We start from the raw sequence: 144179 nt of genomic DNA, 5'->3' as shown, positions 1-144179 counted from the left end.
CGTGCCTCAGACCGAGTCTCGGGGTATGGCAACAATGTGGCCGGATTTAACGTCACGCACCTCTTTAACGTAATATGAGGAGCCAAAAGTGTCAGCTCATATCCCGTTAAACGGGCACTGGTCAAATGCTGCGTCTTTGTCTGATTAAGCAAGGCGTCAACAGCATGGGGGACTAATACCAACAGCTTATGAGATAACACAATTCCCTCGCTTTGGCGTATTGACACAGCTGTTGCCGCAACCGAGCGAAAACAACCAGGCAATGCTCGGGCAACAGGATCAAGTACAGCCGAAAAATATGCACAAGGGCGCTGCTTGTCGCCGTGCATCTGCACTAAAACTGATAATGCACATCCATCTTTCTCATGCACATACAGCGAAAAAGGTTTGGTATAATCAGGAGTCCCTAACACTGGTGCTGAACAGAGAGCCTATCGCAATTTCTGAAAGGCAGTGTCACACTCATTCGTCCAAGGAAGCGGGATAGGTGTGTCCTTTGTCAAAAGAGCTAACAATGGCTTAGCTATGTGTGAAAACCCTAGTATCCATTGCCTACAAAACGACACGAGACCCAAAAATGCACGCACGTCCTTCTGCGTGGACGGCGTCGGCGTGTCCAGAATCACTTGGACACGATCTGGTGTGAGTGCACGCCCCTACTTAGACAAAAGGTGACCCAGATAAGTCACCTTTGGTCTACAGAACTGCAACTTTTTCCGAGATACTTTGTGATTGTGGGATGCCAAAAAGGAAAGCAAGGACAACGTACTCCTTTCACACAACTCCGTAGTGTCAGCCGCCAACAAGATGTCATCGACATATTGAATGAGGGCGACACCCTCAGGCAGGACAAAGGAGTCCAATTGTCTTTTCAAAGCTTGACTGTAAATGCTAGGGCTTTCTGTGTAGCCCTGAGGGATTCTACAAAATCGGTAAGACCTATTATTTAGAGTGAAACCAAAGAGGTATCGACTATCGGGATGAATGGGAATTGAAAAGAAGGCATTTTTCAAATCAATAACTGAAAACGTGGTCGCCGTAGGCGGGACCAAAGTAAGCAACGTCGTGATATCAGAAACCACTGGGTACTGAGGTATCACGATCTTGTTTACTTCTCTCAAATCTATGATAAACCGATAGACTTTGGCATCCGTATCCTTTTTCAAAATGGGTAGAATCGGGCTATTACAAACGTTATAGGGAACTTCTTCCACTACTCCCACCTTAATCAAATCCTGCACAATCTGTATAAGAGCCTCTTCCCCCTCCTGCGAAATACAATACTGTGGAAGGCGTGGTAACACCGCCCCCTCCTGGACACTAATGTGAACAGGCAGAATCACCATCTGTCCCACATCAGTATCCGAGGTGGCCCACAGAGCACAAGGGAGGGTAGCTAACACAGCATCTTCTGTAACCACACACATCCGTTCAGACAGGGGGTAATTGTCATTCAATATCACCCGCACTCCAGCAGGGGAACAGCGGATCGTAGCTCTGAAGTGTTTCAGCATATCAAGGCCCATAATATTGTCCGGCGTGTTCGGGGCAAGCAAAAACGGACAGGGTGCAGAAAAGGAATCAACCTGAAATGTGAGGGGCCGCGAAAGAGGGCTTCGGGAGAGTGTACCATCAAACCCTACCGATGTAACCATTAAGCCAGATGGGGGAGCCCTCGGAACCAATTGTTTAGACAGCGCACTACGAGTCGCTCCTGTATCCACTAGGAACTGGTCAGTAGAACCCAAAACCTCAGCTGATACGTAAGGACCCTTCTGATCAACCGGCACCTCAACTGATTCTAACCCCCATCCAACGCATTCCTATGCATGCTGAGAATCATGGTACCCAGAACGGTCAATCCCCGACACTTGATACTGGTTTTGTCGATCGAAAACATTAGACCTATCTCGTTGCTGCCCGGCAGGGTCAAAACGAGCGTGATCATTAGAATTCCCTCTAAAATTCGAGAAACCCCCTCTACCTCTCGGGCCACCCTGATTGTGTCCCTGAGGCGAAGCATGCAACGCTGCGCAATCTCTGGCCCAGTGTCCCGATTGCTTACAATACGCACATTGATTCCTGTTCAGATCAGATCGGCCCGAGGGAGGACCATAAAATCCTCCCCTACCTCTATTTACACCCCGTCGGGGCGGACCATATACTTGTGCTAACATCACCTTTGTTTTTAAATCCTTCGATTTCTTCTCCTCCTGCCCCTTCGCTTCTTGCTCCTGGCGCTCATAGTACTGAGCTATAGTCAGGAGGGCTGTCGGGGTCGCAGTGGACCAAGAACTTTCACTCGCTTTTAGGCGGGCTGCGATCGCCGGTAATAAATTCGCCACATATTTATCAGCAAAAAGGTGTCGACCCGTGTCATCCGTAAGTGACTGACCACTAAAATCATGAAACGTCTCCTCAAAGCGCGTAAAGAAATCTGCAACTGATTCATCGACTTTCTGCTTGCACGAGGCTAGCATATTCCAGTCAATCTTTTTAGGGGGAATAATTGTCTTCAACTTAGTCAGAATAGCAGCAGGGAGATCTAAGATAATCTGAGGTGGTTTCTGCGCGGGCTTTCTCTCCCTATCCTCATCCTCAAGCTCAGACCATCGAGCCTTAAAAGCGGCAGCATCATCCACCTTCCGCACAGATCGCCACATATCTGGTGGTAGAATAAGCCCAAAGAACAAATCTATATCTGCTAAGGTCATAATACAAGAATTCAAGGCCCCCTCGACTTCTTCGTAAAAGGCCGCTGGATTCTTGCGGGGATCAGGCAACGCATTCTTTAATGCCATGACGTCAGCCCGGTGCCAGGGAGTATAAACCCAATTATACACAAAATATCCCTTAGCATCGGCGGAGGTAATATCCGAGCTAGTCCCCGTTCCTTTAGGAGGAACATACAAAGGCGCCGCCTCTCGCATTGGTTTAGCATGCACTAGATCGCTCTTATCTGATTGAGAGGTGGATGAATGGCCATCTCCGGTACGCGAATCCGACCGCTTCTCCTCCTCGAGTTGTTGGCGTGCTTTCTCTTTAAGGTCTTTCGCCGCATCCCGCAACGCAAACAGTCGCCGAACCGCCTCAGGCGCCTTAGAGGGAGAGAAAACACCATTACGCAATGCTTTAGCATCTAATACCACATCGTCAGGTTCAAAGACACTGGAGTATTTCCGAAAGGCAGCAATCACTTCATCAGAAAAGTGTCCCAAGAAATACAACCTTTCTCTATCCTGCCACGACTCCCAAGAATCCAACAACTCAGCAAGGGATAACTTGCCCTTACATGCACGATAGGAAACCTGCCGAAGCTCACCCATTCGCTCAGCCGATAACATGGACCGCGTGTCTACCTTACCCGAACCCGATCCAGAATCTTGTGGCCTCGGGGCAGACGCGCCGACATAAGGAGGCGGAGAACAATCTAATAAATAAAAATCATCGTCATGATTATTAAGGACAGGATAGAGTGGCTGACGAACAGCATATTGACGCGAAACTTGTAACCTACGCTCTTTCTCTTGCCTCTCCGTCTGCTCTCTTTCCTCCCGGCGCTTTGCTTCCTGTGCTCTCACATGATCATTCTTTCGTTGCTCTTTATCAAACAGCGCTTTCTCACGCTTCTCTCGCTCACGCACTTCCTTCACCCATAATCGCACACATTCAAACATGTCTTGACGAGCACGCCGTTTACACATACACTGTTCCACATACTCAATCTTACGCATATCAAACGACCCATACAACGGCCACCGTAACTCAGGATCCTTTCTGGTATATTTCCTCCATACTGTGCTGTACATTATGGAGGAAAGACCATGCTTCACATACATATCCCTATTAGGAGTCCCCTCTGGGGGAGCTGGAGCAGATTCCTTGAGGTTTAACCGGTATCCAAAGCAGCAGCACCACTTACGGAGTGCGCTAAAAGCAGGCATGCTCAAAAATAATGCAGAATATGCAGTATTATCAAAAAAATGGCACTTAAACGTTGTGCCGTTCAAAGTTACACAGTTCCGGAGAAATATCTCCACATTAGCTGCCTATATGTGTTGCAACGCATATATTCTCAAAATAATCAATACAAGATATGACCGCTCATCACAAATCAAACTCAAATAGCCAAACCAGGCTTCAAAAACTCGGAGCAAGTACCGTACAACGGTTCTTACCAATCAAGAGTCCAGATTCCAACTGCCAAGCTCCAAAATTCGCCCAAACGGCTGTCACGGCAGGACCGACAGAAGAGGTCTCAGTCGAGGACCGGCGCCACCCAGATGGTCAGGTCGGAAGGGAAGGAAGAAAAACGTCGGGATGCCAGGACTAAAATGCCTCTGGCAGTGATCACATCCCCGGCCAAATTCCTCACCTTCGTCGCGACCAATCCTTCGAGCATCCGAGTCGCCGATGAGCCCCACGTGACGGGCGCCAATTGATGAATACAGGCCCCAGCTAGGCCCGCAGGACACAAGGGTTCGCTCTCTTGTAATGGAATCTATAAGGAAGTTGGCACGGAAACTGCAAAGTACAAAGACAGAGTTTATTAACCCTTAAGGGTGGTCCTACAATCCATACAATACCCTTCAGTATTGCATAGAGTAGCACAAAGAACTTGCGTACACGGTCCCCTTTTATACACAACAGAGGGGCTCATAAGTGGGAGGATACAACATGAGGCGAGGAATGTTACCTTTTATGGACATTTTCGATACAAGATCAATATGTGGGCGGAGCTGACATACTCCTTGAGCCTGCGAAAACATGGTCAAGCAAGGACTAACTGATAACAGATGTGGTCAAGTCTGGGCATGCGCCAGGCGGACAAAGGAACTATTTATAGACTGTTACTAGGCAGATTACAAGAGCAACTAACACGAAGATAGGACTCTCCTCGTGTTGAGCACGTGGAGAAATGACAATACAAAATGGAGTCCAAACTTCAGTCAACATAACGAAAGAGACATGTGTAAGGCAGGAGAATTCATGTCTTTAGTAAATGCTTAATCACATCGTAGTTTCAATTTACAACAATACTGTGTTGTAATTTTATTGAATGAATGTGTAGTGTATACATGAATGATTGGAATGATTGAAATGACTGAGTGAAGAGGAGGAAAGGACAGACAGAATGAGTGAGAAAAGGAAAGTATGATCAGTCATGAAAGGGAAGTGAAAGACTGACTGCAACAAAAGGACTAAGGGTAGAGCATACAGGTAAGAAGAGTGAATGAGTAAGGGAATGGCAGTGAGTAATGGAGAGTGATGGAGGGGGAGTCAGAAAAGGGGAGTAAAGGACGGAGATAGGAAAAGGGAGTAACAGATGAAGCGGATGAAGTACAGCAGGGTAAAGGGATTGAAAGTAAGAGAAGTGGAGTGATGGTGAGATAAGGGGTATGAGGATTAGAAAAGGGGGTAAGGGAAAGTGAGAGATGGGGAGTGAGGGGATGGAGGGATTTAGGAAACTGGAGTGAGAGAAAGGGAGTCAGGATTTCAATGAGCAAAGAAGAGTGAGAGAGAGTGAAGGAAATAATGCAAAAAGATGAAGGGGTGTGAGATACAGACAGGAGGAAGTGAAGTAGGAGAATAGGAGTGACTATGAGTAAAGGATAGTGACAGTTAGGGAAGGTGAGGGAAGGAGAATGACGGAGAAGGTTAAAAAATTAACATAGATAGAAAATGAGTGATGGAGAGAGGAGGAGTGGTAGAAACAAAGGGGCAGATTTATGTTAGACTTGCGCCACTTTTACGCCACCGTTGCGTCACTTTTGTGACGCAGCGGCGGCGTAAACCCTGCACCACGTTGCGCCCTATTTACATTGTGACGCATCTATGGAGATGCGTCACGGTGTAAAGCCCTGCGCCACATTAAACCTGCGTCAGGTTTAATGTATGCAGGGTGGGCGTTCCAGCGGAAAAAGCCTCAGAAAAGTGACGTAGTGAAATCTACAATATTTCACTCAGTCACTTTTCCGACGCTGCTGCGTCAAAACCTTGCGCCTGCTTGAAGCAGACGCAAGGCATGACGCAGCATGTTAGGTATGGGCAGCCCCTAAACATTGCTGGAGTTGCGTCGTGCTTGCTACACGACTCCAGCAATGCGCCGCCCTTACGCCATCAGATGCGTCACGCATCTGTTTATCATTGCGCCACGATGCGCTGCATTGTAAATGCGGTGCATCTGTGGTGGCGCAAGGGTAAACTTGCGTGACACATCTTTCCTGGCGCATCCCTGCTGATTTGCAGGGATGCGCCAGGAAACATAAATCTGCCCCAGAGATGTTAAGGAAATTAAGGGTAAGACAGACAAAGGGAGAGAGACAGAAACAGAGACAGAGAGCAAGGAACTGAGAAGGAGTAAGGCAGTTTGAATGACTGAGACATATGGAGACAGGGAGAGAAACATGGTTGAAAAAATAGTGATGGAGGCAGTAAACCTAGGGGAATAGTAGAGAAGGAGTGAGGAAGTTACGAAAGAGCAGTAAAGGAAGAAGAGAAAGGGAAGGGGAATGAGAAAAGCAGATTGAGGAGAAGTGAAGAAAAGGGAGCATGAAAGTGAAGGGGTGAGAAATACAGATATTTTAAACTTACCCGACCAACAAAATAACTTAATTATAAATAAATGTTTTTTTTTAATTACAAGAAAAATGGATTCAATTTCCTAAATTTTCTTTCTCGATCTGAAAAAAAAGAAAAAAAGTAGTAATATTTAACAATACATTTTAGAATACAGTACACATATTTTCATATTTAACAAAGTAATTTTTTGCCCTTTTTTTGCTGTTTTCAGAATATATTGAATTTCACTGAAAATAGTGATATCAATTGCATTCATCACTTAACAGCGGGCAAAAAAATAAACAATCTGAAAGATTGTTTAAAAAAGCCCTGAATCTATCCTCAGTAAAACATACCTTGATAGAAATGTAACATATATATTAAAAATAACTTCTAAGAACAATAACTATTTGCAATAAATAACGTCTGTAAATCTTGTTGCTTAAGCACATACACCAAAATAATATCTGTCAAAGAAGTCCACAATAGAAACATTTACCTTTCCATGAGGCCAAATGGTAATTTTTAAACCCTTTTTTGGTGAAATATCCAATGATAATCCTATAAAATCGAAATAATGGTTTCTTCAGATGCTGCAATTTATATCTAAAATTTTGTTTTTAGAAAAATTAAGTAGGAATTTGGTAATTCTGCAGGCAAACGTTGCTTGAAAATCAATTGAGAATCATTACACAGTGTCCAGCCTTTTTCACATTTTAGATAAACTGTGTAATGACCAGAAGTTATAGAAGGTCCATCATGGAAAATTTTTGCAACTGCAACAAAAGTCTTTCCTGATATTGATAATTGATTTCCTACAAACTTCTTTATAAAAGTGTCCAATTTTGTTCCATCAGCTCTACAACGTTGCATCATTAAGATTATATACTGTCCATATTTCTTTAAAAATAACGTTGATAACATTTCTTATTTACATTGAGAACATTCCATGTTGTGATTTGCATCTTTAACTAAATTACTAAAAGTCACTGATTTACTCTCTGGTAATGTTAAATGTATGAACCTTTCAGAATCAACATTAGTGCTGCATGTGTTCATACAGTTTCACAACAATGTTCCCATTTATAAGAGAGACCAAACATATTTTCTATTTCTACCCCTTCATCTTCCAGTACCATAAGCATATACATTAAGAATTCCTGTGCATCTTGCTGGACATTTTCAGTAAACTGTGTACATCCAGAACATACATCAAAAAGATTTCTAACATCAGAAGCGCTTTCTATTTTAGTTTTATCATTACTCAACTTCTCATAAAGGAAACTCAGCAGAGAACAAAATCTTTTTTCATGATTTAGTATTATCTGCTCTTGCAAACTTTGAAAAGATAAAATACAACATTCAGCGCTACATTAGCGTAGCAGTTGACACCAGAGCTATTTTCAAAATGACAACCAACAACCTCTTCAACATTGTCCTTTTTCTTTTTGCTTGCAATCACATCACTCTCCTTTTGTTTTCTCTTCTGTACATCCTCATTATAGATATTCACAATTCTCCTTTTCCGACAAACAACACGTTTTTCAAACACAGGATACTGACCTAAATGAGGAGCATAGCTTCTTCTTAATCTATTATACTCCTTTACACAATTTGCATCAGCACTAACTTTTGAGTCATTAAAGTCTATCATGAATAAACCAGATACTTTTTTCACTCGTGACAAAGCAACAAATGCCATACCTTCTTTAAACACACTAGATCCAATGTTTACAAAAGCACTATCTACAGTTAATCCTTGAGATTTGTGAATAGTTACAGCATATGCTAGAGAAAACGGAAACTGCTTACTACGTACATATAAGTCTTTCACAAGCAAAAAACGAACTGAACAACGACTAATGTCTTTAACCTCTTCAATCTGATCAAATTTTATTTTTAAAAATTAAATTCCATCTTTTTTCTGGTAGTTAACAAAACCCACAACTTTACCCATAGCTCCATTCACTTAACCTTTTTCTACATTCAAATTATGTCTTAAAATTACTCGACAGTTCATACATACATAAAGATTCTTTTCTAAACCAGCTGTTTTCGATATGTTTTTCTCTAGAGAATCCAAATTAGTTTTCAATTTGCCTGGCAATGTAATAGTTATTCCTTCATGCTGTATTTTATCCACGGCTTCCATTTTCATAATCTCTTCATTTTCCAATTTCAAATGTTCTTCATTGAATATAGAGCATTCATGTAGTGTTGGCATTAAGCAGATTACAGTATTTTTTTCTGCAATTTTCTTGTATATTTTCTCTGGAACTATTTGTTCTGTTGGAAACAAATTACATAGCAATCGACTCTGTAAAGCTTTTCTGCCATTTTCTGTGAGTAGTCTCATTCTGATATCTTTGAGAATACTTGCATAATCATCATCATTTGCTTGCCGCATATTGGTAATGAGTTCATTGTACTCAAAGTATGACTAAATATTCACATTATCTATACTTCCTAATGATTTTTTCGTGTCTTCATGTTCAAGAGTATTAAATACTGGTTGTCCTTTAACTGGAATGAGCTGCAGTAGATCCCCAAAAACTATAACATGTTTTCCTCCAAATAACACGTCATAGTCTGTCTTTAGAATTTGCTGCATTCTTAAATGCACAAAGGCAAGCATTAAGTTTGATACTATGCTTACCTCATCAATAATGAGAACTTTCATTTTCTTCAACACTCTTGAAACTTCAAAACATGCTTCTCCTGTTAGCTTGTGGTATTCTATTTTGTTCTCATGCTCTACTGGTAACATTAGCAAATGATGTAAGGTAATTCCTTTTATGTTATATGCTGCTAACCCAGTTGGAGCAGTAACAACACAAGACAAAGTTGAATCAGTTTTTTTCTGTAGGTAGCTTCTAATTACTTTAATTAAGAAACTTTTTCCAGTTCCAGCTTGTCCACTCACATACATTCTGATTGGTTCAAATGATGTGCATGAGCACTCTTTATTTTCATGTAGTAATCCATGATCAATTTGTTTTGTGACTTCTTCATAAATTTGTTGTTGTTCATCATTCAGTTGTTGTCCCAAATTTGGTAAGTCTATTCAATCTTCCTGAGCTTGATTCATAGCTGTTTCCACTTCAGTCATGGCTATTGCAGCTTCATTTTCTACGATTGGTTGCTTCCTAGGGGATCTTGACTGAGCGTACCAGAACTTTGACTGTCTTGAGAACTGTCTCTAGCTACTTCAGCTGCAATTGTAGATTCTTGTTCAATTTCTTCATTTAACATTTGTACATAATTTGTGAAAGTACTGCATTCTATGCTATCTTTAAATGCATTAAAGGAATCTTCATAGCTCTGAAAATCTCCAAGTAATTCATCTTCTGAACGCCATGGTTTAAACAGCTGTAAAAGTGCTAAGTAGTAAAATTCCTTTTTGTCAGTAGTGTCGCAACTCAGCTTCCTGTGATTAATCAAACTTCCTTTTGTTTGGTTCACCAAACATCCTTCCTCACCAATGACTTTATATTTTCCATTGTTGATGTCTTCTGTGGCATTCCGTGTAAAAATGTAGTTCTGCAGCACTTCATAGAGACACATGCTCTCAAGATGATGACTTCTGTTTGGGTAATATGTGTCCAACATATTTGTTTTCAAAATGTCTGTACTTTCTGGTTCGTTCTCTGCTAAATATTCAATTTCTCGAATAGATTTCAGTACCCGATTTCGCATTCCTGCAAGGCCTAAACTTACCCAAATTATTCTTCTGGATTTGGAGTACAGACTTGCAGATGATAACCTATCTGAGCATTCGTATGACCCAATTTCTCGATGTGATAACATCTTTAAACTGAAACTGTATAGCTTTTTACTGACAGTCTTCTCGTGAGAAATCTCTTCCCACATTTCTTTCAATTCCGTTTTCTCAGATTTAGTGATGTAAGATGTGACATACTGAGCAACAGCAATAGAATTGTCAGCTACATATCCATGTTAGCATTCCACATGGATAAAATGACTGGGTTGTAGTCATTTCTATATTTTGACTCTTCTTTTCTTCTTAGGTTATAGGTATTTTTCGGAGATTTTCTTGTACTGGTATGTCGCACAGCTGACATAAAACTGTTTACTCTTCCTTTTGAAAGAACAGGTCGTGGAAATCCAAATCGACATTTTGTGTAGAATTTATCTTTACTCTTGTACTTTCGTCGACAGTATTTTCCACACCGATGACTTTGGAAACGTAAAACTTGCACTTTTAAGTTTTTTTCTTCTGTGCTTTTAGGTATAGCACATGTTGCATATTCTTCAATGAAAGATACAACTGCATCGTCAGAATCTGTTCCAAATTTTGGGGCATCCTTGATCCACAACAGCATATGAATATGAGGAGCACCTCTTGCTTGGTACTCTTTTCTCCAAAAGAAATCCACAACTTCTCCAAGAGGTGGATTTTTTTTATTGCAGATGTAGGACATCATAGCCTCAAATCTATGATTGAAATATCTGCAAACATTAACCGGATCCAATGAGCACAATTCTCCTGCTGTCTTGTATTGGATGTTTTCAATATTTGAATTTGCCTCTCGAAGAAAATCCAGTAAATCATTCCAAGCGTACTCAGCACAGCTTAGGGTAAGGAACCATGTAGGAGTTCCTAAATTCCGTAACATACATTTCAATTCTCCATGGCGGCGGTACCAATATTCATTAGTTCCACGCTGACAAGCCATCAGATTAATCAATTGAGATTCCAAATGATCATCTCGCTGTTGCACTTTGTTCATAAAATCCTTTGCAGACACATTATGTAGATGTACTCCAGTTTTTAAAATGTGATTTACTGCATAAGATAGTGCAGACAAGTCACTTTCAAATAAAAGATGGAACAAATAAGGAATACTTTGACGAAATCTTGGATCTTCTGCATATAATCTTGTAGTCCGATACTCAGAAGCAGGAATCTATAATGGACGTTCATCATATCGTCCACCTTTTCCTGTAGGAAACAGCTGGGGAAAACAACGAGCTTCCAAGCTCTCCTCCCATACACTCACGGGAGTTCCTTTAGCTTTTTTCATCTGAAACAGATCAATAGTGTTTCCCATAACTTCTTTAGAATGAAGAGGATGTATGCTGAAATGTTCATAAATTTCTTCTTCTTTTGACTTATCTACTTTTTCAATTTGCCCAGTTGGTATTCCTGTGTCTGCTAGTAAAACTTCTTCATCTTCATCCATATAAATTGATTCATAGTACTTATTATTTCTTTTCAAATATAAATTTGCTCTTTGTACTTTTCATACATCTACTAGCTCCTGCCAAATGTTCTTATTCTTTGTAGGTACACCATTAACCAGAATAACTAATGGTTCAGTTTCCAAACTATCTGCATCAATTGTTTCAATATTTTTTTTCAAATCTAATGGCAAATAGACAACTCTTCCTTTTAAACCTCTTTGTAAATCTGAAGGAGGTAATTTACCTGTTTTGGGCTCCATATTAACTATAGTCTGAAACGGATGGACACATTGAATGAGTATAGACTCATACGTATTTAAATCACTAAGTTCTGCAAGAATATCAACCAATTCTAAATTATTATGTACAGCTCTAGCTGGCATTTTATTTTCTTCTAACTTGTTATAACAGTATTTACAAATACGCTGATCTTCACCCAAATCAAAACAATTTTCCAGAAACAAATATGTACCAAAATCCTTCCACTCATAATTATTTTCTTTTTCCCTTTTTTTATAGAGATCTACATTCCTTGTTTGACTTTTATAATGGCTTCTCCGGCAACAAATACAAGTAATATTTGGTCTTTCATTAGAGATGATAGTAAATTTTGTCATTTGATCTTCAAAAATTTTACTAACAGTGGGTTCTACATTCTCTTCCACATTTTCTTCAATAACTGTGTCATTTCCTGCACTTTCTTGTTCTGGACCAAAGTAACAAAACTGAATATCATCAGTAACCTTCTCTACATCTGATACAGATCCACACAACAGAGCACTATTCAACTCATTTAACTTTAGTGCTGGACTTTTAGCAAAATACAATCTTCTCACAAACTTTCTCATTTCAGTATGATGTACTGCCAGCATCCTAAAATGGTGAAAAACACTTTGACAAACTTTCCTAGAAAAACAAGCCAGGGAATGTCCTTGCAAACCAGTATTCTTTCTCACTCTGCATGGATCTAGTCTTTGAAGCACCTTAATCTTCTGTTTAACACTTTTTTTTACTATATTCTCTTAGAAAGTCACGTAATTTATCAATAGGTTCTTGTCGTACAGTACAAATACTACTACAATTCCAAGTGTACACTGGGGCTTTAGGACGTTTCCCCATAACCTCATCAGCTAACACTTCTTCCTCATTTCTTGGAACCATTTTCTCCTTTTCCATTACACAACCATCTTTAACTTCATAAGTTCAACCACTGGTGTCAACTGCATACAGCAAACGATTACTTTGAAGATAACTCTCTTCATTAAAAAATGGTTCAGTACTTGAACTATGCTTCCATTCACATTACAAAAGTTATTTTTTTTCACTACTCTTTTCCTTTTGCTTTTTGACTTCATTACATTGACTATTTTATCTAATGTACGGATCCTGTTCAAAATTAAAATGAATAGTTTTCTTATTAATTCCAAAGCCTTTGCAACAATTGATTCAATATGTTTCTTTTTCTTATAAAATATTGCTTTCTTCCTATTTTTTTTCACATCCTTTAGCAAATTGAACACCACTCTTCTCTGAAACATTTTTTTACGAATGTTTTGAAATTCTGTTTTTCTTTTTAAATCATTCTTTCTTGCTTCTGATTCTACATTAGCATTTAGTATTTCCTTTGTATTGTCTTGTTGTTTTCTTCTTGAAACACTATTTGCAGAGGATATACTTTCTACATTTTTTCTATGTTTGAGGATATTTTTAAAAAAATCCTTAGTCTGCTTACCAGAAGACTTTTTCCTTTTTCCAACATGAGGATCTTCAACTAATTTTTGTTGTCCAGTTGCCTTCAAATATAGATGTTTTTGCTGTTCTTTTCTCTTTCTTGATTTTATAGGCATGTTTAATTTATTTCAGTGTTGTTCAGCAATACCTAAAGGAAACAAAAAAAAATACCTTTATGTAATTAAAATATATTACTATATTTTTTTTGAGCTTTTCAAATCGTATCATATGAGCTGCCCCTTTCCTACGACTGCAAGTCTTACAGAACCAGAGCAACACGATTCTAGGCAGAAAACGATATTTGATTGGCAATTTCAAAGCACATTTACTACTGTGGTAGAGCAAGTGATAATTACTGTAACAGCCTGACACATTTTCCTTATAGTTTAGAGAGGCAGAAAAGAGCACATGTCCTAACAGCTACTTGAGACCATGAGCATGTGGAACCTGGGTGAGTGATTAGACTACAGCAAAGGAAATGAGCCTTGGTGATGTTGAATGTGTTAGCATTACACACTGCTATCTGAAATACCACCAGTGCAGAATAGCAAGCATGGGAGTGCAGGAGAAGCAGCTGGCTGTGTGCTAAGAGTGTGTTTCTGGAGACTGTGTATTGTCAGGTGCAAGAGAGATCTGCATGGACGCTTGCACAACTGCATGAAGACTGCATAGATGTATGTAAGATCACCTGTGCTAAGGGTTAATTGGAGTTTTGAACATGTAGGAACTACCTCACCCATTGCAGGAGTGGAAGGAAAATCTATCCTGTTGTTTTCAAATGTGTTAGCATTTGCCTCGCATCTGTGAGATAGTGATTTCTGCTGAATGCTAACCATCACAGTTCAAGAAAACAAGCTGCCCCTTTCCTACGAGTTCAAGTCTTACAGAAGCAGAGCAACACAAATTAAATCTCTGACAACAATTCCTGTGTGCACACAGACTCATGGTGTGATTCTAGGCAGAAAACGATATTTGATTGGCAATTTCAAAGCACATTTACTACTGTGGTAGAGCAAGTGATAATTACTGTAACAGCCTGACCCTGACACATTTTCCTTATAGTTTAGAGAGGCAGAAAAGAGCACATGTCCTAACAGCTACTTGAGACCATGAGCATGTGGAACCTGGGTGAGTGATTAGACTAGAGCAAAGGAAATGAGCCTTGGTGATGTTGAATGTGTTAGCGTTACACACTGCTATCTGAAATACCACACAGTGCTGAATAGTAAGCATGGGAGTGCAGGAGAAGCAGCTGGCTGTGTGCTAATAGAGTGTTTCTGGAGACTGTGTATTGTCAGGTGCAAGAGAGATCTGCATGGACGCTTGCAAAACTGCATGAAGACTGCATAGATGTATGTAAGATCACCTGTGCTAAGGGTTAATTGGAGTTTTGAACATGTAGGCACTACCTCACCCATTGCAGGAGTGGAAGGAAAATCTACCCTGTTGTTTTCAAATGTGTTAGCATTTGCCTCACATCTGTGAGATAGTGATTTCTGCTGAATGCTAACCATCACAGTTCAAGAAAACAAGCTGCCCCTTTCCTACGAGTGCAAGTCTTACAGAACCAGAGCAACACGAATTAAATCTCTGACAACAATTCCTGTGTGCACACAGACTCATGGTGTGATTCTAGGCAGAAAACGATATTTGATTGGCAATTTCAAAGCACATTTACTACTGTGGTAGAGCAAGTGATAATTACTGTAACAGCCTGACACATTTTCCTTATAGTTTAGAGAGGCAGAAAAGAGCACATGTCCTAACAGCAACTTCAGACCATGAGCATGTGGAACCTGGGTGAGTGATTAGACTACAGCAAAGAAAATGAGCCTTGGTGATGTTGAATGTGTTAGCGTTACACACTGCTATCTGAAATACCACACAGTGCTGAATAGTAAGCATGGGAGTGCAGGAGAAGCAGCTGCCTGTGTGCTAAGAGTGTGTTTCTGGAGACTGTGTATTGTCAGGTGCAAGAGAGATCTGCATTGACGCTTGCACAACTGCATGAAGACTGCAGAGATGTATGTACGATCACCTATGGTAAGGGTTAATTGGAGTTTTGAACATGTAGGAACTACCTCACCCATTGCAGGAGTGGAAGGAAAATCTACCCTATTGTTTTCAAATGTGTTAGCATTTGTCTCTCATCTGTGAGATAGTGATTTGTGCTGAATGCTAACCATCACAGTTCAAGAAAACAAGCTGCCTCTTTCCTACGAGTGCAAGTCCTACAGAACAAGAGCAACACAAATTAAATCTCTGACAAACAATTCCTGTGTGCACACAGACTCATGGTGTGATTCTAGGCAGAAAACGATATTTGATTGGTAATTTCAAAGCACATTTACTACTGTGGTAGAGCAAGTGATAATTACTGTAACAGCCTGACACATTTTCCTTATAGTTTAAAGAGAGGCAGAAAAGAGCACATGTCCTAACAGCTACTTGAGACCATGAGCATGTGGAACCTGGGTGAGTGATTAGACTAGAGTAAAGGAAATGAGTCTTGGTGATGTTGAATGTGTTAGCGTTACACACTGCTATCTGAAATACCACACAGTGCTGAATAGTAAGCATGGGAGTGCAGGAGAAGCAGCTGCCTGTGTGCTAAGAGTGTGTTTCTGGAGACTGTGTATTGTCAGGTGCAAGAGAGATCTGCATGGACGCTTGCACAACTGCATGAAGACTGCAGAGATGTATGTAAGGTCACCTGTGCTAAGGGTTAATTGGAGTTTTGAACATGTAGGAACTACCTCACCCATTGCAGGAGTGGAAGGAAAATCTACCCTGTTGTTTTCAAATGTGTTAGCATTTGTCTCTCATCTGTGAGATAGTGATTTGTGCTGAATGCTAACCATCACAGTTCAAGAAAACAAGCTGCCCCTTTCCTACAAGTGTAAGTCTTACAGAACAAGAGCAACACAAATTAAATCTCTGACAACAATTCCTGTGTGCACACAGACTCATGGTGTGATTCTAGGCACAAAACAGTATTCCTTGGTGATACCAGTACACCTTAACTTATGGTGAAGACAAACTCCATAATATCTTACAAGTTCAAGACAGTTAAATATCTTCCAAAACAGAAAATGTAAAACACAACTTTAAAAGAAGAAACACATTTCTATTATTTATATCAAAATACACCACATACATCCCCTCTCAAATTCATAACTCACCTTTAAAAGTAGTTAGTTGAGAAAGAAATGTGCCACTCACACAGCAGATTATCAGAGCCAGAATCTCTGAGCTGTACTCCTCTCACCAAAACCACTAAATGGCAAAATTTCCCTCTCTTTTTTCACACATATACATGTTAACTTCAAATCACATTGCTTCCCACATTTTTTTTAATGGAAACACACATTTCTATTGGTTGCAAATTTCAACCCTTTCCAAACGATTCCTACCCCCAACATGACTTCTGCCTGCTACCATAGCAACAGATCATGGAACACTGGTGTGAGCAGAGAGGTCAGAAGTTCAGCACACAATGTTTCTAATCCAAAGAGCAAGAGTGCTTGACTTTTCAAACCTAACAGCATATCCAAAGTAATCTTCTGTGGGAACACATTTTTCTGAACCAATACAAAACATGCTTTTAAAAATTTAAACATACAGCCTAGTTTTTAGTGTTGAATGGTCTGAAACAGCCAATGAGCTCTTTTTATTAAAAAAAAAAGTATGTAAGCCTCCATTTTACAGCTATCTTTCTTTTCATATTGCCATTCTACTGAAAGACACCTTCTGAGTGCATCCAGATCTCCTTGAAAGATGTTCACAGTGTGGATTGTAGGTCATAGCTATGTCTACTGGAGTGAAAAGTATGCAGAAAAAATAGGTATTGTGAAAGACCTTGCTTTGCCAAATGTAGACATTAAATGGATTGGTCAGAGAGGGTTAAAGTGGCACTAATTAATGCCTTTGGTGAAATCCTTTCTACATCTCCCACAGCCTGACCTTATAATTGTGCACTGTGGTGGAAATGACCTAGGCACTTTAACTGGGGTAGGTCTGGAAATGCTTGTTAAGGACACCTTTGTGCAATTGATGTCACTTTTTCCACAAACTACCTTTGTATATTCTAATATATGCCAAAGGCAAAAGTGGAACTGGTCCAACCAATATTGTCCTCAGTTTGAGAAAGCAAAAAAGCACGTCAATAAGTCTGTTTCTGCTTTCCTCAGAGACTATGGTATGGGTTCGATATACCACAACAACTTGCGTTAAAACATGCAAGGCATTTATAGAGGAGACGGTGTTCATTTCACAGATGAAGGGAACAGAGTCTTCCTCTTGAACTTTAGACTCTGCATCGGTACTTACTTGTAGGTACAAAAAAACACTCAATGAACACAACGGCTCTTTTTAGAGCCAACCAACATCTAAACACTTAAACTTGATTTTTAATTCTATTTTATTTATGAATTTCGTTGCCGCCCTGCGCGCACCGTGCGCGCACCCCGCGATTTTTTGAAAAAAAATAAAATGTTTTTTTCACCCTTCGGGATCCTTCAGGGACCCCCTGAAAAAGGCTAGGGGGTCAGGAACTCTCTACTCTGCCCCCTTTTCACGTTCTCTACCTTTCTTTTAAATGGAAACACACATTTCTATTGGTTGCAAATTTCAACCCTTTCCAAATGATTCCTACCCCCAACATGACTTCTGCCTGCTACCATAGCAACAGATCATGGAACACTAGTGTGAGCAGAGAGGTCAGAAGTTCAGCACACAATGTTTCTAATCCAAAGAGCAAGAGTGCTTGACTTTTCAAACCTAACAGCAAATCCAAAGTAATGTTCTGTGGGAACATATTTTTCTGAACCAATACAAAACATGCTTTTAAAAATGTAAACATACAGCCTAGTTTTTAGTGTTGAATGGTCTGAAACAGCCAATAAGTTCTTTTTATTTAAAAAAAAGTATGTAAGCCTCCATTTTACAACTATCTTTCTTTTCATATTGCCATTCTACTGAAAGACACCTTCTGAGTGCATCCAGGTCTCCTCCTTAAGTAGACTGCTGTTCTGCCATTTTCAAGTAAAGTTGATAGCTGTTCAGCTCCTTGTCCCAGGAAATAAGAAGAAATAGTGAGGGGAGTGGGTGTGGTGTTTGAAGATTCTGGAACAGAAACTACTATGAACCAATGTTTCTGAGTGCAACCAGGTCTCCTCCTCACTCCCTGAAGTAGACTGCTGTTCTGCCATTTTCAAGTAAAATTGATAGCTGTTCAGCTCCTTGTCCAAGGAAATAAGAAGAAATAGTGAGTGGAGTGGGTGTGGTGTTAGAAGATTCTGGAACAGAAACTACTATGAACCAATGCTTCTGAGTGGCATTTATAGAGGAGATGGTGTACATTTCACAGATGAAGGGAACAGAGTCTTCCTCTTGAACTTTAGACTCTGCATCGGTACTAACTTGTAGGTACAAAAAAACACTCAATGAACACAACGGCTCTTTTTAGAGCCAACCAATATCTAAACACTTAAACTTGATTTTTAATTCTATTATTTTTATGAATTTTTCGCCGCCGTGCGCGCACCGTGCGCGCACCCCGTGATGTTTTGAAAAAAAATAAAATGTTTTTTTTCACCCTTCGGGATCCTTCAGGGACCCCCTGACAAAGGCTAGGGGGTCAGGAACTCTCTACCCTGCCCCCTTTTCACGTTCTCCACCTTTCTTTTTCACTGTCACACACAAAATGGCGTCCCACACCGCCTGATTTCGACCGATTCGAATGTTGACTGACATCTAACCACCAATCAGAATTACGCTCGCGGACATTTGGTGCACGCACCGTGCGCGCTTATAGTTCTTTATGTACTTTTAACTGCAATTTTCTCAGGAACTACTGAACAGATTGACACCATATTTCCAAAAGGCACATGCCTGAACTGAGGACTACCTCTTTGCCAAATTTCAAGTAATTCTGTTCAGCCGTTCGGGCTGTACCTTCGACTAAATGTCCTATGGGAAAATGCATGGGGAAAACGCGTTTTGGGACCCCCCTTTTTTCTCAGCCCCCGCTTGACGAATCACCCCGAGACTTTCAGGGTAGGAGCGGAGCATAGCGCCCCATTAGTTTTGAAAATTTCGCGAGGATTCGTCGACCGGCGCCAAAGTTATTCCAAATAGAATGTTGCGGATTTCCTATGGAAACAGGGTCCTAACTATAACTATCTACTGGCGACCGCCAGTAGATAATATTATATATATATATATATATATATATATATATATATATATATATATATATATATATATATATATATATATATATATATATATATATATATATATATATATATATATATATATATATTACCTACTGGCGGTCGCCAGTAGGTAGTTATAGTTAGGACCACGTTTCCATAGGAAATCCGCAACATTCTATTTTGAATAACTTTGGCGCCGGTCGATGAATCCTCGCGAATGTTTCAAAATAGGTGGGGCGCTACGCTCCGCTCCTACCCTGAAAGTCTCGGGGGGATTCGTCAAGCGGGGGCTGAGATAAAAGGGGGGTCCCAAAACGCATTTTTCCCATGCATTTTTCCATAGGACCTTTAGACACAGCTACAGCCCGAACGGCTGAACAGAATTACTTGAAATTTGGCAGAGAGGTAGCCATAAGGTCAAGGAAGTGCCTTTTGCAGGTCTGGTGTAAATCTGTTCAGTATTTCCGGAGAAAATAGCATTTAAAAGCATATATATATCTATATGCGCGCAGGGTGCGCGCACCGTGCGAGCACCGTGCGAGCACCCTAACGTGCGCGAGCGTAATTCTGATTGGTGGTTACATGTTAGTCAACGTTCGAATCGGTCGAAATCAGGAAGTGTCGGCCGCCATTTTGTTTGTTTTCAGTGCGAGAGTGAAAAAGGAAGGTGGCGAACGTGAAAAGGGGGCAGGGTAGAGAGTTCCTGACCCCCTAGCCTTTGTCAGGGGGTCCCTGAAGGACCCCGAAGGCAAAAAAATATTTTTTTTTTTTTTAAAAATCGCGGGGGTGCGCGCACAGTGCGCGCACCCTGAAAAACACAAAAAAAAAATGTTTTGTTTACAAAAAAAAAATAATTCGCAGGGTGAAAACCAAAAAAAAAATAAATAATAATTTTTAATACGTAGTTTATTGTAAAATAAATATATAAAAAAAATAATACATAAATAAATTAGCATTTAAAAAACCGTACAAATTCACTGAAAAAACCATAGGTTTCACACACGTTATAGTTAGGAATTAGCATTTAAAAAACCTTGCAAATTCACTTAAAAACCCATAGGTTTCACACATGTTATAGTTAGCTGGACATTTCACTCATAAAAAACCAATGAAATTCCCCCGTTATAGTTACTGCAGGCAACTATAACTCACACGACCGCAATCCTCTGCTGATGACGTCAGATATTACATCACTGATGACATATGTGTCTTTCTGAAAAATAAATATTTGTAATATATGTATAGCTAAAGATTAATGGAAGAAGACATGGGTAAATAAGTGTCTAAATACAGTGATGTAATATCTGACGTCATCAGCAGAGGATTGCGGTCGCGTGAGTTATAGTTGCCTGCAGTAACTATAACGGGGGAATTTCATTGGTTTTTTATGAGTGAAATGTCCAGCTAACTATAACATGTGTGAAACCTATGGTTTTTTAAGTGAATTTGCAAGGTTTTTTAAATGCTAATTCCTAACTATAACGTGTGTGAAACCTATGGTTTTTTCAGTGAATATATATATATATATTACCTACTGGCGGTCGCCAGTAGGTAGATATAGTTAGGACCTATTTTCCATAGGAAATCTGCAACATTCTATTTGGAATAACTTTGGCGCCGATTGACGAATCTTTGCGAAATTTAAAAAACTTTTGGCCAGCTCCGTTCCGCTCCTATCCTGAAAGTTTCACGGTGATTCATCAAGCGGGGGCCGAGAAAAAAGGAGGGTCCCAAAACGCATTTTCCCAATGCCATTTCCCATAGGACCTTTAGCCGCAGCTACAGCCCGAACTGCTGAACAGAATGACACAAAATTTGGCAAAGAGGTAGTCCTTATTTCAGATTCATGCCTTTTGCTTAAATGGTGTAAATCCGTTCAGTAGTTCCAGAGAAAATGACATTTAAAAGTTCATATATATCTATGGCCTCTGAGGGTCTGCGTACCCTAAGCGCAGCCTAAGCGCAACCTAAGCGCACCCTGCCGTGCACAAGCTGTATTTTAATTGGCTGCCAACACTCTGAATCAGGAAGTGTTGGCAGCCATCTTGTGCCTCGATAGAACCGAAACACAAGAAACCCCCCCAAAAATGTTGCAAAAAGGGGGCAGGTTAGGAACACCTCCTCGGCCTGCTAAGGGGGTCCACAAGGACCCCCAAGGCCCAACAAATTATTATTATTTTTTTTAAATGGAAGGATGTGCGCTGGGATAAAAAAATATATTAAGCGCGGGCTGGCGCGCCTAATTGGTATTTAGCCCCCGGGGGGACCAAATCCCGGGGGCAATGGAATATATGTACAGGGGGGCCCAGAGGGGCCCCCCAGCCCCAGGGACCGCTAGCCCGGGGCTTTATTAAATTATATACGGGGGGCTCTCAGGCCCCCCCAGCCCCGGGGACCGCCACCCCTCGGGGCTACAAAAAATTGGGTGTGGGGTGCCCTGAGGCCCCCCAGCCCCGGGAACCACCACCCCCAGGGCTTCTAACAGATGTGGGAGGGGGCCACGCAGTCCCCCTCCTAGAACCTTGTACAGGCCCTGGGGACCGCCACCCCCCAGGGCCGGCTCCTGCAGTGTCCCGGGGTGCCCACCCCGGGACACTGCTGTTTGCAATGGGAGGGTGGGAGCCTCGTGGATCCCATCCTGCCATTGCAAACTGCTATGCTTCATTGAAGCGAGAGTAGGGAAAACTGCTCTCGCTTCAATGAAGCAAGGCAGATTGCTTTTCCATACGGGGAGCAGCATGTTAGCTGCTCCCCATGTGGAAAAGCAATGCCGGCTCCCGCAGGAGGTGGGGAGCCGGCTGGGACTGTGGGGGGATTGGGGACCCCCCACGGTCCCCAACAAGAGGCCAGGCCCCGGGGAATGGGGTCCCCGGGGTCATAAGTTGCCCGGGAGGGGGGCCAACTAACCCACCAGGTACCTCCAGTAAGCGCCACGGATCTGTGTTGCAGAGTGTTGTAAAAAGGGGCGTGGCCTCTGAAAACCTCTCTGCAACGGAGCTCCCTGGCGCATACTGGAGGTACCTGGTGGACTAGTTGGCCCCCAGGGGACTTCAGGATTGAAGAGGAATTAATTCCCCAACTTAAAATACGCCACAGGGCATGTTTGCACACATGTCACCTCAGGCCCCGCCCCCTTTCTTCACCATTGTGCAAATATTCCTCTAAAATCAGCAGAACTACGAATTCCGATTCACTCACCTGTTATCACGAGAGACCTCAGTGCTGCATCTTTGAGCCCAGTACTGATCCTGACAAGTAATTCTAACTGTACTTACCAGTAACTTGAATTTCTTTCCATAGGATATAATTGCCTGCTTTTTGCGGAAAAAGTTTCTAAGTGTCGATTATTGAAACATACAAATATTACTCTAAAATCAGCCGAACTACGATTTCCTATTTACTCACCTGTTATCAGTAGAGACCTCAGTGCTGCTTCTTTGAGCCCAGTACTGATACTGAATAGTAATTCTAACCGTACTTACCAGTAACTTGTATTTCCTTCCATATGAATCCATTGTGTGGTTTTCACCAGAAAAGTTTCTAAGTGTCGATTTTTGAAACGTACAAATAGTCATCTATAATCAGCCGAACTACGAATTCTGATTTACTCACCTGTTATCAGGAGAGAACCCAATGCTGCATCTTTTAGACCAGCACTGACCCTTAAAAGTGATTCTAAGCGTACTTACCAGTAACTTGTATTTCCTTCCATAGGAATCCATTGTGTGGTTTTCAGCAGAAAAGTTTCTGTTATTGTCACAAACTAAAAATATTCCTAAAAAATCGTCTGTATGACTTAAACACATTCTTTCAACTGTTTACAGGAGATGCACCAGTGCTGGATCCAGGATCCACCACTGAGTAAGAAAAAGTAACTATAACACTACTTACCTTCTAAGTGACTATTCTGCCATAGGATAACATTGGTGATTCTATGTGAAAAACATTTTAAGTGTCAACTTTTAAAATACAATAATATTCCTTAAAAATCACTACTGTAACCAAAACGTTTTTACTCAACTGTTTACAGGAGATGTCCAAGGACTGAATCTAGGATCCAGTCCTGTGGTTAGAAAAGTAATCCATAAAGTATCTAATTGCATTTGACTAGAAATTCACATTGAGCTCAATGTTGCATTGTGTTTGAAATTGTGTTGCCTATTGCAACTTCTGTAAATACTGTACTTAAAAGTCTATTGCCTATTTGCAAAGTATTAAACTAGTAATTCATTCTGAGAAAGTATTTTTTGTATTGTAATGTATAATGTAATTATAATGTAATTAAAAAATAAAATATCTAAAAATAAATAGTTTACAAAATGTTGTATATCAGTATAAAAAAAATCATTATAACAATTAATACATTAAAAATTGTCATTTACAAAACCTTTGAAATTCACTGAATAAAACATAGGTTTGAGACATGTTATAGTTAGGAAATAGCATTTAAAAAACCTTTGAAATTCACTGAAAAAATTATAGGTTTCAGGCCTGATATAGTTAGGAATTAGCATTTAAAAAACCTTTGAAATTCACTGAAAAAACCATAGGTTTTAGGCCTGATATAGTTAGGAATTAGCATTTAAAAAACCTTAGAAATTCACTGAAAAAAACATAGGTTTTTGGGGTGTTATAATTAGCTGGGCATTTCACTCGTACAAAACCATTGAAATTCCACCGATATAGTTAGTTGTACTAACTACATCTCGCGTGCTCGCAATCCACTGCTGATGATGTCACATATTACATCATTCATGACATGGTCAGTGACATCACTGATGACATCTCAAATTACATCACTGATGACATCATTGATGACATCATCCACGTGACAATCAGATACACCTCATCATACACTAGTATAACCTTTCATCACTCACTGTAAAATACAGAGTGACATATTTGAAACCATTGACACACCAATACAAGTTTCTAACACCCATTCAGTGATTCCTAGATCTATACACACATCTAATCCCTTATCTATAGATTCACTCATACATGCTGTCAATGATTAATAGAACACTATCAAATATAGTTATACACCTATATTGACATTACACACCAGCACACATCCTAATCACTTATGAAGTCATCCTACTCACTTATGCAAACAATGGATCATACTTACTTTTACTTAGCTACTCACTTATACAAACACCACTTCATCTATTCATATAGATAGTAACTCATACTTAGTGTGTTATAAAATCACTATTACAAGTATACAGTTATCCATACAGTCACTCATACAATCACTGAGTCCTATGTATACTTATTTATATACAACAACTGACACATACACTGTCTTTTCTTTTTCTAGTGTGTTGGACATGTACCATTGAGACATATATTTGCTCATCACCACACCCATAAAGATAATCACTCACCCAAACAACTGTTATAACATGTTGTTTTAGTTTCATATACCTACTGAATCAACTATTCACACATCTTTGGGCTGTCACACACCCCCCACCAAACCACACACACATCCTCTCTCCCATACAAATACTCAGTTAACTAATCAATAACTAATGTAGACTTTCATATAGCTAGTAACCAACTGGTGCAGAAGTTTACACAACAACTGACAAAGTGATACAGATATTCACACAGTTTATTCACTATCCAATATATTTAGTGAGACACTGTAAATTAGTCAAGTAAACAGTCAATCACACTGCTACTAAATCCTCCATCCAGATATTTATATTTATATATCCACTCATTCTTCAATGCAAATTGCTATATAGATATATATAATACATATTTAAATAACGAAAAAAAACACATTCACTGGATGATGTCATCAGTGATGTCATCAGTGATGTTATTTGAGATGTCATCAGTGATGTCACTGACCATGTCATGAATGATGTATTATGTGACATCATCAGCAGTGGATTACGGACGCGCGAGATGTAGTTAGTACAACTAACTATATTAGAGGAATTTCAATGGTTTTGTACGAGTGAAATGTCCTGCTAACTATAACACCCCTAAAAGCTATGTTTTTTTCAGTGAATTTCTAAGGTTTTTTTAAATGCTAATTCCTAACTATATCAGGCCTGAAACCTATGGTTTTTTCAGTGAATATATATATAGGTATGGTTATAGTTGTAGAAATCTAAACACAGATGTATGTGTTTGTGTGTTTTTTATAGGTATGTATTTATTTTTATATTATTTAATTTACATTATATTGAAATTATATACTAAACTATTAAACATTCACTACTTTAAACTCTATTATAATAATAAATCAATATTTTTGTCTATTTTTGGACAATATTAGTGTCAACATTTTTTTATTCTGATATTTTTGTACTTACCATTATAAGTATAGGATCATGATATTATGGTAAACAATATTTTTGACACAATATTTTTGACAATGATATTTATTTACCACAATATTGTAATCCGTCTGCGAGTGCATGGCCCCTGCAATGTCTTGCTCCTTCAGTGATGTTCTGGGCTGCTGTGTGACAAGCCTCCTTGCTGGCCAGGCTTCACCACCATGTTGCACAGGGTTGTGGATGTGCTGATCCAATTACCCTAATAGCCTACTAGGCATGTCCCAGGACTGTGGTGTTGGGAGTTGGTGGTGAGTGTGTGTCACCAGTCTCGTCTGCAATAGTTGTACTTCCCATCGGCCTCTGGGCCCTATCCTCAGCACGAACAAACACACCACATCGTACACAGGCTCTTGGGCTCATTTGTTATCACCCTGACGTCAAATGGATGCACCCACTTAGAACCCAACCACAGGCGGCGACGGTGTTCCCAGATATGTCACTGGGAGCATTCTCCCCCCCCCCAGACTCCAGGATTAACAGGTAACCTCGTCAGTCAAAAGGCGAACATTTGTAACATGAGCTACTCTTTCTCTTTGTGCCTGTCGTACCAATTTGATGTCTTTATTGCATGCCAGCAAAATTACCTCCAGAAGGCATTTAAATACTGAAAATAAAATCGAATCCAGTCATCAATAAACGTCTATAAATATAGACTGAACCAAAATTATCATTCCCTTTAAGAACATCACATGCTTTACTATTTCATCTTGTAGTGTACATCTTCAACTCTTTGTTGGACAAAAACTTATGTTTCTAGCACTTCTCTGCCGAGTTTCCCCTTTGGAGGCCCCTGACTAATTTTCCATTATTAACAACAACAGCCCCAGCACACAATACGTATAAGGGTATGACAGCTGTAGCTACAGTAAATCAAAACAGTGCAACAAGTGTTTAGAACATGTTTCTTTTGTTCTTCTATTCTTCTTTTTTTTTATCCTTTTGTTCTCAGTCTTTTATATACAGGTTAACAAGCCAACACGTGTTTCGTTGCCAGCATGGAGATTAACCCCGTGACTTTTTCAAGGCTAAATAAAATACAAAGTACGTAATCACCAATCGTGTTGTATACAAAGGTGTGCTTATACAACCTTAATAAAAACCGGTGCAAAGAATGAATCAGAGAATTTGTAAAAACATGAAAACAGGAAAAAACAAGAAACAGGCCAAAAAGGAAAAGGGGTCAGTAATGCTTATCTCAAAAAAGCCCGACAAGACCAGTATAGTGATAACATTGTGCACCCGTGAATGGACGGTGTGTGTGCAGGTCATCACTTATATCATACCATGCCATCAATGCACAAAGTGCTTATATCTAGGACCTCACCCATGGTGCAACTAATATGTGAAAAACAACCCGTAATGAAAGATTCTGTATCCTGTTATAAAAAGTGTGCCAAAGGAACTGACCTCCTTAGTCCTGTGTTGATACATTACTAAAGAGAAGTGGGAGCAAGAGGAATTCCAGTTAATTTTACTCAGACATAATCTCAAAAGAAAGACTACAGGATATTAAGTTCAAATTCACACTTTCTTAAAGTGTGGTGATAATTCCAACCCGCATGATATGCAGGTGACGGTAATGTTGTGATCCATCCCAAAAGAGAACAGATTCAATTTAATGGTCTGTAACCAGTAGGTTAAAGGAGGAAGATATCCTTGTAATCGCTATTTATAATATCACACATCTAACATAGGTAAAATAAGTATAAACCCTTAAATAAAAGGATGTCCACTCTAATATTGACTAGTGAGAGTACTATCCGCAAAGTCACAGCGGTAAAATGTTAGCACCTGTATAGTCTTAGCGTTCTAGAAAGTATATGGTTACTGGGCATCAATAAATTAAAACAATCCCGTCAGGTCATTTCGAAACCCACCCTCCTCTGTGCTTCCATAAAATCACAGAGTTCTAACTCCCTCACCTTAATTCAGAGCGGCGTTATCGCATCTGTTTTCCTCATCGCGTCCTCGAGTACGAGTGTCCGCTTCCCATGACATCCTCATTAAATAGCCGTGCATATCAAAGCCCGCGAAATGCGCCGGACTTAAAATTGCGACCCATGATAGTGGGAGTGTTCTGGGCGCCATCTTGAAGTGTTCCCATACCACAGTTCCCTAAACGTGGAAGTATCTGAACGATTAGATATCAGTATATCCAGTCGAATCTGAGGTAGCGTTATGTATTTGGTTTGAACCAATGGAATAGTATGATCCTGCGATACGTCACTAAGAATGGAATTATCAATTTGTAAGTAAATCCCTTGTATGTTGGATGAGAGTTCTAATTAAAATCAAAGCCTATATGCCAACTCGGATTTCAAAATTAACAGCGAGTGGCAAGGCTAAGGCGTAAGGCGATAAACCACGTTGTTACTCATATAGATTGCCAAAAAGAATTTTTTCGTAACTCTAAGGTACCAAACAGAATCCCTTCCAGGAAGCGCGCCATTTTGAAATGGGAATGCTTCATAAAATTTAGATCCAACCGCATTTGTCCACCAAAGTTTCATAACTTAAAAGCGAGTGACGAGGCTAACGAGAAAAATTCAACCTAGTAATTATTAATCTGGATCGCACGTATATTATGCATCTCTCTAATACCCAACAAATTATTTTCATTTACACAGCGTCATTTAGAGACGGGAAAGTTTCGTGTGTTTCGTGGTTTCGTATTTCCAGTAATAAACGGAGGGTGTATGTTTAGTTAATACATGTTAAAAATCAGTCCTGGTTTCTATCAAAAACTCGTGTTATTTCTCATGGTTCAATAATCACCCTCCCCGAAACAAACTTCTATTTTGTATAGCCCCATTATGTGCGGTTGCATAGCGCTCTTTCACCTGGTGACAGTCATTCAGCACCAATTATCAAGTGTCATTATGTCCAGCAGAATATGTCTTATTTTTATACATAATACTGTGATTTCTCCTATATGTTAAGGTTACTAATTGCCAATATACCAAGTGACACTCATTCTGTGTGGCAAGTTAGTCATATTGCTGGCTTGTCAATGGTTTTAGAAAATGTTAGAAAGTTCTAAACGGAAAGCAGAATGTGTAGAAAAGGAGAGAAGGGTATTTCAGAGATTAACAAGTTGTCACACAGTTTTACATTGACAATATATGTGTAACAACTTAACAAATGTAATGAACACCTATTATTTGTACTTGGATCTTAGTTAAACCTCCTGTGTTCATGAGAGGAATACAATCGCAATTATGTCATTTGAATTCGCCTAACTTTATATTCGGTTTTAAGCAACCACCAATACCATTCTCATATGCTGTGTAATCATAAATCGCATACAAATGAACAGGAAACTTAATGATAGTCTTATCTGACAGAATGTTTTATCTTCCCAAGAAATAATGTAATTCCTGGTCAACATTAAGACCTAACTCTGAGCTACGTAGCCCAAGTCCATAGTGCCTCACTCCTCCGTAGCATTAATTCCCTGTTTCCTCCCCTGGGATGTCTCAGGGTTTGGTCAATCCCATAGAAAACAAAGTCCTTTGATCTCTTCTGGGAATCGCATTCCATAATGTGTGCAGCAATAGGATATCTTACATCTCCCTGTTTCACTGCCCGCATATGTTCTCCAATCCTCTCTCTTAATGTTCTGATTGTGCTGCCCACATATTTTTGCCACATCTGCACTCAATCACGTACACTACAAATGTAGTGTTACAATTAGTGTTAGATAGGATCTTGTAAATGCTCTTATCTGGACCAGTGAACGTGGTTTTCTTATTACAAGCCCATTTACACGTTACACAAAGTCAATGGTGTGTTGCGTCAACCACGTTGTGGGGCTCTTGGCTCTCGGGTAACTGGGGCTCAGCAGGTTTTTTAGGCAGACTCCTCTCCTATATGTAATATCAGGTCGTATGCCAACTGTTCCTACAAGTGAGGTGTCGTCTTTCAGGATATGCCAATGTCTATTTAAGCTGCGTGTCAGTACCTTGGATAATGCATTATAGTTTGTAACTATCTGTATTTTATCATTCTTGGGTCGTATTGTAGATTTGTCTTTCAATGTATCCTGTCTATCAATGGTTAGTATCCTCTGTTTAGTTTTCTCGAGTGTGTGTTTCTTGTAACCTCTCTTGCTAAAGCGTTCCATCATCCCATTGGCACATTCCTCAAACTCAGGATTGTAACTACAATTGCGTCTGGCCCTAATAAGTTCCCTAAATGGGATACTTCTGATTTGGTGTGCAGGATGAGCACTAGTTGCGTGCAGGATTGCATTGCATGCTGTGGTCTTGCGATACAGATGACTGTGTATCTTGTTGTCCCTGATGTAGATCTCAGTGTCTAAAAACGTGATTTTCTCTGTGCTGAAATGCGACGTGAACATGATGTTGTAATCACTACTGTTTAGATGTTCAATAAAGCTCTCTAGTTTCTCTGTACTTCTGGTCCATATCATGAGGCAGTCATCAATATATCTGCCCCAGAATAAAATTGAGTCATTCCACGAGGAGCCCCTGTCGCTCCAGATCCACCTCTCCTCTAGCCAACCCATGAAAAGGTTGGCATACGAGGGAGAGAATCTGGAGCCTATGGCTACTCCTTGTTTCTGTCTGAACCATGTCTCTACGAACAAGAAAACATTATTGTCCAAGATAAGTTGAATCATATCCATGAACATTTCCGTATGATCCCAAGTGCTTGCTGACCTAGTACTCGGAATACTCCGGATGGCTCTCAACCGTATGTCTCTTTTGATGCTTGTATACAGTGCAGTGACATCTAGTGTTACCATGAGCATAGTTGCCTCCCAAGTTAGGTCTGATAAAATTCCTAGAATATTCTTCGTGTCCCTAATATAAGATGGTAAATTGCTGACTAGAGGTTTTAGGAAAATATCAACGTACTCTGAGATTCTTTCTGCTGGTCCTTCATTGCCCAATATGATCGGCCTACCCAGTGGAAAAGGGAGGTTTTTGTGAATTTTCGGTAGTGTGTATAGGCATGGGTATTTAGGACGGTGGACCCTTAAGTATGTCACTTCTTTATCATTGAGAAGTCCCATCCCATGCCACTGTTTAAGACTTCTGTTGATATAATCAGTTAGTGCCCAAATCGGGTTCTGGGGAAGTTGTTCGTAGCACTCACTATCATTGAATTGAGAATAAATCTCCTTTTCATAGTCTTCGCTTTCCATCTCCACTATATTCCCACCTTTGTCAGCTTCTCTTATTATGATTTTGTCATCCAAGCTAAGGGTTTTAACCTGGTGTCAGGTTATCTGTACTTCTGTAAGGCTGTCTTTTTTTACTCATATGCCTGTCCAGGTCTTGTAAGACTAACCTATGAAAAATGTCAATGTTGTTCCCTGTGTGTAAGGTGGGTGTCCATTAACCTATGAAAAATGTCAATGTTGTTCCCTGTGTGTAAGGTGGGTGTCCATCTAGATTTTTCTTTTAAACCACTCGAGATATTGTAATCACTTACAACATTCAGATCTCTCATAATGATGTCTGCATTTACTAATTCATCTTCACATTCAGTTAAGGATATCAGAAGTCTAGTGTCTAATATGTCCTGAATCGATAGGCCACTTGATTCAGATGCACCAAACTGTTTGCCAAGTCCTTTATTTCCAATATTAGACATTTGAAAATGTTTCATGATTTTAATTCGTCTCACAAATTTAAACAGGTCAATTTTCACATCACAAATATCTCCATTACTGTTAGGGCAGAGATCCAGACCTTTAGTAAGCAACGATAAATAATCATCAGACAGACATTTATTTGACGGGTTCACGACATTGACCTCCCCACTTCCTTTGATTCCACGACCTTGTCCTCATTCCTTGGCGTTCTCCCCCTTGTGCCCCCTCTTTTACCCCTCCTTGTTTTGGTCCTGACAAGGGGCGCCTGTTCTGTTCTCCGTTCCCTATTTGATACGGTGAACTTCCCTTAAAAAACGGTTCTCACTGTTTTGTGTGTCAACGGATCCCTCTCCTCTCTCTGATCCCCCTCCACTAGTGGTCGATGTGTCTAGGGAAGTGGAACTTTTTGGAAAATCCTGCTTTGGCTGCCTTGGCCAGTGCTTTGTAAATCCGAGGCAGCCATCTTCGGGCACCACAGCAAGAAGGCTCTGCATTGTAACTACAAGGCTCAAATATGACCCACTTATTTGTGGGGAAGGGAATGAGCGGGAAACACACACTGCAAAATGCAATTTTGCCTAGATCATCAAATACAATCTTGCAATATCAATGGTGGCGCTTGGTTCCATGCTTTTTCTCTTTTCTTGAGTGCACTCATTCCTAACCCGGAAACAGCCGATACCTGAATTTTTGTAAACCACCTGTATTTACCCTAACTGCTGCCAGGATTCTGTCCGTCTCACCTTACTTCTTTAACATAAACATTACAAGAACGTGTTCTTTTTTTCTACTTAAGATGACGGATGGCCTTGATTAGCTGAAAAGAGGGATTATTTTCTGTTTGGGAGATTCAGACAATTAATATTTGTTCGTCAGGCACGGTTGAGCAGTCTTAGTGTGTTTACATTACCTAAAGGAAACAGATTGAAAGAAAGGCGCAGAGTGAGAATAGAGGCGAAAAGGAAATGCCACTGGGTGCCAAACCGTTAAACAATCTTCTGGAGAGCCACTGCTAAAAGACATTTGATCCAAAAATAGTTTATTTGAAGCAGTGAGGGTGTCCTAAGTTTAAATGAAAGAAAACATACCGCAAATCAGGAGATAATATTTGCATTCCAGCATTGGTGCATGTAGGAAATCAACATTTTCTTCGTGGTCGCTCCAGATTTTTCACCTTTTGCTGGACCCTTTATTTTGCTGGCTGTAGAACTTTGTGTACTTTACCCCTGATAACCAATAGTAAATTCCCGGTACTCCCCCTTGAGTATGGTTTAATTGTCATACTTGTAACTGGTATTTTTAACTTGCTTATATGTTCCTAGTATATGGTACAAAATGTAGCCAGGGTCTGGAAGTTAAATGCCACTAGTGCTCAGTAGTACCTATTGTACCATACACTACAGTGGCAATGCAAGCATGGCTTTGGGTCGTCCCTATGTATCATGATTGTAGCAATTTGAAAACTGCAATATAACTTGTAAAAAATAAACGATTTCACAGGTCAAAGACCTACCTTTTAAAATTAATAAATCACCCTAAGTAGGCCTTGTAGCCCTCAATGCAGCGTTCATGCTATTTAAAAGTGGGACAAATAGAAATTTTTATTTAAAAAGTCCTTACAGTGACTAGCAACCAAAAGCACTGTGGAAGGCTTAGCTGTCCTGTGTAGAAAACCAGACTACAGATTAAATCCTAATTCTGTATCTCAGGAATGAGGTTAGCTACAAAAATATTTACACAACTATTTTTATTAGTTATTAAAAATCCAATTCAATGGTGAAATTGGATTTGTAATAAATATTAAGGGAAATAAACTTTTAGGCAGTTACCTTTCCCTAACTTGAAGATCCTGGATCTTAATTTACATTTCCTATCCAGCTTCTTCCAGTCAGTGATTAACATTTAAATAGATATGAAGAAGGTGTGAAATGCCTCACAGGAGCAAACAATAGGTTGACCTGAATGGGCAGAAATTACTTCTTTTAACCTCACAGAATATTCAGGCTGGGGTTGTGGGGATCCTTTTTGACCCTACAGTGTAAAATGCTGTTGGAGTGTCAAATCTTGCTTGACAGGTCTGCTAGGTTAACATATAGCATCTGGGGTGCACTGGAAAGGTGGGGAAAAAGATGCCAAGACAATTCATGTGTAGCCACTGGCTGGTTACTGGCGGGATTTGCTTTTCTCCTACCAGATTTCTGTCCCTGGTCTTGATATATAACACTTGAAGTGCACTTGAAAGGAAGGGAACAGGATGCCAAGATAATTCTTGTGCATCCTTTGTCTGGTTACTGGTGGGCTTTGCTTTTTTCCTACCAGATTTCTGTACTGGGCTTTTTATATAATACTTGAAGTGCACTTGAAAGAAAGGGAACACGATGCCAAGACAATCTTGGGCATCCACTGTCGGGTTGTTGGTGAACCCTTCTTTTGTTCTATTAGACGTCTGCCTCTGGATTTATTGTGGGTGTAGCGGCTACTGCAAACCAAATGTTAGTGTTAGAGGTTGGAGGACACTAGGACGTGCATAGTATATACCGCCCCCAACCCTCAGTGCCCAAGTTCAGTGTTGGCGAACACTTTTGCTATGTTGAAAATGCCAAACGGAGGCAGGGATGACCATGGGAAATTGTACCCCATGGGTTAGGGCATTGCACTCATTAGCTTGTGACAAGCATACATTTGCCACCTCCAGGCACCCACTTCAGAACACTGATGGACCTGAGAAAGGACAGACGAGAACTGGACCTTCAGTCTGTGACTTGAGAGGAGACCTGAAGGACTGGACCTGCGCTATTGAACCCAGGACAAAGACGTGGCCTCCAAGGGCCATATCTCCAGTTCATTATACATGGGTATAACAAGCTCCAATTGGCCTTTCTAGTAACTGCCCAACTAATGTAGGAAAGTGGCTCTGTATATACTGCACCAAAGAGTCCACAGTCCCCAGAGGTTTGGCAGAGGCTAAAGTTAGATATAACCTTACTCTCTAAAATGGTAGCTTGGTCGAGCAGTAAGGCAGTATCAGAGGGCAGTGTAAAGCATTTGTTGTACACACTCAGTCAGCAAATGGTCTCACACACTCAAGAACTGAACTCTAGGCCAATTGTTTTGTATATAAAAATATATTGTTGTTTTATTTTAGAACCACAAGTAGTTATAAAAATACTTTCTCAAAATGAGATGCTCTAGTTGAATACCTTCAAATAGCAATAGACTTTTAGATGCAATAGTTACAGTTGTTGCAATGGGCAACAAAAGTTAAACACAATTTTGACATTGAGCTTAATTGGAATTTTTAAGAAATTGCAATTAATTACTTTTTGGATTACTTTACTAACCACAGGAATGGATCCTAGATTCAGCCCGGGACATTTCCTGTAAACAGGTGAGTAAATACGTTTTGGTTAAAGGTATGATTTTTAAGGAATATAATTGTATTTCAGAAGTTGACACTTAGAAACTTTTTCACATAGAATCACCAATGTTATCCTATGGGAGGAAATTCACTTAGCAGGTAAGTAGGGTTATCGTTACTTTTTCTTACTCAGTGCTGGATCCTGGATTCAGCAATGATGCATCTCCTGTTGAAGGAAATGGTTTTTGTTATGCAGGTGATTTTTAAGGAATATTTGTATGTTTCAAAAATCGACACTTAGAAGAATTTCTGGTAAAAACCAGGCAATGTTATCCTATGGAGGAAAATCAAGTTATCGGTAAGTTACAGTTGTAATTACTTTTCAGGGTCAGTGCTGGGCACCAAGATCCAGCCCTGGAATCTCTCCTGATAACAGGTGAGTAATTTCGTTTTCGTTGATCGGCTGATTTTTAGTGAATATTTTAAAGTTTCAAAACTCAACACTTAGAAGAATTTCCAAGTGAAACCAGTTGATGTTACCCTATGGAGAAAATGTAGGTTTTCGGCTTTCAGGTAAGTACTCGACTGGCAGAGTTAAGGTTCTGGGCATAGACTCAGGGGCTCCCAGGGTCAGGTAGGTACAGTTGTTACACCCTCAGCGGCACAGGGGGGGCCAGGTGCAGAGAGAGTTAGGCCCAATGTTAGCCTATGGCGAGCAGGGGGCCTTTGGTTGGTGGATGCTAGCAGGCAGGCCACGCGGCTGTGGAAGCTGGGCTCCTGGTCACTTACACACGGCAAGTGGGGAAGTAAGATAGGATATATGTTGCACTCCCAGGGGCACTCGGGCGGCTGGGTGCAGGGTGCTTTTGAGCCATCGGGCGCTCAATGGATTTCAATGGAGAAGCTACAAGACGATCAAAGGCTGCAAGCTCGGGGACGGAGATTCTTCAGTTGCGACCACCACTTCGAGAGGTAAGTTGTGAAGCTGTAGCTTAGGTAGGCACCCAGGAGCTGGGCACAGGGGGCCGCAGGGCGCCGGGTGCATGGGTGTCTTTTCGCGTCAGGAGATCTTACCCTCTGCTGGTCGCGGTTGGAGGGGTCCCTGGTTCTGAGGCTGCAGGCATCGTCAGGAGCGTCGAGGAGGGTCCTTGGGTGCTGGATTCTGGGTCACAGTAACCGGGGGGACGTCCTCGTGGACTTTGTCCACTCAGGCACAGGCCGGGCTCGGCGGGTGCAGAGTGTGCTGGATTTGCGGTTCCTGGCTGGTGCCAGAGGTTGTTGCTTGTTTTTGAGCAGGACTCCGGGGTTTTCGAGGTTGCTGACCACTGGAGACGCCGGGTTTCAGCAGGAGCAGGTTCGAGGGTCAACAGGCCTGTAGGGCTGGAGCCAAGTCAGTTGGTGTTGTCCTCTTGTTAGCAGCTGCACGGCAGGTTTTCTTTCTTCTTCTTCTCCTTTCTTGTTTCGGATTCGGGATCTGAGGAAGGAAGGTTCAGGGTGCTCCTAAATACTAAATTTAAGGGCGTTACAGGTAGGTAGAGGTCAGGGACCAATGGGTCCCTTCCATGGGGGGTATACCCCCTAGCCTGCCACTCTCCTGTGGGAGGGGGGCAGGAGCCTAGTCCTGATTGGGTAGGGCTTCCCATCTTCAAGATGGCGAGAGCCCGGAGTTGTGCTTCACCTCGCCTCCCACACCTGAGGGGTGAGGTTGGCAGAGGCTGGCACACCCCCTTTCCTCACTTAGGTTTTCCTGCCGATCATCCCGCCAGAGTGGGGGCCAGAACCGGTGGGGGCCAGTTGCTGAGTACAGCAAGTGGCCTGGTGAAGCTCACAAAGGCGGCATGCCTTTGAAGCTTCCCCTGCCCATCCTGGGGGAGGAGACCTAGCACCTCGCCCAGGATGTGCATTGTTGCAGACCCACGAGAGCGGATGGCTCTCTACCCAGGGGTCCAGCAACAGGTCTGCTGGGTGGCAGCCTAGGCAGCCTCTCAGTCAGGACGCTGGTTGTTGGTTAGTTTCAGGGTCGTGCATTTTACATTAAATCCCACACTGGCATCAGCGTGGGTTTAATGTGCTGTGAAGTTTGATACCAAACTTCTCAGTCTTCAATGTAGCCATCATGGTGCTGTGGAGTTTGTTTTGACGACCTCCCAGCACCATATATTCTTAATGGCAGCACTGCACTTACAGTGCTCAGGAATGGACCTGGACCTGGGTACTGTAGGGGCACAGGGCTCATGCTCTTGTACCCTCACCCCTGGCATAGTGCACCCAGCTAGGGGGGTGACTGAGGTATGCCAGGGCAGTGTGTTTGTGGGCATGGCACACAGGGTTGTGTGCCATGTTGACTCTGTTTTGTTGTGCACCCAGACACTCAGCCTGCAAAGGCAGTGTGTGTGTGTCAGGGACAGGACCTCTAAGGGTGGCACAATAGGTGCTGCAGCCCTTAGGGGTCTTCACTGGTCACCTAGGGTACCATTTACCAGGGGCTGGCATGTGGCCAGAGATGCCAATTGGTTTAGGCTTCAACACAGTTTTAGGGAAGGAACACAGGCCCTGGGCACCTGATTGGCAGGAGCCCAGGGCACACTCAGTCACAGTACATCAGCAATTCAGCAAAAAGTGGGGGCATACAATGCAAGAAAGATGGCACTTTCTCACAACTAAACACTGGCAACTGGACTAGGACTTGACTCTCCTGTTGGCTTCTGTCTGACACACTGTGAGTCTCAAATTGCCTTCTCTAAGGTCCTGGGGGGCTTTAGAAGTGTACTCCAGTGGTGGATTGTGATTTAAAGGACTAAGGGCCTGATTTAGAGTTTTGTGTATGGGTTACTCCATCACAAATATGACAGATATCCTATCTGATGTATTGCAAGTGCCATTGGATATAATACAAGTAATACAGTAGACGGCATATCAGTCACCTTTGAGATGGAGTAACCTATCTACTAACCTCTAAATCAGGCCCTAAGTCAGAACGTAAAAATCACTGCTGCTGTCAGACTCTCCCTAGATGCCAAGACCACAGCGGCCAATGTGAAACAAGCAATGCAGGAGCTCACTAGGAACAAAACTCCAGGCCTCGCAGGCTGCCAATCAAATGTTATAATACCTTTTCAACTAGTCTGGCACCGTGGTTCATGGAAATATTCAATGAAGCACACCGAATAGGTAATCTTCCCCAGTCCCTCCTGGAATCTCTCCTAGTCTCAGTATACAAGCCCGATGAGATCCCCAACCAATTAGTGTTATATCAGCCTATCACCATTCATCTACAGGATCTTGAGGAAAATAGTCTCCGGTAGATATGCACAGGTGCTCCCAAACTTATACACCCTCATCACAACAGATTCATCCTAAGGCACAGCACATCTCAGAACATCAGATGCCTATTTCACATGCAGGATCATGTACAGCAGGTCCATGCCACTGGGAAGTAGGGGAACGTTCACTTGCTTACACCAAGCTACTTTACACCAAACCTACCTCCTGGGTGTGACTGGGCCTTCTCAGCTCTACATCCTTTCCAAGAGGTCGAGGTACCAGGCAGGGGTGCCCACTTTCCCCTTGTTCTTTATGATGGCGATGGAACCCCTGGCCATCTGGCCGAGAGGGAAGGGTCAGATTTGAGGTGTCCCCTTAGCAGATAGGACACACTTGGTATCTCTGTATGTAGAAGATTTATTTTTATTTCTGCAGGACATAGCGCTCGACCCTTCCTCGTTGCACATTTCCTTGACTGATTTTGCTAGATCTACGAGGCTCTGGGTAAACTGGGCAAACTCGTCCATCTACCTGCTTTGCCCTGGCCAAATACTGCAGGAGATGTGCCTTGGCAGTGCACAACTCAGTTGGTGTGGGGAGACAATTCGATTCTGGTAATCCACCTCTATCACATCCCGCTGGACCTGTATGAAGGCAAACTTGGGGCCACCATGGCCGGCATCAAATCCCAGGTAAACGTTTGGAAGACTCTCCCCCTGGCACCCATTGGCAATATAGCACTAGCAAAAATCTTCAATTTTCCTATCTCCATTACTATTTTGTGAACCCCCTATAGTCCTGCCGAAGACCTTCTTTGGTGAGGTGGACTCTTTGCTTTGTGTCCTGATATGGTGTGACAAACGCTGCCAAATCACATTTAAAAAACTGCAACTCCTGGTGGGCCTAGGAGGACTGAGTGCCCCCTCCTTAGAGGCGTATTTTCTGGCGGCACAACTACAGTGACTGTCACTTTTGACGTTCTGGCGCTGCATTGGAGAGATGAGCTGGCGACCGGGCCCTCTACCCCAGTCCACAATATGGGGCATCCTCCTCCCCAAGGTCTTATCCTCGTATGATCTGTTTACATTGTCTCACACATGGCACTACTGCATATACTCCGGCACTCCCCCTTGTGGGTCTTCCCCGCTTTCCAGGGTTTTTCACATCTGGGGAACTATGCAATTGGAGTGATCAGTCTATGGTCACAATAGGGGATATGTTCTGTGATGGACGCCTCTTCACCTTTGAACAACCGTAGACCCTGGCTTCCTACCAGGGCAATTCCTCACCCACAGACAACTTAACTACACCTGCTAGATCCTTTGGATCACACTATATTCGGAGACAGTTATGGACCCAGTGCTGCAAGCTATCCTTACCATGAGAGAGGGGCGCCACCTGATCACCTGGGTAAAAAAGCCCATTTGAGAATTCACTTGAACTTCCCTGACGGCATTATGGAACAAGTGGGAGAATGACCTTGGGAGGGAACTGAATAACAAAGAATGGCACCAGGCATTAGTATTCCTCCAGCTTGTCTCTCGAAGTGCCCCCTTCAAAAGCGTACAGTTCTTTATGCTCCACTGGGCTTACCTGAACCCTGCACAATTAAATAGTTCCTTACCAAGGCATAACTCAGCTGCTCACGTTGCCACGTGCTGGACACAGGTATCAACCATATGCTGTGGTTCTGCCCGACCCTTCAGAAATACTCGTAATCGATACACATCACATTAAGGGAGGTCACAAAACTACATGACAGTCATACATGGGAGGCCTGCGCTCTAGGCATTTTTATAGGCAAGAAGCACCATAGGATGTGGATGTATTTCACAGCTCTGGCACTTCTCCTGGCCAAGCGAGCTCTCACACTCCAGTGGAGATCCACAGTGACGTCACCGATAGTGGCTTGGCACAGAGTGATGCAAAATTGGGGGTGACTGGAGGAGGAGGCCCTCCACTATAAGGAGGTTTGCCACCAGTGGAAGCTCCCCATCTCTCCCGAGTGGGCCACCCTTCTATCCCACTTTCTGCAGCACATTGAAAATGATGATCTCCCTGTGAATTGCACCAGTCAGCACTTCATGTTGTGTCCAGTTTCCCCAACTGTAGTGCACCACGTCCTGTGCCTCAACCTCAACCTCCCGGCCCTCAGTGCACCACTCTGTACATTGGAGAGCCCCCCTGATGATCTTTGGCCTATGCATGCTTTCGGCCCAGGTACAATACCTTAGTACATCAATGTAGCCACCTCTCAGATCAATTACTCCCCTACGGTCAGGGGCCTCCCCCCACTAATCTGCCCTTGCCACAAACCCCCTATTACTGCCCTCTTTCCTGCTTCCACCTTGCACCCCAGTTGGGTACCCTGCAACTATACACCAGATGCACCTACCTACGTATAGGTGTTCGAGCATCGGACTCAGGAATATTCTCTGATCAGGCACCTTGTGTAAATGTCAAATTTCTATCTTTGAAAATGTATCCATAAATGTACTTACCCAATATGGTGTGTCAAAAAGCATGACTTGTTGCTTGTATAACTCAAGTTGTTAAAATCAATAAAAAAACATTTTTTTAAATTCAGATGGTAAAATCTTTGACCAGGAGAAACTTGATTGGTTATTTGACCCCTACGTCATCGCGGTGAGCCTCAAATTGTGCTTAGGTCCCGGTCTACTGTGACCATTGACTTTTATTTGCACATTGTGCTATTTCTAGTTAAATGTTTTACATTCATATCTCTGGGTCCCCTTATTGGGTTTTTGTAATTTTTATGTTGTTTTTTTATTTAATTTTTTTCCATTTTCGGGTCGGGATTTGTATTGTTTTGCATTTGAATTTGCTACTGTATTGGTGCAGGCTAAATACTTTAAACATTGCCCTACGTTAAGCATGTCTGCTCTGTGACATAGCTACCAGCGGTTGAGATCAGGTAAATTTAGTGACTTTAAGTGTTTACCATGACTAAGGTTGTGATTTTTCTTGAGGTGAGTGATCACCCACCCCAATTAATAAATTATTAATCCAATTTCTTGCAGTGGGCATTCCTTGAGAGGCATTTTGGGAACGGGTGTGCTATATTTTACCTTGTGGTCCACTAGGTTTTAGCAGCAACTGTACTTGCTTACAAAATGGTATGAAAACACACCCTTTTCAAACAAATCTCCTTGTTTGGTGGTACTGATGGGAATTCTGAGAAGAACTACACAACTATATCACATAAACAATGGGCTCTGTCATTTTTTCTCTCTAAGTTATAATCAAATATTGACACCCATGAAGTCAGAAGATATCGTAAGTACCTTTGTAAGATGCTACAAACTGCATAATTGGCCTTTGTTCTTAGCACGCAGTGCAACTATACCATCCCCCCACTTTTATTTCCTTTAATCCCTGCAGCGCCCTTTGTATTTTTCTTTTAGGCACTAGTTAGTAGGCATTCTAAACCCTAGAGACCCCTAAAACTGCAGATTGAGGATCCTCAAGGAGTCCCTTTGATGGATCATGAAGATCAAGAAACATTCATTGATCTCATCTCCATGTTATATCAAAGGGGAAGCCCCAATTTACCGCTGGCTGGTGGAGCACAGGATATCAATCTGTGATAGTAAGTAGCACTCAGGGAAGCTGACAAATGGCTGCTTTTTGGCTGTAAATTAAATCCATCCTTAATTAATGACCATAAAAGCACAAAAAAAATACACATATTAAAAGTACAAAAGGAGAATTACAGTGAACATTGGCAACACTTTAAAAATCACAATAAATTGGTTAAAACACAATTTGTTAAAAACACATACTTTTCCTGGAGTTGATGCATTTGTTTAAAAAAGTTGCAGTATAAAAACATATATCCGCAGATTGCAAATTAAATATTAACTTCATTGCATGCTCGACTGTACGTATTCCATATTTAATAAACATAGGTTTAAGAAAAGCGATACGAAAATTTGTGTACAGTTTACAGAACAAAATAAAGTGCAGTGTACTTTGTGTGGAGATCCCATCACATCTACAGGGCCCAATGGATGTTTCCTTGCAGTCGGATGGGCCACCAAATGGTGTGCCATTCCAAATCTGAGTCTTGTTAACACAAATTTATGCGAGGGCCTTGTAACCAAGATTAGATAGACAGGAAATCCTTCCATAGATAGGTACCTATTGTAAAACATAACAGTGGACAAAGTTCCGTCTGCAACTGCCCTCTTTCTCCCTGCAAAATCCTAAAAAGCCCTTTTTAGCTCAGCTTCAGGGATCGATAAAACTGCTTTAGGATCTTTTACAATATTCAGGTTAAAAATATCTAAGAAGCATACAACAATGTATTTAATCCAGGGTATTGCTACAAATTTATCTAATCGCAGACAGTCCTGAATAATAAATCTAGTAAAGGACTTCTCATCCTTCACCCATATAGCCATATAGACCGCCAGGTCATCAAAGGCCTAAGGGATAAAAAGTCAAGTAAATAATTAACAGATAATTCACGGTGACTCAGGGCGTTAGAGGCCGAGGTAGGCAAGCATAGAAGTTTTTTAAGAAAAAGATTTTCTTCCAGCTGTAAATTATGGGCACAACAATAGCCCCAAACTCCTTCCCCGTACAGTGCAATAGTTACACATCTGGCCTGATAAATCTTAAGCATGTCCCCGGTCCTACGATCCCCAATTTTGGTGGCAAATCTGAAGATGCCGTGTGCATTCCTAGCCATTTTATTACGTATATTATTAAATTCATGAATCCACTTCTTATCACAAGAAAAGGTAATACCTAGGTAACAGAACTTATCCACTTGTTGCACCTTTTCATTATCAATAAAATAACCTTTATTAGTATGTTTTAAATTCTTTAAACCACAAATCAAGGTGTATGTTTTCCCTTTGTTAATAACTAGTTTCCTATCTTTAATAAAGGACGAAAAGCTATCCATCAGCCGCTGCAATCCCACAGATGTCCTAGATAACAAAACAGCGTCATTGGCGTATAATAGCACCGGCACTGGAACACCATTGATCATGGGAGCATCTGCGTTTACTTCCTTTAAAATAGCATCAATTCCATTAATAAATAAAATAAATAAAAGAGGAGCTAAAACACAACCCTGCCTTACACCACGTTTGACGCCAAAGTTTGGGGTACATTCTCACTTATTACCAAAGCACACACAAGTTTTTAATTTCTCGTACATTCTGGCAAGAAAGAATATTATACCCTCTGGTGCTCCCATTTTCAACAATGTTGGCCACAAGATCGAGTGGTCCACCATGTCGAAGGCGCTGCTCAGATCTGCGAAGCACAGGTACATGAGGCCTGGCTTTGCATCAGTATACTTCCCGAACAGCAGTTCTAGATTAACACACTGATCAAGCGTACCCCTGCCTTTCCTGAATCCGTACTGGCTGTCTGCCAGAATACAATCCTGTTCCACCCATTCCTCCAATCTTATAAGCATGACTCTACTCATAACCTTTATAGAGGAGTCCAATAGAGAAATAGGGCGGTAGTTCTTTGCATCAGACCTGCTTCCCTTTTTATAAATTGGCACAATAATAGACTCCCCCCAGGTTGGGGGGGGGCTCAGTACAAACAGCAGCATTGAAAACGACGGCCAGCAAGGGTCCCCAGACTTCAGGTGCAGCTTTATAAACGTCAATCTGCACCCCATCCGGGCCTTGGGCTTTCCCTCCCTTATTCGCCCGAATTCCACTTTCGACCTCCCTAACAGAGATATCAAGTGGCAAAATAGGCCAACTGGGGGAACAAGCTTCAGTAATTTTACCAGAATCAAAAATAATTGAAAAGTGGGAAATCCACCCTTCGCTTGAGACATTTGCAGTTAACTCGGGTACATTGGCCTCTTTAAGAAATGGTGAGTTAACCGTTGCCCAGAACAGTGTGCAATTAGATAATTCTGCAGCTTGATTAAGTGAGTCCCAAGCTTGCTGCTGCAGTTCCCCCTTCCTATGTTTAAGAGCATTTTTATAATCTGTCCTCAAATTTATTATTAAGTTTTTATCCCTTGGCTTCTTTGCTAAAGCCTGCTTGAGGCTGGTTAGAGCTGCCGAGCAACAATGGTCAAACCAACCAGGTCCAATCCTTAAACGACTGTAGGATGTCATTTTTTCGTAACACACAACATGTAAATACCTGTAAATAAACTGTATAAATTCAGCAAGTATGAAAGCAAGAATGAAGCACATTTCTGTAAAAAAAAAGTGTGATTGAAAGTAAGGTTCTAATAGGAACAGAACACATCAAGACCTTTACCAGGTGTTGCACAATTAATAAAAATTCACTGAAACTCGATTTCTACACATTATCATTTGTGTGTAATATAGTTTAAAACTGCACGGAAATATGCTCTATGTAAATCCCAATGCCTGAACACACTGTGCTTTAGTTACATTAGAAAATCGCCTGCCTCATGTCCATTTAAACTAGGTGGGCCGCTAAAGTTTGTCATACTAAAAAGTGGGTCATGGTTCTAAAATGTTTGGGAAGCACTGCACTAGGCACAAATGATGGCAGTACAATTACACCATTGATATACTTTTACTAAATATCTTAGTCCAGATGTACGCAGCACTGGCCGCAAAAACTGGCCGTACTTTGCGACCAGTATTCCTGTAACCATTGTGGTATTGGGTGAACCGACCTATGTACTAATAGGTTGGTTTGTAAAATTCCAAATGGTAGTGGGTCGCAATTTGATCTACCTCATGATTACTAATAAGGTAGGTCACAAAATGATTTGCAGCCATCACAGGGATAATGGCCTGCTGGGGTCAGCAGATCACCATGTGTGTGATTGCTTTTAAATAAAGCAATAATTTTTTTTAAATACATCCTATTTTCCTAAAAAGGAAAATGGGTGCATTTAAAAATAAAAGGAAAGTTTAAGTAACATTGTTTCAAGAGTAGGGATGGGACCACTGCATACTCTTAAAAATGTTTTTTTCAATATTCACAAAGGGGAAGGGGTTATGCCGACATTTGTATAGTCAGTAAGATATTAATGTTTTGCAACCTGATTTTAGTTCCAAAACAGTATTGCATACAATTCTAAAATGGTATTTGGAAGGGACAACCTAAACACACCACTTCAAACCAATCAGATATTTATTTGCAAACACAAATTGCGATTCAGTAACGAGTTACTGTAATGTAATTTGCGGTTGTTACATACCAAAAGGCATTTTCTAACGTCATAAGCAGTCCAATATTGTGATTCAGACCTTTTGTAAATGGACAATAACTTTGCATATCTGGCCTTGTTCTTGTTAGCTCTCTTTGGCTTCAATGACCACCGTTTTTATGTTGAGCATTCAAGACCTATTGTATATACTTTAGTATATACTTATCTGTGTATGTACTTTGTGGGCTCTGGAGATCAGCCCTAGGGCTTGCCTGCTTCCACTTAGGGACTTTTTTTCAGTTCAACTGCCTCTGTTTAATTGTCTTAATAGAAAACGACCAGTAGAGGTCAGTAAAATACCCAAACTGCTTTCTGCCTGTTCAACTTCCTCTATTTAACTGTCTTGATAGAAAATGACCAGTAAAGGTCAGTAAAATACGAGAATTGTTTTCTGATGATGGACTTTCTTTTTTTTAATTTTTCTGGCAACTGCCTCTATTTCACTTTCTTGATAGAAAACGACCAGCAGAGGTCAGTAAAATACCAGAATCACTTTAGCATTCTCTAGATTCCTGTCCATAGAAATGGTCTTCCATGAGCACCCATAGACAAAAATATTTTTCAAATCTTGTATTTTCGGTGATGTGACCGCCAAAGGCCCTGATCTTATATTAAAAACAGAGCTTTGGGCAATACCATTTACTGCTGAAAGGCAATATTTCTCTCCATGTGTTCCCATACCTGGCATGTCACGCAGTTTGGTGCTTACTTTCCCTCAATGTTAAGAAAAGTAGATGTTTCAGGGCTAATGTGCTGCATAGCTAAATACATATAAGGTCCTAGAGGCGGGGAACAACCTTTACAACGCAACTTTTACAACGCACTACCATTACAACGAAACTGTTACAACGCAAGTGGATTTACAACGCATGCCATTACAATGCAAGTCTTTACATCGACTTGCGCTAGATGGCGTGCTAACATTACAAATAGTGTAGTTTACTATCCCAACACCTTCCCTACTGTTAAGTGGACTGGAGTGGAATAGTAAATTACACTTTTCTAATGTTAGCACGCCATCTAGTGCATGTCGATGTAAAGACTTGCGTTGTAATGGCATGCGTTGTAAATCCACTTGCGTTGTAACAGTTTCGTTGTAACAGCATGCGTTGTAACAGCATGCGTTGTAACGTCATACATCCCCCAGAGGCGAGACCGATTGCATTGCAAATGCTTGTTAATTCCTGTAGATTTCATTAATATGCTGAATGTTTGATTTTCATTAACAACCCTGTGCAGTCTAGGAGTTGTAGTCTTGGTTACATGAGTTTATCTTTTTGAGCTAACACATCTCGAAACAATTTTCTTTCTGCAAATTTATATAGCACAAACCTGGCTCAAGGGCCGTGGACACTCTACAAGAAAATGTTCAAAAATTTTAGGACTTGCCTAAGACAGCACATGCAAGATCTTTTGTTTTATATACAGTGGGCTTGGAGGCCACTTATTACTTACCACTGGTTGACTTCATTGGCGCTCTAATTTGCTTGTATCTTATTGGACAGCTGCTATAGGTTTCCTACCTCTTTGTGTGTTCGTACCTCCCGTGAAGTTTTGATGAAATACTTATGACCTTCCTCTGCTCGTTTTATTAGGTGTTACTTTTTTGTTTAGGTGTAAGCACTCTACCAGAGTGTGTCCTTTTCATCTGGCTCTCTCATGTACCTCTCTCCCCCTTCTGCTGTCTGTATTATTGCTTGCCCCCTCCCACCTGTTGTCTGTGTTGTAGCTTTCCCTCTCCCCATCTCCCTCCTGCTGTGTTGTTGTATGCTCCCACCCACACTCCATGCTGTGACTTGCCACCTCCAACCCTCTTTTAGCTGCCTGCGTTGTTGCTTGGCCCCACCCACAGTTCGAATTGGTGCTTGCCCCTCCTGCTGTCCATATTGTTGCTTGACTCCAACTGCTGAATGTGTTCTTGCTTGCCCCCCAACTGATGTCTGTGTTCTTGCTTGCTCCCTCCCTCCCAATGGAGACCAAGCTGACCCTTAATGGCCTTCCCCGCAAGCCCAAACCTTTGGTCCATAGTCATTGGCTGCTTGCAACTGCTGAGAATATTATCAACACATATTTAAAATAAAAAAATCTACTCACAACACATTCATGCATGCGTTTACTCTTTATTGTTTGCATTTTTATATCAAAGTAAAGTGTTGATTTATTTCTAAAACTTTTTTATTAATATTTTTCAATAAATACAACATTTCCTCTACAGTTATCATAAATACATCTTTATAATTTCATAAGGATTCAAGTGAAATGAAGTCATTGAATACACACATTTTGTTTAAAAAATAAATACATTTATTGCAATATTGAGCTACCTTTATAAAGTGCATAACGACTTGCACTGTCCAATATTGTAAGTTTGAAGGAAAAGATATTGGACATTGAAATACTCGGTGAATACAGCATTGAAAAGAGAAACACACACCAGATTTTATGTTTTATCCTTCATCTTTCAAATATCGTAGAAGAGGTCCACAACGTGCGAATCTATATATACAAAACATAATGCATGTTGTATTTATTTCAATTTGCGTACAATCATCAGCAACATGAAAACAAAAAAGTTTTTTATTTTACTTGTTGCAAAACCTGATCACCCTACCCTGATTTTATTATGTATGGTAGAACTTGCTCCAAACACTACATATCTTATGCAAGGCACGTTTGTTTTTCATTACCCGACTTAAGTTTTACCACCCAACTCGGTCCCTGCAATCCTTGGTCTCTCAATGCCTACTAACCCAAGGAAAGAGGTTGTGGGTGGGTGGCAGAGCTTCCCCTATTGAAGCTGCCTGGCTCTGGAACTTATATGTAGACAATCAGACATATTGAATTCCAGGAAAACTGTACACGTTACTTATTAATTCTTAACACTCCTGGACTGAGTATTGTTATTATTAGAGCCAAGAAGCTCCGAAGTTGAAGTGATACTGTACAAAACCAATACAAATTCTAAAACAGAAACACATGCATTCCTCTCAAGTACCAAAGATATTTTAGAGAAGGTAAGCCATGTACTGCGAAATGTAATATGCTCTTGACACCTCCACTGGATTCCATAAATATTTTTTTGAGTGAATGAGGTATAGTTTACTATAAAGTGCATTCTGAGCAATATTCAGTCATCATTAGCAGCACATATATTTGTTCACTTATTTGCATTTTAATAAAAGAACAGAACTACCATCGAGGGGTTTTTCACTGAACAGATAGAGAGGAGAACATTTTTGTACAATTAAACAGACGTATAGCGGTTGCAGTCAATAGCCATCGTTTAAAGCAAAAACACACAGGCAGCTGATGTACTTTTTGACATATTTGCTTAAAAAAAGCACATGGTTCCAAAGTTTATTTTCCTAATTGTCAGAAGAAAAAAATAAATAGCCTCTGCGGATTTTGCTGTACCTTATCTTCTTAACAATGAATCCAAGGATCACTTCCCAAAATACAGTGGTTGGAATAATGTCAACATTTACCGGTACATTTAACAAACATGGAGGGCCCGATTCTCAGAACTAACTTAAGACAAAATCCTAAACTTACTACCATTTTCGTATTCACAGAAGGCATTTACTCATTTTCGTATTCACAGAAGACACTTACACACTTCGGTATTCACAGAAGTTAGGAGTCCTAACTTTAGGACTCCTAAATGCCTTCTGCGAATACCGAAAGTCTTAAAATTAGGATTTGTCTCAGTTTAGGAGTCCTAAAGTTAGGACTCCTAACTTTACTACTACTAAACTCATAAAAATCCTAATTTTAAGGCTTTCGCTATTCACAAAAGGCATTTAGGAGTCCTAAAGTTAGGAGTCCTAACTTTACCACTATTAAATTGACAAAAATCCTAATTTTAAGAGTATCGGTATTCACAGAAGGCATTTAGGAGTCCTAAAGTTAGGAGTCCTAACTATACTACTACTAAACTGAGAAAAATCCTAATTTTAAGACTTTCGGTATTCACAGAAGGCATTTAGGAGTCCTAAAGTTAGGACTCCTAACTTCTGTGAATACCGAAATGAGTAAGTGCCTTCTGTGAATACCAAAATGAGTAAGTGCCTTCTGTGAATACCAAAATGGTAGCAAGTTTAGGATTTTGTCTTAAGTTAGTTCTGTGAATCGGGCCCGGAGTATCCACCCTGGGAAGGACCTTTTTGACTTATCCAAACAAAAATTATAACTAATAGTAAATGTATGCCTTTGTCTGTAGTGAAATATCTCCTGGGATCCTGGGAGATGGACCTCTGTCTCTTTCAAACACTTTCAAAACAGCTCTAAAACGTGCTTGCTTCTAAAATTCCCATACTCCTTTCTGCAAAATTGATTTGAATTTGAAGGGGAGAACTTCCCTAAAAGAGGATCACTGTAACCAAGTACATTACATAAATACATGAATAAAGTGTGCTCTGATATTCAACCATGCCAGAAAACTATTTTTTGTAAACAATCTAAAAAGACTACCAAATACCACTAAATACAAAAGGATTAAAACCCCCTAAGATTTGAAATCTTCATGGATGGTGCTTAATTTGAGCAGGCGTTGCATGTGGGGTCCACTGGCACTCATTTTTGGAGACTGGCACCTATTTTTCCTGATCAGAGTTTGACCCAGAGCATATGAGAATAACACAAAAGCCAAAAGTTGTAAAGATGGATTAAATCCCGCTAACATTTGAAATCTTCATGGATGGTGCTTAATTTGAGCAGGCGTTGCATGTGGGGTCCACTGGCACTCATTTTTGGAGACTGGCACTTATTTTTCCTGATCAGAGTTTGACCCAGAACATATGAGAATAAGACTTAAGTGGGAAAAATGAAAGAAGAGAAATGTGAAAAAACTGAGACGAAGTATAATAACAGAGATAAACGAGAACCTGCAAGACTGAGATAAAGAATTAGGGAGTGTCTGATGGTAGATTAAAGAAACATGGAGTGAAATCAAGCCTAAACAGCCTTTTTATTAGTCACCACCACCATTTGGCAGCACCAGCCAAGGTTCCTGAGCAAATCTTTAGGACCTGGTATTTAGGGCCTTATTACGAGTTTGGGGATCCGACAGCCATAGGACGACGCCCGCCCCTGCTAGCAGCCCATGGCCCTGGCGGTCCAAAGACCGCCGTATCGTGAATTGACCACTGGGCGGGCGGTGTGGAGGTGGGGATCTAGCAGTGGTGGTGAGTACTATTACCAAATATATTGATACCTGTGTGTACATTTCGACTGCATTTGTATCAGATGCACACATATGCAGGATATATGTGGGACAGTACCATATACCCATTAACGTGGTTGGCACCTGCAGATTACCGCACACAGGGTCGTAATCCTCGGGGTGAAGATCATGCTGTGAAGGGGAGACCTAGATAAAGAGGTCCACGTTGGAATATGCTTGTAAGAAGACGAAAGGGGGAGTACGCACCCCAAATCCTTTGTCAGCGCCACCTTGAAGCATGCCGTTGGACTGCCCTTGTCTACTTGTGGAACAGGCTACTCGTAATACGCACAGCCAAGCCACTCCCCTGTACCGCCCTATGGCGGCTGCCTTTCTATGATCGCGAACCCGGTGGTCAGCGGTCTGCTGGGGGTCTCAGCTGTCCAGCGGTGTTCTTCGCAAAGCTGATCCTCTTGACCGGCTCCAATGACAAGAGAGATTCCCTCTGGTGAATGTCATATCTTCTGGTAGGGTTATGCCTCTGATAATGCTTTTCACCTGTACTTTCAGATAAAGTAGTGATTGCCTAGTCGGCTTCTGCAGGTCTTCTGCCCACTAAAATTTCCTTAAACTAGGCTATGTTGAAGAACCTTTCTAATTGAGCGGCGTTAAAAAGATCACAAACAACTAACAGATCTCCTCACCTTTTATTTGTTATTTATTTGGTGAGTTTGTAAAGTGCTGCAAACCACCTTGAAGTGCTTTACAAAAACCACCAATACCAGGGGTGTAGGTTCCAGCCTACTTTGAGGCGTGTAGGTCCGGGCCATTTATCGATGCGTCCAGGGAATTGCTTCTCATTTAAAAAGCGCGTGCACACATTTGAGTTACTTGGTGTTGGGGTTCTAGGGTTTTAGAGTTCTTTAGCATTTTCACAACACTTGATTGAAAGCTGAATGAGCGTCTATGTACCCGACTCGACTCATTTGCCCATTTTGCATTTATACGACGCAAGATTGGCATCCAGGAACTCCTCACCATCAGGACAAATAAGCACGATTTTGCCCTAAATGTGTCCCACACAGTGCCCTCAAAATTAAAATGTTTTCTCCCTTAATATTCTACTTTTTTGAGCCACATAATGGGGCCAGTTCACAAAGGCATTTATGAGTATGTGATGTATTACTACAGCAGTATTACTTCGAGTGTTCATTAATGCCTTTATGAATTGGCCACAAATATCCATCATAGTGGCCCTGTAGTGTTATTAATGTGCAGTTCGGGAGCTGCAGGGCGCAGGTTTGTGCTGAAGTAAGCGCTTAGAATTCATTAATGGAAACAGGGCTCACAAGCCCATCCTGCAGATAACGTCCTTAGCCACAGAGCCTGCTATCAGGATGCCATGGAGAATAAAGGTCCATCGTGGAGTGCTTTTAACAAATCTTTTTGTTGAAAACAGTTTCATATTTTTCTATATTGACAAGAAACCGTGAATATTTAATGGATCGATGTATTTATTACAACCCAGTGCAAAGTACGTGCTAATCCCAGTTTAGCTTAGAGTCCATGAAGTTGATTTATTTAACGTTTTGTCAAAAGAAGACAGACTGGAGGATGATGGCCTTGGTAACCCCCCTGGAAAGCGGATACATTGCAGCTGCCGAGCCCGCCTGGCTGAAATCTGGGTTCACCCACACCCCCACCACCCACCCAGCATCCACTGAGCTTCAACTAGTGATGTGTGGGTGACCAGTAGTTGCTGGTTGAAAGCTCATCTTTGGTTTCACCTCTACTAGTTGATAGGGCAAACAACCTCCAAATGTATAGGCTGGGCAGGTATGCATTTGTGCTGACAGCTCTCCAGAAGAGAAAACAGCCATTTTCCTTCTCCTGCTTTTTTTAGGCAATATTTTCCCCTCATCTGTAGCGGGCAGGTGTGATTCTCCACCAGATGTGGATCTCACGTCTTGTGCATGCCTCTTGGACTTTAGCTGATTGTGTTAATTCTTGTTTCATTCTTCACATGTAGTTTTTTTGTCATTTTTATTTTTACAGTACTGTGTTTTACTTCTCGTCTGTGCTTTGCAGTTCAAGAACAATATATTACTTGTTTGACTCACATTCTTTCTTCAAATACCTTAAATAGTAGCTGATAACTCTGCTACATAAATTAACATAAAATAATTATACTTTTAATATTCACAGTTTATCTATTGTATTTTTCCGACCAGCCAGGAAGCACATATCTCCTATTTAAATTGTGTCATATTGGTCTGACATTATGAGCACATTCATGCTACTCTATGGATTGTAAAAAAGTTCTGTGCTCAAGTAAGCAAGGGCTACTACATCTATTGTGACATATGATCGCACCTTAGTGATAGCTGCTTCCTGATTGGACAGATAAGAAAAGGATCATCGACAGAGGGGTAAATGTAATGCAACCGTGGGCATTTTGTTCCCTTAACTGTCAAGTGCCATTATGAGACATATATATTATAGACACAGAAGCAGCCCACACAAAACAGTTGACAACATGCATTGGAGAGAACACAGCCGTGGATACCCATTCCTAAAAGTAAAAACAAACAATGGTTAGTTACTAGCATTGCAAGAGCATGTTCACAGTTATTGTTTATATCTGTGCATCTTCTACGTTAGTCTGCAGCACCTTTAACATAACACAACACTTGTATTCTTTAACTTTATGTGCTAGAATTTGTATGGACAATAGTATTGTTGATTGAAACTGATTAGGTTTAATATTATTCCTCTCTATTAAAATGTTAAATTTACAAGGACACATAGTGGCTGGTGTGTTCGAATTTCTGAGGTCAGTAGAGCTGGAATGGTTCACTTGCCATCAATGTTGCATCACTTAAGTCACCAGGATTGTGAGAAATCCAAGTGTCACACAAAGAGCAGTTATAGCAAATGAGCCAATTCCTTTCAGCAGGGGAGTGGTATGGCTGTAGTATGTAGCTGGTGGTACATTTTGTAACACACCGTCACAAATATATTACTAAAGCAAGGCGTAGTAGCACACTGTTATTTATACACAGCACATATTCGATTAAATGGCCACAAAATTTGCACTGACTTCCAGTTTTACTGATAAGACTATGTAGTACACGAGCAATATTGTGTGGAAATCGGGTTTAAACAAATATTTATCATTTGCAAATCACCAAGTAAAATGTCTGTATTTGTTACAATACTTTTAAAATCTTTATTTCCATCACATTTCAGAATTATGAAAAAAATAATGAGCTTTGTGTGTGCTTTCCTAAGTTCTGATATACTTTGAAATATCTGCACGGTTTATTTACACATCTTTGAATTTGTGTTGCAGAAAAAACTGACATACAGCCTTTCCTTTTATACTATCTATACGCCAGCAAGATTGTCAGATAGTTCCTTTGGCAACATACTTTAAATCTGCAGTCAGAGAAAGAAACCAATCTCCATGTTCAAAGAATAAGCAGCACTGCGTCAGAAGGCATAACCTGACATTTGACTTGTGTTTAAAGCATAGCAAATGTGACAAGATAAAAATAAAATTTACGAGCTCCTTTATTGCTCATTCACCTTCTAAACTGTGGCATCGTTATTTTGGGGGTGCTGCACCCCCTGAGTCCTTCTTTCCAGTGTCTGTATATGTCTGAGATAAGTGTTTATTTTGAGGAGCTGGATTCTAGTCATAGCTAGCATGGCCATAGGGTGCAGTGTATGCCCCCCCGCGGCTTTTCCTCCTCAATGACAAAACCAGAGAAGAGGATGTATTTTGTGGGTCCTTACCCAATCCAGTCTGCTGACATGCTTATTACACATAGCAGGGTCACTTTTTAGACAATACCTTCTGCAAAGCAACACAAAGTTGATGGCCGTGTTTTTAGAAATGTGAGTGATTAATCACCTACTCTTTGATTCTTCTATATGAGAAAAAGGGTATCTAGCTCTCTCATAGACCTTTGCACTTCATCTCATTCTGCCTCTCCATGCTAAGGAGAAACCCCTCACCACAAAGCTGCACTATAAACCGATGCACAAATTAAACATGCTGAGTGTTTGGTTTCCATGTCAATGAGTAGGCACTTGTGTTCATTACTCAATTGCTGATGACATGTTTCAAAAATGAAATTCTTCAGCTATCTTCATAACTGGAAATTCCAAAAACCAAACCTACTCATATGTGGCCCGGCAAAGCAATTGTGAATTTGAGGTGGTCAACCTCTGCCTTACTATGCTTTGTTCTGTTCTAAATTCTATCATTTGTTTAATCAAACTCATAGCATTACATTGAAACATTAAAGGGATAGCTGTCTTATTTTCCAATCCAAACATGAGTCAGGGGGTTTACCTTTTGCAGTAGTAGCATCGGAGGCAAAGGACATAATTGTGGTATCTGTCATATCTCACACTGTGAGTCCCTGTCCGCTCAGGCGTAACCGGGATTGGCCGTGCTCACCCACAGTCACTGCAAAGCCTCTAAAGGTATTCACTGTCACAAGAGGAGTAAAGAAAAAGTATTTCCATCCTTCTTTATAGGCCTGCACAGCTGCTCCTGGAGGCGGGGGTTGGAATGGATGTGTTATAGTGTCACAGGATGCATGTAACGATCCAAGTAAGGGATAACCATAGAACACAACACGTACTAGTTATATTGTCAAACCTCACTTCATTAATGGCACACAACATGAAAGAAAAGCCTAGACTACCTTCTGTTGACATCTCATTACATACACATTCCTCAGATCATGTTGGTTTTTACCCGTATGTTAGCATTTGATAAAGATTTGTCTTAACTTCTCCTAAAATATACCTAAAGATAGTTTATTGTGGGCTAGAGTACACTACACATTCTAAATGATAGCAAACTGTGTTAACAGTTTAATGCCTTTTCTGGGTTGAAGTACTTTTGGAAAAGTTCTTAACTGAGGTTAGAGTCATCAATAAGGTAGAGGTTGTTTATAGATTTGCCATGTGATTTTCTTCAGTAGAACCCAGATAAATCAAACAGATATTTAGGGCCTCATTACGATGTCGGTCGGAAAGCATTCCGACCGACTCCTTTTTGGAATGGTTTCGGAACGACTCAGGTTCAAGGAGTCTGACCTACCGATTATGATGGTTCCGAACACTGTTCGGTCAGACTCCCATTGACTTCAATGGGAAACCGTGTTCCGACCGACAACACAGGCTCCCATTGCAAAAAGGGGTTGATGCAGAAAACTCTGCACCGTGAGGCAGGCAACCCAAGGAGCCTGCCACAATGTGCATAGTTTGAAAGAGGGGTTCCATGGGTACCCCCACAGGCCTCAACCGGAGACATGCGGGTTTAGGGGGGCCTGCTACGGGCCCCCAAAGTTGGTTTCCAACAGCATTTTTGTGTCGGACAGACCGAGTCGGATAGGCTGCTGGAATGGGACATTGTAATCGGTCAGTCAGAAATGCTGTCCATTGAGCTTTATGAATCCTCTCAGATCAACTCGAGGTCTCCGAATGCTGGTAGGAACCGAGTCAAAATGACCTAAAGGTTTCCTTCTATCATAATTGGTAGCTCGGAAATGTTTCCGAGTTGGTCGGAAGCATGGGTTCCGACACGTGTTAGGAAAATCCGAATGCCATTCGGAGCCTTTCCGACCGACATCGTAATGTGGCTCTTAGTTGCTGCAGGAAGGATGGAGCCAAGGGCAACCTTCATTAATAGAGTAGGGTAGCAATTTTTAACCATGTATTTCCATGTAGATGCATTGGTTGCAATCATATATGCTCAATGATTGAGAGTAAAACAATAAAATGCCAATTTATTGACTCATCCCTAAACACCCTCATATAATCTGAATGGAAGTACACCTTTTCTTCCTGCGAATTCGGTGTCTGCCGTGTGTTAATAGAGGAAAGTCCAGGCACTCTCTTAGAATTTCAGCTTTCATCAGACACACTGGTGCAGTTCAATTTCATATCTGTCAATTACCATTCCTATGCTTTATCAAAAATTTGCCTCCTGGTAACAATCAAGCACCACAAATTATTGATACAGGTTGTAGTGATCTTAATACCACAATATTTTAAAACAAGATTCAGAACTTCCAATATACTTAAAGGAGAGTCCTACAGATACTATTTGGGATGATGAAATATGAGATCTATCTGACATGAGATCCGAACTAAACTGTCTGACCATCGATGAACAGGTCCACCAGCTTGTTTTGGAAAATGATTATTGGGAAATCCCCAATATACTTCTCAGATATTTTCCGTTTCCACCAAACACCCAAACTCCTGCTCTGTCGGAAAATTATTCATCCATAAATGTGCCTGCTCAAATCAGCAGTCAGATCATTAAAAGAAGAAGGGGTGACACTCTGGAACAATTACCTTTCTTGTTTGCTATCATTTTAACTTGAATTCTTGTTTTTAAAATTAATCCTTCATATTATATCAGATCATTTCAAGCCAAACTTTAAAAGATAGTATACCATATCATTCCATAACATTGTGACTACTGGAACATGACAGAATAACACACCTACTGCAAAGTCACTTACTTGAGAGATCTGTTTGTGTCATGCTGTGCCTTGGATTCTGTGGCATGCGATCCCTCGTTTTGTGTAGCAACTGTGATCACCAGGTCCATTTTATTTTCAAATGAAGTTATATCTTCTGCATTGCGACTAAAACAAAATGCAACTACTGGTTAGTGCCCCTTGCATATGTTGATGAAGAGAAGAAATTATGCAACTTGAAATTAAAAGTGTGAATCATTGTTTATTAACACATTAACCTACAATCATATAGATGGAGTGTAGCAGTGGCATAACTTTAGCCTCCACAGCCCCTGAAATGGGGGGGACCCTTAGCTCCAGGAGGCCTCCGGCACTGTTCATGGGCAGCTCCTGAATGGGTCCAGGTGGAGGTGCCTCCATGTAATTTGCTGGGAGGGCTATCAAGTTTCTTACACCACTAAAGTGTAGCTATCATGGGCTCGGGTAGTGACTTCACATGCCAAGCAGCCAACATTGCACACCCATACATATAATGCCAGGCGTAGCCATTATATCCAACTGATAAACAAGTAAACGTGTACCTGAATAACCGTGTGCACATCTATATGTATATCAACTATTTCAAGAAGCAATTTTACATTTTGTCAAAACAAATCCAAAACAAATAATCATCGACCCATTTGTTTTCATTCCTATTGTATTACACATGTATTTTAGTACACAAAATCTCATGTAATTTTTCCATTGAAGCACTTATTCAACATGTACAACAAAACAGCTATAAAGCAAAATAATATTGGAAATCAATGTTGCTTTGATGTGACTCCATCTTTATCTATATGTTGCCCTATGCGTTTCAGGACCAAAGGCTCCCTTCTTCAGGGGCATCTAGAAAAAATATAACAAAATCCAGCTGAAGTAACTGAAGACGCCAGAAGGTAAGTGAAACTTCTTTATTGTCAGTCGTAGATAAACACCTCCAATTGCCAGTCTGGCAGGTCACAGTCTGACAGGACTCCCAACATTATAAACAGCCTCATCCAAGACCAGAAGAGAATGGGAGAGACCATGTAGGATACAACACATCTCCCTCCCTAAGGGAGAGCAGAGGGAAGGAGGGGCAGGGAGAGACAAGGGAGAAAAGGGAAGACAGAGAGAGAAAGAAAGAGAAGAAGTCACAAAAGATCACAAAGCACAAAAGAAAAATATGCAGCCATTGGCCAACAAGAAACACACGCAACTAGGTCATTGAAAAATCTTTCTGCCACCTAGGAGGGCTCACATTTCTGCAGACCTTTTTACACAGGCCTGTACCTCACATAGTCCCAACCCTTTCCTCCTCCCCCTTTTCCGAGGGAATTAAGTTAGGGAGGCATTCAGTAAGTCTATCCATGCTCCACATTTTACCATTTTCCACAACAACTACATTGTTTTTGACTTGCTTTATCTTCTCTGGCTCATAGAATTTGTGCCCTTTGCTGCTTGCTACCTGGGACTTCCTTACCAGAACCCACTGCCCTGTTCTCCAGGCTTACTTCTGGTACCCCACTTCCTGTCATAAGTGTCTTTATATACCTTTTATTGTCTCACCACCCTTTCTCCTACTTCCTCGGGGTTAAAGGTGATCATCTTGTTCTTGAACAACCAACTGCGAGAAAGATTGGATCCCGCCTTTCTCCCCCTCAACATTTCAAATGGAGACATTCCTGTGGTGGCATTGGGGGTAGTGTGGTAAGACCATAACATGTCTCTCACCGCGCTCTCAACGGGTTTCCCTGAGGCCAGCGCTAACTGAATGGACTCTTTAAGAATTCTATTAGCCATTTCAACTTTGCTGTTGGCCTTGGGGCAATACAAAGGTGTACGCACATGTGAGATGGAAAGATCTTTTAAAAAGTCTGTCATTCCTTCAGACACGAATTGGACCCCATTGTCGATGATTAGAGTGTCAGGGATAACTTCCCTAGAGAATCCCTCAGATAAGAAATTGGTGAGGGTCTTAGTATTGACCATACTGACAAATTTGTGTGATATACTGTGTGAGAAATAGTCTATAAGAACAATAAGGTACTTGGTCTGGGGACCCGTGGCCTGTAGAGGTCCTGCAATGTCCAACCCCAATTTGTTCCACAGAACTGTTGGTACTTCTACGGGGATTAGGGGGGGACGCCTGATGCATTTGGTCTTTGTCACTAAGGCTACATGCCAGACAGTCTCTGACTCTTTCTTCCATGCGGTGATCCATGAGGGGGAACCAGTTATTAGATCAGAGTTTAGCTTTACAGAGACTCCTCCCCAAATGCCCCTAATGAGTTAAATCCAATATCTGGTTCCTCAGGCCTTCAGGTGGGACAATTTGGCCTGACTTCAATACTAAATCCTTGCATATGGATAATTAATCCCTTAGATTCCAGAAGCACTGTAGTTCCTCTGGTAGATCCCTGCATCTGTGGGGCCATCCATTGATAATAAACCCATTGACAGCCTTGAGCTCACTATCGTGTTCTGTACTGGCCTTCCACTGACTCTGTATCACTGCAGGTACTCTAATCTCCAAAATGGCATCCTCCATGAGCTCACCAACCTCCTCCTTGGCCACAGGAGCCCTTGACAAGTAATCTTCAGCACTGTTCTTGCATCCTGGTATATATGTTATTCTGAAATTAAAGGTTTGCAGCCCCCGGACCCATTTGGCTATATGGGGCGTGGTGTTTTCCATATTATTTTTTGAAAACAGAGACAGAAAGGGTTTATGATCAGTCCTTAACTCAAACGGCAAGCCCCACAAGTAAAATTTAAAGTGGGTGATTGCCCAGTAACAGTCAAGTGCCTTCTTCTCTACTGTTGAGTAATTGGCTTCAGCACCAGTAAGTGTCCTGGAGGCATACGCTATAATTCTCTCTGGGTTGTCTATTCTTTGCGATAAGGTGGCTCCTATCCCCTTGTTGCTGGCATCTGTGGTAAGAAATGATTTCCTTTACAAACAGCAATTACCAATGTGGGGCGCATTGGAGATGGAACTCTTTATCACCTCAAACGCTGCATCATGCTCCCTCTCCCATTCAAACTCTGACCCTTTCTTAAGTAAGTTCCTGAGTGGTTGGGTGAGGACAGAGAAATTCTTTATGTACTTGACCATATATTCTGCCAGTCCCAAGAAGGATTTAATCTCTTCTTTGGATGTGGGTTTGGGGGCTCTGCATACTGCTTCAAACAAATCTGCTAAGAGTTGTATTCCCTCCTCTGAAATGGTGTGACTTAAGTAGTCCACTGAGGTTACCCCCAGCTTACACTTGCTTTCCTTGGTGGTCAAACCAGTTTCCTTTAACTTGCTCAAGACATTTTCTAAGATTGTAAGTGTGTTCACTTTCTCTGGACCCATATATCAGTAGGTTGTCTTGAAAGCACAAAGTCTTTACACACTCCTTCAATATGTGCTGCATTATTCTTTGGAATGCAGAGGCAGCTGATGCAAGTCTGAATGGCATTCACAAACATTTAAAGTTGCCAAACTGAGTGGTGAATGCAGTCAACATTTGGGAGTCTGGATGCAAGGTGACCTGGTGGTATGCCGAAAAGAGGTCCAAAACACTGAAGTACTTGGCGCCCTGTATGGTAATCAAAATCCCACGTATCCTCTGTAAGTGATGCCTGTCCACCCGGATGTTGGCATTCAGGTCCCTTAAGTCTACACATAGACAAATGTTCTTTCATTGTCCTTGGTGGTAAGAACAATGGATGCCAGCCACTCTGAGCTCTCAAATTCTTTTATCACCCCTTGTTGCACTAGTTTGTGCAACTCAGCCTTTAAAGGCTCTCTCATAAGGAGGGGAATCTATCTGTTTTTTTGGACCACAGCTCCCTCTTTGAGGGTAATCTTGCGCACGTATTTCTTTAATCTCTCCAACTGCTCAGTAAACACCTCCGGGAATTTCTTGGTGATGTTGCTGACTAACTCTGGTGGTTTAACTAATAGAACTTGATCAATGTTGTTGGGATCGAGAGTGATGCCTAGTTCCTTTTGGTGTTTCCACCCCAATAAACTAGAACCTTTCTTTCTGATGTATACCTTCCCCATCCTGTGCCTTCCCTTGAAGCTTATTATCATTCTTACCATACCTACTAAAGAAATGGGTTACCTGTTGTACCCCCCGGGATGGATGTCTGCAGCCTCCACTACCAGATTATGTGTGCTAAACATTTTCTCAAACAGTTTTTTCTCTATTAGTGCATACAGTGAGCATGAGTCCGCAAACACCTGGAAACTGACCTCCTCAAGAGTTATCTCGCAAGTGGGGTATTGTACAGCTTCTTCCGCTTCCACTTGCTTAATTTGAAACACATAGTCTTTGTTCTCATCCCCTTTGGGTCAGGACCATTTAAAAAGTGTAATTTTTCACCTGCTGTTTTACACACCTTGGAAAAGTGGCCCATTTTATTACATTTCTTGCATACCACATTTCTCGCTGGGCACCTTAAATTATACTCCAAATAATGATGGTTACCACACCTGTAGCAGCGAGCATTTTCCTGCTTGTAGCGGTTAACTTCTTTTTTAATTTCACTGATCTTGCACACAGCGTCTTCACTATCAAGGATTTTCACCTCCTCTCTCTCTTTGTCCAACACTGGCACCTTTTTCATTTCCCACATGCATAATGCTGTATGTTCTATTCCTTTGGCGATACTGATGGCTTCCGTTAAATCGGGGTTTCTGGTAAGCAGTTCCTCCTGTATTTTTTTTATCATTTGTGCATCTGACAATCTGGTCCCTTTTAAGGGAATCCGTAAGGGTGCCAAATTCACAGGTAGCTGACATTCCCCTTAAAACAGCTACATACACTGATACTCTCTCATCTTTCCCTTGGGCCCTTTTGAAAAACGTATGCCTCTCTAAAACTACATTGATTTTTTCCCTGAAGTGTGTTTCCAATTTCTTAATGTGTAATCGTATACGTATACATCTACTCCCGCTTCCTCTCCCTCTAACTCTTCGTCAACTTCTCTTCATGTTATGTCCTCATAGACCTTCCTTCCTTGAATACCCAAGCTGTGCAATAAAATGTGTTGCTTCTTTACTGATGGAAAATTCACATCACCTATGGCTATGAAATAGGACTTGAAAATGGCTAGCCACCTATGCCATGGTATGTGTGGCTCACCTGAATCATTAGAAAAAGGCAGGGGCTGGCTCATGCTTGCTGCTGTCATGGTGAGTAAAGAAATCTTAACCGAGGAGGAGCAAAAAGGAAAGGAGCAAAATAAATAGCAAACACAATTACTTCACTGTAGGAATATGGTGCCCAAAAACTCTGAACCTGTGGGAAAAACAGAGTTAATGAGAACCAGCACTTCAATACACTAGTAAAGTTGCAGTGGGTACAGATAATACGAGTCTGGTGTCCAATGCAATGTACAATGTAGTGAAGCTTAAAATTAAAGTGAACTTCAGCAAATTCCTCTTTCTATGACCACTATCTCGAGTTAGTCACCCCCCTTGAGCTCAGTTCCTGTCAGGAAGAACCAGAAACACCATTCAGTGGAATAGAGGCGACTTGAAATCCTTGAGAGGGAAGCCGTTGCAGTAACTCAGGAATCCAGAAGAGGAGAATACCAGGCACATTAGCTGAATACGCCGAGGAGCAGGCGAGGTCCAATTGAAGGTGTACTTTTTAAAGTACATTGTGAGGTTTATATGTTTGTCTCATGTAATGATTGTGCTTTATATGAGTTCTTCTTGTAAAGACAATAATTGTATTTCAACAACCACGAGACAGGATGTACAGATGGTTTATGTTTGTACTTGAGCGTGCTTATCTTGATATGTACAGATGTGTGCCCATCTTTTACAAATTGTTCATTCTGTCGAATTCAATCTTAGAATTGGTTTAGTATTAACGACATTCTCACTCAGTCTAAGATGGCTGCCACTGGTAGTCATGAATTTATGTTGTTTAATTTGACATTAAGCTACCACCAGTTGTGATTTTGGCATGGCGAGTTCCATTGGTTAATTTAAGGCACCGGTTCGTGTTGCCGTTTTGAAGTAAGGACCGTAGTGTCATTTTATTAACTATAACACTTGTGTTATTTCACTTCACTCTAAGATGGCTGCCATAGAAATTCTAGAATTGACGTCACTTAGAAATAATAGTGAAGCAGTTAAGACAGTGGTTTCCATGGGTTATAATGATGGCCACCTAGGGATTTGCTAGCCAAAGGAATTTTGTACTAACTCACTTTCGTGTTTATTACTGCTTGACCGGAAAATTAGTATAATATCAAGATGGCCACCGTGGTTCGGTGGAGTTCAAACTAGGCCTGGGCTAAAAATCCGTTCCGCTCGCGGAAATTGCAATAATTTGACATTTTCGCGTTCCGCGGAGAGAGCGAAAATGTCAAAATTTCCGCAATCCGCATTTTACCAGAAATTTTTTGCTTGCTCGCGCTGTAAAATAATACATTCTTGCGTGCGCGCGATTGCCTTACCTGAATCCCCGCGTTCGCCGACAAGTTTTCCCAATCCGGTCGCGTTCTCCACGAGATGTTGGATTGTTGGTAGCCATTTGCGCTGTCTCGCGACAGTTCGCGCCCGCAGTAACATCATTCGTCGCACGATCACGTCTTTCTTCTCGCGATCATGCACTGTGAGACAAGTGAAAACAAGATGGCCGCGCCCGCGAGCAACCGCATGGGTAAGTTGGCGAGCCGCGACCACGCAGAACATACCGCGAATGGGCGGGACAAAAATCTTCTGCATCTTCGCGATATTTCCGCGTGTTTGCGGAGATTTTTAACATTTTCGCGATAATTTGCGAAAGTGAATTTCGCAAATTCCGCCCACCCCTAGTTCAAATTAGGTTCCGGAGAATAGGGGACAGAGTAGGAGCCCGTCGTAAGAGCACCTCACTTGTGCATGCTAACTCATCACTTACTCTGCAGGAAATTGTTGAAGAGAGAAGGTTCGAACTACTGATGATGGATGCTTTGGATTTAACCCCTTCTGTGCCACGCCCTTTCCCCCTCCTGAGCCGGGCATTTCATTAGTGGGTGGGGTTCATGACGAGATAGTCTCGTCATGGGCACAGCGCGACCGTGCTCCATGACGAGACTATCTCGTCATGGGCACAGAAGAGGTTAACCTGGTAAGCTGCATTTGTGGTGTTTGCATGCTGAGTATGGGCTTCTCGCGTTGAGGACGATTTTTTTCTGCTATATGCAAACCTGAATGTTGGTGAGTTCGTCTTTATTACAGGCGCTGCTCAAAGATGGTAAACAACCCAGACCACGAAACCGTCACCAGCCATGTTGTTACAACGCGGTCGTTACAACGACCGCGTTGTAACAATGCATACCATTACCTCGCAAGTCGTAACAATGACTTGCGGAGGGGGGAGAAGGTGTTGGGTTTTTAAAATCCAACACCTTCCCTACTGTCTGAACAGACTAGAGTTGGAATAGTAAATTGTACTATTCCAACATCCAGCACCGCCCAGATATAGAAGTTGGTTACAAAGCGAGAAATAGGAGTTACAACGTTGCATTACACGTTTGGTGAGGTGTGTGGACATAGAAAGAGCGACTTTGTACTGATAAGCCTCACATATTTTACAGATTTTCACTCATGAGGCTGCTGTCTAGATGATAGCAACCATTAGACCCCATCTTGAAAGTGAGTAGCCTCTTATTTTAATACACGGTATTGTTAAAGCATGCTTTAACCACTGGTGGTTTATACTTTTAAATGAAAGAGTCCTAATAGGTTTGTGGTCTCTATGAGGCATGGGATTTCAGGCTTTTGGTGTTCTAAGGGATACTTGCACATCAGCTCTGTTGATTAGTGGCATGTAATGTGGACGTCTATCACCATTCATTTATCATCCATATGGTTGAGACTGTAGTGAGGGTATGCAGTTGACCAACGGTGATGTAGGAAGATATTGGTAGTTATAGAAGCTGTAGGTAGGGTTTTTGGATACTGCCGGTTTTGTTTTATTTTTGCTTAAGGCCCCTGAAGAAGGGCCAATCGTGTCCCAAAATGCATAGGGCAACATATGGATAAAGATGGAGTCACGTCAAAGCAACATTGATTTCCAGTATTATTTTGCTTTATGGCTGTTTTGTTGTACACTTTGAAAAAGTGCTTAAATTGAAACATTACGTGAGTTTTTGTATATAAAACACATGTGTAATACAATAAGAATGAAAACAAATGGGTCGATGATTATTTGTTTGTGATTTATTTCCACAAAATGTAAAATTGCTACTTGAATTTGTTGATATACATATGGCTGTGCACACAGTTACTCAGGTACACGTTTACTTGAATATCAGTTGGAGTTCCATTATGGAGGACTGGCAGCCTCCAAATACTGTGTAGCACGTAAAACATTTTTTTGATTAAGAAGATTGTTAGGTTTAGTTACAGAGAACTTTGATAAAACCGCGGAGTGCACCAATGTAACCCACTGGTTTATTTGATAGAAATAGCCATTATATGCCAAGGTACAGCTAACATATTTATAGGGTTCAGCCGACATATGTCCAGATACAGAAACAATATCGGGACAGCTATCATATACATCCAATGTTGCCGTCATTATAGGTGCTGCTATAATTTAACAAATTACAGCCATTACATGCTTAGGTTAAGCTTTCATCTACTCAGCCATCATATTACCATTATTTGCTCAAGTACAACCACTAAATTGCAAGCAACAGACATCATATTTCAGTGCCATGAAGAATACAGTTTTTATAAGCCCTAATAAAATAAGATCATGAAATGTATCCTGATGGAGCTCCACCTTCGCACCTTCCCTTCTCTGAAGGACTTCAGGAAGCAGCTCAAGACCTGGCTCTTTGACCGAGGCTCACACAGCCAACCAGTGCCTGGAGTCGTCTCGGAGTGACAAGTCGCGCTATACAAGACTTTCTGAATGACTTAGCTGTGATAAGCCCATGTGCCGTAGGCTAATGCCCAGATACAAACATTCTATGAAGGGACAGCCGTGAAATGACTTGTAATAGATAGTGTACGAAGGCAATGACCAGATACACCCAGATACAATCATCAAATGGCAAACCCAACAATTCGATGCGTTCATCTGGCCTTTTTGTAGCTCTGTATAACTGTGATATATGCCAAGAATAAGCAAACATAGATCCAGGTGGGACCTTCAGATGCTTAAATATATCAAACGTGCCATGGAACGAGCTGCCCTTATGTGCCAGGTACAGCCCTCTTATACCCACATTCTGGTGTCAAAACTAGAAGTTGCTAATTACCCACATTGCCACTAACTGTATTGTTTCTGTAACTAATGCACCTGGTGCTCACTCCAAATCATGGACAGTTAATTGATCACTTATAGGAAGATTATCTGTTATTTGCCACTATATGACGATTTGCTAAGGAGAGGCCATGGAAAGTATAGAGATGTTTCAGTTTAGTTTAAACAGGAATAGTAAATGTATTATTGACGTGAATGACCTACTGAATTCTTTAACAGTATTATATGGACAGCCCCACTGTAGAAATGATCGATCTTATTTTCTAAGACTGTAATTTTCTTTGCTGATCCTTAAACTCTTCTGATGACCAAACGTCTTCTACTCATGTTTGTGTAATGTTCATGAGTGTAATAACAGACCACACACACCAAAACCTAGCTTAATATATGGGTATGCAATGCGACCTGAACAACTAAGAAAACCAGAAATGCTTTTGATATAAGCCAAAAAATTACTGGTTCATGCTACCTGCAGGTGTGTTAGACTGTGTTATTCTGCATAAAGAGGAAATAGTTCACTTGAATCCTAATTCAATCAACTCCTTTTAAGCAAACTTTAGAATTTTGCCAACCACAAGTTGCCTTTTTGGGATTCTGAGTCCCCAGAATAGTATCTAAATGACTGTACCACGTTGATGAAATCACAAACCTGACACAATGCATCAGAAACTGGATACTTTCCACTCAGGTGAAGGTGAGAGAAAGGGGGTTATATTAATAATCACAGCTGCTATATCCATTCTTGGGCCACTCTGATACACAATGTAAGCAGACCCAACATATCCTCACCTAATGTGGAACAGTGACTAATGGAGGATTGTTGTTCACTCCTGTGAAACTAACCCTGCTTGCCAAACAATTCTTCCCACTGTACAAATGAACATATGAAAACTCTATATAAATAGCAAATACATAATGTCCACTATACTTAAAAATCCTAACCATTAGAGAGTATTTACTGTGTTTAACAGGAGCGGTCCGTGCAGGTAAGTGAGATGGGGTTGGGTATGGGGGGTTTCGACAGACGACGACGAGGGAAAATTAAATAAATACTTAATTTTCTGTTGTCTGTCAAATCCCCACACCCCAACCCACCGCTCTTACCTGCACGGGACACTCCTGGTGTTTAATATGTACTATGCCAGATCTCTCCCTTTTTCAATAATAAGACCATCTATAGATACATATTCATTACACTTGGCACACTATCATTATTATCAAGTATGTGCCTTTGAATTAACACATCCACAATAATGCACAATCATATAAAAAATGACAATACCTAGCTACATTCTGCACTGACTATCCATGAATATAAATTAAAAATGTAATCACAATATATTATTACCAGCATGGTGTGTATATCTGTACATCTGACTTTCTCCAGTGGGCAGCCCTACAAATGGGTCTCTACCGCTTATCAAAGGCATGTCTTCATCAAGAAAATTAACCAAAGATACATTATAAGTGACAACAACTTTATTGACAAATTGATGTATTTTAAGAGCTAGAGCAATAAAGTACAGTTGCGATATATGACATTCTACACATTACTGTAGTGGGACTCAAATATGGAATCAATACTGACTTTAGAAAAACGTAAGCCTTGGTCTGGTTCTAGACTAGTATAAGTCACATAGGAATAAAGATCTCTTGCAGTACCTGGCCTTGCCGATCTAGGATTTCATATTTGTACTACAGTGCTGCCTCTACTGGGGTTGTAAATCATGTTTGGCTCTGTAGTCCCATGTATGCTTACTCAAATTACTATTATTTATTGTGTGTTTTGTACTAGTGATGGGTTTATTGCAGCCACGGCCCATGCAGGTAAGAGCGGTGGGGTGGTGAGGCCGGGTGGGGGGGATATCAATGCACGATGACGAGGAACTATTATTTATTTAATTTTCCCTCATCATTCTCCGTCGAACCCCAGGCCCACCCGGCCCCAATGCCCCACCGCTCTTACCTGCATGTTGCAGCTGGTTTTATTGAAATGGTCCATATTCATTCAGAAACCTGTTACCTGTGTTTGTACTCCATTGGTTGATTTAGGGTTCCTTGACCCACTCTAAGCAAAACTCTCTTGGAGGTCAGGAGTCTAAGGACCTCAAGTAAGGGTTGTTCAGTGCAGATATTCATTGCTTGGAGTTGTCTGTGTCACAGTTAGACCCCCTTAGATCCAAGTTGAGAACCGGAACATAATGGATTTGATCCTGCATTACATTAGAGCAAGGACAGGGAGTAATAAGTCATCATTATGATAAGTTAAGGGCCTGGTAGACAATGAAGATACACGACTCACTCTTCTCTTTGATGGAGAATGCTGTAGGCAAGTGAGAATGATGGATGAATATATTAACTAGTTATTTCTCCAAATAGGCACTTAGGCATTGTTTTCTTTTTTGTGTTTTTTGTTTAAGTCAAATATGCACCTTAGACCATGTCCTAAATTAATTCAGACCCCATGGGTTGACTTTGATGGGCTTTAGTGCTCAGTTTTTGGCCACAGTTTGGAAGGCCTCTTTTACAGCTTTGGGGGAAGTCAACATGCATTTGTCCTCCAGTTATCACTCCAAAACAAATGGGCAAAGAAAAAAGTTCAACCAGGGAATGGAAAATATGTCTGCATAGATTTCCTTAAGAGCATGAAACTCGGGTGAAAAACCTGCACTGTTCTGTTACAACAATAAACACAATCATAAATTCACCGGTTATTCACATGCTACTTTTCCTAGGGGTGCCATCCACAATTCCTTCCTAAGCTGTCCCTGAATCAATCCACAAAGGAAAGTCTGAAAAACAGGTGGATTGCACAACACGAGGTACAATCCAGCCTGTTACATTCAAAAGTATCTTATACATAGTATGCTGATCGGGATTGGGAAGAGTGGGGAGGTGAGTAAAAAGTGTATTCTCGAAGAGTAGGGTGACAAAGCCTCCAAGAATCAACAAGGGCTCTTTGAGAAATAGTGGAGGTAAACAAAGAATGCATGTGGGAGGGGGAGAACCTAGAATCAGATGTTCTGTCCAAAAAGGGGTCTATAACCATATTACAGTCACCACCCAAAATCAGATAATCATCAGTGTGTTGCATGAGCAGGGAGAGAATATGGGGCCAAAAGACTTTATCCGGAACAGTGGGAGCATAAATAATAATAATAGTCAGAGGAATTGTACAATGATGTACAATTGTAATTAATAAACTCTCCTATTTCTGCCCACAGATAAAAGAGAAGTTCTCAAAGACTGGTTTGTATGTGCACAATGCACTAATAAATACATGGATACCAGGAAAGCTAGGGCAATAGACGGATCTTATTTGATCCTGAAGAATGCCATACCACCCATACGGGCAAAAAGTGCTAGACCTGGTCTAATGCTGGAGTAAAGCATCTCCATATGTACCACTACTACTTTTAATCATGCCAGGGAACTTCTCAGTAAAGGGAATCAATAGAGGTACTCACTAGGCATTGTGAACCCCGCCTGAGAACCTGTATCTTACAATAAAGAGCTCCCTTGGTTTTCAAGGTTGAACCCGTTGATAAGGTTGAAAGTATCTGGATGATGACTCTTCGATGAAGCATGCCCCACAGTATACGGTGGGTGACAGTCCTTTTAAAAAACAAATAGTCTCCCTGGGCTAGTTCTAGGGAGAATCATAGACAGAGAAAAGGTTGGTTCTCCTTCTTTGCTACATCATGTGAACGGAAGTTGAGACATTTCTTTTGGAACACTTCTTCCCCTCTTTTTTCATTGTAGTATACAACCAAATACACACACAGATATACACACAAATATTTGCACGGAAAGAAACATTGGAGAAACTCTAACACATACGTGTACCTTAGATAATGTTCGCCTATGCAGGGTGGGAGTGTAGGTGTTGTTTGCACTTGTGTTGTGTGTGTTGGGAAAGGGTGCTGAGGGCGCTGTTAGTATTTGCATGGGGGTGTGGGTGGGTGGCTGCTGGAGAACTGACAGTGGTTGCAGGGTAAAGCACCATCTGTGGTGTGAGGTGTGGTGTGGCAGCAGATGGGGGAATGGTGTCTGAGGTCTAGCAACCTAAGGAGTGCTGCAGAGTATCGCTGGACTGATTGGACCAGGGTTTCTGACGCTGGGCGCGTGCCAGGCGTGTACAACGGTTGACATGGCCACTGCATGCCATGTTTCAGCTGTTAATAAGTAGGTCCTGGAGGTTGGGGAGGAGGTCTGGGTACCATGATGTTATTTCCTGTGCTGATGGATGCTGGGAAATGAAGTTCTCTTGCTTGGCTTCTTCTTTTAAAGATGTTGTGGTGAGAAAACCAGTAATGTCACTTCCTGTCCATATGTATGATGAGAAAATTAAGTGATGTCACTTTCAGTGCAGGTGGATGATGGTAGATGCAGTGATGTCACTTCCTGTGCTGATGGGTTCATGCATGATGGTGGGTCCATGGACATAGAGGCAAGGAAGCTTTTACTCTATCTTTATAGTCTTATTTCACATGTTCTAGATACTCAGCTGGAATTCATCAAAGCGTAGTGGGTTCTGGCTGATATACCACTATTGTATCAGCCATATCTTTGTCAGTTCTGGAATTTAAGAATTTTAAGAATAGATGTTAAACATTTCAGGGTATGTGTTGTTATACCAGTCCCCTATCATTCATAGACCATAAAAACCAGAACATGTGTCTATTTAAATATTATATTTACATATGGATTCCAGCTTGACCAGTTAATGCAGCAGCCACAAAACTCGCAAAACCTCTGCAAGTTTCTCCTAGTCATTGTCAACTAATGAGACAAGATCGCTAACTATAACACTGAGGGGCGTGGCTTCGGAGCCGTTGGAAATGGCCGCCGTTTTCGGGAGCTCCGCAGCAACGTAGACGCGGGGAGTCTCCAGGCTTCTTTTTCTCGGTATCGGACCGCGAAAAACGGAATTTCAAGCGTCAGAATACCTCAGCCACCGCTGGGATGAGTCGCGGAGAATTTCCATGCCGTTAAGGTGATTTTATATCGACAAATGCAGTCAGTCAGAGCAGCGGCCGCCATTTTGTTTTTTGTGATGTTATTTTCCTGACACACTCGTTGCCTTATTATCAGTGCCATTCTCTTCAGGATTTCTGCTATTAACATATGCACAAAGGTTTTTTCCTCAATTGGATTACAAATTCTCTGGACTTCTTTGTAATGGTTATTGGAGTACCTTCTGTAGCCTCCTTTTTCCTCATTTTTATTTTTTCCTTCCTTTAACGCTTCTTTGTGGAATCCCTCTAACTTTGACAATTATTACTATCCGAATCTTCTTTCCTTGTGACCCTCTATAACATTACCAAAAGGGACTTTGTTTTCCTTCTCTTCATGGCAATGCCGCGTGGTGCTCGTAGTGGGGTTCACCAAATTATCTCTCCTCCATTGACTGATAATAACCCTTTTAATGTCCTACGTGATAATATGGATGAAGCTCCCCCGGAGTCTTCTGACTCTAAAGCCTCCTCTTCGGCGGGCACTCGCCCCAAACGGCTTTCCAAGTTACCAGCGGCTTCTACTTCTGGCAAAAGGGTAAAAACTATCCCTCCTTCTCCTACTAATCCACCCTCTTCAATCTCTATGGAGCTTCTCCTTGATGAAATTCGTGCTCTGAAGCCCTATATGGAGGAAACTAACTTGCGCCTACAAAGCCTTGAAGACAATTGGTCTCACACCATCTAGAGAGTTGTGGTCCTTGAACAAAGAGTTGATGCGTCAGAGGAGACCATGCATCAAGTTCCTATTTTACATACAGAGATTGATCATCTTAAACAACAAGTTGAACAATTGGAAAACCGCAACAGGCGCAATAACCTGCGTATTTATGGTTTGGTTGAAGGTCTTGAAGGTTCTAATCCACTCTCATTTTTCCAGTCATTTTTACCTTCTCTTCTTGGTCTTCCTGAATCTCCTCCTTTGAACATTCAACGCGCTCATCGTTTGGGCCGGATGGCTGCCTCTTCCTCCTCTTCAACAAGACCTAGAGGTGTTATCTTATATTTTCTGGAATATACTGACTTGCTCAAGGTACTCCAAGCTGCCAAACAAAAAGGAAGGATTTCTTGGCATGGCTCCAATGTATTTTTTACTCAGGATTATGCTAAAGTGACTGCAGATCGTCGGAAAAGGTTCCTGGAAATGAGGCCTGCTCTTCGAAGTCTCAATGCTAGATATGGCCTTTTTCATCCTTGCCTTTTTAAAGTGACATATAACAACAAGACTACATCTTATGAAGACCCGGCTGTTCTCCAACAATTTTTGAACACATGTCGTCATGATTCTATGGATGTACCCAGATTGTAATTGTGTTGTTTTCCTCATGTAGATTGCTTGCTGTTCTGCTGTTTTTGGATTTAATGTTCTACACTGTTAATATATGTATTTTGTCTTTTTCTCTTTAGTTTTGGATATTTGGGCCTCGGTATGTTATCTTCTTCAGTCTTCTTGGATGACGTCCTCCCTGTCGTTGTTGTCCTGCGGTTTCCCGTTCGGTGTCCCATTTCCCTGATGTGGTTCCAACACCCTCATCCTTTCTTGTTCTCTTGTGGTATGTCTTTTGCTAATGTGTTCTTATGTTTATGGAGTTGGTTTATTTTGCTTTGTTGTTCTCCTCTCTTTATTCTTTTGTCTTCCTTTGCTTATCATACCTTCTTTTGTTACCATTGTCTCACTTCTTTTATCTTTATTCTTACTTCTTGTTCTTTCCTTTTTCTTTCTTTCTTTCTTTTTAACCATGTACTTCAATCTATTTTTTGCTTTTTCTTTTCATCCGTTTATTCCCATTCTCTTCACCTGCTTCAATTTCGAATCTTTCTTTATTCTCTGATTTCTTCGCCTTTTCAATACAATGTGTTTATAGCGGTTCTTCAGTTGTATTTACTTGGTTATGTATCTTCTTTCTTTTTTGTATTTGGTACTATTTCCTCTCCCTGCAATGTTCTGTTTTTCCTTCTTCTACAAATGTAATGATTATTATCCAGTTTTTAATTATTCATGCTTTTCTGTTTTCTTTCCATTTGCATTTTCTTCCTTATCTGTAGATGTCTTTGAATATTCTATCTTGGAATGTTAGAGGTCTTGGTTCACCTATTAAACGCCAAAGAGTTTTGTCTCATGTAGCAAGTTTGAAAGGGGATATTGTTTTATTACAAGAAATTCATGTTAAAGATACTGAAATTCCTAAATTACGTCGTCAGTGAGTTGGTCATGTTTTTGCCTCTCCTGGGTCTGGGAAGCGTAATGGAGTCGCTATTTTATGTCATAAGAGGTTAGATGTTCATCTTGTCAAGCAAGATAATGATTCAGATGGTAGATGGGTAGCAGTCTCTTTGTTGATTAATAAAATTCCTCTGACTATTATTATTATTTATGCTCCCACTGTTCCGGATAAAGTCTTTTGGCCCCATATTCTCTCCCTGCTCATGCAACACACTGATGATTATCTGATTTTGGGTGGTGACTGTAATATGGTTATAGACCCCTTTTTGGACAGAACATCTGATTCTAGGTTCTCCCCCTCCCACATGCATTCTTTGTTTACCTCCACTATTTCTCAAAGAGCCCTTGTTGATTCTTGGAGGCTTTGTCACCCTACTCTTCGAGAATACACTTTTTACTCACCTCCCCACTCTTCCCAATCCCGATTAGATTATATTTTCATTTCCAAAGCCCTCACTCAACTCATTACTCACTCTGACATAGGTTCTATTTTACTTTCTGATCACGCCCCAGTCTCTTTAAGTCTAGATTTACTCCCCCCCATGAAAGGTACAAGGAGATGGAGGTTTAATAACTCTCTTTTATTGGACCCACAGTTTACACCAGCTTTTATGGATTTTGCTTCTTCATTTTTTGAGGAAAATGACTCGGCTCAGTTAACCCCTTACCTTATATGGTATACATTTAAAGCCGCTTCTAGAGATTTCATTATTACATTTGTTGCCCGTAAGCGTCGTAAAGCCTCTCAATCTATTCATTTGCTTAACGCACAAATTAAACAATTAGAACACTCCTTTTATCTTTCTAAGAAACAATCTGTCCTAGATGATCTTATTAAGGCTAAACTTTCCTTTAATAAAATTTCTACTGACTCTGCCAATTTGTTTTTACTTAAGTCTAGTGCTAAATACTACACTGCACAAAATAAAGCCGGTAATCTTTTAGCTAGATACCTCAAAGTTAAGAAAGAGCGTACTAAAATTGAATCCATTGTTACTTCCTCTAATGTTGTGGTTCATAAAGACGAGGATATTTTAGCTGAATTCACGGATTTTTATCAACGTTTATATACTCCTGAATCCTCTCCTGTCTTGTCTGAAATTACTCAATATTTATCCTCCATTTCTCCACCTTCCTCTTCAGAGGTTGACTTCTCCTCTTTAGAAGCTGATATCACACATAAAGATATTCTGGAGGCTATTCAAATTCTAAAGAGGGGTAAGGCCCCTGGCCCCGATGGGTTTACTATAGAATTGTATTCCCATTTTTCCTCCCTACTTCTTCCAAGAATTCATCAATTATTTTCATCCTTTATTGCGTCTCAACAATCTGAGGGCACCTTTCAGGAAGCCCTTATTTGTCTTCTCCCTAAGGAGGGTAAAGATCACACTTTTTGTAAGAACTATAGGCCCATTTCCTTAATTATTCTAGATTACAAAATTTTCGCCAAGATCCTTGCACTTCGTTTAGAAATAATTCTTCCACAATTAATCGCCAAAGAACAATGTGGTTTTATCAAAGGACGTCATCTATCTGATAATACCCGTCTTTTCTTTAATGTCTTAAGTAAGTCTCATTCTCATAAGACGTCATTGGCAGCTATTGCACTGGATGCTGAGAAAGCTTTTGACAGAGTCAACTGGCAATTTATTTTTTCTTCCCTTTCTTGGTTCGGTTTTGGCCCTAAGTTTCTTTCCTATGTCTCAATGCTCTACTCTTCTCCTAGGTCCTTTATTTTGGCCAATGGCCTTGTCTCTTCCTCTTTTCCTCTTCTTCGTGGTGTTCGGCAGGGTTGTCCGCTTTCTCCGCTCCTATTTATTTTAGCATTAGAACCTTTCTAACCAAGATTCGTATAAACGATGAAATTTCTGGTTTCCCTTATGGTTTTACACAGTTAAAGATCTCTGTGTACGCAGATGATATTCTGTTATTTCTCTCGAACCCTCATACGTCTCTCCCATCATTTTTATTAGAGGTTTCGAACTATGCATCAGTGTCTGGCTACAAGCTTAATGTAGACAAATGCGAAATCCTTCCTCTCAATAAATTCTGTTTTCATGCTGATTTCTTAGCTTCTTCCTTCCACTGGAGCCCAAACAAAATCAAATATCTTGGTCTTTGGTTTACACCTTCTATTAAGGATACTGTGGCTTTGAACCTTAGAAATTTACTAACATCCCTTACTGCCTCTACGAAACAATGGCATCCCTTGTTCTTATCTTGGTGGGGTAGATTAGATTCTATCAAAATGATGTTGGTTCCGGTAGTCTTATTTCTCTTATCGAATCTTCCAGTTAACATCCCCAAATTTTATTACAAGAACATTTATTCCATATTATCTAAATTTTTATGGCAAAACAAAACTGCCAGAATGTCTTTTTCTAAACTTAAATCTCCTAAACATTTAGGTGGGGTCAATTTTCCTGACTTCTCCTCATATCATACTTCCTTTTTTCTTACCCACTCTACCTCTTTCCTTTCTGATAACATTCCTGATCCCTCTTCCCGTCCTTTGTGGGTAGAGGTTGAAACTTCCTTTCTTCATCCCTTTGCGTCTGAAGAGTTTGTTTCATTGTCGCAAGCTCCAAAGAAATTTTCTCTTCCCATCCTTCAACATGTTCGCAAGACCTTTCAACCTATTATTTTGCATAACTTGGATGATCGTGCTCGTTTTTTACAATCTCCTATTTGGTATAACTCTCTTATCAAAATTAAAAATAGATCTATTTTTTGGAATGACTGGTTATCTCTTGGCCTTAAATGGACTCATCAGCTTTTTCATGATGGTTCTTTTATCCCCTTTTCTGTTCTTCAAGACCGTTTCTCTCTCCACCTCTCTTCTTATCCCAAATATACTCTATTAAGAACGGCGGCTCAAGCTACTTTTGATGCTCTTACGGGTACTTCCACTCAATATAATTCTTCTCTCATTTCCTTACCATTTTTACACTCTTCCCCATCTGCTTCTCAAATTTACAAAAAATTGCGAGACTCGTCTGCTCATCGAGTGAAGTCTGCTGTGGAGTGTGCTTGGGAATCAGACTTAGATGATAGTTTTCCTTTTTCTACCTGGGATAACATTTGGATCAAAAAAAGGAAATCATCTAGAGCGGCAAATACAACCCAAACTCTATTTTTTATATACAATAGACTTTTAATTACCCCATGCAAACTACATCACATTGACTCTTCTATCCCGTCTGTCTGTTGGTCCTGTTCGGCTTTGGTGGCTGATCTTAAACATATGTTGTTTACCTGTCCTGCTGTTCACCTTTTCTGGAGCAAAGTATGGCAGCAAATTAATTCCATTTTCTCCACCAATTTCCCCTTTTCTCTTTCTCATATTTTTCTTGGTAGTCTCTCACAAATATGGTCCTCCTCCAGTGCTAACACCTCCATTGTTGATCTCCTTCTTGCGGTAGCATTTCAACAGATCACGAAAGCTTGGAAGGATACCTCCCTTATTTCTTATCAAGCCTGGTGGTATGGGGTTTGCTATAATCATAGACTAGATAGAGCTTATGTTCACCCTATTTCCCTTGCAATTAAAAGGGACTTATTATGGTTACCCATTACCTCCTTTTTGAACTTGTCTGCCCAACCCCTTCCTTTACATAACCCTTGTAGGGAAGAAGTATCTAAACCTCCTTGATCTTCTTGTTATTATTAATAATTCTGTTATTATTAATGTATGAAGCTTGCCAATTTTGTTCTAACTCTTGTTGAATTATTAATTCTTGTATTATGAAGTTGCATTTTTTCTTTATTCTGCCGTTTATTTATTATATACTGTTGTAATATGTTTCTGATGATATCTCTTTTTCTTTTCTTCTTTTCTTCTCTCTCTTTTTCTCTTTACTCCTTTTTTACTTTTCTGAAATGTTTTGCAATTTATTCTTACCTACAAAATGTATATTACTACTGTATTGGAACTTTTTTGTTCTTCAATAAAATCTTCTTTAAACTTAACTATAACACTGAGCAAGAACTCTCCAGCTATCTCTTTTTTATGTACGCAAATAAATCTGTATCTCTGGTTTATTCTGATTAACATATGTCCTTTTTCCCAACTAGCATATCCTCCTCTTGGAGCAGCAATACACAACATCAGCCATTCCAGTCAATGTTGAACTATAGCACAGTGCTGGCCTGCTGCTCACAACACTGAACTTAACAAATTTTCAAAGCAAGTTTTCCGAGGTGTACTGATGATAGACCGGCCTGATATGCAATGTGCAATATGCACCTTTTAATGAATACTTACAGATTCTAACATTGCCAGGCTTGAATTCTGCATTGCCCGTCTAACTGAAACCTACCAATAATTGTAATCCTTGTTGCCAAAACAATCCTGTGCAGAGGTGTATATTGAAAGTGAATTCTGAGTGGTCAAGGTCATTTTCCCTGCCCCAGGGGACCGAGGGCACCCCCCTTTAAATGTTATATTCTGCAGCCCATTCATTTTGTTTATTTGGAAAGCTGCAGCACTCTGCTCTTTATAAGTCACTCTTTGGGTCAACAGGTCTTGGTTGGGAGTAACCTAAGACATCTCTCTGCACAATGTAATGGGTCATGGCTTCTAATACAGATCAGGGCAGTTACCCCAGAATGCCTACTTGATGGGATGAAATACTCATTTTTGTGGAGGGTAATAACAAGTTCGCCATATGCACCTAAAAACCCTAGGAGCATGGTGACTTCATTAAACATATACAAAAGCCAAGTGCAATGGGATGTGCCACTCAAAAATGCAAACTAACCTCCCATGCAGTATCCGTCAGAGGAAGCATTGGTGGGCAGCTTAAGACCTTCCATAGGAATGCATAACAGGACCAGAGGATGGACGCAGAAACCCAAAAACGGCATTGTCGTCTGAAGCGGGGCATGCTCAAGAAGGGATGTGGACAGGGGGATGGGATCACATATGCCACATAGATGTACTTTTCCAGTAGGAATATGGTCACTTATCAAGACATCAAAATAATATGTGATCCTGCTAATCTGGATTTTATGCAATGGTAAATGAGAAACAGGATCCTCGACTGTAAAGACTATTACAACAGAGGGCAGTCTAACACATAATATTTAGATACGGTTATGTTAAGAATGTTTCACTATCACCACAACCACAAATTAGTACCTGTTCATCATTCTGTCAATAATTCGCTTCACCCATTCTGCTTCGGGGTCCAGGCAGGTCTGCATTCCCTGCTTGAGCGTTGCGCTAGAAAGAAAACATCCTTTAGTAAATGTTTCATCTTTGCATGTCATGCAACTGGTAGCTATATTTAAGGTGCTTGAGTTGGCAAACTATTAACTTCATTGCTAATATGCTTCTTTCACCCATATTTTGCCCTCAGTCAAAGACTGTGTCAAGGGCAGTATCATGGTTATCTCAGGGTTGGACAACAACACCTTCTGAATCTGATCTTTCCAAAAAAATGAGCTAGTCAGTTCCTACACTCACCCACACCCAGCCTAAACTGATCTTCCTGTACTTTTTTGCTCAAAATAGTTCCTTCTTGGAAGCAAATCAGTTCTCTGACTGAGGTGTCATTTTAAACAATCTCATATCCATATTCCTACAGAAACCAGTAACTGGCAAATGCTGCTTCCCAATATTGGCTCAATAGGTGAAAAAGGTAATTTCTAATTAGTTTATCACGATTCCAGGTTTGATCACTAGACTCTTACTCGTGGTTGACTTTTACATGTTCTCTCCAATCTGAAACATTTCAACCACTGTTCTCTGACTTTCATAGGCATGGTGCAGATTTATTGATAGAGAAGATACTGAAACCTCGCATGGGCTTCCCAAGCAGGAAAATGGTGTATACATATGGAGCTCTGAACCCTACCTCTTGCCTCTGGCTACAAGGACATTGGTTTAGTGAGTGTATCGAAATAATATAAAAAACATTTGTTCAGTCTTGTTGTACAGTCTTTCCCAATTCACACCTTCTTGGAATTTGAGACTGTTTTTGTCTCCCGTTCCCTTCTGGCACCATAAGGAGGTACCATTCAGTGTTTTGGGTTTTTGCTTTTGAATTCAGATACTTAAGCAGACTGACAACTAGTATGACATTTTAACCCTTTAATAGTCTTGATCATTTCTGGAAATTTCCTTCGCAGAGAATGTTGTGTCCATCACCAGGAGTACAATGGATGAAGAAAAATATTAAACCTCTTCAATTTGGGGGCGACTCAAGAATTGATTCTTACCTACTGTGAGATATTTCTTAGCCTAGGCTCAATGATCACGCACTCTACAATTTGTGGCTCAAACTATGCTATATGCAAGGAGTGGTATGTCGGGTAGCAACATAGAAAAACGTTGCTTTACACAGGAAGAAAAATGTCTGCATGTCAAGGGCACAGATTTTTTGTTTCTCAGATACAACCCACTGCTTTTGTAGTTTCTAAAAAGGAAGCAGAATGCCAATTGAACAACAAAATAGCTGGACCCTTGCATTCATGGTTGCCACAAGTGCATCTGGGGCAAGGGAGATGCATTTTTGTCTGAAAGATCCTCACCAAACAGGTGGAGATCTCTGAGTACCTTAGCTAGTCCTCCTCGGTGGGGGGGGGCGAGAGGGTAGAACTGAACGTTGCAGGATGATCTGGAAAGCTAGCAGGCTGCATGACAAGCTAACTGAGAGGTGAGGATCAAAATTATGTGGATTACCAATGTAATCTCACATATTTGGCACCAAGAAACTGAAGTTGGTGCTGATGACAGTCTCAAACACAAGAAATCAGACGCAAAGCTATTAATATAGTTGGGGTTACTCTTCCTGCACTTTGCAAAGGACAGCCTTTTGTGGTTCTTTGGGATTGCGGCCTTAGCTCTCTAATACCCTGATATGATATCTGCAGATCCTTCTCATGCCAACCCTTCTATCTATGTCTATTCTTGTGTCTTGCACGCGTTGTATTGCCTGTGTGCTGTTCCTCACCATGGGCCGAAGTCATCAATACTGTAGCATAAGGCAGGGGTATTGCAAGCTATAGGGATTGGTAAAAAAAGGGTTGTTGTTCATTAGACCACACGGGTTCCAGGTGGACTTCCGAAGCAACATCTGTTTGTCATAAAATCTAGCCCAGGCATGGTTAAACCAAAAACATTTCCAATTTTCTAAAGTCAAGCCCCCAAAATAGAGCATTGCTTTTAGAAAATGTATGAGGGTGTTTATTATTCTCAAGGGAAAACATTCAATGTCTCCCTCATGCGGGGAGAAAACTATGCATCTCAGGTTGACTGCTTGGCGATATTGCAGACTTGCTGATGGAGTTACACCACCAAATAACGTTACTTGAGTGCATCTAAATATTATATATAAAAAAATTGTTCAATCTAATTGTAAAATATTTGAGACAGTTTTTCACTTCCGTTCTTTTCTGGCACCATGAGGAGGTGAGGCGTCATCAGTGTTTTGTTTTTTTGCTTTAGAATTCAGTTAATATAATAATATCAGTTTAGTAATAACGCGGACTCTACGCTCATAGATAGAGCTTCGATAGTGGCCTTCAAACGGCCGTTCATCTAAGTGCTATATGATATTCTGGAGCTAAATTAATCTACTTTATGTAGTTGTAGACACCCACAGACCTTCTCTCATATCTTCATTTTGTTCCATATATCTGCAGTGTTCTGTATGGTGGGCCTGGCAAGAAATAAGAAAGGGGGGGGCATGGTACACCTCAACAGGGTGTGGCTTCCAACATCATGTCTGCTGCCAGATGCAATCACTTGCTTCACTCTGATAGCAGCTGCTTTTAAGGATGACCTCTCTTCCCTGACCTCTATATGAGCATGGGATGCAGGAGGCTTGTGAAGAGGCATCACCCAAATTTTGCCAGATGTCCTGTTGCGGCCAACCTCAAAATGAGGCGTTTGGTTTACATTGGTTGATAACTGTGGGATCAGTTGTGAAGACACAACATTTGGGGTGCAGCCTGCTGCTGAAAAAATAGTTGCCTTCTTGCTTGTTTGCCCAATATTTTTGAGGAGGTGTGAACCAGGCATTTTCAGGTGCAATGCTTTACCATCAGTGCACCTTACTTTTCATGTTCATCTATTCTTACTAGGGTGAGGGGTCGGTGAGATGTGCTTAACTGTTAGCATCGGCTTAATATTACTACTGTGAATCTGCAAGCCATGACGTGGTTCGCCACATGGTGCTAAATGTGGCAGTGGCACACACTTAAAACAGAATCAAACCCTCACTCACTGGGCTTTAGCATCAAACTGTTTCATTCCCGAAACAGAAAATTAACACAATATTCAGAAAAAGATCCGTTAGCAATGTCTCCAAAGAAATCAGTACAGGAAACTCTCTTTAGGTAGTAGTAATTCATCGTAATTACATGGTAGTTGCACTTAAACAGAAATTCGCATCCGGTACCCTGAATACTCACAAAATCAATGAACTCTTCCTCCAATAAATATTTACCATCAACACCTCAATTTTGTCTTTTCCATTGAACTTTTAGTAAATACCATTGAAAAGGTCCCCACTTTAAGCGATGTTAGGAGGGCGGATTGAGACAGTGGGCATTATTATCTGCTTGTGAGTTTTCTTCTTAGTACCTCTATCTTACATTTAGGCACCGATTACGATGCAGCCCATAAAGCCTCCGACCGACGGACGGAGCCTTCAGGGCCAAATCGTAATGGGCCGCTCAGTTTACTTCCCTACAACCTAATTATGATCTAGGCAGTCGTAAATTAAACTGGCCCATTATTATGGCTGACTACTGATGGGCTCCACAAGCCCATTGGCCCGTCGGAAGCCAGCCAGTAATCTCAAGGGCGGTTTCCATCATGGTTTCCATGTCTGAAAGCGTGCTTGGGGGCCCCCAGCAGGGTCCACTTGTGCTTGCGACGAGGGGGATCCTTGAGGTGCCTGCCATGGGGTACAGTGATGAACTGCACCTCCCATTTTCCTATAGGAGCCTGTATTGCGGCTGGTTTACGGCCATAATGCATGCTCCCGTAGGGAAATGCAGGAATGCGACAGAACAGTGATCCGTCGCATCCTAATGAGGTGGTCGGAACCGCCGACCAGAGGTCGGTCGTCCCAGGACTGAGTAGGTGTTGGCCGGAAGCCTGACATCGAAATCAGCCCCTTAATGTCAGTTCTTGTTTGTTTGTCTTATAATTTCTGATTTAGATAGAAATGGCAATAACATCCAGATCATGCCATTGAGTCACAATGTTTGTTCCTAAAGTAATTTAATGGAAGCAGTATTTTACCAATTACTTATTTTATCATAGTACTTCAATGTGCATATATATCAAAGACCATTTGGCATAGTGGCAAACATGGAATCTTCCATTAGTTGTGAAAATGTATTCCATTAATTTAGATATTCTACGATATTTAAACTATAAATGTTTGCAATACCCTGCTACGATACTGCATATTTCTGTCGATGTATTAAATCAATAAATAAGCATCAATCCTCACGAAATGTTCTAGTATTTTTTTCATCTTGTGAGTCTGGAGCAAGTTAAATGTTAATTCTAAAACCGTCATTTAAGTGGCCTTATGGCTGGAGCAGTCGACCTCAACGGTGGGGAAACCGGATTCGAGTCTCAGCAGGGACGCTCAACATCCGGTGATTCCCGGCAAATGACAGTCTCCCCGCGCCTAACAAAAAAAAAATGAATATTTCCGTCTGTAATGCAACTGGTGCTGATACCTTCGGGTCAAGTTTGCGTTATTTAAAACTCCGGGGAAAAAACGTCGGGCCTCATTCATGAAGGTAAACTTGCAATTTCGTGGAAGTGTAACATTGTTTGTTATTCATAAAGGGATTTAAGAGTAGTATCTTTACGAGTGCGGAGTCTCTACACATAAAAGGATAGGGGCATATTATCCAGCACGGCGTTAAATTATCGCGAAAACTGCCGCTAAAGCGGCGATAATGGGCTTGATAATATGCCGCAGAGAATTCCCATAGAAGCTCATGTTGACAGCAGAACATGGGCTTCTATGGAAATTCTCTTCGGCATATTATCAAGCCCATTATCGCCGCTTTAGCTGCAGTTTTCTGCCGCTAAAGCGGCGATAATTTTAATGCCGTTTCTTGATAATATGCCCCATAGTTCTCATAAATCTCTGTGTTAATAGCAAACAATTGTATACTTACACAAAATTGTAAGTTTATCTTTGTGAATCCCTGAGTGCCTTTTGCTTACTTCTATGCTCTTTTCACAAATGTGTTAAAGTATTTACTGCAAATACTGTGTTCATCATTTTTTATATTTGATAATAAAAGGTGACCATTGAACACAACACAGAGCAATCTCCCAATATCCCATGTGTGACAAACATCGTGGAGGGGATAGAAGTCACAGAGCAACAGGCTGATCTCACAGTGAACTGGAAGATATCACACTTCAGGAGATATTCTCCATCAGATGATAAGCAAGCACAGCTACTTGTTAGCCGTAGGGAAATGGCTGGTGGTCCCGGAGTTAGCACAAGGGTAGTTCGGGTGCAGGAATCTGGGACGAAACTACTTGTCCCAAACTCTAATCGATCACTGGTGTACTGACTATATTGAAAGTGGGGGGCAGGTGGGTTGTGCAGTGCTTAATTTGAAAAACAAAAGTGCTAGGTCTCTAGTCAGCAGGGCACTTCCGCTTGCGCTGCCCATTGCTGCCGTCAATTACAGTGACAACATAGCTAATAAGTCACACAAGTGTGACAATTCTGACATTTTCAAAAACTCAAAGTTAAAAGAATCGCTTTGGCAGCAGGTATTATTCATTCTTAATGTATATGGAAATAATAAACAACATTTGTTGTGCTCATATCTGAATTAAAAAAACAGCACCACCACGTGGCAATCTGTGATGGGTACTGATGCAGACAATTAAGTGCCCGTGCCAAGCACCGGAAACCACCGCTCAAATTAAGCACTGAGTTGGGGGGAGGTTGAGTAGGTGAGAGAACCTGAGAGGCAGATCCCTAGAATGGGGACAGGAATGGGGCAGGTGGTGACCTTAAGAACATTGATTCCCCTTCCTAGGAAGGTGAACTGACAAGAATTGGTGAGTCAGTGGCCGAGAACACCCCACATGCTGCTGGGAAAAATCTGACCGGAAGGGATAGCTGTAAGGATGTAGGCATCTCTCCAGCACCTTGCTTGGGAGTTAATGTGTCCATGTGGAAGTAATAAAATGAAATCCATTATCTTAAGTGTCAGCAATCAGCCAACGTATTTACACACCTGTTCTGTAAGTGATAAAAAGTAGATAGCCTCACAAACTAATTAAGTGTAGATAAGGCTAAGATTCAGAAATGAACGTTGGACCAACTAGAGCTTTGATCCTTACTGCCTAGCAAATAGACCATGCTTTGTGAGGAGTGCTGAGAGCATTCCTAGCAATGACATCAGCATGGAATTAAGGGGCATATCAACAAGGGCTTTATCTCTGCTTTTTTGGCTTTTAAAGCCAAAAAAGCAGAGATAAAACTAGCACCCTATCAACAACAGGGTGCTAACATGCAAATTTTCAAGTTAGCACCCTTTTACTCTACGCTTCCACTTGCATCTCTAATGAGATGCAAAGGGGGCGTTCAGAGTAAAATAATAGGAGAAATGCTGCTAAGCGACATTTCTCCTATTATCAAGAATGTCGCTAACCCTGTTAGAGACAAAAAAAGCAGCGCTAACCGCGGTTAACGCTGCTTTTTTACGTCTGCTAATTTTCAGACTTAGCCATGAGATCCTATGGAAGGAGGATATCATGGCTATGTTTGCCTGTCCCTATCAACAAGGTAACCTGTGATTATCGCTGGGTTTCCAGCGATAATCTCACGTTAGCCTGTTAGCGTGTAGATTTTTATCGCTATTGAGATAAGCGTTGCTAATAGCACGCTATCTCAGCGATAAAAATTCACGCTAGCCGGCGATAATTATCCTCACGCTAAGAGCGCTGAGCGATAATTATCGCCGGTTGTTGTTGATATGCCCCTAAGATGGGTGAGCAATACGGTAGTGGAAGAACCTGTGATACTAAGGCAAACACCAACTATTTCACAGTTCCTTAGAACCTGTTGGTGTGCCATTATTATGGGAATTAGAATAAAAATGATCCTATTTCCTTTCAGTTCCTATCACGTTAATTTTCCTCAAGAAACAGTCTATTGTGATCAAAGTTTCAAAAAACCACAGCTAGTCATTTAGGGATAGCATTTATAATTTTTGAAAGTGCTGTAGTAGTGTATGACGCACGCAGTTATTTCTCGGGAAGAAGTAGCTGCGTTTGTAACATAACATGGAAGGCATGTCTGCCTTTGATCCCCTGAGCCTCAGGTCAGCGCTGAGAGGATGTTTCTTGTAATATCTTACCTCTTCCACACATTTCATTCAGCGCTGGAAAGACAACTTATATTTTGACAGCAAGATATGTAATTGTAAACTTAGTGGAACAAGGAAACGACCCGAAAAACAGTTATTTTTATTTTTTTTTTAAAAACGAAATCTTCCTATTGGCTCTTACAGCTATCCACTAGAATGTGCAAGCTGTATAGAAATATTTTTTGATAATGCCCAACTAAAACTACATACATTATAAAAAAAATAGGAACTAACGTAAAACAAGAGCTAAAGATACTCTTCAAAAAAGGAGGTTTGTGTTTCAGACTTTAGAGCACGTCACTAAGCCCTTGCCTAATTTCACGCCTGTCACAAAATGGCTAAAAGCCAAAATGCTATTGAAATGTCTTGATATTTAGAAACGAGCTGCTTGCTGTGAATGTTTGTCAGTAATATTGGGTTCTAGCAGACCTAGATTCAGTGATGTAAATTCACACACTCTACATTGAAAATGGTAAGAATTAAGGTTAACTTCAATACCAATGTTCATAGTGACGGTGCTTCATTTTAGCTGGTGTTTGCCGGTGGGGGCCACAGGCACTCATTTTTTTGGGACTATTTTTCTGCATCGGACACTTAAGAGAGCAACAGAAGGAAAAACAAACAAAAAGGAAAGACAGAGGATGAGAAAGACGGAACAACCGTCTCAAAAGGAGAAAGGAGGAACCTCCAAAAGTGAGATAGACTGTCAGGGAGTGTCTAGAAGTGGATTAAGGGGGCGTGATGTGCACTTAGGACTCAGAAGCCTTGGTATTCAACACACGCACATTGATTTGCACAGGCCATGAGCTTCTGACCAGAACCCTGGGCACCGGCACTCATTTCTTTACAAGTTAACTGCTGCATATTGAGGTCATCAACACAATACAATTGAGAGGAGAATTCCATTCTAGCAATCTTGGACTAGTTGTAGAGGGACATTTATGAATTAGGTTTAGGTTACCTGCAAATCTATATTCTAATCCTTTACAAGACTGTCTCTGTTCCATGAAGAGGACTGTTATCCTATGTCAATGTAGAATAACGCTTGATGCTGTTAATGTCTAGGCCAGTTGATCTTGATCTAATATTAGACAGTGAGGACTAGTTAGGAGCATCTGCAGGCTCTGGTGAGAACCTGTAGTGAACTTTGATAATTTATTAATATACAACCAATAGAAACTTGCAGCCCCCGGAATTAAAATGTAATAATTGAGTAACTGGGTAACTGAACTAAATAGTGTATTAGCTCATCACAATTGCAAAAATTACTTCAGCAACTTCAGAGCCAACATTCAACAACTAATTTTTGATTGTAGAAAAACATATATACAGTAGACTTTTAGAAGCCTTAAGATAGCTCTCTTCATCCATTGGCATGTTCAGTTGTCATTCTGATTTTGCTACTGCCCACCACAGCTTACAACATAGTACAATGGATCAGCCCACATCAGCCACGTTCCGTTGCCTGTTAGTCATTGCATTCTGCCAAAGCACAATGTTGTCAATCAGAGAGAAAGTTGCCCCTTTCTATGCCTGGGACTTGTGGGCCATCTATGTGCTTTCTTTCTATAATATATCTTTTATTTTATTATTTTAAATTATACTCAACTTTTCCAGGGTCCAGCAGCTCCCCAGACACTGCTACCAGGCCCTCATGGCTGTTTGTAGTGCACTGCGTTGCATGTGCACACTGCTTGTGACCACCATGTTTTGTGATTGGGCTTTCAACCCATTTCAAGATGGCTGTCCTTGTGTGTGCATGCACCTCTATGCCCACACTTGGGTGGCTTTTTTGAATAGGGTTCCAATCCATCACAAAAAACACTCAACACCAGCCACCTCTTTATGTTTGTAAGAAGGATTTGCAAAAAGAAGAACACATTTTTGTTTGTCACTGCAAAAAATCCCGATGTACATCATGCCCTACCATACGCATAACATAGAAAGATGAAATCCTGCCCCACAGTAGGGGTGGAGTCTTCACACTTGTAAACTTACTATTAAAATGCAGTTTTGTGAATACTGAAAAAGCGTAAACTTACACAAACTTGTAAGTTTACCTTTATGAATCAGGCCCAAGTTGCCCCAGAGCTGGAATCCCTGATTAAAGATGGACCTGCCTTCATGGTTCTTGCAATTGTGTCTAGCTTGCGTCAGCATGTTTACATTGCTGGGCACCAGGTTGTTGGTGGAAGTACAGTTAAGGACTGAAGCTCTATTGGGCCATGCAGTCCATGCCCAATCTATGATCATCTTCTCTCATACGTGCAGAGCTTGGCATTGCCGCAAAAAATGTAGTATTGCTAAACAAAATTTCAGATAAAGGTAGGAGAAAGAAAATTACGTCTGGTAAGATTTATATCTCATGGTTTAAACTTGACTGAGGGGTTTGAGATCATCGGTTTTATGAGTGAACGATCAGGGGTTTATGCATAATATCTACAGTGACAATGGTGTGGAAGGACAGGTAGCATTTTCTCTGGGATCAGAGCCCCAGGGTCAGCCAGGGAGTGCACTGAATACAGAAAACACTGACAGCTTTGTTAGGCCGCTTTTCCAAGGGAATTAGGGATTGAAAGTAAACTTTGATGGGAAGGCATACATGACAGAAAAGACATGCTGAGTGGTGTGGATTGTGCAAATGGCTACAATAGGTTTCCCTGGCACACTTTGATGGTAATGTCTCAGATATACAGAGTCCTGAGTGCCACAGCAAGCCAACAATTTTACCTCAGTGATCTACAAGAGACACTGTAGAAGCTTGCATCTTTGCACGTGTAACAGAGTGGTATTGAGAGCAAAATCAGGGAGACTCAGGAGGCGGTGCATGTGCACTGATGAACTATGTCATGGATTTTGGAAGTTTATGGAGTAGTCTTGATTTGTTGGAGGAAATGTTTAATGTTCTGTGGCAAGAAAATATTTGTGCAGATCACACGGGGAGAGGTGGGTATCAGCTGGTCTTATAGTCTGCAGGAACGCCCACTGGAATTTAAGATAGAGCATACAGGTAAGGGTCTATCTTCTGGAAAGAGTGTCCTTCCCCCTTTGTGCTAGTATTGTTGAGAACCTCTGGAGCTTTGCGTGATTCCAGGATGCAGGCTACTTTGCATGCTGCAGCCCGAGTAGCCAAAGAAATATCACCTGCAAACACAAAAACATATTTTTTCTTCAAATTACACAAAACGTCTGGAAAATTACAGAACTTATGGGTGAATTGTGCAAAGTGCACTTGGTGTGTCTTGAGGGAAAACTGAATGCAAGGGTTTGTCATCTGTTTAAAGTTAAACAAGACAGTGGTTTACAAAGAAAATATCTCTTGCATCAAACTTTCCACTTGAACATCTCCATCGAGACAAATTTTACTCAAACCAATTCTCTGCATCAAATCAATGTGTGATATTTTGAATTGGCATAAATGTTGACATTTTGTGTAGTTTGCATAACACAAAATTATTAGAATCATTCAAATTGTGTGAGCTTAACAGAACATTTTGCACGACCCTAACTGTATGTGATCTTCCTACTCTCCTGCTATGTTGCCGACAACAGTGGGTAGGTCTAACAAGAATATATAGCAGCATCCCAGAGATGCAGGAAAACAACAAAATTTGATCAGGCAAATGCTTGCAAAAGTATCATCCATTGACAATCATTTGAGTAGCATTCCAGTCCATTGCTTTTTTGTCCACTGCACCACTCCAAATTGGGGACAATCACATGTCAGTCAGTTGTGGTCTTGCTCCAGTAGGAACAGTCCAAGCCAACCGGCCAGGCCATATCCACTCTGAATGGGAACACAAGACACCTGGAGTCACTGAAAACTTTCTACTACTCCCTGCAATCCAGTAAAAGCTCTTAGATCCCTGTGTTATTGTTATGTGTGTGTTAGGGTCAGTTGTACATTCTCCAAAGATAACTGGCACCATCTTGTTCTCATAATCTGTTCCAGAGTGTTGCTAGTGCTCTGGCTGCCTGGTCATTTTTTTATTTTATTAATCTTTGTCTTGGCCCAGATGGGAGTTCTGAACTGAGGTGTTCTCTATCATATGGCCATGCTGTAGTGCATGAAGCGGTTTAGCACCAGGCCGCTGCCCTCAGGGTGGGTCTTGGCTTCCAAGTACTCACTGATGCAGGCATATTATTAATGGAGCATTCCAGTGACTAGCTCAGTGATGCTACTTCACAACACGTACTCCACGTATCTTTGACCAGAGTCTACCAGAGTAACCCTGTATGACATTGGATGGAAAAGATCTTATTCAAAATGATGAGCTGTTCTCCACTAGAGAGTGGGGAAGGACACACATCCTTCTGTTTTAATTACCCTCACACACCCTAGTGGTGTCATGCTTCATCATAGGGTCACCCTGGTGCCTAAAAGTCAGGGTGGGCTCAACCGTATTTCAGGGAGCTAGATAACTGTGGCCAGGGGGAGTTAAAGATTAAAAACCCACCGCCAGATCCCAGTATCCCTTTAATTGTAGATCTGATGGGGATATTAAAATAATAATTATAGGGGTCAGACAGGATATTTATGGTCCTACGACCCTAGAGCCAACATGTTTCAGTCCTGATTGGCCATAATGGTCCAGGACTTTCTTCAGGGCAGAGAATATAGTAATCCTCCCTGGACAAAAAAGACATGGGGGGGAATTGCCCTACTCTACTTTTATTTTTAGGGCAGATAGCTGCTCCTAAACTACCTTCTTGTAGGTAATTTATCTATGTTCAGTGTTCACTCCATCCCATCTCTGGAGAGTAATCGTATCTCTGGGGACTCCGAGACACGGGTAGCCCTTTAGTCAAACTATCATCAAGGGTCCTTCCCGGCAGTGTGACCTGTTCGGTTCGTATCCCCGGGCTTTGTGCCATCATGCTCAGTGATGCATCATGTTATGTTACGTTATGTTAATTTGCTTTCTAAAGCGCGTGATTACCCAAGGGTGTGTTGGCACTGGCTATATTAGCAGTAAATAGGAGCACTAGAAATAGCTGAGATCCTAAACAGTGCTAAACAGCAACGTTTTCAGGGCTTTCCTGAAAGCCAATACATTTTGCATGGCTTTGATATGCATGGGAAGTGTGTTCCATGCTTTTGTTGCTCCCATCACAAAGCTTCAGCCTTCCCAAGTCACACATTTAAATCTGGGCACTAGTGCAGATTTGGCTGGTGCAGACCTTAAGATCTGTCTTTGAGTGAACCAATTGGAACAGATTTTTTAGGACAACAGGACCTAAACTGTAATGCTTTAAAAGCAATTCAAAGTGCTTTAAAGATAACTCTTTGTATAATGGGCAGCCAGCGAAGTTTCCGGATAGATTTGGAAACGTAATGATGTTTTGGGATTTTCAGCAGGAGACAAGCTACAGCATTTTACAAGGTTTGAAGTTTATTGAGTACATATTGGTGTGCATTGAGATAAAGACCATACAATAGTCTAACCTAGACAGCACAAGGATGTGACTACCGTTTTCTGGAGATCTGAAATAAAAGGTCTTACCTTCTTTATCATCCTGAGGGTCTGAAAAGATGCAGAAGTGACAGCATTAACTTCATCGGTATAGGTCAGTTTTTCATTGATTAGGACTCCCAGATTACAGGTTTTCCTAACTGGAATGGAGAGTGAACCCAAATCTTTTGGCCACCATGCAGGGGTCCAGAAAGAGGATTGGGCTGCAAAGAGCATGACTTCATTATTTTCTGAATTGAATTTCAAACAATTCTCACACATCCATACATTAACCGCCTGCGTAGAGTCACAAAATTGTGCCCAATGACAGTGTCCCACTGGCCAGGGAGACAAGAATTTGTGTGTCGTCTGCATAAGAGGTAAGCAAAAAACCAAAAGATTTTATTAATTGGCCTAAGGCAAATAACATAGACATTAAAAAGCATAGGGTTGAGCAAGGACCCCTGAGGGACCCCACAAAGTAGAGAATAAGGCTGTGAAACAAATTCATCCAGTCAAATAGAATGTTCTCGGCCTTGGTGGAGAATAAAGCAGTTCCCAAGCAGTTCCAGTAATCCCGAGGTTAGCTAAATGATCCCTCAACAGCCTATGATTAACGGTATCAAAATCCACTGATAGATCAAGTAGGATATAGACTGCTCTGCCTCCCAGATCGAGAGATAGCCTGATTTCCTCATTAGCTTTGATTAGAGCAGTCTCTCTACTGTGATACTGCAGAAGCTAAACTGAGTGGCATCCAGAAGATTGTAGGACTGAATATGCTCGACTAGTTGTATGTTCATGACATTTTCTATGATCTTTGCTGGCATAGGTAAACAGGAATTGGGGCAGTAACTATGTGGATCCAAAGGATCAAGGGAAGTTTTTTTTTTTAATTAAAGGAAGCACTGAGGCTTTCTCCCAAATTGTGGGAAAATAACCAGACTTAAACATTGATTGAAAAATGTCTGTTACCTTCAGCAAAATTGTGTCAGCTGCTAACATGGCAACCCTGGGGGGGGCAAGGGTGTTTTGGAGACCTGGATTTTGCTTATTTCACCAATCTTGTAACTTCTTCTCTAGACGGTGGAATAAATTCACTAGAGGTAGTGCCCACAGCACTGGAATCTGAGCAGGTCATGTCGCTGGGAGAGACAGTAGCAGGGTCAAAAGCCTGTTATAAACTTCTTTGACTTTCTGAAGAGATAGAAATCGCCAAGGTATTACAGAAAGATTGGCTGGTGTTTGTGGGTTTTTTGCTGTATCTGTTGCGAGTTTGGTGACTGTCAAAATAGTACTTTCATAGAGTTTTTTGCTGCTTCAATCTTATTAGTAAAGTAGGAGGCTTTTTCCTTTTAATATTATAGCCTTGTAGTTTGCCAGGCACTTTTGGTATTGGACCATCTCATCCTCCTCGTAATCTGATCTCCATTTTTCTTCTGTCTCCTACAGATCTGTTAATGGGCCCTAAGGTCCTCAGAGAACCAAGGAGCAGAGATATTTCTCATGATCTGTGTTCCTCGTTTTACCTTGTGCATTTGTGGCTGGCAAGGTTGTTGTGTGGTTGGCATGAGCCATGATGTCGGAAGATATACTCTATCACCTGTGAAGGTTAAAGTCGAGTCATGTATGGTTGCAGAATGGCAAAAGGTTATTTACATTGTTTGGCTCTGTTGAAAATGCACTTAGTAGGATATGGTCCAGTAACATTGTTTTTGCATCCTAGCAGAGACTCAAAAGGAGTTCATTAAAGACTAATTGTGCCAAAATTCAGTAACCATTTTGAGAATGAAGTGAAATGTAGTTTAAAAGACTTACAAAATATATTTTGAGGCTGGAGTAGTTTCTGAGGTTGGAGAAGAACTACCATTGATTTTTTTTCAAAACTGTGTTTATTGGCATTTTATCTTTTCTTTATAAAATAATTTGCATTCACATATGCATCAACTTGTATGTTGTTATTCATATAATATTGATAGATACAGTGATATATAACAGCAGTAGGCACATTCATTACCTTAGGGTCGGGGGGCACCCCATGTAACATTTGGGTATGGTGACGCGTCACATTCGATGTAGAAGATCTAGCGTACGTCTCCCGACCTAAATTTCCCAGAGTGCTGTCAATACAAGTGCAGGCCTTCTCAGTGGGCCTCCGTCGGTGCGCTGTGCAGGCAAATCAGGAAGGAAGTGACCAAGTGTGCGATCAGAGAAAGTATAGAAAGTAAAATAACAAAAGAAGAAATGCCCAGTGTAAAGTGGAATGAACTCAAGAAAGCCAAAAATCCCAACAAAGGCAAACCTTCTAAAACTAATGTCTCAAGGGGACAACGGTTTGCTTTTAGAGGAAGAGAAACAAGTAATGTTTAAGGGGGAGGTGAACAGGGCAGATGGGGGAGGGGAGAGAAGAAGGGGGGTAGAAGGGAGGCCCCAGCGGCCAGAGCCACCGTGCAACATTATATGTGGGGGGAGGGCACAGCGAGAGCCAGCCCCATCCTGCAAGAAAGGTCTCGGTCAGGCTGGGGGACCAGCCCGCAGGAGGGTCAAACACCTTTTTACCTGAGTGGGGGGGCTCCAGGGCGCTGCTCAGTCCTCCCTGGAATATGAATCCTCAGAGGTGTCAGTCCACCCCCATCTGAGTCTGCCTCATCCGAGGGGTGTTCCCTTTTGTCCGCTATCTCTTCTCACTATCCAGTTATGGGGTGTCTATGGACACCCCAGGCCTTCTCCTGCCTGAGGACCCTCTCCTCTGCCCTTGTCCATGTGGTTACATCAGTCTTCCAGAGCCCCACAATGGGTCCCATTTGCCTTGTGGGCCATTTCTATTCTCATCTGGGCCAGGACCAGTGTCAGCGCCAAGTTCATGAACCTATTGACAACTTTTTTCTGTTTAGGTCTGGGGAAAGGCCCAAGCAGACATGTTTCCACCGTATTCGCAATAGCACGGGTAAGGACCTCATTCAATTGGGCCAGTATAGCGTACGAATAGCCCTGAAGGTGGGGACACCTCCAACTCATATAACAGAAGCTTGCATCTCAGTGGACACAGAAGGGGCATCCGCTCCTGTCTCCCCCGCAAATTGCCCTTATCCTGTGTGGCGTCAAGTATGTCATGTGGGTGTAGTTAAAATGGATGTATTTCAGTCATGGGTTATCTTATTGTGGTGTCCCAATATCCTGTGCTATTCCATGCCTGGGATTTCCCATCCCACTATGGACTCCTACACCCCTCCCCCCCCAGCCCAGCTAGGGGGTAATTCACCATCCTGTTGAGGGCCCTATAAAACCAAGTCACCAGATGTTGGGCTGAACCTGTTGTCACCAGTAGTTGGAGCACCTAATGTGGCTGGGGCGTGGTGGCACAAACACCCCACAGGTCTCTAGATGCCCATACAAATGACTCATACATTAGAAACTTGCCTTGGGGGGAGATTCATGTGTGATGTCTTCTCTCCCAGAGCCAGAAGGATGCCCATATGAAGCAGTCACACACCATGGTCAGTCTGGTTCGTTCCAATCACTCAATTGTGCTTCCGAGAAGCATGAGAGAGGCTCGCCATATGGAAGAGCCACCAGAGGCATGCCCGGGGCATATAAAGGCTGAACCCCCGTACGTCAAATACAGTGGTGGCAGCAGTATAGAGCCACTGAAAGAAGGGGGCCAGCGCTTGGGAGCCTCAGTGCCAGCCTCAACAACTTAGCTAGCAACCCTCCTGTAAGAGGTTCCCTGATAAAAAGGCTGTGCTCCTCCCATTGAGCAGCCCCCAGCCAATGAGACACCCACTGGAGCTTGTCCACCAGAAAGTACAACTTGAAGTCAGAGGATCTCAGGCCCCCTCCGACGACGGCCTCCAGAGGGTAGCAAGGGACACCCTGTGATGGCCCCCCTCCCAAATGAGCTCTCTAAGGAGTGAGTATTCCTGCAGAAATCATGTGCCTGTACATCAACTGGTAAATTTGCAAAGAAATAAAGCAGTCTTGGGAGCATCACCATCTTGGATATCGTTATATGCATCATGAGCGGCAATTTCACCGATCTCCAGAAGAGCATGCATGCCCTAAGTGAGCGCAGCACCACCCCAGGTTGTTCTCCCGCAAAAAAGGCTAATGAATGATACACTTGGACCTACAGATATTTAAAGGTGGTGGGGGCCAAGCCAAGTCCAGCGGGTGTCTGGGGGCGTGGTAGGCCCACCACAAACGGCAATAGGCAAGTCTTGGCAAGAGTAACCCGAAGGTCTGATAGAGCCCCAAAGTCACCTAAGAGACTCATCTGTCTGTGGGAGGTTGACCCTTCAAGCTGTGATTTCGTACCCTTGGTGGGAAGGGATGTGGTTAGGCTTTGGCACTCGAGGGGATGTATTCAGGTATGCTTTTATGTATAAAACTAGGACATTTCTTTTCAAGGTTTTGGTCTGAGTTAAGCAAAATGCATTATAGTGTGTGTATCTCTTATATTAGATTACATTTTTTCAGTGCTTTTGTATTCGCTTAGATGAATTTATGCATATTTTAATGATAGACCAGGACAATTTTAAAGTAATATACATTACAATGTTTGTATTTTTTATATCAGATTTTAATTTTTAAATGTATGGTCTTATTCTGAATGTATTTAATTGTCTGCTTTGATGGTTTTCCAATAAAAGAATAAAGCATTATTTGATTTGACTCATCATGAGGTTGGTGGCTGAGGCGCCCTCCGCCATGTATAGCAGAAGGTCATCCGCATACATGGACACAATATGTTCCCACCCCCTGCGACTATGCCCCTGACTCTGCCCTCTCAGCAGTTCCACCAATGGCTCTATTTTGATGGAAAATAGAAGAGGGAATAATGAGTAGCCCTGGTGTGTCCCTCGAAGTATGGCAGAGCTCTTTGAGATTGTGGCACCCATTTTAACTCTAGCTGTCGGGAGATAATATAACAGCCACACCCACCGGATCCAGGAGTGCCCAAGTTCCTTGTGGTGCATGACTTAATTGAGTAAGTCCCACTGGATTCTATCAAATGCCTTTTCAACATCAACTGACATGATCATGGCTTCAGGGAGAGCCTGAACTACAGGGCCACAGAGGATACTGCAAAGTGGCTTCAAATTAAGGGAGATGTTAAGTGTCAGAATAAAGCAATTTTGATCCGAATGGATCAGTGTCTTCAAATGTGGCAGGATATTGGCCACCAGTTCCTTGCTAAAGACTTTAAAGTCGATGTTCAGCACGGAGAGCTGGTGAAATGCAGTCACCGTAGCACCTGTAATTCTAGCTGTGGGGAGGGGTACTATCATGGCCTCACTCATCGTAGCCGACAGAGAATCCTCGTAAAGTCCTTAGTGTAACGCAATACCAGTCTGGGGGCTAACATATCCATTTATGTAACATAAAACTGTGTGGGCAAGCTTTACGGTCCAGGGGTCTTACCCGTGGCCATGTCTTCAATGGGCATCTTAACTCCTTGTGATGTCACCGGACCTCCCCAGTTCATCTATCAGTCCCCATGGCAGACATCTAAGAGTGACCAGGTCCTGGAAGGCCTGGAACTCCCCCTGTGGGAACAGGTCCAGATGCCGATAGAGGTGAGTATAGTAATCACGGAAGGTTATTTTTATGGCCCAGGGAGAGTATAGTGTCTTGTCGTCCTCTATGCATAGCTGTGTGATGGGTGTACCATGTGCATCTGACCTAACGAGCAAGGCCAGGAGCTTCCAAGCTCTGCCCTCTGCTGTGTGACCCAAATACTCTGACCGTGTTACAAAATGGGTCAACCAACCCGAGCAGACAAGCCTGTTAAGTTGAATATGGAGTTGTTATATGTGGGAGTAGTAGGATTATTCTCTGGCTGCGTTATGATGGACCACTATACATCCACCAGGCCTTAGTCCCTCATTCAGTCCCATTTACCTGCTGCCATTCTCAATGCTAGTACCCCAGGGATGGGAGGGGTGGAGTGTTCTTCCTGAGTGTCAATCACACAATTGAATTCCTCCCCAGCAACAGGGCCACACCAAAAAGCGTCCCCTTGGGAGCAGATACTGCACCCATGGGGACGCAACTGGTCTTGATGCGGCATGTATAGGCACCCAAGTGAGATCTGCCTGCGGTGTAATTTTCCCTCAACCAATACGTAGCATCCCCCTCTATCTTTCAGTGCATGTGTTGCCTCAAAGGGGACTCAAGCCCTCACCCAGAGCAGAGCCCCTTAGGCGTAGGCCAAATATGTCATCTAGAATATCTGCCCGCACCACCAGCACTGCAGCCGTTCTACCTCCACCTCAATGAGATGAGTCTCCTGTAACACAGGAATGGACCCCCATCCCACCAGGTATCTATGTATTGAGTGTTGTTTACCCCGAATGTTCAAGGACATTAGTACCGTATCACAGCATGCGCAAGTCATGTAAAGGTATCTTTAAAGGGACTCCCAGGCATCCCATCCCTACCAGTCCAACGCCCCCTGGTTCCAAAGACAAACAACAATCAAAACAACCCAAACTCCCCAACCCAAGAGCAGTCCCACAACAGCCAACCACCATACCTATAATGTCACAAAGCATGAGTCAACCTTGGTTCTGCTCAGCCACTAACCAGTAAGCCAACGGGATGCAGGGGCGAGATAATGCGTGTGAAACAGCCGATCATCAGCCAGTGACCAGTACTTTAATACAGTCTGTATCAATCAATGCTTTATAATATGCAACCATCCTTTATTTCCACCGGGCAATTTGGGCATTTTTGCGTTCAGTTGAAAAATTCATATTTGTTTTTCTGGACATAAAAATGTAATACAGACTAGTCTGCATCAATCAATGCTGTACAGTATGCAAGCTTCCTTCATTTCCACTGGGCAATTTTGTCTTTTTCCATTCGGTTGAAAAATATACAGTTGTATTTTTGGACATAAAATTGCCCCAATCGCCCAGTGTAAATAAAGGATTCTTGCATTTTATATAGCATCCTTTATTTACACTGGGCGATTTGGGCATTTTTATGTCCGGTTGAAAAATGCATGTTTGTATATCTGACAAGAGATGTCTGGGTTGGCATGTCCATCTAGACAACACATATGTGAACTAAGTCCATAGAATATTAGCTTGGTCCACCGTTATAATTTTTCCCAAAGGTATAAACTCACCACTTTTTATTTTCAACTAAAAACATATGATAGTTTTATTTCCACTCTTCAAAATGTGCAATTGTTGAAGGTAGTCAAACATCCCATGATATTGTTTTCATGCTGTTGTAGCTATCATCATAACTTTCAGTGGACTCTATCTTCACATTTTTAAAATAAATTATTCAAATTCGTCCTTCAGCTCCTAACCCTTCTGCTTTTTCCCCTTTGAGCAATCGGCCTGGAACTATTAACTGCCACTGAGGAAGCTTTCAGATCTTCTGTGCTTCCACTTTGCATTAATCAGTTTATATCTTCTGTGATGTTTCTGCAGACACTACATTTTTGCTCAACAGTTTTCCATTCAAAATATCCAATTTGCCTTCAGCTTTGGCCACCAATTATATTAATAATATTTCATTAAAAACATAAAAAGCATTTTCCTTACTAAGAGAATGTAAGTTTCTCTCATACTACAAAGCAGTTACTTACATGACTTCTACTCTGGGGCAGTGGGCTCCTGCCAGGATAAGTTCAATCTTGCTGATCTGTGTGGTGGGGATGAAGTCGGCCATCTTCCTGATGCACTGGCATCGCAATTCTAGACTTGCAGTAACTCCTGCTGGTGCAAAATGAAGACAGTGTTTTAATACCATTTTTAAATTTCCTCTTAGAACTTTTTCAGGCATGTTAAAGTTTCAGTGAATCTTGTGTGTGAGTTATCTATGGGAAAGCAAATTTTCAACATACAATTTGTTAAGTTTATAATTGTTCTCTGTTGCTGAGAAGTATACATACCTCAACTTCAAACAAATATTTCTAGCCCATATTTAAAAAAAATCACACAATAAAAAAAATCACTTGCATTACAACATTTGAAAAACATTGTGTATCGTGCACATTTTCACAGAGATATATAAACATAACTAAACAGTTAAGCAGAAGAGTTGTGTACCCTGTTCGTGGGGGGGATCACTGGCCATACCGGGGACACTGGGAGCGAACCAATTGGGTTTGGGGTTGTTTGCCACTGGTGTTGTGGGGTCCATCCTACTAAAGCTCAGCAAACAGGATCAAATATGACCCTTTCCGCATTTAACTCTAATGGTAGTGAGGACGAACAGTAACAGGTTTCTCAGAGAGGTAGTGTGGGGGAAGTGAGCTCAGAACTCACTCAACATTCAAGTCAACAGACAATAATATCAATGTCAGGCCTGTGCTTGTTTTTTCTTTTCGAAAATCATACCTGGATATAGAGCAGTATTCTTGATTACAATTGTCGCTTGTGGTGCAACCTGCTGATCCCCCCTTGTGCTATCTTCTTCTTGGGGACCATTGAAAAGCATCACCCTCAATTACTTATGAAAGAAGTATGAATGAGTCGCAGGTACACTTCTGGGGCCCACTAGTGAAATGAGCAATCAGCTTCCTGTGTATCACATGTTCTTACCCCTGGTTAGTAGGACTTTAGTCTCTAAGGGCCTCATGTATGGCGTAGGGAAGTGCAGCAAGGCACCGTGCTGCGCTGCCCTAAGCCAAAGTGAAAGGGCAGGAATGCACTGTATTCGTATTTAAGCAATACAGTGCATTCATTTCCTTTTTGGCTGCACTGGAGCCATTTTGGCAGCCTAGCACCAACGTAGGCACACTTGCACCATGGTGCAAAGGTGCATCGGTTGTAGGCAGGATTTTTTTTGTGCTAGAAGGGCACCTTTACAACTCTCTAACAGAGGAAATGTTTATGGGAGTGTGAAATAAGGAAAATGGTATGGGCATACAGGACTACATGTCACGGTACTGTTGGGAAAAGCCAGTTTTCACTAATGAGGGGCAGAATACCAAACTCCAAGGTAATCAATGGTGGGTGAAGAAAAGTGAAATTGTGGAATGCGGTGTCCATGAAGTTTTAATTTACTGTAGCCACTCCAAGCCACACAGCGTGGCTTTGTGTGGCTTCAGAAATCTTAATCAGAGCCCTGCGTCACGCATGTACCACTTTACGTGGTGGAAAAGTGACATAGGGCTCTCATAAATAAGCCCTGAGTCTCTCACTCTCAACTAGCTCAGATTGAGCGGCTTAGTCTTCCTTCCCTTAAGCAGAGACCTTTTGGACTTGGAAGCAGTCTATGGGAGCTGCTGGGAAAGTCAAGTGCGGCCAGCGTTTCTTCTGATACAGCTGCCTGAGTTCACTCCAGTGTTCATCAGAGGCTATGGGGCTTCTGTGCATGCATAGGGGAGGATGCTGCTGCCCTTTCATGTCAGTGAGATTGAAGCAGGCCCTTTTCAGTTGTTGGCCAATGCAGGCAAGAATCTGACATCCGGTTGATATGATCAGAAGGGCAGTAGCAGCCCGACTGGTCTGATACAGCCACAAAGCCATTTTCAGCCTTGACCAAGCTAACACAGTCACCTAGGCATTTGCAGCTCAGACCAGGCTATGTTCACAAAGGCAGTTGTAGCACTGAACAAGCCAACACACTCACCAAAGCAGTTGCAGCCCTGCCTGGGCTGTAATGTTAACCAAGGCAATTGCAGTCCATACCAGGTCGACATGATTCTCAAGGTAGTTGCAGCCCCATGTGGGCCGTCGTAATAACATAGGCAGTTGACTCTGCAGCCGTGCTGCTGTGTCCCATTAGGGCTTTTTTCAGTTCCTGCTGGAACCTACTGAGAAACTGGTTGACCTTCTGCAACCCACTTGCTCCTGGCTTCATTCTCAGACTGTCAACTTTTTATGAGTGTTCCTCTATCCAGGGACACACCAGCTGTATACTTTTGGACTGTGATGCCTCCTGCAGAGTCAGACAAACATTATCCCTCTCCCAGAAGACAGGCAAACAGGCTGGGTACTAGGCAGACCGTCAGCTCATCCCGCTGAAGGAGCAGATTTCAGGTGATGTTAGCTCACCTCTGGGAGGTTGTCTGTCTGACAGACACCAGTCCTGGACACACAGCAGCCCTGCAAGGGCTCTGCAGATCAATTCCTTCCCCAGTAGTAATGAGTTTGGAAGTGGAATAAAGAGGGGTGGCTTGGCTCCCCATTTCTATAAACATTTTCTAGGCAGGAGATGTGCATCTACTGTTTCAACCTTCAGAACCAGCTTTGGTGGTTATCTTTTCGAGTTTCCATCTCAGGCTGCACTTGAGGCTCAGCCTCTGTGTAGACTGTTGCTTCTCACAACAGGGGCCCCAGGACAGTCTCTAAACTAGAGCATCCAAGACATGGGCACAATGAAGTGTGAAGTTTCTGCATCTGGCTGTCTTCAGCCTATCTGTAGCAATAATCAGGGATAGACAAAAAGGCATGCCTCACCTAGAAATATCATTACCTTGCACAACAAAAACTGAGGTTCATTGATAGCAAAGGTCTTCACAGAATTTCTAATGGTAGTCATGTGTCTATCCTCCCTTCAGTGTCTGAATCTTCATTCTCCAGCAACAGGAATGCAGCTAATACACTTCCACTGTCTGGAGGAACTGTCCTCATCCTCTATCTTGTGCCATGGCAAACCAGAGGCAGTTAAAATGAATCCCACTGACTTCAGTACTCACTGACACACAGAGTCCTAGTGGTGTTCTGGCAAAATATCGCAGGAAGAATATCATGAAAAGCACATATTAAATATCGTGATGTCAAAAATATTGTGCGTCAGAATATTGCAGGCAGGATTATCGTTTTTTGAATACTTCGTAATATAGTTGTTGAAAATATCATTGTGCATTATATTGTTGTAATTTATATCGTTTTTAATTGTATTTATGTATTTGTATAAATATATTGAATTTGTTTTAAAATAATTTGTATTTTTTGGCATCATAATTTTAGGAGTGGGATGTTGAGTTGAGAGGGGAATGGGGTGGGAAGCAATTTAAAAGGTCTATTTTTAAAAATGTGTTATGTTTAGTATAGTTGCATTCATTTTCCTTTGACATTTTTTAATATTTTCATCATAAATTATTTTGAATAATTATACATTTGCTTTTTTGTTTTTTATTCTGTAAAATTCAAAATTTTATATGAAATATTAAAAACAATAAAACAATTGTTTTCATGTTATATTATTTCTTAAAATTGTTAATAATTTTAGTTTTGGTTTATAATTTGATCAAAAGATTTTTGTTCCTTGATAATTTAAACATTTGTTTTTCACTGTAGTAAATTAATTTGATACAGTTTTCTGTTAATTAATTTTTGTTAAATTTTTTACATTGGAAATATTACATTTATGTTATTTAATTTTACATTTAAAATGTATTTTCACTTTTGTAATACTTTTCTGATATTTGTTAGATTAGATATATTTATTAATTTAAAAGAAATACTTAATAATTGTTACTTTTTAAATATTTTTTGGTGATTTTCGTTATTTACCTTCTTTATGTTGTTTGTTTTTTTGGGGGACAATTAAAATGGCTATCCAATGTCTACAAATTAGTATATTATAAAATTGTGCTATTAGTTATTTATAAAATGTAAAAGTACAGCATTTTCTTTCTTAATGCCTTTAAGACTGGAATGGGAATAGTATATATAAATGTGGTATCATGATATTGTGAGCATTTGTTCAGGGATTCAATTAATGCTTAACGGCCTCTCTTACAGAGATATATAGTAAAATTACTAGCTTTTTATTTAATGTGCAAATATTAGGTTAGTTTCACATTCTATGCTCAGGGTGGATTTTTGGAAGTACCTTTACATGCTTTGGTAAAAGTGATAGTATCACCCTTGAATTGCGGTATGTGGGTAGATTTTAAGTATGGCCGAAATCATTGGCTGTTCAAAATCTATGATGAAGTTTGTCAGTTAAAGTTGCAAGTTTGTTGTTTTTTATGTGTTAGCATTTCATTGTAAATTGCACTTTGTTTGTAAGGTAAAAGTGTATACACTAATGGGATTTATTTTATATTGACCATGTAATGTGTTCATTTGACTAAATAGAGGAGGGCATGATTTAAAAGTGTCAACTATTTTAATTTTAGTGGTAGCTCTGCCAAAGAATGTGTTTAAATATTATTTGGTGCATTTCAGGTGTGTTTTGTAACTGGTGGTGCTCTTCTTACTAAATGTAGAACCTCATGACTTAACAATAGCTTCTTCTCTTTTTGGGATTTTATGTATTTTGCTGTTTCCAACATTTTATTTGTGTGCTTTTTATACTAAATATATATATATATATAAATATTTTAAACATGTGATCTTATATTAATTTTAAAGTTTTTACATGGAGGTGCACATTTTAAATTACATTCCGAATGTTGTTATATTAAAATGAATTTCGTTTCACGCGCTACATCGCATTTTGCGATGCAGGGCGCGCAACGAAATTCTTTTTTTATTTAATTGTTTACTTACCTCCAATTATCCATATTCCGGTGTTTAGTACCCCCCACCCTGCCCCTCCCCCACCCCGCCTTTCTGCGCCACAGAACTCCCTCCACGGGCCGTGGCTGGGTACTTATATTATCGGGAAATCTGCGCAGGGGAACACATCTGTATACCATGCAGGGGGCATTCCCATCCCTACACGTAATAAAAGAAAAATCACAAAAGGACACAAATTAAATTGTTTCAAAATAAAACTACAATATACATCCTATAGGGCCATCAAACTTCTAACTTTGTTCCCGTACACTCACATAATACAGGTCAATGACCAATGTATCTACCCTATCAGCTCACGCTGCCTAACTACACAAGTGCTTTATTTCCTCTGACTCATTCTCTAGCAAATATTGAATGAATTGGTCATAAGCATTGCAGTAGCCAAGGCCTTGTGCCATGAACACTCAAGAAAGATCAAAATATTTACAAAGGAGCATTCGGCCAGGATCCTTCAGCCATTAGTTGAATAATGGATTACTCACATTTCGGGTCAGTGCAGAAGTGTAATTCTTTCTCGCTGTCATGCTACTAGGGTATGAGTTGGTATTAGGTTTATTAGTCCACCCATAGACATAGGGGCCAATTCCGATGTCGGACAGACCAGAGTCCGTCCGACATTGGTTAGGAACTGTAACCGAATGACCTCCTGTCATCGGTTACAGCCCTGGCGGTAGGATGCAACCGAACCCTGTTCGGTCGCATGCCTATACCTTTCAATGGGAGCATGCATTCCGAACGGAATGTATGCTCTCTTTGAAAGAGCAGACGTGCAGTTCATCCCTGCACCTCATGGCAGGCACCCCAAAGTGCCTGCCACAGGGTGCTGGGATCAACAGAGGGGCACCATAGGTGCCCCCCCATGCTGCCATTCCGTGGCCTAGCACTAATGGAGGCCTGTGGGGGGCCCCCAAAGCTGTTTCCCAATGCCTTTCTGTGCCAGAAAGGCCGACACAGAAAGGCAGTGGGAAACTGCCATCGTAATCCCTCTGCCAGAAAGAGCCGGCCGGGGGATTACTGCAGGGATTACTGGATGGTGGATAGGCTCTCCGAGACCATTGTAAGCCATTCAGAAATCCGAGTCGGATTCCCTTACATCTGAGCCCATGGGAATGGCTCGGTCGGAAGGGAATCCAAACAGCAGATTCCCTTGGCTCGGTCGGAGCCCTTCTTGCCCGCATTGGAATCGGGCCCTTAGTGTCCATCTCAAAGCACAAAGTAAATTATTTTTATTCAAACAGCAGAAGACGGCAGGGACTATCGACTTTAAATGGAAAGTCATGTCAAAACTCAAAAGACCCTCCCTCTGAAATTAGTACATTCCATGAGATAATGAAAAAAGTTATTTGGAAATGTACTCTTTTAGATGCTATTGTATAAATAAATAATTTGCTTTGTTGTGCGAAAAAGCTACATCAAAAGTAAAAGAAACCAATCATTTTATTAAAAAATAAGACTTGTCAAGAATTATATTGTGTTTACATACTTCTGTAGATGATATTTCAGCATTTTTATGTGACTTGTATGGTTTTAGTGGGGTAACCTGTCTTTTGAAGATGGCATGGACAGAGTGGCTTGAAGTGGTAGAGCTACTTGTTTGTAGGAGAACAAAGTGGCAGCCATCTTTGAATGGCAGCAGCTCTGTTCATCATTACATATATTATCTGATCTAAAAAGAAGATTGTATGACATACATTAGACTAGTGTATTCACCATTAATTATTATTATAAAATAATACAATATTTATAAAGAGCACAGCTACCCGATAATGGGCTTTTTGGTGCTGGCAGAAAAAAGTGAGGACAAGTGAGGATTTACACTGCTCTGGTGAAAAGGTAAGTCTTGAGGTGTTTCCTTAGGCTGAGTAAAATATTTTCTTATCTTAGATGGGTCAGTAGGGTCTTCCAAAGTTTGAAGACCAGGTAGCCGAAAAACAGCCCATCCTCTTGCTTTCCTGATTCTAGGGATGGTCAGTAAAAAGAGGTAATTAGATCGTAGATCTCTGAGGGAAATATAAGGAGTGACAACATTTTGGGGTATATGTGGGCCAGGGGAGTGCTTAATCTTGAGGGCGATACAAAGTGCCTTGAATTTTACTCTCTTGTTTTTTGGTAGCCAAAGAATATGCACCAAGGCTGAACTGGCAGATTGTGCTTTGGATAAGCCCATCAGTACTCCAGCTGCGGTATTCTGGGCAACATGCAGCTTTCTGATAACAAATGCCGAGCTGCTCAGATAGAGAGAATTGCCATAGTCAAGATGAGAGAGTGTCAACCCTTGGATCTACTCTTCTACAACATTCCGAAAGAAGCCATATGAGTGTTTTTCAAAGAGCCCTGGGAAGGCCAAAGAAGGTTCCAGCAATCTCCTTAGCTTGAGGGCCTAGCATCAGGTTGGGGAGTCGGGTACTCCCCCCAGTACGGGGGTCCAAGGAATTGGTCCCAGAGTGCTGGATTATTTCTTGTCATCATTTCCTCTGTTTTTTCCCTGTTTAACTTGAGGCAGCTCGAAGCCATCCATTTCCAGGCAGATGATCAGCCTGCAAAAGGTTTTTTTGGTGCATCATTGTTAGACAACTCTACTCCTTCTTTTGAGTTTGGTGGTAGTGGTCTTCTAGGTGTCCTCACTAATAGTTGCAAACAGGGTTAGAACATCATCACAAAAGAAGTAGAATACTTAGGAGGTGGGCTGTATGTATGCAGAGTATATTATATTGGATCTATGCTTGCTTATGTATTTGTAAGGGCTCAAGTGCAAGTCTGACTCTTCTATAGCAGCTGTACAGGATTATTACAGATGAACCCTATAATTGCCAACAAGGGTCTTGCATGATCACAGCTCTACTTCTTAGTCTTTCAAGATATCAGTCACATGTGCGCCTGTGACTACGATGGAATTGTTGAGTGTATGATGAGACTTTGCTGCCTCCTCCTTTCATCCAAAGCCTTTGCTTCCCCACACTTTGCTGGGCACTTTTGCTGCCCTGCTACTACTGGCACTCAAAAACACATGATGTAAGACATGTTCAGGACTGTGTTTTTTTTTAGAGTAATAGGATAGGTAGGAAATATTCACACCTGCACTTCAAGAGACTTAGACATGAAAAACATTTACATTGCAGCCACAGGTTTGTGTGGTACCTCCTACTGTGTATGACCGTAGACAGATTCCTAAGTATCTTCATAATAAGGTGTCAGCCCTGCTGAGTAGACCTACTTGTAAGATACACGTCATAGTTTAAAAGAACTCACAAAGGCTATCTAAAGACGTAAAAGAGTTACAGACTTACTTCATGACAGGATTCACCATCATAAGGATTGTTGTTTCCTATCAGGAGAAGAGCAATCAATTGGCCTTCATGTCTTATCATGAACATGAGCCTTATCCCCTTAGATTAGGATGTTCTGCATGCAGTTTAGTAGTTTACAAGTGTCCTGGTGTGATAACTCTCTCCTACTCTTTAATCATAACCAGAGACAGTGCACAATTGCAGAGTAGTTTTCTTACAATGTCTGTTTCAGTTATTCACATTGCTACACATTGAATGCCCCTGCTTTCTCTTCCCTTAGGTCCCTTATTTACATCCACTATCTACTCATCTGTCAAAACATTCTCTCCCACTGTGTTTACCTTATCCACATCCATTCTTTCCCTACACCTCTTCAGTTAAAGTGTCCTTCTATTAACCACTATCTGACCCTACTCTCCTTCACTGCACATTGCTCCCCTGCTAGCTTCTCTCACCTGACTCTCTGCCCTCTTGTAGTCACAGAACTCTCCAGGTCCTGCACTATCCATTTCATCACTACTCCTGTAAGTTTTATCCTGCTGCGGCAGGGCCAACTCCATGAGGGGTTGTTTATAAGTTATCATTTGCAAGAATGTATTTTACTACTGTCCCACACTCATATCCCGTTTGTGATCTCTATGACGGTGAATACGAATGTCACTTTGCACCTCAAAACTCTCCAGTGAAGTTAATCGAACCCATCTCACTGAAATCACAGGTGTTAATCAATGCCTCCCACAGAGTTGGGTAGAACAGAAGGCTCACTCCTTTGTATTAACCTGGGAAGAAGGGAGAAAACAAGGGCTTAGGACAAGGCAGAGAATCCCAAGCACCAGCACAATTGTGTATGTGCAAGGTATTCCATTGTCAGTGTGTGTGTATTAAAGTACTTTAGTTATCTAACTAAAGCACTGAGTTGGCCATTCAGTTATTGCATTGCTGCATGGGTCTAGATCCCTGAGGAGCCTGTTACTACTCGCCATCCCTACCACTAATATTCAAGCGATGAAGGGGTCATATTTATCCCAGTATGGAGAGCAATAGTTGGACGAACCTCTAAGCATCAGATCAGAGGCAAACAAGTCCAGCCTCCACATCTAAAGCCCAGTAGCTCCTACTTGCCCCGTCGCTCCTCGAATAAGGCCTGACTACAAGTATTGGCAAAAAAATAATCTGACTTCATTGTGCTAACAAATGCAAACTAAGTTATGGTCAAATGCTGTTTGCTCAGTTTAGCACATTAAAGTGAGACCTATTGGCTTAGCCAGTGCTTGATTTTAAAGCAAATTAGTGAAGGACAGACTGATGTTAAATCGAGCTATTACTTCAAAGTCCCTTTCAAATTTGGACCTTAAAATATAGGAAATGAAGAATGGTAGTCTGGATTCTTGCATAGGTCTCCCAAATGTACATCCTTTACTTTGGCCAAATCTCAAGCAGATCATACCTCTAGGGTATGCCACATATAATCTAAATAGATTTTTTTTTTAAAGATTTCGGTATGGGAATTTTTCTTAAATATAGGTAAATACCAGCAAAGTCAGTTTTTTTCTAGTGCATTCAGCATGTTAATTGTTACATCAATAACTTGAATAAGGAAAAGACTTTATACACCAAAAGTAAAAAAGATAAGTGCTTTGAAGTAAACAGTAATGGCTGGGTTGCTAAGTGGCTGTATGGAAATGACAATGACTCCAGTCATCAATAATGACAGATAGTACTAACACCCAAATGTCGCTTTCAAAGGCATGACATACTCGTCATCAATCCTTTTGTCAATTTTGCCACTGAAACTGTGTTACAGAAATACTCCATGACTGATTGCTTGTTATGTGCAGTTTTTGTAACATAAATGAATAAATCATTATTTAAATTTTCTAAAAGAATCATCAATCAAACAGTCCATTACTAAATTCCATTCATTTAATGTTATTTTCACATCAGCACCAAAGAGCCCATTTACACTGCTAAAACATCCTCTATGTATACAGTAATGTCACAATGGCTTGCCTTCAATCTGTATAATACTTTTGTTTCTCACACTTGCGTTAAATGTTAACCATGCCAGTAAAGATCATCAGGCCCCATACAAAAGCTGTAAGCATTTCGGGGCATATTTACAAGGGCTTTATCTCCGCTTTTTTGGCTTAAAAAGCGGAGATAAAACTATTGCCCTATTTACAAGAGGGTGCAAACATGCATAATCGCATGTTAGCACCCTTTTTCCCAGCGCCTCCCTTTGCATCTCTAATGAGATGCAAAGTGGACATCACTGAGCGTACCCCGATGGACTACCTTGCAAATATCGCTGATGTTCACATCGCGATATTTACAAGGCAGCCCACAGGATTTTAGCAGATGTTAGATTTTGGCGAAAACGGCAGTTTTCACCAAAATCTAACGTCTGCTAAAATCCTGACTTACCTATGTTTGATAAAGGGGGTGGATTATGCTGATACGACCACAGGGTCGTATCAGCAAGGTTATCGCCTTTTTGCAGGGAACATCGCTGGAAAACCAGCGATGTTCCCTGCAAAATGGCGATAACCTCGCTATCTCTGGAATTTTTATACCCCGGGAGAAACGCGTTGTTAATAATGCGCTACCAGGGCGATAAATTCCAGAGATAGCCTGCGATAAGAAATGTATCTCTAAGCACAGCAAGCGATAAATATCGCTGGCCTTTGATAATATGCCCCACAATTTCCTGCAAATTTGAGTGTGGCCCTCTGACCATTAACTTCTTTAAGTTGTTGAGAATGTTGAGAATGCATACACCAGGTTTTTTCTTGTAAGAATCTAGTCCGGCTTGGGCTTTAGCAGTCAAATAAGAGTAGAATCAAGGCAAATCAGTTTTAAATTCATAGGGGGCCTGCAAAGAGAGTATAATTGAGTGTGCCTCGTATTGCTCCAAGGCAAGTGCAGACCATTCCTGGTACCCCTGCTCTGGGCCTCCATTATCACTCTGTGTGGGGTTTGCTCCGATGTAAATTTGAGGTACCCCCCATCAAACAATGCGTCCTGGGAGTTCTTCTGGATACCACCCATTAAAACATTGGCCTTATTTAGAGGGGAAAGCAAATAGGTAATTCACTTTCTGACCATCTCTTTACCTAATTGCAAGCTTACAAGATACATTTTGAATTTAAGGGGTTTTTATTTACAATTTCGTAATTTCTATGCTTACCAAAAATACCAACAATCATATTTTGTACGTAATTGTGGAAATCATTTCACTCAGAGATTTTCGATTGATAACATCCCCACAAATTGATTAAAAAATTTAGGAACTCAAAAAGTGGGAGGAGGGTAGGCGGGTTGTAAGTCCCAATAATAATCTTACAGCTGGTGCTGTCAATATACCTAAGGCACATAAAGCCCATTGTAGGAATAACAGTGTATGGTGGAAGTAAGACTGGAACAGCTGTACTGGCCTTTTGCTACATTGACCGCACGAATCTTACCATCTCCCTTTTTTTTTTTTAAATCCTCCATTGTTTCATGAGCTATTAAAAAATGCAAGATGAATGTGGCACACCAAACTCTGGGAAGTTTTGGAAAAATCCAGTAGGACCTATAAACAAGGCAAATCATTATTCGCATCAGCTTAGTCTTTGTAGTTTTAAAGTGTTTGTTCGACCTCCCAATTTTGAAAAATCTTACTGGCATGTAAGTATTTTGGGAGGCCTCTGCTATACGGAATCCTATATCACGAGAACAGTTTATTTGCAATTTAATCTGCCACTTTAGTGTTATCTGAACTCATAACTTTCTTGTTGCTTGTCTTGCATACTTATTGGCAATCTGGATTTCACTTGCACCAAATTCGGCAAATTTGCGCTGCCGGAACATAACTTTTTTGACGTTCTAGTGCTGCGGCAAATTTACAAGGCCATGTAAAGCCACTGTACGTGACTTTTCATGACCTAGTAAATATGTGCCCTTTCACACAGAACTCTAGGTGAAAGGGGCGTTCCATGGGCGTCGCTCTGGGTGTTCCCTTGTAAATATACCGCGGCACCGGAACGTCAAAAAAGTTACATTCCGTCGGCACAAAAGTACCCAAGGGGTCTCATAAATGAGGCCCTGGAATCTGAAGCATTTCCAGATTTACGAGAATTCTTAAACCTGGGAATGCCTCAGAATCTAACGCCACCTGAGGGGTGGCTTTAGGGTTGCGCAACGTTGAGAATGTTTTCATTTTTCCTTTTTCATTGTGAATGCAGCACACATAGAAAGAGGAGATCGCCTGAATTGATTGATTTTTTGCAGGAAGGTGTCCTTCCTGCACAAAATTAATCAGCCCTGTAACACAGGTATCCTTGCACCTAGGTGCAAGGGTGCCTGCGTTGGTGCACAGCAGCCCATTGTGTGTCGGAGCAGAGGAAAAGGACAGGAATTTGCGCTGTCTCATAGATAGGGTGCATTCCTACCCTTTTCGATTGACACAGGGCAGCGCAGCAAGATTCCTTGTGGGGATGCCCTGCTTCAAAACCTCATAAATAGGGCCCTCGTTCTATTGCCCAACAATGTTAATCTAGTAGCCCAGCCCCCCTGTCTTTTCTGTGGACTCCCAGTCCTTATGCTAATTGTTCAATAGGACGGAGGTTGCGTGATGATGCAATGTCATCTGTTGTCACCTGCTCATCTCCCACTAACCCCAGACAAGGATGGCACTGAACACCTCTCCTCTAGGACCCTGTTGTTTCTTACAATCAACTTTTTAGAGAACGGTAAGGAATGTTGGGGCACATTAAAAATTAAAAACAGCGCATCTACCTATAGGGCTTTCAGATATGTTGTCTGCCTGCCGCTTCCGGTTCTGAATACTAGTGATTTAATAGGAGAGTTACCTGCTCCAGTTGCTTGACTGCGTGCTGAAGAGAAGCCCTTTACACTACTATCTATGAATTCTCACGAAAAAATTTATTCACTCTATTAGTTATTTAGGGCAATTCAACTTTATAATTCAACATCTCCTTATTATTTACGTCCTATAAACCAATCATGAAACTGTTAAATCACATTACACTCTTCCAGTGCACTGTGTTCACGACTGCAGTGCTTTTTACATTTCCATATGGCGAACCAAATAGGATGCACAGTGTAAATAAACACATGTAATAGTGAGCTAACATTGTTTTATCATTGCAATCAATACAGTCCCGGCGTCGGCTCAAAATCCTGAGATTCTGGGCAGATCTCTTAATCTCTCTGTCTCGAAAAGAAAAATCTGACTTTGTGTAGTGTAATCTGGTGCTCAACAAAGCGCCCTCGTGCCTTTGAGCCAACTTTGCACTATGTAAAACTGTAAATAAAAAGGCTCCATCAAAGCAAACCGTCAAAAGAATTAGAGATAGAATGTAATAGATAATGCACCGGATCACAGGTAGTATCAGTGTGGTGCTGAACATCGAGACTCCTGAACGAATCGGTACTCGCCCAGGGAGAATTCGTACCGCTGGAGGGAATTAGCTCCAAAAGAGAAGGTAAAGCCATCGTGGCAGAATCCAGAGAGCAGAAAAACAAAAGAAAAAGCTGGAAATTGCCTTCTTCTTACCCATGGACAGGACTGCACAGATCACCAGTAACTGGAGAAGGGTGCGGCGCATGTTGTAGTTCATGCTAGGACAGGTTGCAGTGTATTAGTTTCACGCATGCAAATCGTTGGCTTCTTGGCGACGTGGTTTGTTGCTGCTCGGTCGCCCTCTCTCTTTCACAGCTCCTCTGGTGCGGTAGCAAGGGGCCCCCTTTTTCTCAATCATTTCCTCCTACAGCTCCTTCATAGATGCTGCAATAAACCAGATTCTTTCTGCTTCTTTAAAGGGCGCAGATAGCACAGTCAGTCACAAGGAAAGACCTGCGAACACTGTCATTTCTGGGTGGGACAAGAAGGCATTTATCCAAAACAAGCGTCGATGAAGTGAAATGATCCAAGGGACCCGTCATCTAAAACGTGACTAATGAAATGCCCTATAGATCTGTTGCTCAATCTCCGCCCAGGGTAAACAGCGGTATTGATTTTCCCCAGGAGACTGTGGTCAGCCTATTGTCGTTGTATATACAATGCGGTGCTGTTACATCAGGAGAGTGCTACTCTTGACAATGTTACCAAAACAACCAGGGTCACGAGCACGTGACGAGCACGTGACAAGAGAAAGGGTGGGTGGCTGCAGGTGAGATCGCAGGAAGATAACCAGAATGGTATTCATGTATCCACTGAAGGAGGAAGACACCCTCTTTGATAGTAGTAACCAATTAGAAGCGTTAGTTTGTGGGCAAACATGAGGGAAACATTGGCACAGGCAATAGGGCTGGCATTGGCTGCCAGTGTACTGTCTTTGCCAATGCTTATTGTGTGTTGTACTAGTTTTTGTAATATTTTCTTGTTGGGGGAGCTGCCAGGTCCTCGTAAATTTATACAAATATTGCTGAAAGCAAAAACTTTCTGGGGTCTCAAAAACGGAACTACTTCTTATGAGGAAGTGCTATTTGTAAAAGAGCAGAATGCCGTTTACTCATACTCACAGCGAAGCTATCCAATGACTGCAGTGAGTTGCCTTCCGGCCCAGGCTGGCTGCTGTAGTGAGTGGAAGAAATATATGAATGATACAACAATAGACCACTGGGCAGAGAGGACTGGCATAAACCACTCTATTTTGCCTCTCTCTCTCGCTCTCAGTCACCAGTCGGTAGTTATAGTTAGAACCAAAGTTTCCATAGGAAAAGCATTTTTTGTTTTGCCAATAACTTTGGCGCCGTTTGACGAATCCAAAATATGTCCCCTTTTTGGTTCAGCTGTTGTGCTGAAAACTTCGGGGTGATCCGTCATCCGGGGCCAGAGAAAAAAGGGAGGCCCCAAAGCGTGTTTTCCCCATGTTATGTTTATGGGGATTTTTCCTGAGCCGCTGAACAGAACTACACCAAATTTGGCAGAAAGCTAGATGTTGGTCTAGAAAGTGTGCTTTTTATGATTTGGTGTAAATCTGTTTAGTAGCTTCAGAGATATTTAGGTTTAAAAAAGGTAGATATCTGGTAGGCCAAAATCCTACTGAATTTGATTGCTGCCAAAACTTCAGCCAGGGAGTGTTGGCAGCCATCTTGGGACTTGGCTTGAAGCCAAGTCCTAGAAAAAAATATTTATTTTAAAAGGGGGCAGGGTAGGAGTACCTTGACCCCCTTGACCTGCTCATGAGGTCCCTTCGGGACCCCGGAGGCCATAAAAAGCATTTTTTATTTACATTTTGGTGGGAGTCATGTAGGATCCGTGACTAATGCCAAAAAATCCACCCCAAGCACTGGCTTCCCCGCTCGTTTATAATTACGCCCCAGCTGGGCCAAATTCCGGGGGTGAGACCGGCTTTTAAAAAAGGACGGGGCACACAGCCCCCCTCCTTGGGCTTAAAGAAGCCCTGGTGAACGCTACCTCCCCAGGGCAGTAATTAACATATTCTGTGAGCCAGGTGGCTCCCCACTGCTCCAATGACCGCCATCTCCCCAGGGTACAGTCTAAAAATATAGCGGGGGCATGCGGACCCAGCCCATGGGACTGCCACCTCCCCTGGGCTTTGTATAAAGTTAATGCGGGGAGGTCACACAGCCCCCTGCTGCTCAAGGGACCACCACCTCCCCGGGGCACTATTGAATAACATGGGGACGACGCGGCCTCCCCGCAGCCCTGGGGACCACCACCTCCCTGGGGTTCCCGCCAAGCCATAGCAAACTCTGCTCTGCTTCGTGCAAGTGAGAGCATGTAAAATGCTCTTGCTTGCACGAAGAGGAGCAGAATTGCTTTTGGACAGAGGGAGCTGCATGTTTAGCAGCTCCCTCTGTCCAAAAACAATGCCGGATACCACCGGAAGTAGGGATCATGGGGGCCCTTCAGAATCTCTGATGCACCCCCATACAACCTTTCACACACCCATTCCAACTTCTACACTACCATTCTCAAACCCATTCACACACCCATACCAGTACTTACACAGCCACTCACTGATTCATAGATCAACACACACAACCACTCACATACCCATATAGCCACTCATACACCCACTCACTCACTAATACAGTCACTGACATATCCACTTATACACCCATACAGCCAGTCACCCATAGACCTACTCACACACCTACTCACTCACCCATAAAGTCAATCACACAGCCACTTACTTACCCATATAGTTACACACACAGTCACTTGCTTACTCATACAGATACTAACATGTACTCACTCACCTATACAGTCACTAACACAAGCACACACTCACCCATACAGCCACTCTCACATTCACTCACTCACCCATACAGTCTCTCACATACCCCATCACTCACCTATATTGCCTTTCACAGACCCAGTTACCCATACACCACTGACACATGCACTCACTCATCGACACAGCCATACACACACACACTCACTCAACCATGCAGCCCCTCACACATGCACTCACTAACCCATACAGCCACTGACTCACTCATCAACACAGGCAGTCACACATCCTCTCACCCAGCCACACAGATACTCAGACACCCATAGAGGTACTCTGACCACCAATCACTCACCTACATAGAAACTCACGTACCCACTCACACACTCATACAGCCACTTAGACACCAACTGAAAGACTGATGCAGGCAGTCACAAAACCAGTCACTCACCAATATATTTACTGAGACACCTACTCGTTCACTTATAAAGTCAGTCACACACCCACTGAATAATCCATACAGGCACTCATACACCCACTGATTCACCAATACACCTTGGTATAAATATTTAACAGTCATAAACCTTATTTAAACAGTCACTGGATGATGTCATTAGTGATGTCATCATCAAACTCATTTGAGATATCATCCGTGATGTCATCAGTGATGTAACTGACCATGTCATGAGTGATGTAATATGTGAGATCATAAGCAGTGCATTGCAGCGGTGCGAGTTATAGTTAGCTCACTAATTAGCTGAATTTCACTGGATTTGAAACCTGAGCCTAGGTTTAACGTCCCTGCAACCTTTGTTTTTTTCAGTGAAAATATATAGTTTAACAGATGGTGGAGACTGGGAGGAGGGCAAATACGGTGGTCTCAATACTGTACCAAAACATATAAGAGTGGGTAACAGGTTACTCTAATTCAGAAGGGTAGAGTCCATAAGGATTTTAGAGGCTGGCTGTATGAGCCCAGTTGGGGTGAACACAAATGAGGAGATGCATTTGCATTTGTAGAGTGGAACTGTTCAGATTTTAGCTCCACGTGGCATAGCCAAATAAGTAGTATGACTTGTGGAATTGTAGTTCAATGATTTTAGATGCATACAAGATATGGAATAGCAACAGTAATCTGGTTTGTGCTTTTCTGCAGATTCTCTACAGAAGTGGTGCAGAAATATTTTTTCAGGTTGAAATGTTTCCCAAATAAATGTGGTGGTGAAATACAGCATTAGCATGAAGATGCAGGTTATGCCTAATTTGAAATGTATTTTGCTGTACTTAAAAGCTGTAATGGTTGATTAGAATTGGGGCTACCACAGCTTGAATGGCATACCTGGCACTGTTCTGTACTGAGGCTTGAAATCTTAAAAGCACACTTAATTTAATGGAGGTGGACATTCATTTGTTGAAAGGGCTACTAGAACCTGGAATGACATATAATTTGGGATTGAATGCCAGACATTAGACGTGTAGAGTACAAGGGAACACCAAACAGTTCCATCATTGTCAAAAATACAAAATAAATTGAGGAAATGTCCATAGATAATTAGAGGATATGTTCTTAGAACTGTTGCATCACACAATGTGGGACCAATAAAACTGTTTTTGTTATGATAATGATCAAAATCCATGTCTCACTGTGTATCTAGTTTGAATTGTGATAATTTACCAATTGAAATATTAGATGTATAATACGTCAATGGATGTCTTTACTCTCTATTGCTGAGAGGACATTTAAACCTGGGAGAAGTATCACATGACCGGAGAAACGTGACTGGGTAACTGTGGTCGATTGTAAAACAGGCAATGTTACATCTGCAGGATAAGCATACTCAGTATCTTCAGGTAGACCACCAGCCGGTGGTAGCAACAAAGGATCAGTAACTGTATGCATCTCGATGGCAACATCAGGCATGGTGGTAAAAGCCGGAGCCAAGACAGAATTTCTCAGCATCGCAGGGCAAGAGACCGCTGGAGTCATACTAAGAAAAATCGGCCACTCGCTGTAGTTTGACATTGTCAATGGAGATGTACCTGTTATCCTTGCGACCAGGAAGTGGAGGTAAAATGACTGTTCTTGTACCCTGCACGCCAAGCACTGGAACCGGGGCACGATAAGAGGGGCCGAACTCCTTCTTGTTCTCCACCTTCTCACGGACCAGGTCTCCAACTCGAGGTAGCCAGCCGACTACCGGAATCTGAAGTGCAGCATCTGATGTGGAGGGCAAGTGTTCCTTCGCGAGACTGTCTCTGGTCTCTTGTAGACTCTGTAACAAAGCACAGTGATCACCTACGTCAAAGGGTGCGGCAGACACCGCCATGTCTAGACCATCAAGGTCCGGGACAAACATTTTTATGTCAAAGAGCATCATGTATGGGGTCCGCCCACCCAGAGACCTTCTAGGGAGATTATTAAGTGTACGTTGAACGTTATACAAATGGGCTAACCAGTTCCGGCCAGTGCCTAAAACCCTGGCTGTCAAGGATTGCTTTAAGTCACTGTTCATTCGCTCCACTACACTATTACCCCCAGGTCGGTATGGAGATGAAAATTTGATTTGGACCCCCAAGGATCTCATGGCTTCTTTGTACGCCTTAGAGGCGAACGCAGGGCCCTGATCAGAATGAAAGGTACCACACGCAAAAATTCCCACAGTACGAGCATCAGCACTCCTTTGAGGCCATACCCAAAGAAAACGTGTGCACGAATCCACTACAACTAAGATGTACTTTTACGCAGAATCAGAGGAGAAAGGACAGCAGTGATCTAAATAAACACACCCAAGTGGTTTATTAGATATGTACAACTGAGTTTGTGGTGGGCGCGCAGAAGTTGAAGGTTTAATCTGCTGGCAAATGTCGCAGTCAAGAACATAAGTGCGGGCCTGTTTATATAATCCGCGCCACCAGTAACGTTGTTGTAGCAGAGTAACAGTCGCTGCAACGCCGGCATGGGCAGAGGCCATACCCTCGTGAGCCGCTGTTATCAAGGACGGCCTGCAGTCCGCGTTGGGAATCAATCTGTCACCAACGTTGTTAATTCTCACTAATGGGATGTTATCAGGACTTAAGTGATAATGGTACCGAGAAGGGAAACCTCTCGGGTAATTACTTCCCTTCTCTGTAGCAGCAATAGCTGCCAAAATGTCATCATCGATCTTACTTTTAGATCTTGTAACTGCTGCTACTAGATAAGTTGCCACTGCTGTTTTCGCTGCCTCGTCAGCTAAGCTGTTGCTGACAGCGTGGACACCAACTCGCTGGTGACCAAGAGTGTGAATTACATTCACGAGAGGCAGATGCTGTTTAAGTTCTGACACTCGAACCCAAAGCATTTTATGCTTGATTGTGCTACCCTTGGAATCACAATATTCATTTTGAGACCAAAAGAATGGATTGTCGTTAAAGGACTGAACACAGTAAAACGAGTCACTCACTATAAGAGTAGTAACCCGTGGATCAGCAAACTCCAGTGCAAGCATCAGAGCACGGAGCTCTGCCAACTGTGTGGTACAATCACCCAATGACTGCGTATGCACGACATCAGACTGGAATTCACCATTCACGAAAGTACCCGCCACAATTGCGCAGGCTGCTGAATAGGCATGCTTCGATCCCGTAGCCGGTTGCGCCAAACCGTCGGTGTAAATGACACAATGGTAATCTTTGAGGGGGCGCAAAGACAGAGGAGCCGGATGAATGAATTCATACTGAAAAAACTCCTGAGTCTGCAATGAGGCATCACAGATATATGTGACATCTGGTGATGTCAAAGAAGTGGCCCATTGTATCCAACGTGGATGCAAAGCTTTAGAATTAGATACACTGGCTTTCGTCACTAGAGTAGGATATGGTGGAACCACTAACATGCGTTTTCCTTGCAACAGCGCTCGTTCTTTTTAGAATCGCCATCTGCACTGCAGTCAAAACTTTTTCAACCGCGGAAAAGCGCAGTTCAGCCGAAGTGTACAAGTGTGATTTGTAGGCAATGAGGATGGTATCGCCCTCATTGAACGTTAAGTACGTGAAACCCACTGCACCTGGCACAATTCTTATCACCAGGTTAGTGTGGTTATCACGTGTCAGTAAGTATTTCGAAGCAAGAAGATCAGCCTGCATAGATTGCAAAATAGCTGAATGCTCTGGCGGCCAGCTTGATTTGGAAAAAGTAGGTTGTACCAAGGCATAAAGCGGCTTGATACGCTGGGCATAATCGTGAATGTACGTAGGACCGAAATTCAAAATGCCCAGCAAAGATTGCAATTTTTTCAGTGTTGTTGCAGCACGCAAGCATGCGCACTTCTCCAGAAAGTGAGGAGCTATCCCTCGACCCTCACTGTTGAGCTCGTAGCCCAAAAACAACACTGTATACTCTGCACTGTGAGACTTCGCAAAATTGAATTTGTAACCGAAGTCTGCAAACATGACAATGATGCGATCAACGCGACACAGATGCGGCCACAACTCGTCGTCCGTGAGATAGATATCATCAACATACGAGTACGCATAAGGGTCAATGCTCTCTAACAGAGAGACAACACGTGCGGCAAAGACGCCAGGGCTGTTTTTATAGCCCATGGCTAATCTCTTAAACTGCTTTTGTTTGCCGCCAGAAGTAAACACTGTCCACTGACTACTAATAGAGGACAGGTTATGGCTGTAAAAGCCATTGGATATGTCAAGTGTGGTCTTAAACCTTTTTCTCACGAGACTATCAATGAGGGCAGAATTATGGGTATTCTGTACCGCACAGGTCCGGCAATGGGAGTTCAAAAGCCGGTAATCCAAAACTAGGCGGTTAGACCCATCAGGTTTCGTTACAGTGAATAAAGGATTATTCATTGGTGACACACGTTTCAATAACACCCTGATATTCCAATTGCTCAAGGATTTCCGCAACGTGAGATCTAGCTTCGCGGCGCATGGGATATTGGGGCTGTGGTTGAGGCATAGACCGCAAGGAAATCTCATGGCTTGGAGACAATTTATCCCACCCAACCTGAGTACGGTACAATGCCGGAGCAAGCACCTGAGCCCACTCTTCGGCAAATCTTTCAGCATGCTCCTTTGGCACTGTGTGTGCAAAGGACGGGAGGATTACCTCCTCCCCTCTAGGAGCATCTAAAATGAAAGCCGGGGGCCAGTCCACCTCTGCCAAGAGAATGTCATAGGAAGAGGTCAGATTATCCCCAAAAATCCCTTGTATTTTAGGTTGTATGTCACCTTCAATTAAGAGGACTATATCATATAGCCTGTCAGGGGGAGCCACTCTAGTGTCAGCAGTTTCTACAGTAATGAACGCACTACTGTAACCTCCGCTGCGCTGTCGAGCAGCGTTAGTGCCCATGTCAGGTTCTGAAGCTGCGTTCTCACTATCTGTGGCATACCTCGCCTTTAGTGCAGCAACTTTCTTCTTCTGAAACGGGGGACGTTGATGTGCAAACTCGTGCTGCTTGCCTTTGCCGTCAGGCTGACGGGGTTGCTCACGTCCTTGTTGGGCACCCCGACCTTTGCCACGTTCTCCGCCACCGGACTGTGAGGCCGATGTTTCCTGTGAAGAACGAGAAGAACGTTGTTCAGTAACCTGAAATCTATCAGGTGACCTAATACTAGTGCGATTGCGCAAATCATATGTGCGTTCACCAGTCGCCTGAATGGGAGACGCAGGACGAGACCCCTGTTTCTGTTGCTGCTTTCCCTGTTTCTTTGTTCGCCAATTTTGTTTAGGAAAAGGTGGACGATCGTCTTTACCAGACGAGCTCACCTTAGTTTGCTGTATCAAGTCAGGAATGACTATAGTTGGCTTAATCCCTAAGCTACTGCGGCCAATAGTTCTATAAGCTTCCGCAATAATTTTAGGCAACTCTCGGGGCTTTTCGATTTCATCGACGTGGGCTAAACCATTAGCCACTTGGAACTGTACCGCATCTCCCTTGAGATTACCAAGGACGAGAGAGGCAACTACGTCAAACACACCGACAAGCTGCATTCCCAGCTCGGCGGCCGCCTCCGGACCGTGGTTATCTTGAACACGTTTAATGATGGAGGGAAGCACAGCCATAGACGGGGTGCCAAAGCACTTCGAGTAGACTGTGGCAAAAACCTTACCCCAGTTGTCACAATCGGACACCTCTGGGACTAAGTCTTTCTGCAAACTAATGGTGAGGATACTGTGTTTCTCCACAGGAGTAGAGTGTGGAAAAACTGCTTCCATCTGGTCAAATTTCTCAGCAAGCCAATAAGGCAAATCGTCCTTATTCTGGGGGCGCTTGCCCATTGCCGAATTAACCATGACGGGAATAATAACAACTGTGGTTTGACCAGCTGGTTGTCCCGCAACAGCAGGTGCCCCCACCTGCACGTTGCGCGAAACGTATTGCACTAAAGCCCTATATACCGAAATGAGGGCTGTATGTAGTACACGCAACTCATCCACCGCAACAGTCAGATAGCGGGGATGAGGCGTAAATCCAGCCAGCACCGGCCAAGTGGCCCCTGGAATTGACAAAGGGCCCATTCTAACTGGTGTAACCGCATGGGGAAGGGCGCCATTAAACCAAATGCGATGCTGCCAAGCAGAAATAGGAATTTCTTGCGTCCTATATGGCGTATAGTTTGCCGGGAGCCGCGTGGGAGTATAGGAGTGAAACTTATCATCATCCGCATTTACTGCCGGTATCATCACCCAAGAGTAAAACAACTCGTACGGGTAGGACGCATCGGCACTCACCACAAAAATAACAGCCATTCCTTCATCCAGCACCCCAAACTGCGTCAAATGACGCCGCAGAGGTGTACGGCTATGCGCTGCAATTTCGACCGCCATAAGGACACAGAGAAGAACAACAATGGATATTACAGTAGCACAGGGGTTCAGAAATATAAAAGAACCTTTTTAACAAGCTTGAGAGAACCTATCGTACCAATAGGTAGGTTAAATCCGTCACTCCCGCTATACGGAAATAAGAGTGAGGGTGTCGTGGACTAATATAAGCACTACTAAGGCGTTTCAAATCAAAAGACCAAACGTTAGGTGCGCCATGTTGCAGGGATTCTGCTCATGCACAGAACTATGCGCAGGAAACCAGGACCTCAGTGAATTGTGGTGTACCAAAAACTCACCTCAGTACCCAGAACCCCAATCCGATTAGCATCAGTGTCCCATTCGTTATCCATATTCTCTCGGAGGTCCCAATGTATAGACAACCCAGAACAAGCGACTTAGAGTACTCTCAGGAATGGTGGGAATCAGAAATACCTGTTCATTATTATTCTCATATCAGTCCACAACAAGAGTAATCAGAGGCACGGTAAAGTTTAAAATGTTTATTTTATAAACTACGTGTCCTAAGATGCAGTACCTTAGCTAACATAAGCAGACAAATGATTATAATTAAAACCATCAGCATTGTTACAATACCATAGAAAATGAAGGGAGAAATCATATTACAAATGACAGTGGAACACAACCACCTTCCCTTCACTAGTGAGCTAGTATTATTATACTAATAGAAGGTCTCTAGGTTTGAATGGGGAACCCCATACCGTAAAGATCAGCTTAGGTGAATCACATTCAGGATCAGCTTTGTTCTGCGTCTGGAAAAGTTCTTCTCCAGAATGTGTGTGTAATGTATGCAAACTGCAATATTAAAGGCTCTCGACTTTCAGGTATCTGCAGCTGTGTGCGTGTTATGGCTAGAGAGTGGGCCGATCAACCTGAACTCAAAAACATGCATTGTCAGGCGGCTCAGACTGTTTTCTGCACACAATGTTCAGACCAAGGTAGTCATGCATGTCTAGGGATGTGAACAACAGACAGTTGTCATGTGAAGAAAAGGCAAGCAAGCAGTTTTCAAATAATAACATGTATCTGCAGTGTCGTGTGCAAAAGCAGCAAAAGTGGCAAGATGCCGTTTCTAACATCTAACACGCTTATGCTAACATATGTATATAACGTATGTATCTAAATCGCAGCCTTCACTACAATGCTACCACTGAGATATTCACCTAATTGTAATGTCACATTAACCTTTAGTTTTTTTCAGTGAATATCTATCTATTTACATACATATATATGTATATTACCTTCTGGTTGTTGCCAGTAGGTAGTTCTAGTTCGGACCTAGTTTCCATAGAAAAAGCATTTTATTTTTGCTAATAACTTGGCATTTGACGCATCTTCATGAAATGTTCAAAACTAGTTTGACACTCACTACAGCTGCTGTCTGGAAAGTTTCAGAGTGATTCATCAAGGAGGGGCTGAGAAAAAGATGGTGACCCAAAATGCATTTTCGCCATGCAATTTCCCCTAGGGATTTTAGACATGACTACAGCCTAAACCGCTGAACATAATCACACCAAAAACTTCCGGAAAGCTGGATCTTTCTTGAGAAAGAATGCTTTTTGTAACTTGGTTTAAATCTTTTTAGCAGGTTTGGAGTTATTAAAGATTTTTTTTAATGTATATCTAGAGACATGGATCCACTGTGGATCCACCGTGGTGGATTTGTGGATCCAAGTGCCAACAGCAATGCCGTGATTGGCTGACATGGTTCCTAGGGGAGAAAATATACTATAAACAGGATATAAGGGGTCAGGATGGAGGTGTCCTGAGCCCTTTGGGACTTATGGAGGGTTCTGTAAGGGACCCCTCATGGGCAAGAAAGTGTCCAAAAATGTTTTCTTTTGGGCGCACATCCACTGAGGTACTCTGTGAGGCCCCCTGTGTGATCTTAGGTAGATTTGTGGATTCGGATCCCAATTTAAAAATATACCTTCACTCACAGACACGATGCCGTTTCTAACATCTAACACGCTTATGCTAACATATGTATATAACGTATGTATCTAAATCGCAGCCTTCACTACAATGCTACCACTGAGATATTCACCTAATTGTAATGTCACATTAACCTTTAGTTTTTTTCAGTGAATATCTATCTATTTACATACATATATATGTATATTACCTTCTGGTTGTTGCCAGTAGGTAGTTCTAGTTCGGACCTAGTTTCCATAGAAAAAGCATTTTATTTTTGCTAATAACTTGGCATTTGACGCATCTTCATGAAATGTTCAAAACTAGTTTGACACTCACTACAGCTGCTGTCTGGAAAGTTTCAGAGTGATTCATCAAGGAGGGGCTGAGAAAAAGATGGTGACCCAAAATGCATTTTCGCCATGCAATTTCCCCTAGGGATTTTAGACATGACTACAGCCTAAACCGCTGAACATAATCACACCAAAAACTTCCGGAAAGCTGGATCTTTCTTGAGAAAGAATGCTTTTTGTAACTTGGTTTAAATCTTTTTAGCAGGTTTGGAGTTATTAAAGATTTTTTTTAATGTATATCTAGAGACATGGATCCACTGTGGATCCACCGTGGTGGATTTGTGGATCCAAGTGCCAACAGCAATGCCGTGATTGGCTGACATGGTTCCTAGGGGAGAAAATATACTATAAACAGGATATAAGGGGTCAGGATGGAGGTGTCCTGAGCCCTTTGGGACTTATGGAGGGTTCTGTAAGGGACCCCTCATGGGCAAGAAAGTGTCCAAAAATGTTTTCTTTTGGGCGCACATCCACTGAGGTACTCTGTGAGGCCCCCTGTGTGATCTTAGGTAGATTTGTGGATTCGGATCCCAATTTAAAAATATACCTTCACTCACAGACACATTCACTTACACACCCACACACACAACCACTCACACATCCATACAGTTGCTCACATACCCACTCCGAGACCCAGAACACCACTCAGCCACCCATATATCCACTCACACACCCCCTCAGATACCTAGAGAACCACTCACATATACCAACTCACAGACTACACAACCACTCACACACCCACACAGCCAGTCACACATGCACTCACACACCCACTCACACAACCACTTGCAAACCCACTCACACCCATACAGCCACACACACACTCAGAGACCCAGAAAACCACTCACACATCCATACAGCCACTCGCTCACCCACTAAGAGACCCATAAAACTGCTCACATACCCACTTACATACTCATACAATCACTCATTCACCCACTCAGAGACGCAAGCAATAACCACTCACATACCCACTGACAGACCTACAGGGGTGCTCACACATTCACTCACACACCCATGTAAACACCCATAAAACCGCATACACACCCATTCACAGACCCACTCAGCAGGTTGGAACATCACTTCCTTTTTGAGAAAGAACCAGTGGCACCATGTTTTTATATGCTGCCTAAGGTACATAAGGACAGAGAAAGACCACCAAGATGACCCATCTTCTTGGCCAATGGTAGCCTCTTAAAACGCACGTCTTTGTTTTTGGATTTCTTCCTTTTGCCCCATGTCCTTGCCCTAGGGACAGCACTGATATCATCACTAAGATGAGACATTTCTTGGCAGTCTGTTTATACAGTGGTATCCTTGTATACATGTAACAAATCATTGCACAAATATGTTCATTCAATAATGTTACTGGAAATGCCTAAGTTCTATTTGGAGAACAATTTCTTTTTGTACAATTTGTGGCATCGCCAATTGATTGGGACTGCAGTGGGCAGGTGTTTTGCTCCAAGTTATGCAGGAATTTTCTTTGGGTGGTGGGAGGAGCAATATGTGTGGGTGAAAGCGAGATGGACAAAGCATGCAATCAGATGGACTTGTTACATTGATGATCTGTTTTTGCTTTGGGATGGTCCCACACAAGATCTGCATGAGTTTCTCACACATCTTTCACACAATGATCTCAACCTAGCATTTACAAATCAGGTGCATGATATTGAAATAGACTTCCTGGACGTATCAGTCAGGATAGTAGATGGTACTTTACAAACCCAGGTGTGCCTGAAGGATTCTGCAGGGAACAACATTCTCCATGGCAACAGACACCATCCCCACAAACTGAAGTGGAGCATCCCTTTTGGAGAGCTCCTTAAAGCAAAGCATAACTGCAGCACCACACAGTTCTTTTAAAAAGGAGAGAAGGCAATGACAGACCAATTTACGGTCAGAGGATATCCCCCCAAGGATCTTAGAGCAGCAATTGAAAAAGCATTGGGCCTTGATGAAGTGGCGTGGAGTGTCTAATGGATGGGTAGAATTCTGGAAAACCTTGTTTTTAGTTTATTAGTGGCCATAAACACTAACCATGTCTCTTGCTCATAGATTATACATGATTGGGTTGGTGACAGGTACCATCGTAAAGTTTATTACTGTTTGTATGCTGCCTTTCCCAGAGACGACACTGAATTCAGTTTGTGCATGGGTGATGGTTTCTTCTCTTTCTTTCTTATTATCTGCATCTATCATGGGTCAACCTTTGGTCCGTTGTCAGAAATCTTTTATATTTTTACGGGTTATTTTCAGAGGCAGGTACACAAGAATAGAGACTTGCATCATGTTGGAGAGTTTATGGGTCAGACATGCTGTCTAAAGAGTTGGATGAGAAATCTTGGACTAGAGTGTGGCCACTGGGCCTTTGATACACATTTTTGCAATCTAGTTGGTACTAGGAGGACCAATTTTCACATGCCTCTCTCCTTACGTATGATATTTTGTGCACCACGATGCACTAAACAAATAAGAGAACTTCAAGGATCTAAAATTCTAATAAGGGTGATACCTCTTTGAAAAGTTTTTGCTAATGTTAAAATTAGTTGAAACCTTACATTTATATTACTGAATTAATCATTTGACAGTTTTTCAAATGTATAACAACTGACTGTTTTCGTCTGGAATTCATTTATTTGTGACAGACATGTTTGATCAAGATGTTTTTTATGCCTATTGTTTCATTTTTCCCTTTAAAGGTGATTGAGCTTACTGATATTGTATGATGCTGTAACAAAGACCTGTGCAGTTGAAATGTGTGGCCAATAAACTTTCTTCGGACTTAATTTGGAATGCGGAGAGTGGGCCGTCTGCGTCCTTGATTGATGACATCGATCCCTGTGGCATATTAGTAACGGGAACTGCACCTGTGTGCTTGCACCGCCCCTCCCTTTTGGTTGCACGTGGTCAGCTTCATGCAGGAATTGCTTGTTTAAAATATATACCCTCATATATGAATTACTGGTGGTTGCCAGAAGAAGTTATAGTTAGGACCTAGTTTCCATGGGAAAAATGTTTTAGACTTACCTAATTGGTGAAAATCCGTTCAGTAGTTTGAGATTCTTAAAGATTTCCAAATGTTTAATATAGGGGCGTGGATCCTCCGCAACACCCACGTGGAGGTACGTGAACGTTCAGCCAGGAGAAGTGCTGTGATTGGCTGGCCGCAACCTGTGTAGAAAGCTCGGTTCACCATTTTGTAATGCAGAACCGTGTCCATGGGGATGAAAAACAAGATTGAAACCTATAGAAGGGCTCAGGATAGGGGTACCCTCACCCTATGGGTGCATTGTAGGAGGGTGTAAGGGACACCTTCTGAGTTAGAAAATGCTTCAAACTGTTTTTACCCCACGTTGTTGGAGTTGTGGACCCGTCATGATGCTCAGCACAACGCCCCATGTGATGTTGTGGCAGATTCATGTACCTTGCCCAAAAAAATATAGATTCAAATATTCACTCACACTGTGATGCATGCATTGACATACCCACAGAGTCACACACTCAGTCAGAGACCTACTCACAGATTCACACATCACTCGTACCCCCACACAGACACTTATGCACCCACTCACACAATCATTGACAGACTCACACACCCACTGACAGACTTATTCAGACACTCATCCACCTACTTACAGACCCACTCAGGTACTCATGTACCCAGTCACAGACCAACTCAGATACACCCCCACCAACGCACACCCATTCAGACATTTACGCACGCAGTCAGAGACCTACTCTTGTTCCCACTCAAAGACCTACTCTAAGACTAAGGCACCCATTTACAGAGCCAGTCAGGCAGTCACACACTCACTCACTGACCCACTGAGAGACTCATGCATCCACTCCCAGACCCACTCAGAGATTCATGTACTCATTCACAGACCCTTTGAGAGACTCATGCACTCACTCACAAACACACTCAGGGAGTCATGCACCCACTCACAGACCCATTCAAACATTCATACACCCACTCTCAGACCCAGTCAGACAATGACACAGCCACTCACAGACCTAGTCAGAGACTTATACACACAGTAACAGACCCACTTGGACACTCATGCACCCATTCACAGACCCACTGAGAAACGTATGCACCTACTGACAGATCCACTCAGAGACTCGTGCAGTCACTCACATACCCACCAATGAGAATAATGCAGCCACTCACAGACCCCATAGGAGACTCATGTACCCATTCACCAACCCACTCTGAGACTTATGCACCCACTCACAGACCCACTCAGAGGTTCATGCACCCACTCACATACCCACTTAGGGGCCGATTCACAGAACTAATCTGAGATAAAATCCTAAACTTACTACTTTTGGTATTCACAGAAGGCATTTAGCAGTAGTAAAGTTAGGAGTCCTAACTTTACTACTACTAAACTGAGACAAAATCCTAACTTTACGACTTTCGGTATTCACAAAAGGCATTTAGTAGTAGTAAAGTAAGAAGTCCTAACTTTACTACTACTAAATGCCTTCTGTGAATACCAAAGTAGTAAGTTTAGGATTTTATCACAGTTTAGAAGTAGAAAAGTTAGGAGTCCTAGTTTTACGACTACTAAATGCTTTCTGTGAATACCAAAAGTAGTAAGTTTAGGATTTTATCTCAGATTAGTTCTGTGAATCGGTCCCTATGAGTGTTATGTACCCACTCACATACCTAGTGAGAGACTTACGCAGCCACTCACACAGCTACTCAGCTACTCAGGCACCCACTCCAAGACCAACTTAGAAACTCATGTACCTACTCAGATTCTAACTCAGACATCCACACACACACACTCACAGACCCACTGAGGCAGTCATGCACCTACTCACACAGCCACTCAGACAGTCACCCACCCACTGAGAGATCCACTCAGAGACTCATGTATCCACACACATACCCACTCAGACACTTACACACCCACTCACAGATCCACTCAGACACTCACACACCTATTCACACACACCCAGTAAGACACTGATGCAGCCACTCTGAGACCCAGTAAGACACTCTTCCCCTTACTTAAACACTCGCTCAGAACCTGAAGTATGCACTCACAGACCCACTCTGACTTATGCATAAGCCTGGGCAAAGCACTATGCTACGCTCGCGTAGTTTGCGAAGTTTGCGCTACTTCGCACTACGCGAATTGCACGTAGCACAGTGCAAATATGCGTGGCGTAGCATTGCGTAGTGCAGCGGTCATTTTTTGCTTGCTCGCAGTCCTCAACATCAAGTTGGCGACCGCGAGCAAGCAAAATGACATCCCGGCGAGACTTTTTCCTTGTTCGCGATCAGCAACATCAAGTTGCCAATCGCGAGCATGGAAAATAAACATCCCAGCGAGATTCTCAACGCGAGGAGGTCAGGTTTCTCATTGCGAGTGGTCGCGTATGCTGGCGACCGCTCGCGATGAGAAACTACCAGTCCACGTTGAGAAAGCTGCCGCTCGAGTAAAAATCTACTCGAGCGGCAGAAAACTACAGCTCGCACTGTGCAAGATGCCGTTTTCAATGATTGCACAGTGCCGGATGCTTGTCCGCACTGTGCAATCATTGAAAACGGCATCTTGCACAGTGCGAACAGGGTACTACGCAGTTCGCGAAGTGCTACGCGTAACTCGCGTAGTGCGAAGTGCACTTTGCGTAGCTGCGCGTAGTGCTACTTCGTGAACTACGCCTAGGGTTTTATGCACCCACTTGCACACACATTGAGACACTCACAAAGTCATTGTATCATGTATCAAGTCAAAACAAAAATTATAAATAGTAAATGTGTTGTGCATTGAATTTGTGATTTTGCTTTACGGATTCATGATGGAGTGGGGACTGTGAAATTCTTTTCTTTTTAAAGGATTTTAAATGAATATTAATTGCAGTTGGGCAATAGTGTGGCTCTGAAAAGAGAATTTGTGTTCATTTTGAGTATGTGACAGCTACACATAAGACTGGATGCAGAGTTTTAAGTTGCTGAGAAACACCTTGTTGCCTTCGTCTGTGAAGTTAACTCCATCACTTATCTAGATTCCATGCATGTCAAAATGCAGTTTTTTGTTGTAGATCTATCCCATGTATGGTCTCTGAGCAAGGCCGAAACAGCTTTATTAACATGTTTTCTGGATTAGTCAATTTGTGGACAGAATTGATGTGGCCACTTCCATTTCTGCCTTTGGCATATTTTGGAGTACACCAAGACAGTGTGAGGGAAAAGTGTCATCAATTGTGCAAAGGTATCCTTCATTGGGATTTGCAGTCCTACCCCAGTCAGTGTGCTGAGGTCATTGCCCCCAGAGTGCCCAATCATGAGGTCAGGGGGTTGGGAATCCACAATGTTTTAACCAAGGGCAGAAATTGGTGCCACTTTAACCCTCTCTGGCCAATCCATTTAATCTCCACATTAGGCAAACCCAAGTCCATATCAATGCTACTCTGGCCCAGAAGACATAACTGTGATCACCAATCCACGCTCTAACCTTTTTGAAGGTAGGTGCTGTAGCACACAGGAGAAGGCTGCAGCAGAATGTGACAGTTAGTAGAACGGAAGACAGTTAAAATGGAGGAGTGCAACTGGTTTAAGAAAAGGACATATTTGATTTGGTGATGTAAGTAGTTTGCTACCTAAAAATAGGTAGTTATTTAGTAAATAAAGTAAGTAGATCTGTGATTGGCTGTGGATCAACCTTTCACAAGTTACTCTACTGTGGCCACACCCACTACAGTTAAATTTGAAGCTGGTATGCTTTGGTTAGCAAGGGTGCGAACTTTTGACTTACTGATGCAGTAGAGTTTTACAAAGCAGGTTGCTATGGCAGCTAGAGTATAGCAGTGTGGGGGAAGTGTTCCAAATACGCTATACTTTGAAGCAGCTAAGCATAGTCATTTAGAGACAGCATGTGTTGCAAAATATGAATTTCCCTAATCAGTACTGTCATTATATCTGAAATGTCATTGAAAAAACATAGCACTATCATAGTAAATGCTTCAACGTGCCCCCGTCTGGAGTCGCGACTCCATCGTGAAGTTCCACAGGGGGACGTGCTGGGCATCACGACGAAGTCGCAAGTCCATACACAGACATGGCCAGATTTGGCTTCTTATGAGGGGACTAATAAAGGGTTAAAAAAAATGGACCAGTGAAAACTGGAGTAAGAAAAGGAAACATTACAGGGAACATTTTGATTTGCTAACTGCATGAGTATCTGTGGGAAGAAAGAGTGAATATTTGCGATTTCTGGTTCTTTCTTACAGAGAGTGGTACAAATCATTTTCCATGAGAAAAAATTTGAAGTGAAAGAGTGTTAAAATTTGAGGATTAGCAAAGCGAATTAACAGGTATGTTAATAATGAAGAAGTTGATAATGTATATATATATATATCTCAAAGCTCCAAGTTGCCCCCTAGGCATAGATTCACTCCACACCAGGTAGCAGTAAGCCATTTATTGGTAAAGAACAGCAACAGCACGCCAATTCATAATTCCAGCTTCTTGTCGTCGAATGCCAGACGCGTTTCCGCGCCTTTAGCACTTTCTTCAGAGGCTCGACAATCTTGCAGGCACAGCTGAACCACCGCCATTAAGTACACAGTCCCCGCCCTCTGATGCGCTGCTCCATTGAGCAATGGTCTTATGGGTCATGTAGTCCGCAAATAAAATCCCAAATGGGCGCCTTCATTGTTAACTGGTGAAAAAAGTTTAAAGCCCTCAAATGAACCTCAGCATGCCGTTCTGTTTATTAATCCACGCCCGATGTCCCACACAGTGGCTCAGTGTGATGCGAAGCTCGTGGCCCCCAATTTAGAAGGATGGTGCATCTATCGCGGCTGGGCTGCCGCGTACATATCAAAGCTCCAAGTTTGCCCCCTAGGCATAGATGCACTCCACACCAGGTAGCAGTAAGTCATTTATTAGTAAAGAACAGCAACAGTGCGCCAATTCGTAATTCCAGCTTCTCGTCATCGAATTGCCTGATGTGTTTCCAAATCTATCCAACAAAAAGGTTATCCCCAAAGGTAGAAGCCGCAGGTACGTGTATAATCTTCACTTTATTATCGGTGACAGCTTGCAGGCAGATACAGGACAGTCAAATTTCAACACAAATATTGAGCCACGCCAGACGCGTTTCGGGAATCCATTTCCCTTCTTCAGTGGCATTCGACCTGCAAACACCAAACTGCTAATCGCGCACCAATTTTATTCACAAAGTCCTGCCCCCAGTGGGTGGGGCCATTACCATGGCCTTATGGTCTTAGTAGTGCCGATCTTTAACATTATCTCAAGTGAGTCAGTTAGGTGCGCAGTCCTTATAACAAATTGTTACCCATGTGGGTTGGTGAGATTCCTGCCTGCAGTCTGCTGCATTCACCAGCCATCATCAGTGCACACCACCTCCCGTTGTACAGACGAAGCCTCCTGACTCCATCACGGGTTCGCTACTCACGGTGGGCTTCTCCCGCGGCTAGACTCAGCCACAACAAATCCAACAAAAAGGTTAGCCCCAAAGGTAGAAGCCGCAAGTACATGTATAATCTTCACTTTATTATCGATGACAGCTTGCAGGAAGATACAGGACTGTCAAATTTTTACACATAAATATTGAGCCACGCCAGACGCGTTTCGGATATCCATTTCCCTTCTTCGATGGCATTCGACCCGCAAACACCAAACTGCTAATCGAGCACCAATTTTATTCCCAAAGTCCTGCTCAGTGGGCGGGGCCATTCCCATGGCCTTATGGTCTTAATAGTGCCGATCTTTAACATTATCTCAAGTCAGTCAGTTAGGTGCGCAGTCCTTATAACAAATTGTTACCCATGTGGATTGTTGACCTGAGTCCAGAGGCCCAACTGAATGTAAATTCCTGCCTCTGTTTGTGGATGAAGAAGTGCCTGGGCGTACCAGGTACAATCTGCAGCCCAGACAGAAGGACTGTGCGCCAGCAGGGCAATCCAGGAGTTAGGGAAGGACTTGAGCTTAGGGTCTAGGTGCTATGTCTCTGGTGCCTATTTTAGACTAGAGTGAAGAATACTGGTGCACTGCCCTGGACCCTGGACAGGATCGTTGAGGGTATTTGCCCAGGAGGGAGGTTGCCCTATCCTGAAAGAAGAAGGATTTGTTTCTTAGTAAGGACCGCAGATTACTTTCCAGCAAGGGTTGCGATCATGCAGCTCCTCCGTGGGAGTGCTTGATTAACAATAGGACCCTGCCTGTGAGGCTCATAACGGGCACAGGAAAGAAGAATACCCCTCTGGTTGGTTGTATTTGTGGTTCCAATTCTTAAAAGTATTTTCTATGTACCCTTTGTTTGTGCAAACATGAGAGAGGAGCAGCGTCTAGTGACTTCTCCGATGCAGCATAATGGGTCTAGGTGGTCTAGCTGATCTACTGGAAGTAGGGTAGTGGTGGTGCCCTCCATCAGCACATGATGCCTATGTACATAACGCTTGACTTGATGCTGCATCATCACACTAGAGGTGAGATGTATGTGATGCACATCTAGACTGTGTACCACAACACACAGGACATGTGATATAACTTGTATATGTCAACACATACAATTCAAAGGTAGGGGCAATGCACTCACCACTGGTGTGTGGGTCCATGAAGGCATCCACATCTCCTTGCGTGATCAAGGGACTGCCAGCTGTGAAAAATGGATGGAAAGAAAAATATATGTAATTAACATCACATTTCACATGTCTCACATACATCATTGAGGTCTTCTTAATACACTTTCATTCACTGTAACAGTCAGGTGTGTGTTCACGTTAAAATCATGTTGTGATGTGCTTTGCCTGTCTGACACCCAACACATGTTAATTTCAGCATTGTGGCCTACTGGACATTCCTACCAGGATCAGTAGGGCAAAATAGACTACAACTCGAGGCACAGCTTCATGACTAACTTTTTTCATCACCAACGTCAATAGACGTGACGTTGTTAGGTCAAATGGATTCATTTGACATGATGATAACCCACATTGTGTAACTCACATAGATTGACAGCCAGTTGATCATGTGAAGTGTACCAATATCAAAGCACATAGGCATGGACAGTACATCATGACAAGCATATAGTTCAGCTAGGTAGCACATTCCATGAAGGGTGTTATAGATGTTGTCCAGAACCTAATTAGTGTTCAGTGGATTCACCCTCTGATCTGAAACAAAGTTGGTCATGTACTTACCACCTTGCCTGCCAACGATGAGTCCCAGGGGATCCATGAGGTCTCCCTCACACCCCACCCCACGCAATTCTGCCAACTGTGCTTCCACTGCTGAACAATCCTGTCCACACCAAAAATTTTCATCATTTTTTCATGGATGTGCACCCACCTCACCTTCCGTATTTTAACAGTGTATCCCTGTAGGATACGTTCCCCAGCCTCAACCATCTTTGGCAAATAAAACTTTACGAGCCATAGGAAGCTCCCCAAGGCCCCCTAAGACACCCTGCCCTCCCTACCCTGACACAGCATCTCAAAAAACACAGGTGACCCCAGGAAAACAAAAAATAATACCGATAAGAACTTTGAAAATTACAGAGAGACCCCTAAGACGTGCACCAGACAAAAAAATCAAACAATCACAAAAACACTTATGGAAAAAGACACTGGACAAAACAAGGACAGTATGGACAGTACACTACACACAGAAACTCTCTCCAAAACACCAACACCACCAGACAACTTCCAACACCTCCACAACTCACAACAGACACTAACAGTGGTTGAAAGCAAAAGTGAAATTGTACAGTACTCCTTCATGGAACAGGATGCAGACTGACATCACTTCCTGGCCGTTAGCGGCCCGTTTTCCGAGTTTCCGCCAACATTTTACCCGCTAAGGCGTAAGCAGGAATATTTCATGTATAAACATATGTTTTGCGAGTATTTTCCTTGGCAGATATGAAAGCTATTACCGCTAACATGGATTTGCGTTAAAATTTTATTTGCAAATTGCTACTTGATCAGTATATGTACCATTTTACCAGATCTTTTTGGCCTAACAACACAATATGGATATGTGATGTGATCTGTGTGGTGCACCGGAGTGTAGTCTATCTGAACTGTCCTGATATGAGTGATCCTGAGCTGTCAGGAGGCACTAGTTGCTCACATTGATGTCTGTCTACGACTAGTCATGTGTGTAAGTAAAGGCATGCCTCAGGGTCACTCATTCGGGTTAGCATTGGTGGTATGTGGTGTACTTGTGAGACTCTTACATCACACATTGCTGTGATGTCTGTTTCAGTTAGATGGGCTTGCTACACACATGTACTTACCAACATGCAGTAACCACTTGTATCTGAGATTTGTGATGCAGCTTTCATTGAGCAGCTATGACTGCACATTCACATTTGAGTATTTGATTAGCTGAAGGCACAGAGGGGTACTGTTAGAACTGGGGGTCTCTAGTTGGCTGAGGTAGGAACCTTAGTCCAAATGGGGACCCTTGCTTCTAAGTCAGGGAAAGGAAGGACACCTTCTCAGATAGCCCCTGCTCACCCCCTCTGTAGCTTGGCACGAGCAGCCAGGCTTATCTCCAAGGCAAATATGTAAAGTATTTGCAACCACGCTCTCAGTAACCCAGTGAAAACAACACAACTGGACTCCACACGAGTTTCATTAAAAAACAATTATATGTTTATAAAAAGAGATATACGAGACCACACGATAAAAGTCCAACATATGCGTAGTTGTAATATTTCACCTTGCCGGTTATTAGGACAGCAAGCCCTTGTAGGTTCTTGCAATATTAATGAGCAATTCTCAATGATCCAATTCAGTCCTAATGCAATGCTATGCAGTTCGTAATGCAAGAATCTGGCACTTCGTAATGCAACAATCAGGCAGTTCATAATGCAAAAATAATGCAATTCGTAATACAACAATCAGGCAGTTCATGATGCAAAAATAATGCAGTTTGTAATGCAACAATCAGGCAGTTCGTAATGCAAAAATAATGCAATTCATAATGCAACAATCAGGCAGTTCGTAATACAAAAATAATGCAATTCGTAATGCAACAATCAGGCAGTTCGTAATTCCAAAATAATGCAATTCATAATGCAACAATCAGGCAGTTCGTAATGCAAAAATAATGTACTCCAGCACCAATCGCGGTGCTCTGGACGGTCTCTATGCCACTCTTACTGACTGCCAAAATATGCCCCCAACACCGTTATGATGGAAAACAAAGTGCAGCTCCACATTCCGGCCCCGGTACTGCCACTCCCCGGCAAGTACGGGCTGTGATACGGACTTGAGCGGAGGCTCGCGCTGCAAAGATAGGAAAGGCCGAGAGTGTTTCTTTCGTAGCCCGAACCCCGCCCCAGGCGGCGACACATGCCCGCTCGCTGATCGTTACCTGGGGGGTGCAATCTCACTCCCCTCCTCACGGCTTGGGCCTCCCATGCGACTTTGTTGATCTTGGGCAGTGTAACGCGGATCCCCGACGGTGATGGTTCGAGGTCTCTACTTGGCAAAGGTAGGCTCGGTCCGGTGGTGGTGAATTCTCACAGCTCCTCTGGGAATGCCGGTCCGGGCCAATGGCAATAACAATCGCAGCACTTCTGGTCACGCTGTCGATTGAAGCAGAGAATAAGGCTGCTACGGGACACACAGTCCCTTGGCAATTTCTCACGAAGGTCTCAGGCTGCAACAGGGCACACACACACAGTGTCGCTGAGACTCACTTGAGCTCCGGGTGCACACGATCACAGGGCAATTCTCATGAAGGTCTCAGGGTGCATGAAGCACACGCACACAGTGTCGCTAGACTCACTTGGACTCCGGGTGCACACAATCACAGGGCAATCCTCACGAAGGTCTCAGGCTGCACGAAGCACACGCACACAGCATCACTGAGACTCACTTGGACTCCGGGTATACACCATCAAGGGGCAGTTCTTATGAAGGTCTCAGGCTGCAAAAAGCACACGCACGCAGCGTCGCTGAGACACACTTGGAATCGTTTATGTTCCTGAGTTTCCACAACAGGGAGCCAGCTCTCCTCGGGCTCTTGGGGACAAGTTACTTCAGGACACAGCACACAGCAAAGTCCCTTAGCCTCTCCTTAGGTAAATCAGCAAACTGCAGGCCAGCCCAAGAACCCACATCATGTCTCCAGTCTCTTCAGCTGTTCTTCCTTGTCAGAGTTTTCTCTTGACCACAAAGTAGTTTCAATCCTTTTCAGTCTTGATCATTCCAACGTTCAGGGGTTTCACCTCTCATAGTTATGAGCCTAAATGTCTTTGAAGTCTTTGTGTTCAGGGGGGCACCTACCCCTGTCCAAACCAGTTCTGGGTGTCTCCCTGCCAGTGACACCTTCTTCCTTTCAAAGTGGGGGTATGGATCCACAATCACTCAGCAGGAGATGGAGCCATTGTTTTATGGCAGCAGCCCAGGCCTCTTCACCTCCAGGGGCTACTCCTTCCTCCTGCACTCCAGATGCAGCTCAGCCTGTTGCTGTCTCACCTACTCCCCTAGGTCAAGACATTCCCCAGAGCCTATCACATTCAAACCCAGACAGTCAATCCACAACCAGGCAGAGACACACAGAATTGTTAGGACAAAGAAACCAGCCACTTCTAAAAGCGCAGTTTCCAAACAAACAATGCAAAAACCACCCTCACAAAAATATGTGTTATTAAATTGTGAGTTCAGGCACACTAAACTTCATCTCTCCATCTTAAGCCTATAGGATGATAGGCTGGAAATATATTACACACCCTTCCCCATTCTGTCCTATGGGCAAGATGGCCTTGCAACAGTGAAAAACGAATGTGGCGATTTTGGACATGGTGCATACCTTAGTACATGTCCTACCTTTCACATACACTGCACCCTGCCCAGGGGGCACCTTGGGCCTACCACTGGGGTGTCTCATGTGCATATAAAGGGAAGGGTAAGGCATGGCAAGTGGGTGCACTTGTCAGGTCAACAAGGCAGTTTAACAAACTGCATGCAGGCACTGCAGTGGCTGGCCTGAGTTCTCTCTTTAGGGATACTTGTGTGGGTGGCACAATTAGTGCTGCAGGCCCACTAGTAGCATTTGCATTACCAGCCCTGGCGCACATAGTGCACTTTACTGGGGACTTTACTAGTAAGGCAAACATACCAATCATGGACAACCAATTACCATTACTCTTTACACAGGGAGCACTTGCACTTTGACACTGATCAGTAGTGGCAAAATGCCCAAAGCATCTAAGTTGGCAACAACATGTCAGAAAAAAGGTTTAGGGGGAAGGCAAAAAGTTTAAGGAACTTTAGCCAAAAAGGGCCAAGTCTAACAGGCACACTGATGACATTCTGTGCTAAGGAACTCATGGTCAGATTATCAAGAGATAGGTCTATGCATTTCTTGCTGTGATATGCATGACATTATCTATGATCGGTGTCTAATGACCAGATACATTGTCAACATAAAACAATATGCTAAACCAGGTGCAAGGATCTTCTTGTGCAAGCAACATCTTAAGATTAGTCTAGCATGACAGCAATGAACAAATAGTAACTGGTATAGACAATAATGTTAGGGCTGAACAGCTACAAGTAACATTTGTTGATGTTAGTGTGCCATCCCATAAGTTATTTCCCCTAAGTCACCTCAGATAATGCATATTTAAATGTGTGTGACAGATAGCGAATGGAGCAGCTAAATCCAAATTAAGCATAGGGCAACATGCCCCATTGAACCATGTACAAATATGTAGTAGAACCAGATTCTCAGCTGAACATGACATTATTACTTTGGAACAGCAAAGCAGCACTTTGCATGTCACAATCCTTGCAACAGCAAAGTTACTGATGCCTGTTAACGCAAACAGTACACATGGTCTGGAGACCATGGTGTGCTTTTGTATGAGACTCAGGTGGCTAGACACAGATATTGCAGAGTTACAGCAGACTGACTTTGATTTCAATACGTGTGTTGTGCATGAGACGGTGGGCCCTCGCTCTTGTCATCGGTGCGACAGCAATGAACATTACCTGATGACAAGGAATGGCATGTTATAGGTTTAAACATTGCTGACATGAGAAGTATGTATGGTGTAACTTGTTGTGTTGATCATTCAAGGTGCTACTGATCATGTGTAAAGGGTGGTGTGCATTGCATGACACGCACCAAGAGGACACTGGTCTGATATGGGAGACATCCTATATCTTTGAAGTGCCTCTCAACTTCATTATGCCTGAGTAGGTTGTGCTGTCAATCGATGTCAAGGGTGAGGCCCATCTACTCTACAAGACAGTAGCTTAACGAAAGTTTAAGGGCCCCCCTGCAATGTACACAGAGGGGCCCCTGCTCTGGATTTTATGCGGAGCGCTCAGACCCGAGCGCTGTGCTGAGGGGGCCCCCTGCAGCTGGGAGGCCCCCCCCGCACTGCGGGGTATGCGGGGTATGTAGGGGCATGTGTTACACCCCAACTAAGAGGGCCCACTTGCATCTCCTGCATCTCTAGTTTCAAATGCATACTTAGAGTATCATGCTGTACCCACGCTTGTATGATCTGGACTGAGCAAGGATTACGCTAGATGATGACTCAGAGAGGATGTTGTGATTTCAGGCCTGGTGTAGTATTCAAGTTTGGGAGATGGTTGGCTGTGAAGCAGAGTAGGCCCAGGGGTTGTATCTGTTCATTAGCGCTAAACAGACAGTTTGTACCAAACAGTTTTCCATGGACAATATGGAACATGTGATCTGCTTGCCTATGTTGCCATTCATTAGGCAAACATGTGGTGCAGCCTACCATCCCCACATGTTATAGAGCATTTGGGTGTATGTTGGATTTCCATGGATGCTATTGGACAGATATTTCTGTCAAGCATACTCCTGACTGGAGTGGAGTGGTCTGTTGTCCACATGTACTACTACATGAACCATACATGATGGCTGGCCAGCTTGCGCAACACCGTTTCATGATGAGTATTTGTATATTGCTTGAGAGATACAACATTGTGTGAAATTAACATTTCTTCTTAGAAACATGCTTGTCTATGTGTTCAACTGTGTCTACAGATGTGTGGCTATTTTGATTGTTGTAGTTGTGCTGAAGAGCAAAATTACATACATCATGCAATTGACATGTGTAAACTTGTAGTGATAATCCAGATCATGGTGGTGCACCTTCTTGGGGCTAAAATAATTCATTTTTATGTCCGTATGACACAAAACAATGTCCATTCCTGTTGTCATAGGTTGTATGTTGTTGGCATGTTAGGGCTGTACTTATTGTATTCCCTGTAGCACTTCACTCATGTGTATGTCTGTTCTCTGTCTTGGGGGTGTAAACACAAAGCAAGAGTTATTGGATGAGGATGTAGCTCAATCTACCCCTTCATTACCATGAGACTCTTATGTTGTTGTGCATGTGCAACCGTTTTTTGACATTGCATTGACAGGTACCTAGTTGTGTGCTGATGTCTTGCCATTTGGCCCATGGCTCACATATGAGTCATTGTCTGTGCTTTTGTGACTATAGCATTGTCAGATCATTGATGTCTTGATGGATGATTCATGCACAGTGTTAGTGACACATGACATGTGCTTATTGGTCATTCCAATGGCACATGTGTCATCGTTTGAGGTATTGCCACTTTCTGTTGTTATTTGACTGTGCATGATTGGTGTTTGTGGCATTACTTGCACTGTTGAGACATCAGTTATTGTATCTGTACTATCCTCTGTATCTTCATCCTCCACACCCACAAGTGGATGCAGTGCAGATTAGCAATGTATATTTGATACTGTTGTCAGTCACCTTTATTTCCTGTGCCAATGAATTCACAGATATGTTGGATTTCACATATTATGATGGCTTTTAGCTATGTGGCCACAGCTATGATGATGCATCAGACAAACAGTGTATGTTGTACTACGCTCTTGTATGTAAACAGACATGTAGGTGCTCCTGTGATGACACAACACACAGTTATTGATTCTCACTGAGGGACTATATTGCCATTATTTGGCTCATATTCCCATTACGTTGTTCCATTCCCACTCTTCGTTTAATTGTTGTCATGTCCCCTGCTAGGTGTGACATCTGTGTGGCACTGTTGTTTTGTTAACTTTAACAGTTAGATCTACTTCTGAAGTCAGAAACCAAGCATACTAGACTTTTGTGTAGTGATATTTTATTTTTCAAAGTAACAATCTGTGGACTTGTTTTTTAAGAAATGCATGTGATGGGACATTTGTTTATGGTGATTATGTAAACAAAAATTGTGGATGATGGCATCCTTCCTTGCTGTTCAAGCAGCAGAAGCTGTGGTGTGTCAGCGTCTTCATCCTGGCCATCCTCTGGATTGTCCTGCTTCTCCTGATCTTCAGCCAATGGTCTGTTTGTCCGTACACAAATATTGTGCAAAATGCAACAAGACATTATAATTTTGAAGACCAGTTCAGGACTGTACAGGAGTCTCCCATACCCCCCACCCCTCCCAGAAATATCAAGGCACCTGAACGCTGATTTAAGGACTCCAAAGTTCCGTTCAACAATGGCCCTTGTGCGTCCCAGTGCAACATTTTTGTCTCTCTGGGCCTGTGTGTGGGTCACTTTGATCGGGGTCATCAGTCAATGGTGAGAGTGCATATCCTTGATCCCCTGAAACATATAATGGAGTTATGTGTCCATTAGTATGTGTGCCTGCTGTGTTTTCAGAGTGGCTTTTTTGGTGCATGTGCATTGTACAAGTTTGTACTTTCTACTTTGTCATGTGGTGGTTCAGACAATTAACCTGTGTTAGACCCGGCCCTCGTAACATAGCTAGATCTGACCCCTGCACCTCACACCAGCCCCCAAACCCACAGCCTAGCCGATCCTTCCCACCAGAACTCGCACGCACCCAACCCGGACTCCCCGTCCGTGGCCTTCTGCCTTCGGCCACACCGGGCCCGCGGGCCCTCTTCATGCAACAAGATGGCCGCCCGGCCTCAGCGCGACCCTGGCCTAGAGGCGCCACTCTGGCTGGAGGACATCACGCTCCCCTTGGGATGAGAGAGGGAGGAGCAGTTTCTATCACACCTCTGCGCTTCCCTGGGACGGTGGGTTTCGATCGACCTGCCGGGCTCCCCGAGGGCTGGCTCCACGCCTGCTGGGTGTCTGGGACTCCTCCCGACCCGGCCCTGAAAGGATCAAAAGACAATGGCAGGAAACCCCAACAAGCGACCCCCGCCTGCACAGACTCCGGACATCAAAGAGGAGTCGCCCTATAACAAGGGGTGCTCTGGGACTGTCCGGCAGATTCGCCTTGGAACATCTGAGCCCTGCTGAGTGACTCGCGGCTCCCTGAAGATCGTAAGACCTCCGAACTTGTGCTTGAGCCCTGCTGAGTGACTCGCGGCTCCCTGAAGATCGTAAGACCTCCGAACTTATGCTTGAGCCCTGCTGAGTGACTCGCGGCTCCCTGAAGATCGTAAGACCTACGAACTTGTGCTTGAGCCTTGCTGAGTGACTCGCGGCTCCTCGAAGATCGTAAGACCACCGAACTGGTATCTGAGCCCTGCTGAGTGACTCGCGGCTCCCACAGACTCTCTTGGTCCCACCGGACCCCACGACGACAAGCGTATCCCCCAGCTCGAGGATTGTGAGCTGTGCGACGGGTACGCTCCTGCATTTGATCCATATCCCCAAAGACTGTCCCGCTACCTCCTACTCCCCTCCAAGACTCTGAGAGCCCACGCTCTGCTTGTATATATTTGCCGTGCTGATCATAAAGATCCTACCACTCCAATCTGATAAAGATTTGCTCGTAAGAATTCCTCGTGTGGTGTCTCTCTGTCGTGTGGTGCCAAGTGTGCGATCCTAGATACGAGGTTCCTCCCCTGAGGAGTCTCCCGCCAGTGCCCGGCTACGATACCTCGAGGGTGGGTCTCAGGGCAGTCAGGGCCCCCTCCGGGCCCCTCTGAGGTCGCCTTCTAACAACCTGCATCACTGAAATTGACTTGCTTCTACTTGTCAGCCTACGCATCACCATGATGCCATTGGCCAGGTCCTGTGCATTACCTCCATGTTGTGACTGTCAGGATGTCTGGGTCACTCAAAAAATATTTGAGGTTATTTACATGGCCGTTGCACCTACAGTACCTGACTTATGCACAGATTTTATAGGGTGCACCGTTGGCGCATCTGCCTGGTGAAGCTTCCACCTTGACTTTTGACAGATTACTCTTTTTGAACATCATCAAGATACCTCATTGGGAGATATTGTGCTGAGGGTCGTTGAGAGCAAAAATCCTTGACTGCTAAACGTTTTACTCATTGTGGGTTCTTTACATCCAGCTTACCCCTCAGATGGGTCAGTGTTTTAGTGACAGTGGCACAGCTCCATGGTGCACTTGACTTACTGGAACATGTAAAGACAATGGACATGTGTATTGATGTCCTTGTGCAGGAGTTAACTTTGACTCTGCTTGTATGCATGTTGGGGTAATACCCATTGATATTGCTGTGTGTGTGGGTGTTCCCAAGCGACACAGATTTATTTGGCTAACTTTGTGCATCAGATTACTAC

The 144179-nt window shown here is 42.2% G+C and overlaps 1 protein-coding gene across 2 annotated transcripts; it reads right to left on the bottom strand.

Annotated features, from left to right (window-relative positions):
* Positions 1-47644: 47644 nt before the first annotated feature.
* On the bottom strand, positions 47645-113224 carry LOC146866418 (interleukin-8-like). Of its 2 annotated transcripts, none has more exons than XM_085636483.1 (5): positions 112895-113224; positions 99154-99283; positions 78863-78946; positions 57233-57358; positions 47645-53253 (listed from the first exon to the last, which is right to left on the bottom strand). In XM_085636483.1, exons 1-5 carry the CDS (start codon positions 112956-112958, stop codon positions 53178-53180), a joined length of 480 nt encoding a protein of 159 aa, XP_085492609.1. In that variant the 5' UTR covers positions 112959-113224; the 3' UTR covers positions 47645-53177. The 2 variants fall into 2 exon arrangements, with proteins under 2 accessions (XP_085492609.1, XP_085492610.1); XM_085636484.1 differs by having other exon boundaries at positions 99154-99280.
* Between the last annotated feature and the right edge of the window lie 30955 nt (positions 113225-144179).

Source organism: Triturus cristatus, chromosome 2_1 (assembly GCF_964204655.1).
Source record: "Triturus cristatus chromosome 2_1, aTriCri1.1, whole genome shotgun sequence".
Classification (NCBI taxonomy): Eukaryota; Metazoa; Chordata; class Amphibia; order Caudata; family Salamandridae; genus Triturus; species Triturus cristatus.
The sequence above is the reverse complement of the archived record's forward strand: the minus strand, read 5'-3'. Positions and strand labels throughout refer to the sequence as shown.

Coding starts and splice junctions, on each gene's coding strand:
- LOC146866418 (XM_085636483.1), bottom strand. CDS start 112,958: ATGAACTACAACATGCGCCGCACCCTTCTCCAGTTACTGGTGATCTGT. Junction 78,947..99,153: donor TGCCCCAGAGTAGAAGTCAT/GTAAGTAACTGC, acceptor TTTTCTTTCTAG/CGCAACGCTCAAGCAGGGAA. Junction 53,254..57,232: donor GACACAAACAGATCTCTCAA/GTAAGTGACTTT, acceptor TTTTACTTTTAG/GAATGGGTATCCACGGCTGT.